The sequence below is a fragment of the Scyliorhinus torazame genome, chromosome 5, assembly GCF_047496885.1.
Source record: "Scyliorhinus torazame isolate Kashiwa2021f chromosome 5, sScyTor2.1, whole genome shotgun sequence".
Taxonomy (NCBI): Eukaryota; Metazoa; Chordata; class Chondrichthyes; order Carcharhiniformes; family Scyliorhinidae; genus Scyliorhinus; species Scyliorhinus torazame.
Window position 1 is genome coordinate 189,801,714 of NC_092711.1, and position 121,896 is coordinate 189,923,609.

The following is a 121,896-nucleotide window of genomic DNA, read 5'->3' on the forward strand; positions in this document are numbered from 1 at the left end:
GGCCCTGGCGCTGTGAAGCCATAGTGCTATCCACTTATGCTACCATGCTAAATTATGAAGAAAAGTTGGATAGGTTTGGGTGCTTGCTTTGGAGCAGAGAAAACTGAGGGACGAATTGATCCAGATGCACAAGATTACGATGAGCATGGACAGGATGGATAGGGACTAGCTGTTCTCCATAAGACCATAAGACCATAAGACATAGGATAAGAATTTGGCCACTCGGCCCATCGAGTCTGCTCCGCCATTCAATCATGTCTGATATTTTTCTCGTCCCCATCCTCCTGCCTCCTCCCTTCTCCTGATTCCCTTATTAATCAAGAACCTATCTATCTGTCTTAAAGACACTCAGTGATTTGGCCTCCACAGCCTTCTGCGGCAGAGTTCCACAGATTCACCACACTCTGGCTGAAGACATTCCTCCTCATCTCTGTTTTAAAGGATCGTCCCTTTAGTCTGCGATTGTGTCCTCTGCTTCTAGTTTTTCCTACAAGTGGAAATATCCTCTCTACGCCCACTCAGTTTCTTCTTCCAGATCATTAATGTGGATTGTGACAAGTTGTGGTCCCAGCACCGAACCCTGAGGCACACCACTAGTCACCAGGCGCCATCCTAAAAAAGACACCTTTATCCCCACTCTCTGCTTCTGCCAGTCAGCTAATCCTCTATACATGCCAGGATTTTAGAGTTAACACTATGGGTTCTTAACATATTTAACAGTCTCCTATGCCGCACCTTGTCAAAGGCCTACTGGAAATCTAAATAAATCACGTCCACTGGTTCTCTTTTGTCTAACTTCCTTGGTATTTCCTCAAAGAAGTTGAACAGATTTGTCGAACATGACCTCCCCTTGACGAAGCCGTGTTGAAACAGCCCTATTTGATCAGACACTTCTAAGTACTCCGCAATCTCATCTTCCATTTCTGCCAGTGAGCCAGAGAAGACACAGCCAGAGTGAGACAGCAAAGAGTGAGTTTGGGAACTTGAATCTAGGTGGGAATTCGAAGCTGGGTGGGGAGAAAATGCTTTTCATCCCTGGCAAGTGACTGGTAAGTAGTTTTTCTGTTTTCTTTTTCTTTTCATTGTTATATTTATTTATTTTCTCTTCGTTGTTTATTTCTTTTTGTGTGTGTGTGTGGGGGGGGGGGGGAGATTTGTAGTTGTTGAAGTTAACCGAAGGTTTAAGACATGGCAGGAGATCTCAGACCCGTGTCATGCTCCTCGTGTGCGATGTGGGAGCTCAGGGACACATCCACTGTCCCTGGCTCCTTCACGTGCAAGAAGTGTGTCCAGTTGCAGCTCCTGTTGGACCGGTTGACGGCTCTGGATCTGCAGATGGACTCACTTTGGAGCATCCGCGATGCGTGGATAGCACGTTTAGCGAGTTGGTCACACCGCAGGTGAAAGTTACTGAGGGAGATAGAAAATGGGTGACCAAAATGGGTGACCAAGTGCTTCACCGCTCCAGGGTCCCAGGTTCGGGTCACTGTCTGTGCGGAGTCTGCACATCCTCCCCGTGTGTGCGTGGGTTTCCTCCGGGTGCTCCGGTTTCCTCCCACAGTCCAAAGATGTGCAGGTTAGGTGGATTGGCCATGGTAAATTGCCCTTAGTGTCCAAAATTGCCCTTAGTGTTGGGTGGGGTTACTGGGTTATGGGGATAGGGTTCAGATGTTGACCTTGGGTAGGGTGCTCTTTCCAAGAGCTGGTGCAGACTCGATGGGCCGAATGGTCTCCTTCTGCACTGTAAATTCCATGATAATCTATGAAAAGGCAGAGAAAGTGTAGGAAGGCAGTGCAGGTGGCCCCTGCGGTCATCTCCCTGCAAAACAGATATACCGCTTTGGATACTGTTGAGGGAGATGGCTCACCAGGGGAAGGCAGCAGCAGCCAGGTTCATGACACCGTGCTGGCTCTGCTGTGCAGCTGGGCAGGAAGAAGAATGTCAGGGCTATAGTGATAGGGGACTCAATCGTTAGGAGAATAGACAGGCGGTTCTGCGGACGCAATCGAGACTCCAGGATGATATGTTGCCTCCCTGGTGCAAGGGTCAAGGATGTGTCGGAGCGGCTGCAGGACATTCTGGGGGTGGGAGGGTGAACATCCAGCTGTCGTGGTGCACATGGACACCAACGATATAGTTAAAAAACGGGGCGAGGTCCTACAAGCTGAATTCAGGGAGTTAGGAGTTAAACTAAAAAGTAGCACCTCAAAGGTAGTAATCTCAGGATTGCTACCAGTGCCACGAGCTAGTCAGTGTAGGAATGTCAGGATAGATAGGATGAATGCCTGACTCGAGAGATGGTGCAAGAGGGAGGGATTCAAATTCCTGGGGCATTGGAACCGGTTCTGGGGAGGTGGGACCGGTACAAAACGGACGGTCTGCACCTGGGCAGGACTGGAACCGATGTCTTAGGGGGGGTGTTTGCTAGAGCTGTTGGGGAGAGTTTAAACTAATGTGGCAGGGGGATGGGGACCGATGCAGGAAATTGGAAGCTGGCAAAAAAGGGACAGAAACAAAAGGCAGTAAGGAAGAAAGTGTAAGGCAGAGAAGCCATAGTCAAAAATCAAAAAGGGCGACAGTACAAGGTAAAGTGACTGAGGGGCGCTCAGTGAATAGGACCAGGAATACGAAAAGGAATACAACTGCAAGTAAAAACATTAATGGTAAGCAACGCGGCAGGTTGTTACATGAAGATATGGGTTCAACGACAAGGAAAATTAGGAGAAAAGTTAAGAGGAAATATAATTTAGGAAAGGTTACTGATCGAGGTGCTAAAATTCAGAACAGAGGTAAAACAAAACAACATAAGTGTACTTTACCTGAATGCTCGTAGTATTCGGAATAAAGTAAATGAGTTGATGGCTCAAATCATCGTGAATGGCAGTGGTTTAGTGGCCATTACTGAAACATGGTTAAAAGATGGTCACGACTGGGAGTTATATATCCGAGGGTATCACACTATTCGGAAGGACAGAGTGGATGGTAAGGGAGGTGGTGTAGCTCTGTTAATTAAGGATGACATCCCGGCAATAGTAAGGGATGACATCGGTGCTATGGAGGATAAGGTTTGGGTGGAAATCAGGAATAGTAAGGTGAAAAGTCACTGATAGGAGTAGTCTATAAGCCACCAAATAGTAACATTATGGTGGGGCAGGCAATAAACAAAGAAATAACTGAATCATGTAGAAATGGTACAGCAGTTATCACGGGGGATTTTAATCTACATGTCGATTGGTTTAACCAGGTCGGTCAAGGCAGCCTTGAGGAGGAGTTTATAGAATGTATCCACGATAGTTTCCCAGAACAGTATGTATTGGAACCTACGAGTGAACAAGCGGTCCTAGATCTGGTCCTGTGTAATGAGACAGGGTTGATTCAGGATCTCATAGTTAGGGATCCTCTCGGAAGGAGCGATCACAATATGTTGGAATTTAAAATGCAGATGGAGGGTGAGAAGGTAAAATCAAACACTAGTGTTTTGTGCTTAAACAAATGAGATTACAATGGGATGAGAGAAGAACTAGCTAAGGTAGACTGGGAGCAAAGACTTTATGGTGAAACAGTTGAGGAACAGTGGGGAACCTTCCAAGCGATTTTTCACAGTGGTTGATACCAACAAAAAGGAAGGACAGTAGAAGGAGGGAAAATCGATCGTGGATATCTAAGGAAAAAAGGGAGAGTATCAAATTGAAGGAAAAAGCATACAAAGTAGCAAAGATTAATGGGAGACTAGAGGACTGGGAAATCTTTAGGGGGCAACAGAAAGCTACTAAAAAGGCTATAAAGAAGAGTAAGATAGATTATGAGAGTATACTTGCTCAGAATATGAAAACAGACAGTAAAAGTTTCTACAAATATATAAAACAAAAAAGAGCAGCTAAGGTAAATATTGACCGTTTTGATGATGAGAAGGGAGATTTCATAATGGGGGAATGAGGAAATGCCTGAGGAACTGAACAGGTATTTTGGGTCGGTCTTCACAGTGGAAGACACAAATAACATGCCAGTGCCTGATGGAAATGAGGCTATGAGAGGTGAGGACCCTGAGATTATTGTTATCACTAAGGAGGAAGTGATGGGCAAGCTAATGGGACTGAAGGTAGACAAGTCTCCTGGCCCTGATGGAATGCATCCCAGAGTGCTAAAAGAGATGGCTAGGGAAATTGCAAATGCACGAGTGATAATTTACCAAAATTCACTAGACTCTGGGGTGGTCCCGGCGGATTGGAAATTAGCAAACGTGACACCATTGTTTAAAAAAGGAGGTAGGCAGAAAGCGGGTAATTATAGGCCAGTGGCCTTAACTTCGGTTGTAGGGAAGATGCTGGAATCTATCATCAAGGAAGAAATAGCCAGGCATCTGGATGGAAATTGACCCATTGGGCAGACGCAGCATGGGTTCATAAAGGGCAGGTCGTGCCGAACTAATTTAGTCGAATTTGTTGAGGACGTTACCAGTGCAGTTGATAACAGGGAGCCAATGGATGTGGTATATCTGGATTTCCAGAAAGCCTTTGACAAGGTCCCAAGCAAAAGGTTGCTGCATAAGATAAAGATTCATGGCATTAATGGGATGCATTCCATCAGGGCCAGGAGACGTGTCGACCTCACAATTTACATAGAGGATTTGGAATTGGGGACCAAGGGCAATGTGTCCACTTTGCAGACGACACTAAGATGAGTGGTAAAGCAAAAAGTGCAGAGAATACTGGAAGTCTGCAGAGGGATTTGGATAGGCTACGTGAAAGGGCTAGGGTCTGGTAGATGGAATACAATGTTGACAAATGTGAGGTTAGCCATTTTGGTCGGAATAACAGCAAAAGGAATTATTATTTAATTGATAAAATATTAAAAAATGCTGCTGTGCAGAGAGACCTGGGTGTGCTAGTGCATGAGTCGCAAAAAGTTGGTTTACAGATGCAACAGGTGATTAAGAAGGCAAATGGAATTTTGTCCTTCATTGCTGGAGGGATGGAGATTAAGACTAGGGAGGTTTTGCTGCAATTGTATAAGGTGTTAGTGAGGCCACACCTGGAGAATTGTGTTCAGTTTTGGTCCCCTTACTTGAGAAACGACGTACTGGCACTGGAGGGTGTGCATTGGAGATTCACTAGGTTAATCCCAGAGCTGAAGGGGTTGGATTACGAGGAGAGGTTGAGTAAACTGGGAGTGTACTCGTTGGAATTTAGAAATATGAGGAGGGATCTTATAGACACATAACATTATGAAGGGAATAGATAGGAGAGATGCGGGCAGGTTGTTTCCACTGGTGGGTGAAAGCAGAACTTGGGGGCATAGCCTCAAAAAAAGGGGAAGTAGATTTAGGACTCAGTTTAGTAGGAACTTCGTCACCCAAGGGGTTGTGAATCTATGGAATTCCTTGCCCAGTGAAGCAATAGAGGCTCCTTCATTAAATGTTTTAAAGATTTCATTTTATAAAGATAGATAGTTTTTTGAAGAATAAAGGGGTTAAGGGTTATGGCGTTCGGGACGGAAGGTGGAGCTGAGTCCACAAAAGATCAGCCATGATCTCATTGAATGGTGGAGTAGGCTCGAGGGGCCAGATGGCCTACTCCTGCTCCTAGTTCTTGTGTTCTTATGTTCTTAACAATGGACTCTAAAATCTTACCAATGACCAAGATCAGGCTAACCGGCCTATAATTACCCGTCTTCGGCCTCCCTCCCTTCTTTAAAAAAAATAAATTTAGAGCATCCAATTAATTTGTTCCAATTAAGGGGCAATTTAGCGTGGCCAATCCACGTAGTTTGCACATATTTGAGTTGTCGGGGCGAAATCAACGCAAACACGGGGAAAATGTGCACACTTCACAGTGACCCAGGACAAGGATCGACCCTTGGACCTCGGCGCTGTGCTGCAGCCGTCCCAACCACTGCGCAACCGTGCTGCCCCTCCCTTCTTAAACAGTGGTGTTACGTTAGCCATTTTCACATCCTCTGGGACACTTACTGCTTCCAGTGATTCCGGAAAGATCACCGAAAATGCCACCACAATCTCCTCAGCTATCTCTTTTAGAAGCTTGGAGTGTCGTTTACCCGGTGCAGGTGATTTAAGAGCATAAGAGCATACGCCCTAAGAACAGGAGTAGGCTATCTGGCCCCTCGAGCCTGCTCCGCCATTCAGTGAGATCGTCGCTGATCTTTTGTGGACTCAGCTCCACTTTCCGGCCTGAACACCATAACCCTTGATCCCTTTATTCTTCAAAAAGCTATCTATCTTAATCTTAAAAACATTTAATGAAGGAGCCTCAACTGCTTCACTGGGCAATGAATTCCATAGAATCACAACACTTTGGGTGAAGAAGTTCCTCCTAAACTCAGCCCTAAATCTACTTTCCCTTATTTTGAGGCTATGCCCCCTAGTTCTGCTTTCACCCGCCAGTGGAAACTATCTGCCTGCATGTATCTTATCTATTCCTTTCATAATTTTACATGTTTCCATAAGACCCCCCCCCCCCCCCCCCCCCCCCCACGCCCCGCGCATTCTTCTAAATTCCAACGAGTATAGTCCCAGTCTACTCAAACTGTACTCGTAATCCAAACCCTGCAGCTCTCGGATTAACCTACTGAATCTGCTCTGCACACCCTCCAGCGCCAGACCGTCGTTTCTCAGGTAAGGAGACCAAAACTGAACACAATACTCCAGGTGTGGCCTCACTAACACTTTATACATTTGCAGCATAACCTCCCTAGTCTTAAACGCCATCCCTCTAGCAATGAAGGACAAAACTCAGTTTTCTTTCTTACTCACCTGTTGCACCTGGAAACCAAATTTTTGCGACTCCTGCACCAGCACACCCAGGTATCTCTCACAGCAGCATGTTTTAACATTTTATCATATAATAATAGTCCCTTTTGCTTTTATTCCTACAAAATGGATAACCTCACATTTGTCAATATTGCATTCCATCTGCCAGAACCGAGCCCATTCACTTAACCTATCCAAATCCCTCTGCAGACTTCCAGTATCCTCTGCACCTTTTGCTTTACCACTCATCTTAGTGTCGTCTGCAAACCTGGACACATTGCACTTGGTCCCCAACTCCAAATCATCTACGTGAATTGTGAACAATTGTGGGCCCAACACTGATCTCTGAGGGACACCACTAGCTACTGATTGCCAACCAGAGAAACACCCTTTAATCCCCACTCTTTGCTCTCTATTAATTAACCAATCCTCTATCCATGCTACTACTTTACCCTTAATGCCATGCAACTTTATCTTATGCAGCAACCTTTTGCGTGGGACCTTGTCAAAAGTTTTCTGGAAATCCAGATATACCACATCCATTGGCTCCCTGTTATCAACTGCACTGGTAACGTCCTCAAAAAATTCCACTAATTTAATTCGGCACGACCTGCCCTTAATGAATCCATGCTGCGTCTGCCCAATGGGACAATTTCCATCCAGATGCCTCGCTATTTATTCCTTGATGATAGATTCCAGCATCTTCCCTACTACCGAGGTTAAGCTAAGTGGTCTATAATTACGCGCTTTCTGCCTACCTCATTTGTGATCGCTCCTTCCGAGAGGATCCCTAACTATGAGATCATTAATCACGTTTGCTAATTTCCAATCCGCCGGGACCACCCCAGAATCTGGTGAATTTTGGTAAATTATCACTAGGGCATTTGCAATTTCGTTAGCCACCTCTTTCAGCACTCTGGGATGCATTCCATCAGGGCCAGGAGACATGTCTACCTTTAGCCCCATTAGCTTGGCCATCACTACCTCCTTCGTGATAACAATCATCTCAAGGTTCTCACTTGTCATATCCGCATTTCCATCAGTCACTGGCATGTTATTTGTGTCTTCCACTGTGAAGCCCGACCCAAAAAACCTGTTCCGTTCCTCAGCCATTTCCTCATCTCCCAAGACTAAATCTGCCCTTCTCATCCTCGAAAGGACCAATATTTACCTTAGCCACTCTGTTTTGTTTTATATATGTATAGAACATTTTACTGATTTTACATTCTGAGAAAGTTTACTCTCATAATCTATCTTACTCTTCTTTAAATCTTTTTTAGTTGCTTTCTGTTGCTCCCCCCCCCCCCCCCCCAAAGGTTTCCCAGTCCTCTTGTCTCCCACTAATCATTGCCACTTTCTATACTTTTTCCTTCAATTTGATACTCTCCCTTATTTCTTTAGATATCCACGGTTGATTTTCCCTCTTTCTACCGTCCTTCCTTTTGTTGGTATAAACCTTTGCTGAGCACTGTGAAAAATCGCTTGGAAGGTTCTCCACTGTTCCTCAACTGTTTCACCGTGAAGTCTTTGCTCCCAGTCTACGGTAGCTAGCTCTTCTCTCATCCCATTGTAATCTCCTTTGTTTAAGCACAAAACACTAGTGTTTGATTTTACCATCTCACCCTTCATCTATACTTTAAATTCCACCAAATTGTGATCGCTCCTTCCGAGAGGATCCCTAACGATGAGATCATTAATCAAACCTGTCTCCTTACACAGGACTCGATCTAGGACCGCTTGTTCCCCCGTAGGTTCCATTACATACTGTTCGAGGAAATTATCGCGGATACTGTAGCCATCTGGGATGGCCACATCCCGATTACAAAATGGGCACTTGCAAATAATGCAGGGAAAATTGGACAATACTGAGAAAGAAGCATGTGCAAGGTCTGTCTGTTGATTAGAGCCTTCGCTCTCAGACAGGGCAGAAACTGCTCAGCCATCCACATACTAATGAGCCATCCCTGGGAACAAAAGAGAAACATTTAGATAAACATTGTCAAGGCAGCCACCCCGGCGCCAGAGGAGACTCAAACAAAGCAAACCAACGGCCACCTAGGACACGCCCAGAAACCAGGGAACCCACCCCTCTATTGGAGGAAGATCGACAAGAATAATTGGGAAAGGCCCAATTAATTGAGGCAAAGTTCAAGGCCCGCCCAAAAGCGCGTGAAGCACTTTGAGATATTAAAGGTATTCCCCACGAGAGAGTCTTTGTTCTTTGGCCTTGGCTCTCAGCGAAGAGAGAGACCAGCCGAGCATCTCCAAGTAAGTTCCAAGTCAACGCACGCTACGAGATAGACGCTCCCAGTTGCAACCCTGTACACAGCTCAACCCTGCAGCCTCAGAAACAAGCAACGGCCATTGTTCCTCTGACTGAGTGTGCACCCGAAGCTAAGTATAGGCTTTAGTAATAGTGATAGTTTAGGTTGTAGAGTTTTATGCATGAGTAGATTTGACTGTCTAAATAAATGAGCACTGCTTTTGAACTTACTAACTGGTTTATCGAGTCGATGATCGGTATTCGGTTCTGGACCTTGTGGCGGTGTTGAAAGATACCTGGCGACTCTTGAGCAAACGTAATTAAACGGAGCCAAATTAAGAGACAATACCAAAGAGAGCAACATTTACTGGCGACTCCGCCGGGACTCGACTTAGAAGTGGCTTAACCACTCCGAGAGAACCAAAAAGTTGAATTGAGAATCCAATTGGAAACAGAAAAACCACAAGCGTAAGAACAGTACTGATCAAGCCTCTGAGATTCGGAAGTCAGTTGATGCATGCGTGCTAACAGGGATATAAGGTAAACCTGAGAGATTTTGTTGCGTAAAACTGTCAGGAGTTTTGTAGGCCGGAAATTAGCGGAAGCCGCACCCCTGTTTATATCACCACTTTATCACCCCCTGTTCCAAATTCAGTAGTGAACCTGGATAGAGAAAATGTCAATGAAGGCAATGGAACGCCTTATCAACCGCCAGGAATTCGAGGTCGCAGCGACCAGTAGAGTAGGACAGTGTTCTGTTTGGGAAGATGAGATCAGGAAATATCTCAAAGGGAAAGGATAGCCCCTTTGTAGTGAATTCTGCGCTAATGAGGAAACAGGTCCCTGACGTATAGGACATACTTGGTGGGAGAACCTGTCAGAAATCCACAAGAAGAGCTTAGGGAAAGCTCGCAAGCCGATGGCAATCGAGTCCTGTTTGGAACAATTGCGAGGCACAGAGGAGGTTGTTAGAACGCTCTGTAGAGAGATAGAGGAGAGAGGCAGAAGTAGTGAGGTAGACGTGAGCGAGGTAGAGAAGGAGAATCGAGATTTAAAAGAGCAGTAAGTAGCAAAGGACAGAGAAGTGGATGATGCCAAGTGGGCACACCAGTCTTGTTTCGCGCATTTGAACAGTTTTTACAGTAACTGGACTCCAGTCTGAACATTTCCCATAAACCACCACCCTTTGTCTTCTTCCAGCTAGCCAATTTCTGATCCAAACTGCTAAATCAGCCTGAATCCCATGCCTCAGTATTTTCTGCAGTAGCCTACCGTGGGGAACCTTATCAAATGCTTTACTGAAATCGATATACACCACATCAACTGCTTTACCCTCATCCACCTGTTTGGTCACCTTCTCAAAGAACTCAATGAGGTTTGTGAGGCACGACCTCCCCTTCACAAAACCGCGTTGACTATCTCTAATCAATTTATTCCTTTCCAGATGATTATACATCCTATCTCTTTTAAACCATTCCAAGATTTTGCCCACAACAGGAGTAAGGCTCACTGGTCTATAGTTACCGGGGTTGTCTCTACTCCCCTTTTGCAGCAGGAAACAAGCAATTCTGGATTAGGTGATGTGTAATGAGGCTGAGTTGATTAGGGATCAAAGGTGAAGGAACCCTGAGGGAGCAGTGGCCACAATGTGCTAGAATGTACCCTGCAGTTTAGAATGGAGGAGCTGGAATCAGATCTAACGGTATTACAATTAAATAAGGGTAACTGCAAATACACGAGGGAGGAGCTGCCAGAGTTGATTGGAGAAAGAGCCTAGCAGGGAAGGCAGTGGAACAGCAATGGCAGGAGTTTTTGGCGGTTATTCGGGAGGCACAACAGAAATTCATCCCAAGGAGGAGGAAACATGCTAAGGGGAGGACATGGCATCCATGGTTGACGAGGGAAGTAAAGGACAGCAGAATAGCAAAAGAAAAAGCATACATAGTGGCGAGGATGAGTCAGAAGCGAGAGGATTGGGAAGCCTTTAAAAGCGAGCAGAGGACAACTAAAGAAAACAATAAGAGGAGAGAGAATGAAATATGCGTGCATGCTGGCTAGTAATATAAAAGAAGATAGGATGAATTTTTTTCCAATATATCAAAGGTAAGAGAGAAGAAATATAGACATTGGACCACTGGAAAACGTGGCTGGAGACATAATAATAGGAAATAAAGAAATGTCAGACGAACTTAATAGTTACTTTATATCAGTCTTCACGGTGGACAGTGGGATGCCAGAGCTCCAGGAGAATCAGGGGGCAGAGGTGACTGCAGTGGCCAGCACTACGGAGACGCTTCTGGGGAAGCTGATAGATCTGAAGATGGATAAGGCACCTGGACAGGATGGTCTACACCCCGGGGTTTTAAAAGAGATAGCTGAGGATATTGTGGAGGCATTGGTGATGATATTTCAGGAATCACTGGAGGCAGAAAGGGTCCTGGTGGACTGGAAGGTGGCTAATGTAACACGACTGTATAAGAAGTAAGGGAGGCAGAAGACGGGAAACTATAGGCCGGTTAGCCTGACTTCGGTCATTGTTAAGGTGTTAGAGTCTGTTATTAAAGATGATTGGGCACCTGAATTGTAGCTCCAGTATACAGGAGGTTGAGAGCAGTGAAGTCATGAGTAAGGCTTCAAAGCTGCAGGAGCGTTCCAGCAGGCAGGAAGGTGGATTAAAGTGTGTCTAATTCAATGCCAGGTGCATCCGGAATACAGTGGGTGAACGTGTGGCATGGGTTGGTACCTGGGACTTCGATGTTGTGGCCATTTCGGAGACATGGATAGAGCAGGGACAGGAATGGTTCTTGCAGGTGCCGGGGTTTAGATATTTCAGTCAGCTCAGGGAAGGTGGTAAAAGAGGGGGAGGGATGGCATTGTTAGTCAAGGACAGTATTACGGAGGCAGAAAGGACGTTTGATGAGGTCTCGTCTACTGAGGTAGTATGGGCTGAGGCTAGAAACAGGAAAGGAGAGGTCACCCTGTTAGGGGTTTTCTATAGGCCTCCGAAAAGTTCCAGAGATGTAGAAGAAAGGATTGCAAAGATGATCCTGGATAAGAGCGAAAGTAACAGGGTAGTAGTTATGGGGGACTTTAACTTTCCAAATATTGACTGGAAACGCTATAGTCCGAGTACTTGAGATGGGTCCGTTTTTGTCCAATGTGTGCAGGAGGGTTTCCTGACACATTATGTGGATAGGCCAACGATAGGCGAAGCCATATTGGATTTGGTAATGGGTAATTAACCAGGCCAGGTGTTAGATTTGGAGGTAGGTGAGCACTTTGGTGATAGTGAGCACAGTTCGATTACAGTTACTTTAGTGATGGAAAGGGATAGGTATATACCGCTGGGCAAGTGTTATATCTGGGAGGAAGGCAATTATGATGCGATGAGGCAAGACTTAGGATGCATCGGATGGAGAGGAAAACTGCAGGGGATGGGGACAATGGAAATGTGGAGCTTGTTCAAGGAACAGCTACTGCATGTCCTTGATAAGTATGGACCTGTCAGGCAGGGAGGAAGTGGTCGAGCGAGGGAATTGTGGCGTGAAGGTTCAGTTAGGGCGCTCGAGAGTTACAAGATAGCTAGGAAGGCCCTAAAGAGAGAGCTAAGAAGAGCCAGGAAGGGACATAAGAAGTTTTTGGCAGGTAGGATCAAGGATAACCCTAAATCTTTCTACAGATATGTCAGGAATAAAATAATGACTAGGGTAAGAGTAGGGCCAGTCAAGGACAGTTGTGGGAAGTTGTGCGTGGAGTCCGAGGAGATAGGAGAGATGCTAAATGAATATTTTTCGTCAGTATTCACACAGGAAAAAGACAATGTTGTCGAGGAGAATACTGAGATACAGGCTACTAGACTAGAAGGGCTTGAGGTTCATAAGGAACCTCATAAGGTGGATGAGCAGAGCGATCTTGGTGTCCATGTACATAGATCCCTGAAATTTGCCACCCAGGTTGAGAGGGTTGTTAAGAAGGCGTACGATGTGTTTGCTTTTATTCACCTGAGGAAGGAGCAATTCTGGAAAGTGTGAAAATAGATAAGTCCCCTGGGCCGGATGGGATATACCCTAGGATTCGTTGGAAGCTTCGGAGGAGATTGCTGAGCCTTTGGCTTTGATCTTTAAGTCATCTTTGTCTACAGGAATAGTGCCAGAAGACTGGAGGATAGCAAATGTTGTTTCCTTGTTCAAGAAGGGGAGTAGAGACAGCCCTGGTTACTATAGACCAGTGAGCCTTTCTTCTGTTGTGGGCAAAGTCTTGGAAAGATTTATTAAGAGATAGGACGTGTAATCATCTGGAAAGGAATAATTTGATTAGAGATAGTCAACACGGTTTTGTGAAGGGTAGATCGTGCCTCACAAACCTTATTCAGTTCTTTGAGAAGGTGACCAAGCAGGTGGATGAGGGTAAAGCAGTTAATGCGGTGTATATGGATTTCAGTAAAGCGTTTCATAAGGTTCCCCACGGTAGGCTATTGCAGAAAATACGGAGGCATGGGATTCAGGGTGATTTAGTAGTTTGGGTCAGAAATTGGCTAGCTGGAAGAAGACAAAGGGTGGTGGTTGATGGGAAATGTTCACCCTGGAGTCCAGTTACTAATGGTGTACCACAAGGATCTGTTTTGGGGCCACTGCTGTTTGTCATTTTTATAAATGACCTGGAGGAGGGCGTAAAAGGATGGGTGAGTAAATTTGCAGATGACACTAAAGTCGGTGGAGTTGTGGACAGTGCGGAAAGATGTTACAAGTTACAGAGGGACTTAGATAAGCTGCAGAGCTGGCTGAGAGGTGGCAAATGGAGCTTAATGCAGAAACGTGTGAGGTGATTCATTTTGGAAGGAATATCAGGAAGACAGAGTACTGGGCTAATGTTGGTCGTGTGGATGAGCAGAGCGATCTTGGTGTCCATGTACATAGATCCCTGAAAGTTGCCACCCAGGTTGAGAGGGTTATTAAGAAGGCGAACGGTGTGTTAGCTTTTATTCACCTGAGGAAGGAGCAGCGCTCCGAAAGCTAGTGACATCGAAACAAACGTGTTGGTCTTTAACCTGGTGTTGTAAGACTTCGTACTTAGCTTTTGTTGATAGAGGGATTGCGTTCTGGAGCCATGTGGCCATGTTGCACCTGTACAAAACACTGGTGCGGCTGCATTTGCAGTATTGCGTGCAATTCTGGTCGCCGCATTTTAGGAAGGATGTGGAAGCATTGGAAAGGGTGCAGAGGAGATTTACCAGAATGTTGCCTGGTATGGAGGGAAGATCTTATGAGGAATGTCTGAGGGACTTGAGGCTGTTTTCGTTAGAGAGAAGGTTAAGAGGTGACTTAATTGAGGCATACAAGATGATCAGAGGATTAGATAGGGTGGACAGTGAGAGCCTTTTTCCTCAGATTGTGATGTCTAGCACGAGGGGACATAGCATTAAATTGAGGGGACATAGATATAGGACTTATGTTAGAGGTAGGTTCTTTACTCAGAGAGTAGTAAGGGCGTCGAATGCCGTGCCTGCAACAGTGGTGGACTCGCCAACACTTAGGGCATTCACATGGTCATTGGATAGACATATGGATGATAAAGGAATAGTGTAGATGGGCTTTAGAGTGGTTTCACAGGTTGGCGCAACATCGAGGGCCGAACGGCCTGTACTGCGCTCTAATGTTCTGTGAGGTCGTGGAGTACTTGGAAGTGCATGGTAAAATAGAACTGATTTAGCACGGATTTGTCAAAGGGAGGTCATGCCTGACAAATCTGTTAGAGTTCTTTGAGGAGGTAACAAGGAAGTTAGAAAAAGGAGAACCAGTGGACGTGATGTATTTAGATTTCCAGAAGGCCTTTGACAAGGTGCCACATAGGAGATTGTTACGTACATAAAAACCCATGGTGTTAAGGGTAAGATCCTGGCATGGATAGAGGATGGACTGACTGGCAGAAGGCGGAGAGTGGGGATAAAGGGGTCCTTTTCAGGATGGCAGCCGGTGACTAGTGGTGTGCCTCAGGGGTCTGTGCTGGGACCACAACATTTCACAATATGCTTTAATGATCTGGAAGAAGGAACTGAAGGCACTGTTGCTAAGATTTCAGATGATACAAAGATATGTGGAGGGACAGGTAGTACTGAGGAAGCCAGGGGGCTGCAGAAGGATTTGAACAGGCTAGGAGAGTGGGCAATGAAGTGGCAGATGACATACATTGTTGATAAAATGTGATGTTATGCACTTTGGATTGAGGAAATTAGGCATAGACTATTTTTGTAATGGGGAAATGGTTAGGAAATCAGAAGCACAAAGGGAATTCGGAATCTTTGTTAGAAATCATGACAAGAAGCTAGACTACAAGTCCAGGGATGTCCTTTTAAGGCTGTATAAGGCTCTGGTCAGACCCCATTTGGCGTATTGTGAGCAGTTTTGGGCCCAAGTACCTCAGGAAATATGTGCTTGTCTTGGAAAGGGTCCAAAGGAGGTTCACAAGAATAATCACTAGATTGGCAGCACGGTAGCATTGTGGATAGCATAATTGCTTCACAGCTCCAGGGTCCCAGGTTCGATTCCGGCTTGGGTCACTGACTGTGCGGAGTCTGCACATCCTCCCCGTGTGTGCGTGGGTTTCCTCCGGGTGCTCCGGTTTCCTCCCGCAGTCCAAAGATGTGCAGGTTAGGTGGATTGGCCATGATAAATTGCCCATAGTGTCCAAAATTGCCCTTAGTGTTGGGTGGGGTTACTGGGTTATGGGGATAGGGTGGAGGTGTTGACCTTGGGTAGGGTGCTCTTTCCACGAGCCGGTGCAGACTCGATGGGCCGAATGGCCTCCTTCTGCGCTGTAAATTCTATGATAATCTATGATAATGGAGATCGTGTCGTATGAGGAACGGTTGAGGACTCTGGGCCTGTACTCGTTGGAGTTTAGAAGCGAGAGGGAGGATCTTATTCAAACTTACAGCATACTGCGTGGCCTGGATAGAGTGGACGTGGAGAGGATGTTGCCAATTGTAGGGGAATTTCTCTTCGCTTTCGTCAGCCAGAGTGCAGTGAATCTGTGGAACACTTTGCCGCAGAAGGCTGTGGAGGCCAAGTCACTGAGTGCCTTTAAGACAGAGATAGATAGGTTCTTGATTAATAAGGGGGTCGGGGGTTATGGGGGGAAGGCAGGAGAATCGGTATGAGGAAAACATCAGGCATGATTGAATGCGGAGCAGACTCGATGGGCCCAGTGGTCTAATTCCGCTTCTATGTCTTATGGTCTTATGGTCTCTCCAGGTTTTCCTGCCGGCATACATCACCTCACACGCCTCCGCATTGGACTCCATCTGCCTCCTGTCCTACTGTCCTTCACTCTCCTACTGAAGGGGCTGGTTTAGCACAGTGGGCTAAATCGCTGTCTTTTAAAGCAGACCATCTTTTAATGCAGACCAAGGCAGGCCAGCAGCACGGTTCAATTCCCGTACCAGCCTCCCCGAACAGGCGCCGGAATGTGGCGACTAGGAGCTTTACACAGTAACTTCATTGAAGCCTACTTGTGACAATAAGCGGTTTTTATTTTTTCATTTTTCATGATAGTTTTCATACTTGCAAGCTTTGTATCACAAACATAATTTTTAAAACGTCCCTTACAAACCAAAATCTAGGTCATTAATACATATCAGTAAAAACAATTGTCCCGACATCGACTCCTCGGACACACCTCAACAACCCATCTGGCAGCCGGAAACATATCAATTGAGCTTTGCTTTCTGAGTCCCATTAGTCAGCCAACTTTGTTTTCACGTTACTTATGTTATTTTTATTCCATTGGCAATATTTTTGTTATTTCACAAGTCGATACGTTGCATTTGATCGAATTCCTCCGAAACGTCTGTGTACTGCAAAGCGATAATATTACGCTCATACCTCCTCAGTAAACCCAGCAATTTAGTTAAACACGATTCCCCATTTTGAAATCCATGACGGCTCTTCTTAGTCAACCCATATTTCACAATATAAGTGGCGACAAGTGTGGTTCATGAGTTGGTAGTAAACTCTGTTTTTCTTTGCTGAAGACAAATCGGGAACGGCCTTATTTCCTACTCCACTATACAAGATCTCCATTTTGAATGGCTGAAACGCTGCTTCTGTCATTGCCTTCTCCGTTCCCATCATTTAAGCATTGCTGGCAATGTAAACTTCATTAACCATTTGTAATGGCCATTGAGAAGATGGTGGCAATACACCTTCTGGAACGTCTCCTGGCTATGTGGTGTACGTACACCGACCGAGCCACGATGGAAGGAGTTGCAGAATTTAAAGCCGTGACTGTAAACGCCCAGCGAATATCTCAAAGTTAGGACGGTTGCAATTAGCAGTGGAAATTGAAGGGAATTGTGTTCCCATGTAGTTGTGTACTTTGTCTTCCAGGACTTAAAGGACGTGGCACGGGGACGAAACAAATTGTCGAAGAAGACTGGGCGAGCAGCTTCAATGTATCTTAATCGGACACTCTGCAGTCACTTTCTGCCAATAGTGGTGGGAATGGACTTGACCTGTTTAACAGGCTACCTATCAAGTGTTTGCTTTTACTTGGATTGTTTTGTTTCGGTTGAACGTATCCAGACTAGTACACAGCTTTCCAACATAATCATGACGTATGGCTTGTAGATGACCAGAGATATTGGAAGTCAGAATGTGAGTTACTCTCATTGGAATTGTCCGCCTCTGAGTAGTTGCTTTAGCCACAGTATTTATATGGCTGTGAAGCTTCCCTGAAGGAATAACCCCCAGAATCTTAAGATGTGGTATATTTAGCGTTCGTAATAGGTTTGAACAAAAGGGACAGATCAAAGAACAAAGAACAAAGAAATGCACAGCACAGGAACAGGCCCTTCGGCCCTCCAAGCCCGTGCCGACCATGCTGCCCGACTAAACTACAATCTTCTACACTTCCCGGGTCCGTATCCCTCTATTCCCATCCTATTCATGTATTTGTCAAGATGCCCCTTAAATGTCACTATCGTCCCTACTTCCACCACCTCCTCCGGTAGCGAGTTCCAGGCACCCACGACCCTCTGCGTAAAAAACTTGTCTCGTACATCTACTCTAAACCTTGCCCCTCTTACCTTAAACCTATGCCCCCTAGTAATTGACCCTTTACCCCGGGTAAAAGCCTCTGACTATCCACTCTGTCTATGCCCCTCATAATTTTGTAGACCTCTATCAGGTCGCCCCTCAACCTCCTTTGTTCCAGTGAGAACAAACCGAGTTTATTCAACCGCTCCTCATAGCTAATGCCCTCCAGACCAGGCAACATTCTGGTAAATCTCTTCTGCACCCTCTCTAAAGCCTCCACATCCTTCTGGTAGTGTGGCGACCAGAATTGAACACGATACTCCAAGTGTGGCCTAACTAAGGTTCTATACAGCTGCAACATGACTTGCCAATTCGTATACTCAATGCCCCGGCCAATGAAGGCAAGAATGCCGTATGCCTTCTTGACTACCTTCTCCACCTGTGTTGCCCCTTTCAGTGACCTGTGGACCTGTACTCATAGGTCTCTTTGACTTTCAATACTCTTGAGGGTTCTACCATTCACTGTATATTCCCTACCTGCATTAGACCTTCCAAAATGCATTACCTCACATTTGTCCGGATTAAACTCCATCTGCCATCTCTCCGCCCAATTCTCCAAACAATCTAAATCCTGCTGTATCCTCTGACAGTCCTCATCGCTATCCGCAATTCCACCAACCTTTGTGTCGTCTGCAAACTTACTAATCAGACCAGTTACATTTTCCTCCAAATCATTTATATATACTACAAACAGCAAAGGTCCCAGCACTGATCCCTGTGGAATACCACTGGTCACAGCCCTCCAATTAGAAAAGCATCCTTCCATTGCTACTCTCTGCCTTCTATGACCTAGCCAGTTCTGCATCAACCTTGCCAGCTCACCCCTGATCCCGTGTGACTTCACCTTTTGTACTAGTCTACCATGAGGGACCTTGTCAAAGGCCTTACTGAAGTCCATATAGACAACATCCACTGCCCTACCCGCATCAATCATCTTAGTGACCTCCTCGAAAAACTCTATCAAGTTAGTGAGACACGACCTCCCCTTCACAAAACCATGCTGCCTCTCACTAATACGTCCATTTGCTTCCAAATGGGAGTAGATCCTGTCTCGAAGAATTCTCTCCAGTAACTTCCCTACCACTGAAGTAAGATGTATAATTTATTTCTTGTCGGAGCTGGGCTGGTGTGTATATTGTTGTCAAATTATTAGCATAGACTTAAATATTCTCTAGTTATTGCTGAGATAGATTATGGCAGTTTAATTACCATTTAACGTACTGACTGATCATCTGGGAAGCGAGACTATGTGTGGCTGGACAATAACAGGGAATGGCCGAATCTGCTGTCAAATTCAAAGTGGATTTTACTGCCTTAATCGTTGAACTAATCTAACAATTTGTCGCAGTGGATATTTTACTCCATTCTTTAACTCGTCTCTGAATTTACTCTGAGTCCCTGCATAAATAAATGGGTTGATACAGGAACTCAAAAATTGAAGCATGTATGCTTTTTCCTCAAGAACGAATGTTGATTCATTGATGTCAGAACTTGAAAAGTAACTAACGTTTGCGATCTGAACAAAGAGGAAAGTCATAACATACAACAAATACAGCAGAATAAAGCTTCCTGACACACAAAACAGTAAAACAATGGATTTTTTCCGCCTCACCATCTCTGGATCACTCTCATTCTCTCCATTGATCTGGGCTCTGAGTCTCCTGCGGGCTTTACTGGCTATTAGAATGTTTCTGACAGTCAGAGCATTGAGCAATAGAATCAGAATGAATGGGAGACAAGGGGTTAAAATGTGAAGTATGCAGTCAAAGGCAATCCATGCACTTGAGGTATAATAGCTTAATTTGATTTCGCAAAACCAGGGCATATTGTCCCTTATGTACAAAGGTTCGTGTATAAAATACAAGACGATGTTTTTTAGACAGCTGAGAATGCTTACTGTTCCTATGACACGCACGGCCGTTTTCTGGGAACAATATTTTAATTTAATCTTTTGGAAACAAATGGCCACAAATCGATCAAAGGTGAAGGCCACAGTTAACCAAACAGAACTGTCTATGGCTGCATATATTAAGACAATACGGAGACTGCACACTGGTGTGATGGAGAGTAAACTGAATGGGAAGTAAATACCAGTAATCCGGTTGAATATCACAGCGGTTATAATGAGCAGCAGATCCGACACGGCCATGGACACCATGTAGTAAGTTATACATTTGGAGAGTCCACATCTTCCTCGGGACAGGACCACAATCACCGCCAGGTTAGCTGCAAGAAAGGAGAGAGGGTAAGAGGGGAAGAGACTGTGTATATGTGATTTTGCGTGGGAAATAGGGTAGGAATACTAATCCTCAGTTTCCAAACTAAATTAACAATTTGTCAGGATTCTGCGTGATCTTTTACATGTCAGATATTGTCACGAGTTAGGCATTTGCAATAGGCAATTACTTCCGCATTAATAATTGATATCCAGATTAACGAAAATGCAGGTCGATGGTACAGGACAGCCGAATAATTTTATGAAAACTTACAAATTGCAAACTGCATAAAAAACAGAAATCCCAACATAGAATCGAATAGACGATAAAACAATAGGTACGCAAAGCAGTGCAGGAAATATTGACCTGGGTAACTAACAAAATAAGCAACGAAAACTGTAGAGACTAAGACGAGCGCGATTATTTCTCGCTCATGGTTTATAGCGGTCTATCCCAGTCAGCTATTAAAAACACATTATCTCCTGTGAGCTCAAAACTATTCACATATTGCAAACAATGAAATGGGAATGACAGTTTTATGACTTTGCGGACGGGTTGATGTTTTGTTACTGCAAATATAACTCAGATCACCACTGAATAGTCAGCTGGATGTTTAATATCGATCTTAACCATTGGAACTGACATATAATGAGGGCTCATTCGGAGTTAGGTCCGCTGAGCAAAGCAGCACTTCCGCCAAATTGCATTGCGCTGCCTGAATAAACGATTGATGTAGTTTTAGAGCTACTATTTTAAGTCAATTACTTTTGCTTCATATCGTAGAGATGCCACAAATTAGGCAGCGTCACTCAAAGTTCAGAAAATAGTGACGACGACAATCTGGGACAATGCCAGGTGCTATGAGTAGAAGGGGATTCCTCACTCCTCGTGAGCAGAGGTTAATGGAGAAGAGGAGCAGTGTGTGTTAGAGGCGAAGCAGAACAACAGCGTTTTGAGTTTGATGCAAAAACCTACCTTGCAACAGATGGTCAATATTACATTGTAAACTTCTGTCACCCATGATGTCCTTTCAACAAATGTACTATTTAAATGCGGTCGTGTGATATGCACTAGTAGTGTGCCCTTAATAATGAACCATCTGTGGGATTATTATTTTACTGTGAATTTGGACGGAAACATTGATCTACACCTGTACCGTGATAACAGTGTGTTAATTAAACCACAGATAGGCTGTCAGTAACAGAAGATTATCACATTTACACCGTGATTGCCGTTTGATATTCTTCCCGTAATAATGCCAATAATTCAACAGAAAGTGAGTTTCACGGTGTGATTAAAAACCAACAATAAAATTACATTTAGCTCATGATCACAGTTTATCCACAGTAATCCTTTCAACAACAGACTAGAACTATATTTACACTATGATATGTTGTCGGTAATTGCGATAAATTAGGAAATTAAAGGGATGCAATGGTATCGGATTAGAGGAAAGCAATCTACAGTTAAAGGGAAGAAACTGTGCCAAGAGCTAAGAAATCACGCTATTAACAAGGTAATATACTATAAACAGCTAGAAATTACGTTATTATCAGGGTAATATTATACCACTAACTGCGGGAAATTACGCTTTAACATGGCAATATTACACCATCAACAATAATATTATGCGACTAAAAGCGATAAATTACACTATTAAAGCGGTACTATTATATCAAGAACAGGGAGAACTTATATTATAATAATGATTTTTAATTGTGTCACGAGTAGAGTAGGCTTGCATTCACATTTCAATGAAGTTACGGTGAAAACCCTCTCGTCGCCAAACCCCGGCGCCTGTTCGATTACACACACAGAGAATTCGGAATATCCAATTCACCTGACAGCACGTCTTTCGGAAGTTGTGGGAGGAACCCCACGCTGACAACGGAACAACGTGCAGACTTCCCACTGTCAGTGACCTAACCACTGTGCTACCGTGCCGCCAAATGTGTTCGTGCGCCGCACAGTGTTATGCCACTAATAAAGATGAATTACCTTATTAGCAGGATAACATTAGACCACTAACAGCGATAAGTTACAGTACTAACATAACAATATCATGCCACTAACAGAGAAAAATACACGATTGAAACGGCGATATCATACGACTGGTAACATTCTAGTGGCACACTGCTAACAGAAAGGAATAACCGTTTAAATGTATAACACTACCAACGTTAAAGCATGACAGTAAAGCGAACACTCAGTTAAAATTGAGACTCTACACGTTTAAAAGGAAGGAATAATGGTGTCAGCGTGCAGTAAAATAACAGTTAAAAGAGAGTGATTAACCCGTCAGTGGAGATAATGACACAGGTAAAAAGGGGGGAAAACACTCCATAAGGTATCTGCATTATGGAAATGTGATATCTTTAAGTGGTATATAAGAAGCTACTGTTTCCTCTATCTAACAATTAAGTGGAATAGTTTACCTGGAACACCAATAGCTGCAATTACTGGATAATAAATGGCAACTAGCAGACCTTTTGGTGAACCGTGCATTTCTACCAGAATCTTTGAGTGTCTCCTGAACTACACTGAAGGATTGGCACAGTTATACCTGATGTCATCCTCCAGGGAGATAATTAAGTGGTTTCAGATTTTAGATTAATTGAACAAAAAACAGATTAGTCCACCTGACACGGGACTGCTATTTATCTTCTGCAGGGAATATTATGTTAATCGAGGGATACGATGGAAAAAGAACAGAGATTACAGTATGATCCTAAGGCCCCTTCTAGGTGATAGCAGAACGGCCTGGGTTTGTGGTCAGGGTTGAATCAAAGGCATTTGACGTTGACTGCTGTGAGATTTGCATCGTTCATTGGCTGCCTCCTCTATCTGCAGCATGACCAGTGACAAAAGGATCTGTGGAATGCGCAGCAAGGTGAAATTTCGATGAAGCGCCAACCAGTCACCCCCCCCCCCCCCACCCTCCTCCATGAGGTTGCAAGCCACACACTGACCATGGGGTCAGTTTTCAGTTTAAAGGGAAGTGAACGTTTCAAGATTATTTAATTACTTTTAACCACTTTTCAACTTTCCAAAACCTTAAAATACCAGCGAAACTTAAATATACTTTGAAATATTTTAAAAATCGTATTACAATGTTGTTCGAAGTTTTTTTTTCAACACTAATTGCGCAAGTGAATATTTGGATAAAGCAGAAACGAATTTTCAAACAGGGCAAGAGAATGGGCATGGACGCTACTAGATTGCCAGGTGACATTGACTGTTAACATCCTTGGCTAACCTTATAAATTGAAATTTGACCATTTGAAATGTGGGCAGCACGGTAGCAGAGTGGGTAGCACAGTTGCTTCACAGCTCCAGGGTCCCAGGTTCGATTCCCAACTTGGTCACCGGCTGTGCGGAGTCAGAACGTTCTCCCCGTGTGTGCGTGGGTTTCCTCTGGGTGTTCCGGTTTCCTCCCACAGTCCAAAGATGTGCAGGTTAGGTGGATTGGCCATGTTAAATTGCTCTTAGGTTAGGCGTGGTTACTGGTTTACGGGGATAGGGTGGAGGTGAGGGCTTGGGTTGGGTGCTCCTTCCAAGAGCCGGTGCAAACTCGATGGGCCAAATGGCGTCCTTCTGCACTGAAAATTCTATGATCTATGAAACCGTAAATCTGCAGTATTTTTACATTAGTTCATGGACGTGGTCGTCGCTGGCTGGGCCAGCCAGCATTTGTTTTTATCCTTTATTGCCCTTGAACGGCTTGCTGAGCCTTTTCAGAAGGAATTTAAGAATCAACCATATTGCTGTGGGGAAAGAAATGCATGTAGGCCTGGGAAGCGCAGAATATGCTTTTTTACAAAAATGGTTTTGTGCCCATCTTCGACTTTTAATTCGATTTTCACCATCTGTCATGGAGGTGATTGTAACCCGGTTCACCAGAAAATTAACTCCGGTTTCTGGATCACTGCCACCCCTTGAGTCTAAACCGTATTACCATACTGCAATTCTGTCAGCAAACCAGCCACAATCCTTCGGCGTTCCATTTCTAACCTTCACTTTTTCAAAAACTAAATAATTGCATTGAACGCTGAGGAGAGATCCGTTCTTTTAAACTACCATTTAGTTCTCCCTCTTTGGCACATTGGAACTCTCTGGGTAACTTTCATTTATGTTTACGAAAACTGTGAGTGGATTTCTTTTGTTTATCGCGGCTCACTAGATAGCTTTCTGCATCTAGGAGGAAACAAATAACTACCTGTGCCAATTTTCATGAACATATATACGTTATTTAGTTCATTCTATTTCAAAGATGCATATGAAAACAACTATATAATGGGCTTTGAAACCGAGAGTGCACCGTGTTTTCCCCTGATAGCCACCAAATTGTAACTATTTTTTTTTTGTTCCAAACAAGACTGGAAATGTATTATTGTGTTGTTGCAAACTGCAGAACTAACACGCCTTTCGGAATAACTAATATGTAGATTTCTGGCGATGCGTTCTGAATTGTATATGGGCTTCGGAGCAGGCTTTTAGCCTGATAATACCATTTCTCAGTCCGCCAAATATATCGCAAATTCTGAGCCATCAACTCCAAATGTCAATTAACGCTACCCAGTGCTCTTTACAAAACTCCCAGATTTGTCCTACCAAAATGAATCACCTCACACTTATCAGGGTTAAACTCCATCTGCCACTTTTCAGCCCAGCTCTGCATCCTATCAATGACTCTTTGCAGCCTACAACAGCCCTCCACATTATCCACTACTCTACCAATCTTGGTGTCATCAGCAAATTTACGAACCCAACCTTGAACTCCATCAGCCAAGTCATTGATAAAAATCACAAATAGCAGAGGGCCCAGCACTGATCCCTGTGGTACACCGCTTGTGACTGAGCTCCAGGATGAAAATTTACCATCTACCACCACCCTCTGTCTTCCATGTGATAGCCAGTTACTGATCCAATCAGCCAAATATCACTCTATGACATGCCTCCTTACTTTCTGCATGAGCCGACCATGGGGCACCTTATCAAACGCCTTACTAAAATCCATGTATACGACATCAACTGCTCTACCTTCATCTATGTACTTAGTTACCTCCTCAAAGAATACAATGAAACTTGTGATGCAGGACTTACTCCTCACAAATCCGTGCTGACTCTCCTGGATTAAGCTTTAGCTATCAAAATGATCATAAATTCTATCCCTCAGGACCCTTTTCAATAATTTACCGATGACCGAAGTGAGACTAACCGGCCTATAACTCCCAGGGTTATTTATACCTATTCCCTTTCTTGAACAAGGGGACAACATTCGCCTCTCACCAGTCTTCTGGCACTATTCCTTTACAGTGAGGACATACAGATCAAAGCCAAAGGCTCTGCAATCGCATCCCTCGCCTCCCAATGAATCCTAGGATATATCCCATCAGGCCCAGGGGACTTATCTATCCTCAGTCTTCTCAAAATTTCTAACACATCTTCCTTCCGAATATCTATCTCCTCCAGCCTACCAGCCTGTATCGCACTATCCTCCTCAACAACATGGCCCCTCTCCTTTGTGAACACTGAAGAAAAGTATTCATTTAGGGCCTCTGCTATATCTTCAGACTCCATGCACACGTTCGCACTCCTGTCCTTGACCGGCCCTAACTTCATCTTCGTCGTTCTTTTAATCCTCACACAAGTGTAAAAAGCTTGATGGGCTGAAAAGCCTCTTACGTCATGCATAATTCCATAAATCTGTGATTCTATACGTTGTTCCACCTCTGGGGAAATACTGCAAATCGGTGAATTATTCCTACAGAGGGTCAACACGGACATGACTGATCTCATGACCATCTTAGTTTGTTCAGGAATTCCTTGATGCTATTATTAATATCAGAAAATCGCCATTTTCACAGCATGTGCTATGTCCAGAAATTGGCAGTGAAACCACAGTTGAGAGCATTAAATGAAGTAGGCATGGTCTCTATCATTGCTGTACTGGCCCCTGCCTCTGTTCATATTAAACTAGATCTGCTTTACGTTTGTGTTACAGTCGGCCATGTGGCTGATCATAATAAGACCATCAGACCATAAGACATAGGAGTGGAAGTAAGGCCATTCGGCCCATCGAGTCCACTCCACCATTCAATCATGGCTGATTTCAACTCCATTTACCCGCTCTCTCTCCATAGCCCTTAATTCCTCAAGAAATCAAGAATTAATCAACTTATGTCTTAAAAACACTCAACGTCCCGGCCTCCACCGCCTCCTGTGGCAATGAATTCCACAGACCCACCACTCTCTGGCTGAAGAAATTTCTCCTCATCTCTGTTCTAAAGTGACTCCCTTTTGTTCTAATGCTGTACCCCCGGGTCCTAGTCTCCCCTGCTAATGGAAACAACTTCCAGACATCCACCCTATCTAAGCCATTCATTATCTTGTAAGTTTCTATGAGATCTCCCCTCAACCTCCTAAACTCCAATGAATATAATCCCAGGATCCTCAGATGTTCATCGTATGTTAGGCCTACCATTCCTGGGATCATCCGTGTGAATCTCCGCTGGACCCGCTCCAGTGCCAGTATGTCCTTCCTGAGGTGTGGGGCCCAAAATTGCTCACAGTATTCTAAATGGGGCCTAACTAATGCTTTATAAAGCTTCAGAAGTACATCCCTGCTTTTATATTCCAAGCCTCTTGAGATTATCATAGATTATCATAGAATTTACAGTGCAGAAAGAGGCCATTTGGCCAAGCGAGTCTGCAACGGATCTTGGAAAGAGCACCCCACCCAAGGTCAAAACCTCCACCCTATCCCCATAACCCAGTAAGTAACCCCACCCAACACTAAGGGCAATTTTGGACACTAAGGGAAATTTATCATATCCAATCCACCTAACCTGCACATTTTTGGACTGTGGGAGGAACCCGGAGGAAACCCACGCACACACGGGGAGGATGTGCAGACTCCGCACAGACAGTGACTCAAGCCGGAATCGAACCTGGGACCCTGGAGCTGTGAAGCAATTGTGCTATCCACAATGCTACCGTGCTGCCCACGGCAGATGAATGACAACATTGCATTTGCTTTCTTAATTACGGACTCAACCTGCAAGTTTACCTTTAGAGAATCCTGGACTAGGAGTCCCAAGTCCCTTTGCACTTCAGCATTATGAATTTTGTCACCGTTTAGAAAATAGTCCACGCCTCTATTCTTTTTTCCAAAGTGCAAGACCTCGCACTTGCCCACGTTGAATTTTATCAGCCATTTCTTGGACCACTCTCCTCAACTGTCTAAATCTTTCTGAAGCCTCCCCACCTCCTCCATACTACCTGCCCCTCCACCTATCTTCGTATCATCGGCAAACTTAGCCAGAATGCCCTCAGTCCCGTTATTTAGATCGCTAATATATAAAGAGAACAGCTGTGGTCCCAACACTGAACCCTGCGGGACACCACTCGTCACCGGTTGCCATTCCGAAAAAGAAACTTTTATCCCAACTCTCTGCCTTCTGCCTGGCAGCCAATCGTCAATCCATGTTAGTACCTTGCCTCGAATACCATGGGCCCTTACTTTACTCAGCAGTCTCCCGTGAGGCACCTTATCAAAGGCCTTTTGGAAGTCAAGATAGATAACATCCATTGGCTCTCCTTGGTCTAACCTATTTGTTTTATCTTCAAAGAACTCTAACAGGTTTGTGAGGCACGACCTCCCCTTACTAAATCCATGCTGACTTGTCCTAATCCGACCCTGCACTTCCAAGAATTTAGAAATCTCATCCTTAACAATGGATTCTAGAATTTTGCCAACAACCGAGGTCAGTCTAATTGACCTATAATTTTCCATCTTTTTCCTTGTTCCCTTCTTGAACAGTGGGGTTACAACAGCGATTTTCCAATCCTCTGGTACTTTCCCTGACTCCAGTGACTGTTGAAACATCATCACCAACGCCTTCACTATTTCTTCAGCTATCTCCTTTAGAACTCTAGGATGTAGCCCATCTGGGCCCGGAGATTTGTCAATTTTTAGACCTCTTAGTTTCTCTAGCACTTTCTCCTTTGTGATGGCTACCATATTCAACTCTGTCCCCTGACTCTCCGGAATTGTTGGGATGTTACTCATGTCTTCTACTGTGAAGACTTATTCAGTTCCTCGGCTATTTCCATGTCTCCCATCACAAAATTACCAGCTTCATTTTGGAGCGGCCCAATGTCAACTTTTGCCTCCCGTTTGTTTTTAATGTATTTAAAGAAACTTTTACTATCATTCCTAATGTTACTGGCTAGCCTACCTTCAAATTTGATCCTCTCTTTCCTTATCTCTCTCTTTGTTATCCTCTGTTTGTTTTTGTAGTCTTCCCAATCTTCTGACTTCCCACTACTCTTTGCCAGATTATAGGCTTTCTCTTTTGTTTTGATGCATTCCCTAACTTCCTTTGTCAGCCATGGCTGCCTAATCCCCCCTCTGATAACCTTTCTTTTCTTTGGGATGAACGTCTGTACTGTGTCCTCAATTACACCCAGAAACTCCTGCCATTGCTGTTCTACTGTCTTTCTCACTAGGCTCTGCTCCCAGTCGATTTTCGTCAGTACCTCTCTCATGCCCCTGTAGTTACCTTTATTTAACTGTAACACCTGATCATCTGATTCTACCTTCTTTATTTCAAATTGGAGATTGAATTCGACCATATTATGATGACTGCCTCCTAAGTGCTCCCATACTTTAAGATCTTTATCAAGTCTGGCTCATTACATAACGCTAAGTCCAGAATGGCCTGTTCCCTCGTGGGCTCCATCACAAGCTGTTCCAAAAAGCCCTCCTGTAAACATTCAATGAATCCCCTTTCCTTTGGTCCACTGGCAGTATTATTTACCCAGTCCACCTGCATATTAAAGTCCCGCATGATCACTGTGACCTTGCCTTTCAGACATGCACTTTCTATTTCGTGGTGCATCTTGTGCCCCTGGTCCTGACCACTGTTAGGAGGCCTGCACATAACTCCCATTATGGTTTTTTTGCCTTTGTGGTTCCTCAACTCTACCCACACAATCGCCACATCATCCGACCCCATGTCGTTTAGTGCTATTGATTTAATTTCATTCCTAATTAACAAGGCAACCCCGCCCCCTCTGCCCACCTCTCTGTCTTTTCGATAGGTTGTGAATCCCTGGATGTTTAAATGCCAGTCATGAACCCCCTGCAACCATGTCTCTGTGATGCCTACCACATCATACCCGCCAGTCACAATCTGGGCCACAAGCTCATCTACCTTGTTCCGTACACTGCGCGCATTTAAATATAGGCACCTCTAATTCTCAAGTGACCGTCCCTTTTTGTTTTCTTAGTGTGGTGGACCTTGGTTTACTGAGCCTTTCCATACACTGTGTCATACTTTGTGGGATGGGGACTATTGTAACCTCTCCTGAGTTCTGTCTTTTCGTTCTTTTTTGTATTCCTAAGCAGCTACGCTTCCCACTGATTACTTCACCTCTTGGTTCCCTGACTTTCCCTTCCCCCCCCCCCAATCTTTAGTTTAAAGTCCTATTGACCACCCTATTTACTCTTTTCGCCAGAACACTGGTCCCAGCTCAATTCAGGTGGAGACCATCCCAACGGTATAGGTCCCCCCTGTCCCAAAACTGATGCCAGTGTCCCATGAAAAGGAATCCCTCATTCCCACACAACTCTTTCAGCCACGTGTTAACTTCCCTAATTCTTGCCTCCCTATGCCAATTTGCACGTGGCTCGGACAGTTATCCGGAGATTATGATCCTTGAGGACCTGTTTTTTAATTTGAATCCTAGCTCTTTATAATCTCTAAACAGGTCCTCTTTCCTAGACTTGCCTATGTTGTTGGTACCAACATGGACCACAACAACTGGATCCTCCCCCTCCCTCTCCAGTATCCTTTCAAGCCAGTCAGAGATGTCCCGCACCCTAGCACCGGGCAGGCAACATACCATGCAGGACTCTTTATCCTGCTCACAAAGGATACTATCTATCCGCCTGATAATAGAATCCCCTACAACTACAACTCTCCTCCAGAATTTATTGGTTGGGGGGGGGGGGGGGCTTCCCAGAAGTCCGCGGGTCGAAAAAAAATAAAACAGAAAATAAGTGGTTTTTTTTTAAAGGAGAAACTTACCTCCCAGAAATCACTTGCGCACTGCTCCCGCTGAAATTGACTAGCCTGCTCCTGTGAAGGTCTCCCAGAAATCACTTACGCACCGCTCCCGCTGAAATTGACTAGCCTGCTCCTGTGAAGGTCTCCCAGAAATCACTTGAGCACTGCTCCCGCTGAAATCGACTGGCCTGCTCCTGTGAAGGTAAGTGTTTTTCAAGGAGAAACTTACCTCCCAGAAATCACTTGCGCACTGCTCCCGCTGAAATTGACTAGCCTCCACCTGTGAAGGCCTCCCAGAAATCACTTGCGCACCGCTCCCGCTGAAATTGACTAGCCTGCTCCTGTGAAGGTCTCCCAGAAATCACTTGCGCACTGCTCCCGCTGAAATCGACGTGTCACGTCTCAACTGTTTCTTTTTTTTCTTTATTCGTTCATGGGATGTGTGCGTCGTTAGGAGGGCCAACATGTGTTGCCCATCCGTGAGGGCATTTAAGAATGAACCACATTGCTGTCGGTCTGGAGTCACATTTTGGCCAGACCAGATAAGGACGATAGATTTCCTTTCATAAAGGGCATGAGTGAACCAGATGTTTTCTGAACGGCCACTGGTTTCATGGTTATCATTCGTTCCAGATTTTACTTCAATTCAAGTTCGACCATTTGTCCTGTTGGGAATCGAGGTTCCCAGAACATTACCCTGGGTTTCTTAATTACTAATCCAGTGACAATACCACTACGCCACCACCTCACAGCCCAATCTTTTTGGTATATATACTTGACCGAGGTACTCTTTATATGCTATTAGGCACTCTGAGTCATGACTTCACTGAACCATATCCCCGCTAATATGACAAATATCATGGCTCAATAGATACGACACCGTGCCAGCATGGTGGCATGGTTAGCACCGCTGCATCACGCGCCAGGGGCCTGAGTTTAATTTCAGCCTTGGGTCACGAGTTTAATTTCAGCCTTGGGTCACTGTCTGTGTGAGTTTTCAGATTATTACTCTGTCTGCGTGGGTTTCCTCTGGATGCTCACGTGTCCTCCAACAGTCCAAGTATGTGCAGGTTTAGTGGATTGGCCACTTAGCATCCAAAAGGATGTGTAGGTTAGTTGAAGGAGTTCATGGTATTGGGTGGGGGAGTAAGCTTGGTACTCTTTGAGAAGATTGGTGCAGACTCGGTGGGCTGAATGGGATCCTTTTGCACAGTAGGGGTTCTATGATTCTATGATTCCCTGTCTCTCTCTCTGCACTAAACTAGAACATGTTCCTGATTGCTTTACATGGGGCTTTGTCTCGCTCATTACTCCACTCCTTGTTGCCACCTTTATATGGAATTTTTAGGATGCCTCAGTCCATGTTCCACCAGTCCATGTCTCTGTCTATATAACACAATACCCTGTCTCTATTATTAATATTGATAGTGCGATTCGTGATCCATACGGAATTTGGGACTTTACCAGCAGAGGCTTAAAGTCCAAAAACAAGAAGATTAGTTAAACACTGATTCCATCTTTGAATATTTGCTTCCAACCCCTGGCTCTGCTCATTACGATACGTGTGAAGGTGTTCAATTTTTTATATAAGTGTTTTTTATTGGGTTTTTGAACAAAGTATATTTGCCGTTATGTAGACAGGATATGATATATATATATATATATATATAGAAGAAGAGAAGGGCACACCCACACAAATCACAAAGGGAGAGAAAAAAAAGTAACAACACGAGAGAAATACAAACTCAAATAATGTAACTGGTAGGGGGTTATGCACCCGCTCAACAGCAACAACTCTGTACACATGGCAAAATTATTTACACACATAAGTAAGCAGTGGGGGGGGGGGGGGGCGGGGGGGCTGCAGGTATACATTTGGGTGCCGGAGTGACACTTACGGAGGGCAATACACGAATGAGTGAGGTGCTGATGTGGTCCCTTGCTTTTCCCGGGCGGATTTCACTGCCGTTGTCGTCCTGTGCTCATTTCTACTTCAGCCGGCCTCCGCCTTTCCTTCCTCTTATATTTAGCTGCACCCTCCCCCCCCCCCCCCCCCCTCGTCTATCTCTCCCTCTCATGTTTTGGCTACTTTCCCCTGGTTCTTGGTTACCTGGCTACTCTTCCGCTTGTTTGTTGGCTACAGGTCCCGGAACAATTGGGTGAATGGCTCCCACGTTCTGTGGAAGCCGTCATCTGACCCTCGGATGGCGAATTTGATTTTCTCCATTTGTAGAGATTCCGTGATGTTGGACAGCCAGTCTGCAGCTTTGGGTGGTGCTGCTGACCGCTAGCCAAACATGATTCTACGCCGGGCGATCAGGGAGGCAAAGGCAAGGGCGTCTGCCTCCTTCCCAGGGATAGATCTGGCTGGACTGAAATCCCGAACACCGCCACTTTCGGGCATGGCTCCACCCTCACCCCCAGCACTTTGGACATTGCCTCGAAGAAGGCTGTCCAGTATTCCACAAGTCTGGGGCAAGACAGAACATGTGGGCGTGGTTGGCCGCGCCTCCTTGGCACCGTTCACATCGATCCTCCACCTCCGGGAAGAACTTACCCATGCGAGTTCTTGTTAAGTGGGCTCTATGTACCACTTTTAGTTGCGTCAGGCTGAGCCTTGCACACGTGGAGGTGGAGTTAACCACATGCAGTGCTTCACTCCATAGTCCCCACCCTATTTTGATCCCCATGTCCTCTTCCCATTTCATTTTTGTTGCGACAAGTACGGTGTTGGCCCCTTCTAGAGGTCGGTCATACATGTCGCTAGTTTCCTTCCTCTAGTATGCTTGCGTCCAGCAACTCTTCCAGTAATGACTGTCGTGGCGTTGTGGGTATGTCCTTGTCTCCTTTCGTAGGAGTTTTTTGACTTCCAGGTACCTTCGCTCGTTCCCCCTGGCTAGCTGGAATTTCTCTGTCAGTTCGTCCAGCGTTGCGATCCTGCCGTCCGTGTATCAGTCCCAGACTGTCAGTGTCCCTAAGTCCTGTCCCCACCTTTTGAAGGTGGCGTCAGTCAGCGCTGATGTGAACCTATGGTTGTTGCAGATGGGAGCTTTGTCCGACATTCTGGTCAGGCCAAATTGCTGCCGGAGTTGGTTCCAGGACTGGAGGGTGGCTGTCACCACCGGGCTGCTGGAATGTATTTTGGGTGGGGATGGGAGTGCTGCCATGGCGAGGGCTCGGAGGGAGGTCCCCCTGCAGGAGGCCTCCTCCGCGCACACCCATTCGGCTTCTGGCTCCTTGATCCATCCTCTTATTCGCTCGGCCGTCGCCGCCCACTGATAGAATTGCAGGTTTGGGAGGGCTAGCGCCCCCCCCCCCCCCGAGGGCTAGCCCCCCCTCCCCCACCCCCAACCCAGGATTTTGTTTTTTGTAAGACCTTCATTGGGATCCTAGCATTATCCCCCCCCATACGAACGCCATGATTAGTTTGTCTACTGCTTTGAAAAAGGCCTTGGGGATGTAGATCAGGATGGATCTGAATAGGAAGAGGTACCTGGGCAGCACGTTCATTTTGATCGTCTGGACTCTCCCCGGGAGGGAGAGTGTGAGTGTGTTCCATCTTTGCAGGTCCTTTTTTACTACCTCTGTCACACTGGTGAGGCTCCATTTGTGGATCACTTTCCAGTCATGGGCTATTTGGATCCCCATGTAGCGGAATGTGTGTCGGGCGTGTTTAAACGGCAGTCCCGTTAATGCTGCCCACCTACTTGTGGGTGTACCGGGAAGATCTCGCTTTTGCTCATAAGAACATAAGAACATAAGAACTAGGAGCAGGAGTAGGCCATCTGGCCCCTCGAGCCTGCTCCGCCATTCAATGAGATCATGGCTGATCTTTTGTGGACTCAGCTCCACTTTCTGGCCTGAACACCATAACCCTTAATCCCTTTATTCTTCAAAAAACTATCTATCTTTATCTTAAAAACATTTAATGAAGGAGCCTCTACTGCTTCACTGGGCAAGGAATTCCATAGATTCACAACCCTTTGGGTGAAGAAGTTCCTCCTAAACTCAGTCCTAAATCTACTTCCCCTTATTTTGAGGCTATGCCCCCTAGTTCTGCCTTCACCCGCCAGTGGAAACAACCTGCCCGCATCTACCCTATCTATTCCCTTCATAATCTTATATGTTTCTATAAGATCCCCCCTCATCCTTCTAAATTCCAACGAGTACAGTCCCAGTCTACTCAACCTCTCCTCGTAATCCAACCCCTTCAGCTCTGGGATTAACCTAGTGAATCTCCTCTGCACACCCTCCAGTGCCAGTACGTCCTTTCTCAAGTAAGGAGACCAAAACTGAACACAATACTCCAGGTGTGGCCTGACTAACACCTTATACAATTGCAGCATAACCTCCCTAGTCTTAAACTCCATCCCTCTAGCAATGAAGGACAAAATTCCATTTGCCTTCTTAATCACCTGTTGCACCTGAAAACCAACTTTCTGCGATTCATGCACTAGCCCACCCAGATCTCTCTGCACAGCAGCATGTTTTAATTTTTTATCATTTAAATAATAATCCCTTTTGCCGTTATTCTTACCAAAATGGATAACCTCACATTTGTCAACATTGTATTCCATCTGCCAGACCCTAGCCCATTCACTTAGCCTGTCCAAATCCCTCTGCAGACTTCCAGTATCCTCTGCACTTTTTGCTTTACCACTTATCTTAGTGTCGTCTGCAAACGTGGACACATTGCCCTTGGTCCCCAACTCCAAATCATCTATGTAAATTGTGAACAGTTGTGGGCCCAACACTGATCCCTGAGGGACACCACTAGCTACTGATTGCCAACCAGAGAAACACCCATTAATACCCACTCTTTGCTTTCTATTAATTAACCAATCCTCTATCCATGCTCCTACTTTCCCCTTAATGCCATGCATCTTTATCTTATGCAACAACCTTTTGTGTGGCACCTTGTCAAAGGCTTTCTGGAAATCCAGATATACCACATCCATTGGCTCCCTGTTATCTACCGCACTGTTAATGTCCTCAAAAAATTCCACTAAATTAGTTAGGCACGACCTGCCCTTTATGAACCCATGCTGCGTCTGTCCAATGGGACAATTTCCATCCAGATGCCTCACTATTTCTTCCTTGATGATAGATTCCAGCATCTTCCCTACTACCGAAGTTAAGCTCACTGGCCTATAATTACCCATTTTCTGCCTAACTCCTTTTTTAAACAGTGGTGTCACGTTTGCTAATTTCCAATCCGCCGGGACCACCCCAGAGTCTAGTGAATTTTGGTAAATTATCACTAGTGCATTTGCAATTTCCCTAGCCATCTCTTTTAGCACTCTGGGATGCATTCCATCAGGGCCAGGCGACTTGTCTACCTTTAGCCCCATTAGCTTGCCCATCACTACCTCCTTGGTGATATCAATCCTCTCAATGTCCTCACCTGTCATAGCCTCATTTCCATCAGTCACTGGCATGTTATTTGTGTCTTCCACTGTGAAGACCGACCCAAAAAACCTGTTCAGTTCCTCAGCCATTTCCTCATCTCCCATTATTAAATCTCCCTTCTCATCCTCTAAAGGACCAATATTTACCTGAGCCACTCTTTTTTGTTTTATGCATTTGTAGAAACTTTTACTATCTGTTTTTATATTCTGAGCAAGTTTACTCTCAGAATCTATCTTACTCTTCTTTATAGCTTTTTTAGTAGCTTTCTGTTGCCCCCTAAAGATTTCCCAGTCCTCTAGTCTCCCACTGATCTTTGCTACTTTGTATGTTTTTTCCTTCAATTTGATACTCTCCCTTATTTCCTTAGATATCCATGGTCGATTTTACCTCTTTTTACCGTCCTTCCTTTTTGTTGGTATAAACCTTTGCTGGGCACTGTGAAAAATCACTTGGAAGGTTCTCCACTGTTCCTCAACTGTTTCACCATAATGTCTTTGCTCCCAGTCTACCTTAGCTAGTTCTTCTCTCATCCCATTGTAATCTCCTTTGTTTAAGCACAAAACACTAGTGCTTGATTATACCTTCTCACCCGCCATCTGTATTTTAAATTCCACCATGTTGCGATCGCTCCTTCCGAGAGGATCCCTAACAATGGGATCCTGAATCAATCCTGTCTCATTACACACGACCAGATCTAGGACCGCTTGTTCCCTCGTAGGTTCCATTACATACTGTTCAAGGAAACTATCGCGGATACATTCTATAAACTCCTCCTCAAGGCTGCCTTGACCGACCTGGTTAAACCAATCAACATCTAGATTAAAATCCCCCATGATAACTGCTGTACCATTTCTACATGCATCTGTTATTTCTTTGTTTATTGCCTGCCCCACCATAATGTTACTATTTGGTGGCCTATAGGTTACTCCTATCAGTGACGTTTTCGCTTTACTATTCCTGATTTCCACCCAAATGGATTCAACCTTATCCTCCATAGCACCGATGTCATCCCTTACTGTTGCCCGGATGTCATCCTTAAATAACAGAGCTACACCACCTCCCTTACCATCCACTCTGTCCTTCCGAAAAGTTTGATACCCTCGGATATTTAACTCCCAGTCGTGACCATCCTTTAACCATGTTTCAGTAATGGCCACTAAATCACAGTCATTCACGATGATTTGCGCCATCAACTCATTTACCTTATTCCGAATACTACGAGCATTCAGGTAAAGTACACTTATGTTGGCTTTTTTACCTCTGTCCTGAATCTTAACACCTCGATCAGTAACCTCTCCTAAGTTATATTTCCTCTTAACCTTTCTCCTAATTTTCCTTGTCGTCGAACCCACATCTTCCTGTAACAACCTGCCGCACCGCTTACCATTAATGTTTTCACTTCCCGTTTTATCTCTTTTAGTGTTCCTGGTCCTATTCACTGAGCTCCCCCTCAGTCACTGTACCTTGTACTGTCGCCCTTTTTGATTTTTGACTATGGCTTCTCTGCCTTACACGTTCCCCCTTACTGCCTTTTATTTCTGTCCCTGTTTTACTACCTTCCAACTTCCTGCATCGGTTCCCATCCCCCTGCCACATTAGGACATCGGTTCCAGTCCTGCCCAGGTGCAGACCGTCCGGTTTGTACTGGTCCCACCTCCCCCAAAATCGGTTCCAATTTCCCAGGAATTTGAATCCCTCCCTCTTGCACCATCTCTCGAGCCACGCATTCATCCTCTCTATCCTGACATTCCTACTCTGACTAGCCCGTGGCACTGGTAGCAATCCTGAGATTACTACCTTTGAGGTCTCAACTCATGTTGAGTTTGTAGCCCGAGAAGGCGCCAAACTCTTTCAGGAGTACGATGATTCCATCCATGCTGCTTTGTGGGTCCAAAATGTAGAGGAGCATAGAGTGAAACTCTGTGCTCTCTGCCTCCCCTTTGGATCCCCCTCCAGCTTTTTGCTGCTCTGAGCGCAATTGCTAGTGGCTCGACCGCGAGAGCGAAAAGCAGCCGCGATAGTGGGCATCGTTGTCTGTTGCCCCTGTGCAGCTGGAAGTATCGGGAGTTGGTATTGTTTGTCCATACGCTCGCCATGGGAGTGTTGTATAGGACTTTTACCCAGGAGGTGAATCCCATTCCAAGCCAGAACCACTCCAGTACCTCTATGATGTATTTCCATTCAACTCTGTCGAAGGCCTTTTCTGCATCTAGGAAGACGATCACCTCTGGTGTTCTCTCCCCGGGTGGGGTCATTACCACGTTCAGCAGGCGCCTAATGTTCGAAGTTAGCTGTCTACCTTTGACAAATCCCTTCCAGACCTCTGTGACGACCTCTGGAACGCAGTCTTCTAGCCTTTTGGCTAGAACGTTGGCCAGTATTTTGGCATCTGCGTTCAGCAGTGAGATGGGTCTGTATGACCGACATTCCGTTGGGTCTTTATCTTTCTTAGGTATCAGCGAGATTGAGGCCTGTGCATTCGTGGGTGGCAGTGTGCCCTGAGCCAGCGAGTCTGTGAAAATCTCCCGCAGGTGCGGGGCCAGTGCTGTTGCAAATTCTTTGTAGAAGTCTGCCGGGAGCCCGCCTGGTTCCGGCGCCTTCCCTGCCTACATGGAGCTAATGCTGTCCATGATCTCTCCCAGTGCTAGTGGTGCTTCCAGGCCCCATTTTCTGCCCTCCCCCACGACCTGTATGTCCAGTCCATCAAGGAACCGTTTCATCCCGGACTCCCCCATTGGGGGCTCTGAGCTGTACAGCCCTTAGTAAAAGGCCCTGAAAGCTTTGTTGATCTTTTCTGTGTTCTGTTTCTGATGTGCCTCTAGTACCCCTGATTTGTGCAATTTCTCTCGTGGCTGCCTGCTTTCTCAGCTGGTGTGTCAGCAGGCGGCTGGCTTTGTTTCCATGTTCGCATAGGGTCACACCCGCCTGGCAGAGTTGATGCACTGCTTTCCTGGCGGAGAGCAGATCAAAGTTCCTTTGTAACTCTTTCCTCTCCGCCAGGAGCTCTACGGTCGGTGTCTCAGGGTATATACGGTCTACCTCCAGTATAGAACATAGAACATAGAACATTACAGCTCAGTACAGGCCCTTCGGCCCTCGATGTTGCGCCGACCTGTGAAACCACTCTAAAACCCATCTACACTATTCCCTTATCGTCCATATGTCTATCCAATGACCATTTGAATGCCCTTAGTGTTGGCGAGTCCACTACTGTTGCAGGCAGGGCATTCCACGCACTTACTACTCTCTGAGTAAAGAACCTACCTCTGACATCTGTCCTATATCTATCTCCCCTCAATTTAAAGCTATGTCCCCTCGTGCTAGACATCACCATCTGAGGAAAAAGGCTCTCACTGTCCACCCTATCCAATCCTCTGATGATCTTGTATGCCTCAATGAAGCCACCTCTTAACCCTTTTCTCTCCAACTAAAACAGCCTTAAGTCCCACAGCCGTTGGTCATAAGATCTTTCCTCCATACAAGGCAACATTCTGGTAAATCTCCTTTGTAACATTTCCACATGCTTCCTATCATGCAGCGACCAGAATTGCACGCAATACTCCAAATGCGGCCGCACCAGAGTTTTGTACAGCTGCAACATGACCTCATGGCTTCTAAACTCAATCCCTCTACCAATAAAAGCTAACACACCGTACGCCTTCTTAACAAACTCTTCAACCTGGGTGGCAACTTTCAGGGATCTATGTACATGGACACCGAGATCTCTCTGCTCATCCACACTGCCAAGAATCTTACCATTAGCCCAGTACTCAGTCTTCCTGTTATTCCTTCCAACATGAATCACCTCACACTTTTCTGCATTAAACTCCATTTGCCACATCTAAGCCCAGCGCTGCAGCTTATCTATGTCCCTCTGTAACTTGTAACATCCTTCCTCACTGTCCACAACTCCACCAACTTTAGTGTCATCTGGTCACTTATATACATGACAAACAGCAGTGGCCCCAAAATAGATCCTTGTGGTACACCACTAGTAACTGGACTCCAGTCTGAACATTTCCCATCAACCACCACCCTTTGCCTTCTTCCAGCTAGCCAATTTCTGACCCAAACTGCTAAATCACCCTGAATCCCATGCCTCCGTATTTTCTGCAGTAGCCTACCGCGGGGAACCTTATCAAACGCTTTACTGAAATCCTCCTCCACCACATCAATTGCTTTACTCTCATCCACCTGTCTGGTCACCTTCTCAAAGAACTCAATAAGGTTTGTGAGGCACGACCTACCCTTCACAAAACCGTGTTGACTATCTCTAATCAAATTATTCCTTTCCAGATGATTATACATCCTATCTCTTATAAACCATTCCAAGATTTTGCCCACAACAGAAGTAAGGCTCACTGGTCTATAGTTACTGGGGTTGTCTCTACTCCCCTCCTTGAACAAGGGGACAACATTTGCTATCCTCCAGTCTTCTGGCACTATTCCTGCAGAAAAAGATGACTTAAAGATCAAAGCTAAAGGCTCAGCAATCTCCTCCCTAGCTTCCCAGAGAATCCTAGGATAAATCCCATCCTATTTCACACTTTCCAGAGTTGTTAGCACCTCCTCCTTATGAACCTCAAGCCCTTCTAGTCTAGTAGCCTGAATCTCAGTATTCTCTTTGACAACATTGTCTTTTTCCTGTGCGAATACTAACGAAAAATATTCATTTAGCACCTCTCCTATCTCCTCGGACTCCGCGCACAACTTCCCACAACTGTCCTTGACTGGCCCTACTCTTACACTAGTCATTACTTTATTCCTCACATATCTATAGAAAGATTTAGGGTTATCCTTGATCCTACCTGCCAAAGACATCTCATGTCCCCTCCTCGCTCTTCTTAGCTCTCTCTTTAAGTCCTTCCTAGCTAACTTGTAACTCTCGAGCGCCCTAACTTAACCTTCATATCTCATCTTTACATAAGCCTCCTTCTTCCTCTTGTCAAGTGTTTCGACTGCTTTAGTAAACCACAATTCCCTCGCTCGACCACTTCCTCCCTGCCTGACAGGTACATACTTATCAAGGACACGCAGTAGCTGTTTATTGAACAAGTTCCACATTTCCATGGTGCCCATCCCCTGCAGATTTCCTCTCCATCCGATGCATCCTAAGTCTTGCCTCATCGCATCAAAATTGCCTTCCCCCAGATATAACTCTTGCCATGCGGTATATACCTATCCCTTTCCATCACTAAGGTAAACGTAATCGAATTGTGGTCACTATCCCCAAAGTGCTCACCTACCTCCAAATCTAACACCTGCCCTGGTTCATTACCCAGTACCAAATCCAATATAGCCTCGTCCCTCGTTGGCCTATCTACATAATGTGTCAGGAAACCCTCCTGCACACACTGGACAAAAACGGATCCATCTAAAGTACTCGAACTATAGCGTTTCCAGTCAATATTTGGAAAGTTAAAGTCCCCCATAACAACTAACCTGTTGCTTTCGCTCCGATCCAGAATCAACTTTGCAATCCTTTCCTCTACATCTCTGGAACTTTTCGGAGGCCTACAGAAAACGCCTAACAGGGTGACCTCTCCTTTCCTGTTTCTAACCTCAGCCCACACTGCCTCAGTAGACGAGTCCTCATCAAACGTCGTTTCTGCCACCTTAATACTGTCCTTGACTAACAATACCACCCCTTCCCCTCTTTTACCACCTTCCCTGGGCTTCCTGAAATATCTAAACCCTGGCACCTGCAACAACCATTCCTGTCCCTGCTCTCCATGTCTCCGAAATGGCCACAACATGGAAGTCCCAGGTACCAACCCATGCCGCAAGTTCACCCACCTTATTCCGCATGCACCTGGCATTGAAGAAGACACACTTTAAACCACCTTCCTGCCTGCCGGTACACTCCTGCAACTTTGAAACCTTACTCATGACCTCACTACTCTCAACCTCCTGTAGACTGGAACTACAATTCAGGTTCTCAAGCCCCTGCTTAACTAGTTTAAACCCTTCCGAAGAGCATTAGCAAATTTCACCCCCCCCCCCCGAGGATATTGGTACCCCTCTGGTCCAGGTGTAGACCATCCCGTTTGTAGAGGCCCCACCGACCCCAGAATGTGCCACAATTATTCAAAAATCTGACACCCTCCCTCCTGCACCATCTCTGTAGCCACGTGTTCAACTCCTCTGTCTCCCTATTCCTCGTCTCGCTAGCACGTGACACGGGTAAGAACCCAGAGATAATAACTGTTTGTCCTAGATCTAAGTTTCCACCTTAGTTCCCTGAATTCCTGCATTACATCCCTATCCCTTTTCCTACCTATGTCGTTGGTACCTATGTGGACCACGACTTGGGGCTGCTCCCCCCGCCCCCCTCCCCCCCCCCCCCCCCCCCCCCGCTTAAGGATGCAGAAAACATGATCCGAGACATCATGCACCCTGGCACCTGGGAGGCAACACACCAACGGCGAGTCTCTCTCGTTCCCACAGAATCTCCTATCTATCCCCCTAACTATGGAGTCTCCAATGACTAATGCTCTCCTCCTCTACCCACTTCCCTTCTGAGCAACAGGGACAGACTCTGTGCCAGAGACCTGTACCCCATGGCTTACCCCTGGTAAGTCGTCATCCCCAACAGTATCCAAAGCGGTATACGTGTCACTAAGGGGAACGACCACAGGGGATCCCTGTACTCATTGCTGCCTCCCAGCCCCTCTCACCGTCACCTATCTATCTTTATTCTTCGGTGTAACTACATCCCTGAAGCTTCTACCTATGACCACCTCTGCCTCCCGAATAATCCGAAGTTCATTCAGCTCCAGCTGCAGTTCCCTAACGCTGAGGAGCTGGAGATGGGTGCACTTCCCACAGATGAAATCAGCAGGGACACTGACGGCGTCCCTCAGTATGGAGTCGACCAGCTGCTGGCTCGCCTCCCTTTCCTCCCTATCTTTTTGCGCTTTGAAAGTGATGATTTCCCCTCTCAGTACGGCCTTTAGCGCTTCCCAGAACGTGGAAAGTGAGACCTCCCTGTTCTGGTTGTTCTCAGTGTACTCTGCTATGGCCTGCGCCATATCTTTGGTAAAGGCCTTTTCAGCTAATAGGGCAACGTCGAACCTCCATGTACGGCGTTGGGCCCTGCCCGTCTCCAGCCTCACGTCCATGTAGCGTGGAGCATGGTCTGATATCACAATTGTGGAGTATTCCACTTTGTCTATCCCCGGAAACACCGTTTTCCCTCCCAAAAAAAGTCAATTCTGGTGTATTCGTTGTGTACTGGGAAGAAGGAAAACCCCTTCTCCCCTGGGTGGGTGAACCTCCAGGGGTCCACCGCTCCTACCTGTTCCATAAAGTAACCGAGTTTCCTTGCCATGCTTGACCGTTTTCCCCGTTTTGTGGTTTGTGTTGTCAGTCTTTGGATCCTGTACACAGTTGAAGTCCCGCCCATGATTAGCCGGTGCGTCGCTATGTCAGGGACTTCTGCCATGATCTTCTTGATGAAGCTCGTGACGTTCCAGTTGGACGCATACACGCTAACTAGTACATCACGGACCATGGCGTACCGCCCCCCCCCCCCCCCCTGGGTCCATAACCATCTTTGTCGCCCTAAACATCGTCCATTTGCTGATCAGTATTGCCACCCCCTGGCCCTCGTCCCGTAACAGGAATGGTAGGTCTGTCCCACCGAGTCCTTTCTTAGCCGCAGTCGATCCTGCTCTCTCAGGTGCGTCTCTTGAATGAATGAATGAATGAATATTTCTTACTGTCACAAGTAGGCTTCAAATGAAGTTACTGTGAAAAGCCCCTAGTCGCCACATTCCAGCGCCTGTTCGGGGAGGCTGGCATAGGAATTGAACTGTGCTGCTGGTCTGTTTTAGTCTGCTTTCAAAGCCAGCGATTTAGCCCAGTGTGCTAAAGCAGCCCCTCTTGGAGGAAGGTAATGTCTGCCTTCATGTTTCTTAGGCGGCTGAGGACTCTGGATCTTTTCACTGGGCCGTTGAGTCCCCTTACGTTCCAGGTGTGTGAAGGTATTCATGAGAGTGCAGAAAAGAATCAAGGAAACGGTACCAGTGATGAGGACATTCATTTTCACAGATAGATTGCAGAAATTGGGACTTTGTTCCTTGCTGAAGAGACGGTTGGTAGGAAATATGAAAGAGCAATTCAAAACGAGGCTGAAGCTGTTCCAATGGTGGAAGGATCGAGCAGCAGGAGGTAGACATTTAAGATAACTTGAATAGAAGCAAAAGTATCATGGGAAAACTACATTGTCGTGCACTGTGTTGGAATTCGGAATGCACCTTTTCATAGTATTTTGGAGGCCGGGATAATCGTGGTATTCAAAAACGAATTGCCTAATTCTCTGAAAAGGAGGGAGAATTTCTGGGCTACGAGAAAAGATACAGGAGTGACCCAAGTTGAAGTGGTGCTTCAGAGGACAAGCACAGTCACGGTGTATCAAATGGCCTATACGAATCGGACAATATTACTAATGTGTATGTTTTTGTGTTCGTCATCAGAAATATTTATGGCTTTTATTTTAACCACGTTTTAAGCAGCTTAATTTAAGTGTCTACCATTGAGACAATTTACAGTTAAGGCTGGGAACTGGACCCTTCTCTTTGCAAGGAGCTGGAATTAACAACTAAATTATTTGATTTGTACAAAAAACATCGAGTTACACAGAATTGCATTTACTTTAATCGCACTGGGCAATGCAGGGATTCTGTGTTAGGTTTAGAAGAATAAAACAAAATGGTGCATTTATCAGCTTAATGTTAGCACGTCACATTTTTTTGATTGATTGACCATGCCACAAGGAGGAAAATCTGTGCTCGATGAAATCATTGCTTTCTTGGGATTATGGCAGAAGTGTTGTCAGAATATTTATTGATTGTTTGAGAATTTCTGAAACTTGATTTAAAATGTGTTTGTTAATGTTTGTGATATGTTGCATTATTGTCCAGATAATGTAACAGATTAACTGCTCTTTATAATCAAGAAAGTGCCACTTGTATACAATATAATGTACCTCTAAGGTCCTAGAGAGCAAGGGATGGAAATTGAAGAGCCGAGTGACATACTCCTGTCCTCTAGTGTGGCTCTAGTTACAGAGGCGGGTGACACGAGGATACCCTCACAACAAGCCAAAGGAAGAGGTTAATTTTAACTATTTCTAGATACTGGATGACGAACAGTAGTAGGGATAAAAATTGAAACATGGAGCTGCTTGGTGACATTTTCGTTTCATTTCATTGTTCAATGCTTTTGCACTGCCAGATTAAAACGTATGGTGCTCAGCATATAAGAGATAAATCTGCACGCAACTGGCAAATATATTATTACAATACACGAAATAATGGGATCGGGAATATCTTTCCAAGTCAGGGTGGTGAGTGACTTGGATAAAGATAAACATGACGAAAGGTGTTGTCTATGCCGATAACTGAACGCAAAACTGCTTGCCAAGGGTGGCGCAGTGGTGCACACTGCTGCCTACGGCGCTGAGGACCGGGTTTTGATCTCGGCCCCGGGTCACTGCCTGTGCGGAATTTGCGTGGGTTTCATTCCCACAACACAATGATGTGCAGGTTCGGTGGATTGGGCACACTAAATTGCCCTTAATATGAAAAATAGCTGAGTACAAGAAAAAAACTGCTTGCCAAAAGTACAATGGTTGTACAACAGAACAGGAAATTCAAACTCCATAATTCATCAGAAATTGTGAAGAGTTGAGAAAGGCTTGAAAAAGGTACTGTCGATAAAAGTTGATCATAATTGCCATATAAGGAGTAAGATTATGTGCTCAGTACACAACCACATTCCTCTGACATGTGCTCTCTTTGAAACTGAAATGTATTAATATGCCGGCATTAGGATTCTCCCTTCTCAATCACCAATACACAAATTCTGTCACCAAACCATAGCATGAGCAGCCAAATTAAGATTCCTGCCTGTCTGATTTGCATTTTTCTCTGTGGGCCAGCAGTGAAACCACAAACCATGGCTCTATCGCGAGATTGACTCCCTACTGAAGGACACGTTTGAGGCGTTCAAGTCAGGTGACTCTGACCTATACAGGAAATCCAGGTACGACCTCCGCAAAGCCATCCGAGATGCCAAGAAAGAATATCAGACCAAGCTAGAGTCACAGACTAGCGTTACAGGCTGTCGGCGGTTGTGGCAAGGCCGAAACAATATAACGGGCTGCAAAGCGAAGACGAGCAGTATCTCGAGCAGCAGCGCACCCCTCCCCGATGAACTCAATACATCCTACTCGGTTCGAGCAGGAAACCAACGATCCACTGCCGAGTGCCCTTGACACACCCAAACCCACCATCACAGCTTCCAAAGTCAGATCGGCTTTCCTGAAAATGAACCCTCAGAAGGCGACAGGTCCAGACGGGACTCTGGTTGTGCATTAAGAGCCTGCACGGACCAGCTGGCAGATGTGTTCACGGACATCTTTAACCTGTCCTTACTCTGCTCCGAGGTCCCCACCTGCTTCAAGAAGACTACCATCATACCAGTGCCAAAGAAAAACCAGGCAACATGCCTCAATGACGACCGTCCGGTGGCCCTGACTTCAGTTGTAATGTAGGGCTTCGAGAGGTTGGTCATGAAGCACATCACCTCTATACTCCCAGAATGCCCTGATCGACTGTAATTCGAATATCGACGCAATCGGTCCACAGCAGACGCCATCTCCCTGGCCCTACTCTGATCCCTAAAGCATCTCGGCAACAAGGACTCCTACATCAGACTCCTATTTAATGATTACAGCTCCGCCTTCAACACCATAATCCTAGACAAGCTCAAATCAGAGCTCCAAAACCGAGGACTTCGCTCCTCAGTCTGCAACTGGATCCTCCACTTTCTAACCCACAGACCACAATCAGTAAGAATAAACAACAACACGTCCTACACAATAGTACTCAATAAAATCCCCGCAAGGCTGAATACTTAGCCCCCGACTATGTTCCCTGTACACACACGACTGTTTGGTTCCAACTCCATCTACAAGTTTGCAGACGATACGACCATAGTGGGCCGGATCTCGAATAACGACGAGTCAGAATACAGGAGGGTGATTGGGAACCTAGTGGAATTGTGCAGCGACAGCAATCTACCCCTCAATGCCCGCAAAACTAAAGATTGATCATTGACTTCAGAAAGCAAAGTATTCTATACACCCCTGCCAGCATCAACGGCGCCGAGGAGGGGATGGTTAGCAGTTTCCAATTTCGTGATTGCCGTGTGGGCTTATTTGGTCCGATCGAGCCACAGTATTCCAGGGATATGCATCAACCTTACCGTGGGGTTTCAGGCATTTTGGGGGTCTTTAGTCCAGATTTGGGTCAGGCAGCGTCTTCCTAGGTTAGGTTGGGCCTTGTCCCTTGTTCGGTTCCAGCGTTGATGGGCTGGTCGCGAACTCTTGGAATCGCGCCTGGGAATAGCCCTGGTTGAACTTCCATGTGTATCAAACTGTCTGAGGCACCAGCAAAATATTGCCACAAGCAAAGTAATATCATGTGCTTTTGGATCCAACAGATAAGCAATCCTTGTTCAAGTCACAATCCCAATTAACTCAAAAATGTCCTTCCAGTACACAACAGATTGCATTAAATGCAACAGTGCACACTATATACATTTGTGAAACACCTCAAGCAAAACAAACTACCTTAAAATAGTGAGAGGTATAAACTAGACTTCTCGTTGGCCAGTATATGCATGTTAAAAGTACGCACTGTTTTGATACTTGCTGAACTGCATGGCTGACACGAGCATTCACATAATTTAGTGCTTATATCTTGAAGATAAAGGATAGTGTTAATCTTTAAAATATAGTTCCTGCAGTGTTAAAAATAATTTGATTAAAATCAGGTCGTAACTGTGCGGTAAATCCTGATGCAACCTCTACTCATTATTTGTATATTCACATTTTCAAGGCAGTTCCTGCTACCAGGTAGATTTAAGATGGCGAGCTTTTAGTATTTAGCAGAATTTGAATTATTCATCTCAGAACCATTTTAGGTAATGGATATGCATCAAGGCGTTCATTTCTCCGATTCTACCTCGGAGTCTACTCTGCTTTGCGGACATGACTCAAAAACAAGCATAGTAGACTCCGAGGTAGAATTACAAAGTCCTACAAATATGAATTTAAAGAGCTGAAATAAGTATTAAATACTGCAGCAACTTCCTGCGATAAACATGTTATCCGCCGTAATTTCTCCAGTGAACTTTGACATCCAAGAATTTGTAATTCTAATTCCAGCAGAAACAATAACAACTTGTATTCCTGATCAATCCCTCACTTTAAAATTGTTAGTGACAGACATGCACTGATCGAATCAACAGATACCGGGAAATGGCGAGTACGAGAGTAGTTACGAGGCTGCAGCTCCGACGTCAACAATGGAAGAGCACTACATTGCAGGATCAACATAAAACTTAAAAGCTGATCATATAACGAGCACCTCACAAACTAGTTATTAGAATTATAAACCACAACCTAGAAAATTACGGGCTAATGCTGCTAAAATCTCAGTTACTCTTTTAGACCTGACTCAATATTATCTGCATATTTGGTGAGGCATTACCAGTTACAAAAGATTCATAAAATATATTCAAATATTAACAAATTTGCATTACTTGATGATAAAGATCCCTCCAATTACTGCAATGGAGGCCCAATTTTATTTGTGGGGTGAGGGAGGGGGTTAGTTCCGCAGGTTAGATTTTCTGAAAATACTTTACAAGACGAATGAACAGAATGCAATATAGGCGTGCGCTAAACACATCAACTGAAAATGATTTTCTTTAGAGGTTGAGTACCTCAAGAAAATTTACTTCCTTGGTAAAATCTAGCTGCCTATTTAATGCTAGAATTCTCTTGAAAGCTACCTCCAAAATCCAATGTTTTTGCTTGCAGCATTTGGATGTGGTACCTACAATATTGAAATATTCATACAGAAAATAGAACATGTAGCAAGGTTGTTTGGGTTGATTATCTCACTATTTCTCCTCAGAATCCAAAATACATGTAAAATGTACAGGAGCATGTGTCTACATCAAGTGCTCTACAGTATGAAGTTCATAAACATAGTAATTAAGAATTGGAAATGGACGATGTGGGTCATCATTCTTGTTAAAACCCATTGTCTGAGTTGACGAACGCGGCGGAGAGTGCAAATGCCAGGAGCTTATTCCAAGAATGATGGTCACAATCCTAACAAAGTTTCTTGGGCATCAATCCTTCCTCCAATCACTGTTAAACAGCACAAAGGTAGTGCCCTACTGTTCCACCTTCAGAAACAGCAACGGGCTCATCCAGAGCAGCTAATACAATGGTAGTTATTTGCGATCGATCTTCCCATTCTGCTGAAGACGTGAGGATAAAAGCCTGAATGAAAATTACAGAAAGACATGGCATGCATCTCTTCTGTGACAGATGTGTTGACGATCTCGGATCAGTATCCTATGCACCATTTAGGGTGTTTGATCGCTGAAGACCTTCATCTTTTCATTTTGATGTTTGTCTGCACTTCTTTCCAGTTGCAGTGGCACAAGGGTGTACATTGTATTCTTCTGTTTGAAGCTTAAGTAGTGTGACTCATCTTGTTTAGCTGAGTTCTATATTAAAGACAGACACAAAGTTCACTCAGTAAGCTTTGCGCCGGTGAAGGAGAGATCTGCTGAGTGAGTGAGACACATTTAGAGTGGGAATTGGAACTTGGTAATTTGGGCAGTGTATAATTTGGCACAGAGTGGGAGGAGATGCAGTTTCTCTTTTTGTTCTGTTTCCTTCGTTTGGCTTTGTAACTGGTAATGTGCAGGGAGAGACCCAGAGTGCAGTCCGAGAAGCAGGGAGAAAACCAGGGAGCACCCTGGGAAGGTAGCTGACATAAAACCTTACCCCCAAGATTCCAGCGGCCTTCATTTTCGGGAGCGGGAGAGAGCCAGGGAGCAGCTTGGGCACAGGTAAGTGATAGATATTCTGCTATTCTGAGTGATCCGACTGAGGGGTGGGGAGTGGGGAGGGGGGGGGGGGGGGACACACTGAAAAGTGACGTCACAGGAAAGCTGTGACCTGATTGGCTGGTAGGGAATCTGCACTGGTTTTAGAAATTAAACATTGTTAAACTAATTAAACATAATGAATGAATTACTAAATCATAATTTAGAGGGGTAGCTAGGCCAGAGACTGGAGAGTACTGTAATTCGCATTTACATTTATAGTAGCAATCTAGTGCTAGGAAATATATAGTTAACAGATACTTATTTTAAATTTAATTTTTAATTTAATTCACATTGCGTTCACTAATTAATAAATTAGAGGGTTACAGTGCTCTGACTGAGAGATGTGACCTGTCTGGGAGGATTCCAGCGTCCCGGATGGCTTAATCTGCACAAAGTGCACCCAACTGGGGTGCCTCACAGACCGCATTGTCGGTTGAGTAGCAGTTGGATGCACTTAGGAACATGCAGGTGGCGGGAAGCGTCATGGATAGCAATTATATAGATGTGGTCACAACCAAAGATCAGGCAGAGAGATGGGTGACTACCAGAAGGGGCAGGCAGTCAGTCTAGGAATCCTCTGTGGTTGTCCCCCTCTCGAACAGTACCCTTTGGATACTGTCGGGGGGAATGGCCTATCAGGGGAAAACAGCAGCAGCCAGAGCAATGGCACCACGGATGGCTCCGATGTTCAGCACTGAGGGTCAAAACGCAGAAGAGCAATAGTCATAGGGGACTCTATAGTCAGGAGCACAGATAGGCGCTTTTGTGGACGTGAAAGAGACTCTAGGATGGAATGATGCCTGCATGGTGCCATGGTCCAGGATGTCTTCGAACAGTTAGCGGGCATCCTGCAGGCAGAGGTCGTGGTACATATTGGTACTAACGACATAGGCAAGAAGGGGGATGAGGTCCTGCATCAGAAGTTCAGGGAGCTAGGCAGAAAGTTAGAAGAGAGGACCTCAACGGTTGTAATCTCGGGATTACTCCCTGTGCCACGTGCCAATGAGGCTAGCAATAGGAAGATAGGGCAGCTAAACACGTGGCTAAACAGCTGGTATAGGAGGGAGGTTTTCAGTTAGCTGGACCACTGGGAGCTCTTCCGGGGCAGGTGTGACATGTATAAGAAGGACGGGTTGCACCTAAACTGGAGAGGCATAAATATCCTGGTCGCGAGGTTTGCTAGTGTTACACGGGAGGGATTAAACTGGTGTGGCAAGTGGGTGGGTACCGGAGCAACATGTCAGAAGTTGCAAAAATTGTGGGAGAACGAGTAAATCGGGCCACTATGGATCTGTGGAAGAGCAGACAGGGAGATGTTGCTGAAACCAGCGGGACTGGCGGGCCTGAAGTGCATCTGTTTTAATGCGAGAAGTACAACAGGTAAGGCAGATGAACGTAGAGCTTGGATCAGTACTTGGAACTATGGTGTCGTTGCCATTACAGAGATCTGGTTGAGGGAAGGACAGGATTGGCAGCTAAACATTCCAGGATTTAGATGCTTCAGGCGGGATAGAGGGGGATAAAAAAAGAAATTAAATTAAAAACGCCTATTTTCACAAGCAGGTTTCAACTGGAGTTACTGTGAAAAGCACCTAGCCGCCACATTCCGGCGCCTGTTCGGATAGCTGGTACGGGAAATGAACCCGCGCTGCTGGCCTGCCTTGGTCTGCTTTAAAAGTCAGCTATTTTGCCCTGTGCTAAACCGTCCCCTTGTAAAAGGGGTGCAGGAGTTGCGCTATTGTTTAGCGAGAATATCACAGCTGTACTGCGGGAGGACACCTCAGAGGGCAGCGAGGCTATATGGGTAGAGAGCAGGAATAAGAAGGGTGCAGTCACAATGTTGGGGGTTTACTATAGGCCTCCCAACAGCCAGCAGGAGCTAGAGGAGCAGATAGGTAGACAGATTTTGAAAAGGAGTAAAAGCAACAGGGTTGTTGTGATGGGAGACTTTAACTTCCCCAATATTGACTGGGACACACTTCGTTCTAGGGGCTTGGACGGGGCAGAGTTTGTAAGGAGCATCCAGGAGGGCTTCTAAAAACAATATGTAGATTGTCTAACTAGGGAAGGGGCTGTACTGGACCTGTACTGTACTTGTATTGGGGAATGAGCCCGGCCAAGTGGTAGAAGTTTCTGTAGGGGAGTATTTCGGGAACAGTGACCACAATTCAGTAAGTTTTAAAGTGCTGATGGACAAGGATAAGTGTGGTCCTAGGGTGAATGTGCTAAATTGGGGGAAGGCTAATTATAACAATATTAGGCGGGAACTGAAGAACATAGATTGGAGGCGGATGTTTGACGACAAATCAACATCTGACATGTGGGAGGCTTTCAAATGTCTGCTGAAAGGAATTCAGAACCGGCATGTTCCTGTGCGGAAGAAGGATAAATACGGCAACTTTCGGGAACCTTGGATAACGAGAGATATTGTAGGCCTCGTCAAGAACAAAAAGGAGGCATTTGTCAGGGCGAGAAGGCTGGGAACAGACGAAGCCTGTGTGGAAAATAAGAAAAGAAGGAAGGAACTTAAGCAAGGACTCAAGAGGGCTAAAAGGGGTCACGAAAAGTCATTGGCAAATAGGATTAAGGAAAATCCCAAGGCTTTTTACACGTATATAAAAAGCAAGAGGGTAGCCAGGGAAAGGACAGGCCCACTGAAGGACAGGCGAGGGAATCTATGTGTGGAGCCAGAGGAAATGGGCGAGGTATTAAATGTATACTTTGCATCAGTATTCGCCAAAGCGAAGGAATTGGTGGATGTTGAGTCTGGAGAAGGACGTGTAGATAGCCTGGGTCACGTTGAGATCCAAAAAGATGAAGTGTTTGGCGTCTTGAAGAATACTAGGGTGGATAAGTCCCCAGGACCTGATGGAATACTGAAGGAGGCTGGAGAGGAAATTGCTGAGGCCTTGCCGGAAATCTTTATATCCCCACTGTCTTCAAGTGATGTCCCATTGGATTGAAGAATAGCCAATGTTTTTCCTTTGTTTAAGAAGGGTATCAAGGATAATACAGGGAACTAGAGGCCTGTGAGCCTTACGTCAGTGGTAGGGAACTTACTGGAGAGAATTCTTCGAGACAGGATCTACTCCCATTTGGAAGCAAGTGGTCGTATTAGCGAGAGGCAGCACGGTTTTGTGAAAGCGAGGTCTTGTCTCACTACCTTGATAGAGTATTGAGAGGAGGTCACAAAGTGAATTCATGCAGCTAGGGCAGTAGATGTTGTCTATATGACCTTCAGTAAGGCCTTTGACAAGGCCCTCATGGCAGACTGGTACAAAAGGTGAAGTCACACGGGATCGGAGGTGGGCTGGCAAGATGGATACAGAACTGGCTAGGTTACAGAAGGCAGAGAGTAGCAATGGAAGGGTGCTTTTCTGATTGGAGGGCTATGACTAGTGGTGTTCGGCAGGGTTCCGTGCTGGGACCTTTGCTGTTCGTGGTATATATAAATGATTTGGAGGAAAATGTAACTGGTCTGATGAGTAAGTTTGCAGACGACAGAAAGGTTGGTGGAATTGCGGATATCGATGCGGACCGGCAGAGGATACATCAGGATATGGATCATTTGGAGACTTGGGCGGCAAGGTGGCAGGTGGAGTTTAATCCGGACAAATGTGAGCTAATGCATTTTGGATGGTCTAATACAGGTAGGAAATGTACAGTGAATGGTAGAACCCTCAAGAGTATTGAAAGTCAGAGAGCTCTTGGTGTACACCTCACTGAAAGGGGCAAAACAGGAGGAGATGCTGGTCAAGAAGCCAGACGGCATGCTTGCCTTCATTGGCCGGGCCATTGCCTAGAAATATTGGGAAGTCATGTTGCAGCTGTATAGAACCTTAATTGGGCCACACTTGGAGTATAGTGTTCAATTCTAGTCGCCACAATACCAGAAGGATATGGAGGCTTTAGAGAGGGCGCAGAAGAGATTTACCAGGATGTTGCCTGGTATGGAGGGCATTAGCTATCAGGAGAGGTTGAATACACTTTGTTTGTTCTCACCCGAACGAAGGAGGTTGAGGTGCGACCTGATAGAGGTGTACAAAATTATGAGGGGCATAGACAGAGTGGAGTGTCAGAGACTTTTTCCCGGGGTAGAGGGGTAAATTACTAGGGGGCATAGATTTAAAGTGCGAGTGGCAAGGTTTGGAGGAGATGTACGTGGTAAGTTTTTTACACAGAGGGTAATGGGTGCCTGGAACTCGCAGCCGGAGGAGGTGGCGGAAGCAGGGACGATAGTGACGTTTATGTATTGACAAATACATGAATAGGATGGGAATAGAGGGATACGGACCCCGGAAGTGTAGAAGATTTTAGTTTAGACGGTCAGCATGGTCGGCGCAGCCTTGGAGGCCGAAGGGCCTGTTCGTGTGCTGTACGTTTCTTTGTTCTTTGTTCTTTTTTCCTGGCCTTCATCAGGACTCATCTTCAAGCCTTCCAAAAGCATCCGGAAGCCAAATATTTCAAACACTGCCGTTGTTACATAATACGTATACTTCCGCTGGATAATTGTAGTTGCACTGCCAAACAGAGCAGACAGCAGGTGATCAATGCCAAAGCCAGCACAGCTCCCACGAGCAGATGAGGCGATTGTTGCGCGGGGCCATAATAGCTGCTGTAAAGAATGTCTTGCAACCCAATTCGGAAATTACAATAACCCATATGGAAGCAACAAAGGCATGTATAATGTTTTGGTTACAGATCCATCGCTCACAACATTAGACATGGGATGTGGAGCAGATAATTTGTGCTTCCCGCTCTATTTTGGCCGCTCACTCTTCTTGCACTCCGGTTGCCGACGCATTCATATAGCAGAGACAGAGTCAGAATACAACAGAGCCAGAATACTGCAGCGCCAGCTGCCGGCGTCCGGCAACGTGCAGGTATGACTGCGCAAGGAAAGGAAGAGAAAGCTTGAACAGGAGACAAGTTCAGGATGCAGGGCCACTATCCCCACAGCGGAGCCCTCCGATAGTGGGGGCGGCCAAGGCGAAACTTGTTTTCATTCTTAACACATCTTCTGTGGTGTAATTATTCTGTGACATAGTTCTATCTGCATCACTTCAGAGACCGAAAAAGAACGGCATCGCCTGTACAGGCAGCCGTGGCTAACCATGTGGGAGGAAATAACATCTATGTTCTCTTCTCTGTTTTTATTAATTATTTGCTAAATCTTTCTCAATAAATCCTACTTAGTTCATCATTGCTAAGTATTCGTACATTGTTGGGTCAGGTCCAAATGAGGACCCTATTGTTAAAAATTAATTATTCGGAACTTAGTCATTTCAAGTAAAAGATTTTGATATTCAAAATCTCCTAAACATCAGAGGCCTCCTTCAGTGCCTCAAATTGTCTATGGTCCCATCCCTAATATTAAAAAAAATGACTGACGTAAATTTGATTCACACAATCGGCAATATAAAGTTATCTCCAGTGGATGTCAGTGAAACCGTGGTGTCTTTGTGTGAAAGAGCATTTTTGCCAATTCTTACCCGCATTGAGCCCAATCTCTGTTCATATTAAAATAGATTCGCTCTCTGCTAACATTGCAGTGTCATACTTCTGGTCATATTACAGAAGGCCGTGACACAATTGCTTCTGCATACAGCGCAATTTCGGTTGCTAACATGCAGGACCCCGGCCCTTTTTGTAATACACGACAAGATAGAATCCCGCCGTCAGCAATCGGACCGACGCCGAGATACATGTGGCTGGGGGATCGGAGAATCACCCCCAAATAGTCTCTGAACTCGGAAACCCCCGGGCGTGGAGTGTGCTGCCAGCGGAAAAAGGAATTCCCGATAACTGGAGAACTCAAGTCAACGTCTCCGTTATTACTGCTTGGCTCAGAGTCTTTATTTAAAACACAAATTACTGTTTCACTTGTACTTATGTGCTTTATGGACATGCTTATATCACATTGGATCCTGTGTCAATGCTCTGAGTTTGTGTGAGAAGGAGAGATGATCTAATTAAAGATGCTAAATTAGAATACGTTTCCTGGCCTTGGCAAAAAAGAGGCGGGTTGAGATGTGCGGTCATTAGACGCGACAGCTGATTACGAGTTTCGTATTAGTCAACAGTGTTAAGTTGCAGATATCGTCTGTTCTGTCTCTTTGGATAAAGAAGGACTGGAGTCTGGTTTTGGCTGGACAGCTGGTTGTGATGCAGAAGCTTGTCAGGTTATTTATCAAGGCTCCTCACCGCCAGGCACCCGGGTTCGATTCCCGGCTTGGGTCACTGTCTGTGCAGAGTCTTCACGGTCTCCCTGTGTCTGCGTGGGTTTCCCCCGGGCGCTCCGGTTTCCTCCCACAAGTCCCGAAAAACGTGCTGTTAGGTGAATTGGACATTCTGAATTCTCTCTCTGTGGACCCGAACAGGCGCCGGAATGTGGCGACAAGGAGATTTGCAATGTAACCTCATTGCAGTGTCAATGTAAGACTACTTGTGACACTAAAAAATATTATTATTATTTACAACTCAATTGCTGCAATCCGATTCGCACATAATAGTCTGCTTCTGTGTTCTACGTTCCATGCATGTGGAATCCACATCCACAATTATACATAAAATGACGCCCTCTGTGGCATAACAAGAGTCAGACCTTTTATAAAGAAAACTCATAAATGGGCGAATGAAGTCATAAAAAAGACGAGAGCTTATGTCGTGAAAATTAACATATTATGTGGTGCAGTGGGAACGGATAGTGGATGTGCTTTAATATAAAAATATAGTTTAGCTAATCGAATTTAAAGAGACAAGAACGAATGCAACATAAGAACATAAGAACTAGGAACAGGAGCAGGCCATCTGACCCCTCGATCCTGCTCCGCCATTTAATGAGATCATAGCTGATCTTTGTGGACTCCGCTCCACTCTCAGGCCCGTACACCATATCCCCGAGTCCCTTTATTCTTTAGAAAGGCATCTATCTTTTTCTTAAAAACGTTTAAAGAAGGAGCCTCAACTGCTTCACTGGGCAAGGAAGTCTAGAGATTCACAACCCTTTGGGTGAAGAAGTTTCTCCTACACTCCGTCCTAAATCTGCCTCCCCTTATTTTGAGGCTATGCCCCCTAGTTCTGCTTTCCCCGACCAGTGAATCCTGAAGGGGGAGGGCAAACAGGCAGAGGTCGTTGTACATATTGGTACTAACGACATAGGCAGGAAGGGGCATGAGGTCCGGCAGCAGGAGTTCAGGGAGCTAGGCAGAAAGTTAAAAGACAGGACCTCGAGGGTTGTAATCTCGGGATTACTCCCTGTGCCACGTGCCAGTGAGGCTAGAAATAGGAAGATAGAGCAGACAAACACGTGGCTAAACAGCTGGTGTAGGAGGGAGGGTTTCCGTTATCTGGACCACTGGGAGCTCTTCCGGGGCAGGTGTGACCTGTATAAGATGGACGGGTTGCATCTAAACCGGAGAGGCATAAATATCCTGGCCGCGAGGTTTGCTAGTGTCACACGGGAGGGTTTAAACTAGTATGGCAGGAGGGTGGGCACGGGAGCAATAGGTCAGAAGGTGAGAGCATTGAGGGAGAACTAGGGAATAGGGACAGTGTGGCTCTGAGGCAGAGCAGACGGGGAGGAGTTGCTGAACACAGCGGGTCTGGTGGCCTGAAGTGCATATGTTTTAATGCAAGGAGCATTACGGGTAAGGCAGATGAACTTAGAGCTTGGATTACTACTTGGAACTATGATGTTGTTGCCATTTCAGAGACCTGGTTGAGGGAAGGGCAGGATTGGCAGCTAAACGTTCCAGGATTTAGATGTTTCAGGCGGGATAGAGGGGGATGTAAAAGGGGAGGCGGAGTTGCGCTACTTGTTCGGGAGAATATCACAGCTATACTGCGAGAGGACACCTCAGAGGGCAGTGAGGCTATATGGGTAGAGATCAGGAATAAGAAGGGTGCAGTCACAATGTTGGGGGTATACTACAGGCCTCCCAACAGCCAGCGGGAGATAGAGGAGCAGATAGGTAGACAGATTTTGGAAAAGAGTAAAAACAACAGGGTTGTGGTGATGGGAGACTTCAACTTCCCCAATATTGACTGGGACTCACTTAGTGCCAGGGGCTTAGACGGGGCGGAGTTTGTAAGGAGCATCCAGGAGGGCTTCTTAAAACAATATGTAAACAGTCCAACTAGGGAAGGGGCGGTACTGGACCTGGTATTGGGGAATGAACCCGGCCAGGTGGTAGATGTTTCAGTAGGGGAGCATTTCGGTAACAGTGACCACAATTCAGTAAGTTTTAAAGTACTGGTGGACAAGGATAAGAGTGGTCTGAGGATGAATGTGCTAAATTGGGGGAAGGCTAATTATAACAATATTAGGCGGGAACTGAAGAACATAGATTGGGGGCGGATGTTTGAGGGCAAATCAACATCTGACATGTGGGAGGCTTTCAAGTGTCAGTTGAAAGGAATACAGGACAGGCATGTTCCTGTGAGGAAGAAAGATAAATACGGCAATTTTCGGGAACCTTGGATGACGAGTGATATTGTAGGCCTCGTCAAAAAGAAAAAGGAGGCATTTGTCAGGGCTAAAAGGCTGGGAACAGACGAAGCCTGTGTGGCATATAAGGAAAGTAGGAAGGAACTTAAGCAAGGAGTCAGGAGGGCTAGAAGGGGTCATGAAAAGTCATTGGCAAATAGGGTTAAGGAAAATCCCAAGGCTTTTTACACGTACATAAAATGCAAGAGGGTAGCCAGGGAAAGGGTTGGCCCACTGAAGGATAGGCAAGGGAATCTATGTGTGGAGCCAGAGGAAATGGGCGAGGTACTAAATGAATACTTTGCATCAGTATTCACCAAAGAGAAGGAATTGGTAGATGTTGAGTCTGAAGAAGGGGGTGTAGATAGCCTGGGTCACATTGTGATCCAAAAAGACGAGGTGTTGGGTGTCTTAAAAAATATTAAGGTAGATAAGTCCCCAGGGCCTGATGGGATCTACCCCAGAATACTGAAGGAGGCTGGAGAGGAAATTGCTGAGGCCTTGACAGAAATCTTTGGATCCTCGCTGTCTTCAGGGGATGTCCCGGAGGACTGGAGAATAGCCAATGTTGTTCCTCTGTTTAAGAAGGGTAGCAAGGATAATCCCGGGAACTACAGGCCGGTGAGCCTTACTTCAGTGGTAGGGAAATTACTGGAGAGAATTCTTCGAGACAGGGTCTACTCCCATTTGGAAGCAAATGGACGTATTAGTGAGAGGCAGCACGGTTTTGTGAAGGGGAGGTCGTGTCTCACTAACTTGATAGAGTTTTTCGAGGAGGTCACTAAGATGATTGATGCAGGTAGGGCAGTAGATGTTGTCTATATGGACTTCAGTAAGGCCTTTGACAAGGTCCCTCATGGTAGACTAGTACAAAAGGTGAAGTCACACGGGATTAGGGGTGAACTGGCAAGGTGGATACAGAACTGGCTAGGCCATAGAAGGCAGAGGGTAGCAATGGAGGGATGCTTTTCTAATTGGAGGGCTGTGACCAGTGGTGTTCCACAGGGATCAGTGTTGGGACCTTTGCTGTTTGTAGTATATATAAATGATTTGGAGGAAAATGTAACTGGTCTGATTAGTAAGTTTGCAGACGACACAAAGGTTGGTGGAATTGCGGATAGCGATGAGGACTGTCTGAGGATGCAGCAGGATTTAGATTGTCTGGAGACTTGGGCGGAGAGATGGCAGATGGAGTTTAATCCGGACAAATGTGAGGTAATGCATTTTGGAAGGGCTAATGCAGGTAGGGAATATACAGTGAATGGTAGAACCCTCAAGAGTATTGAAAGTCAAAGAGATCTAGGAGTACAGGTCCACAGGTCATTGAAAGGGGCAACACAGGTGGAGAAGGTAGTCAAGAAGGCATACGGCATGCTTGCCTTCATTGGCCGGGGCATTGAGTATAAGAATTGGCAAGTCATGTTGCAGCTGTATAGAACCTTAGTTAGGCCACACTTGGAGTATAGTGTTCAATTCTGGTCGCCACACTACCAGAAGGATGTGGAGGCTTTAGAGAGGGTGCAGAAGAGATTTACCAGAATGTTGCCTGGTATGGAGGGCATAAGCTATGAGGAGCGATTGAATAAACTCGGTTTGTTCTCACTGGAACGAAGGAGGTTGAGGGGCGACCTGATAGAGGTATACAAAATTATGAGGGGCATAGACAGAGTAGATAGTCAGAGGCTTTTCCCCAGGGTAGAGGGGACAATTACTAGGGGGCATAGGTTTAAGGTGAGAGGGGCAAGGTTTAGAGTAGATGTACGAGGCAAGTTTTTTACGCAGAGGGTAGTGGGTGCCTGGAACTCACTACCGGAGGAGGTAGTGGAAGCAGGGACGATAGGGACATTTAAGGGGCATCTTGACAAATATATGAATAGGATGGGAATAGAAGGATACGGACCCAGGAAGTGTAGAAGATTGTAGTTTAGTCGGGCAGTATGGTCGGCACGGGCTTGGAGGGCCGAAGGGCCTGTTCCTGTGCTGTACATTTCTTTGTTCTTTGTTTGTTGTTCAGTGGAAACAACCTGCCCGCATCTATCCTATCTATTCCCTTCATAATTTTATACGTCTCAATAAGATCCCCCCCGCATCTTTCTAAACTCCAATGAGTACAGTCCCAGTCTACTCAACCTCTCGTCATAATCTAATCCCCTCAACTCTGGGATCAACCTAGTGAATCTCCTCTGCACTCCCTCCAGTGCCAATATGTCCTTTCTCAGGTAAGGAGACCAAAACTGAACACAATACTCCAGATGCGGCCTCACCAACACCCTATACAATTGCAGCATAACCTCACTAGTTTTGAACTCCATCCCTAAGCAGAAATATGGCATATAGCACTAATAGCTGGAACAGGACCGAGAGTAAAAACAGAAAAATAACATTTTTTTGAGATTACAGTTGAAGCAACAGTTCGTACATTAATATCAGACATAGTGTATTACAACAGTGCATTGCTATGTGAATGCTGCCATCGTTTTCAATGTTAGAAAGATGTTCCTACTGAAACTAGACAGGCACAATGTTTTCATAATACAAAGAGACGTGTACTGGAATTAGAATGAGAGGCAGTTTATTTTTGACAAGTGGGCTGCCACTAATAAATTGTAACACTTACAGAAGCAGAGTTTAAAATAATAAGAATGAAGTGATTGTCCAGTGGGATAAAAGCAATGTCATGGTTTCACTTTGTGAAAGGAAGGGAGTGTCGATCTAATAATATTAGGGGCAGATTTCAATGTAGTCTGTGTGCTGACATCACCGTCGGTATCTCGTACACTAACACCAATACTGGGTGTCACGGGCATGAGATTCAGAGCATGCGGCACTGTTGCCTCACAGCGCCAGGGACCCAGTTCAACTCCGTCCTTGGATAACTGTCTGTGTGGAGCTGGCATTTTCTCTGCAGGTCCGTTTGGATTTCCTCTGGGGGCTCTGATTTCCTCCCACAGTCCGAAGATGTGCAGGTTGGTGGATTGGCCATGATAACATTCCTCCTTAGTGTCCAGCGAAGTACAGGTTAGGTGGGGTTACGGAATAGGTCAGGGAATTGACCTAGCTAGGGTACTCTTTCTTAGGGTCCGTACAGACTCGTTGGGCCGTATGTCCTCCTTCTGCACTATAGATATTCTCTGATTCTACTTACATCATTGCAATACTTTGCCTCCGAAAATGGTCAAGGATCGTTTAACTGTCAATGGAATTCGAATGTTTATCAAAATGGGCACGGTCAAAATGGGAATTTTGAACAGATCATATCAGTACCAAATAATTAGCAGCACTCTCACTCCTGAGTCTGAAGGAATGGGGTCAATATTCATTGCAGTATCAACGGCTTAATCTGGATGCACCTCCAGGTGTCACGACATGTTCAGGTTTATTCTGATGACTTTTTTTTTTAGACGCTGAGGCAGGAAGGGTGAAATGGCAGAGATATCATTCTGCACAGTTTCCCCATTCAGCGAGGCAGGGTTCCTCTCTTATTGTTTCTTTCGACATTTATGCATCTACCGCATCATTTGGGTTCCTGCCTCTGTCTTTGCTAATCCCGAATAAAATATGATAATTACATACATTGTGGCACGTGTTATTGATTTCAGCTGGCAAAAATAGTTATACCTATGGGGGTGCCAATCAGGAGCTGGGGTTGAACATACTTCCTGCACACGTGATCACCGGAGACACCTGAAGCTTCCTGGATTTGCCATATAGTACAGGAGGAGCATGTCACGGATTAAAGATCTCCTGCCATGACTACACTTAAGCCCCTTATTTACTCCCTGTTAACAAGGAAAGAGAGCAACAATAAGGCTACAAATTGCCACAACCAAGGGCTCGGAACAAGGGAGCGCTGCAAGCAACCACCCAGTGCGGTCTCTGGGCGAGGGGAGATCCCAGAGTGCAGGGGTCTACCCACGTGGCAAACGCACAGTGGGCGGACTTGTTGGTTGCCCCCGGGACAAAGGGAGACCACTGAGTGCAGGGGCAGACCCACATCGTAGACGCAACATTGGCAGCCAGGTTGCGTCCCTCCTGGACAAAGGGAAACCCCGGAGCGCAGGGACACGACCGCATGGGCAGAGCAGTGACAGCGGCCACCCTGGACGGCATTCTAACAAAGGGAAACCCCGGAGTGCACAGACAAACCGCATGGGGAGAGAAGTGACAGGGGCCACCCTAAATGGCCCCCTGACAAAGGAGAACCCCGGAGTGCAGGAGCGCGTACAAAAGGTAAGTGTGGTTAATCCCACAGGAACGTGGGGACAGAGGCCTCCCACCAGGATAGTGACCTGGAACGTAAGGGGACTCAACGGCCCAGTGAAAAGATCCAGTGTCCTCATGCACCTAAGAAACATGAAAGCCAACATAGTCTTCCTCCACGAGACACGCCTGAGAGAACAGGACGGACTGCGGGTAAGAAAGGGCTGGGTGGGGCAGACCCATCACTCCTGCTATGGACGAGAGCCAGGGGGTGGCAATACTGATCAGCAAAAGGACGATGCTTCGGGCGACGAAGATGGTTACGGACCCAGGGGGGTGGTACGTCATGGTCAGCGGGCCCCTGGATGGTGCACCATTAGAACTAGTTTACGTGTACGCGCCCAACTGGGATGAAACAAGCTTCATCAAAAAGGTCATGTCAGAAATCCCCGACATATCGACGCACCGACTAATCATGCGGGGGGGGGGGGGGGGGGGGCGGGGGCTTATACTTTGTACAAGAACTAAGGACTGACAGATCAAGTTCCAAAACGGGGAAAACCTCAAACATGGCAAAGGTCAATTTATGGAACAGATGGGAGCGGTGGACCCCTGGAGGTTCATCCACCCAAGGGAGAAGGAGTTCTCCTTCTTCTCTCCAGTACACAACGTATACACCAGAATTGACTTCTTTGTAGTGGGGAAAACGATGCCTCCGGGGCTAGATAAAGTGGAATACTCTACAATCGTGATATCAGACCACGCTTCACATTACAAGAACGTGAGGTTTGAAACGGGCAGGGCCCAACTCCCCACATGGATGTTAGGCACTGCTCTACTAGCTGACAAGGCCTTCAACGAACAGGTATCGCAGGCCATAGCACAGTACACGGAGAACAACCAAAACGGGGAGGTCTCACCCTCCACGTTATGGAAAACGCTAAAGGCTGTAGGAAGAGGGGAAATTATCACTTTCAAAGCACGAAGGGGTATGGAGGAAAGGGCGGCTAGGCAGCAGCTGGTCGGCTCCATACTGGAGGTAGAAGCTAAATACGTCGTGGCCCCGACCGTAGAGCTCCTGGCGGAGAAGAAAGAGCTACAAAGGAGCTTCGACCTGTTCTCCACCATGAAAGCAGTGCAACAGCTCCGCCAGGCATGGGGGACCCTATACGAACACGGAGACAATGCCTGCCGCCTGCTGGCGCACCAGCTGAGAAAGCAGGCAGCCACCAGTGAAATTGCACAAATCAGGGATATCAGAGGCAAATTAGAAACAGAACCAGAAAAGATCAACAAAATATTCAAGGCCTTCTACCAACGACTGAACACCTCAGAGCCCCCAACGTGGGAGTCCGGGATGAAACGGTTCCTTGATGTACTGGACATTCCAGTCGTGGGGGAGGGCAGTAAACGAGCCCTGGAAGCACCACTAGCACTGGGAGAGATCATGGACAGCATTAGCTCCAGGCAGGCTGGGAAGGCACCGGGATCAGACGGGTTCCCGGCGGACATTTACAAAACATTTGCAACAGCACTGGCTCCGCACCTGCGGGAGATGTTCACAGACTCGCTGGCTAGGGGCACACTGCCACCTACGCTAGCACAGGCCTCAATCTCGCTCATACCTAAGAAAGATAGAGCCCCAACGGATTGTGGGTCGTACAGACCTATCTCACTGCAGAACGCAGATGCCAAAATACTGGCCAAAATCCTAGCCCGAAGGCTAGAGGACTGCGTACCGGAGGTGGTCGCAGAGGCCAGATGGGCTTTGTCAAAGGTAGGCAGCTAACCTCGAACATCAGGCGCCAGCTGAACGTGATAATGACCGCATGAGGGGAGAGAACACCAAGGTTATCATCTCCCTGGACGCAGAAAAGGCCTTCGACAGAGTCGAATGCAAGTACTGCATAGAGGTACTGGAGCGGTTCGAGCTTGGAACAGGGTTCACCTCCTGAGTAAATCTCCTATACAACGCTCCCATGGTGAGCGTACAAAATACCAACTCCCGATACTTCCAGCTGCACAGGTGCACCAGGTAAGGCTACCCACTGTCTCCGCTGCTGTTCACTCTAGCGATTGAGCCATTAGCAATTGTTCTCTGTTCAGCAAAAAGCTGGATGAGGATCCGAAGGGGCTGCAGAGAGCACAGATTATCGCTCTATGCAGATGACCGGCCCCTCTACATTTCGGACCCAGAAATCAATGTGGACGGAATCACAGGGGGGTGAAGAATGCTAGGATCCCAAAGAAGGTTTTACAAAAAAACAAAGTCCCAAACCTACAATTCTACCACTGGGTGACGACAGCCGAGCGAATAAGGGGATGGATCAAGGAGCCAGAAGCAGAGTGGGTGCACGCAGAGGAGGCCTCCTGCAAGACGACCTCCCTCCGGCCCTCGCCACGGCGGCACTCCCATACCGACCCACAAACACTCCCACAACCCGGTCGGTACAGCCACCCTCCAGTCCTGGAACGAATTACGGCAGCAATTTGGCATGACCAAAATATCGGACAAAGCTCCCATCTGCATAGAGCGATAATCTGTGCTCTCTGCTACCTGGGGATCCAAATAGCCCATGACTGGACTATGGTTCACACCAGCGCCGACTGACGCCACCTCCAAAAAATGCGGGCAGGATGGAAGGACACTGACAGTCAGGGACCTAAATACGGACGGCAGGATCGCAACACTGGACGAATGTCGGAGAAATTCCAGCTAGCCAAGGGAACGAGCTAAGGTACCTGCAACTCAAAAACGTCCTATGAAAGGAGACAAGGACGTACCCACAACCTCCACGACAGCCATTACTGGAAGAGTCACTGGACGCAAGCATCCTAGATAAAGGGAACTGTACCGACATGCATGAGCAATTGGCAGAAAGGGCCGACACCGTACTGGACGCAACAAGAAAGAAATGGGAGGAAGACCTCAGGATTGAAGTAGGGTGGGGACTCTGGAGCGAAGCACTGCATAGGGTCAACTCCACCTCCACGTGCGCAAGGCTCACCCTGACGCAACTAAAAGTGATACATAGAACCCACCTAACAAGAACCCGAATGAGTAGGGTCTTTCCGGAGGTGGAGGATAGATGTGGACGCTGCCAAGGAGGCCCGGCCAACCACGCGCACATGTCTGGTCTTGTCCCAGACTTGCGGGGTACTGGACAGCCTTCTTTGAGGCAATGTCCAAAGTGGTGGTGATCAAGGTGGAGCCATGCCCGAAAGTGGCGGACTTCGGGGTATCAGACCAGCCAAAGCTATTCCTGGGGAGGAAGGCGGACGCCCTTGCCTTTGCCTCCCTGAACGCTCGCCGTAGAATCCCGTTCGGTTGGCGGTCAGCAGCATGACCCAAAGCTGCAGGCTGGCTGTCCGACCTCTCAGGATCTCTCCAAATGGAGAAAATCAAATTCACCATCCGAGGGTTGGACGACGGCTTCCACAGAACGTGGGAGCCATTCACCCGTTCAACAGTTTTGGGACCTGTTTGTGGCCAACGAACAAAAGGAATAACAGCCAGGTAGCCAAGAATCAGGGAAAAGTAGCCAAAGTGTGAGAGGGAGGGACGGACCGGCGGTGGGGTAGGGGGAGGGGACAGCTAAAGCTCAGAAAAAAGAACGGCAGACCACAGGAGACGGGGGGGGGGGGGGGAGCGAAGAGGGAGGAGACATGGAACAATAGAGGGGGACTAGAGGGGGGCGGGCAAGGGAATGATAGCCGGAAGGAGAGCACAAGATAACAAACTTTGCAAACACAGGAACAGAGAGCAAGGGAAACACAGGCGAAGGACGGGACGAACGGCCGAAGCGGAAGTGAACGCGAGATGACAACGGCAGGTAAAACCGTCCGGGAGAAGCAAGTAACAGCACCAACACCAGATCCATGCTCGTATTGCCCTCTCTGTATTGGACATAACTAATGGAATTGTTTCTCCGGCACCCAAATGTATATGCACCTCCCCAGTCCCCCCCCCCTCAAAAAAAACAGGTGCCTATGTATGTGCTAAAAATATTGCTAACTGTACAGAGTTGCTGTTATTGAGCTATTGCACTATATCCTACCAGTTTTTTTTTATTAGTTTAGTTTTCTTCTCTTCTATATATATTTTTTATTCTGTGTACATAACTGTAAATATACTTTGTTCAAAAACCCAGTTTGTTTTTGTAAAAAACAAAGCTTAAGCCATATTAAATGACTTAAGCTTAAGCCATATTTGAGGGCAGCACGGTAGCACAGTGGATAGCATTGTGGCTTCACAGCGCCAGGGTCCCAGGTTCAATTCCTCGCTGGGTCATTGTCTGTGTGGAGTCTGCACGTTCTCCCGTGTCTGCGTGGGTTTCCTCCGGGTGCTCCGGTTTCCTCCCACAGTCCAAAGACGTGCAGGTTAGGTGGATTGGCCATGCTAAATTGCCCTTAATGTCCAAAAAGGTTAGGAGGGATTATTGGGTTATGGGGATAGGGTGGAAGTGAGGGCTTAAGTGGGTCGGTGCAGACTCGATGGGCCGAATGGCCTCCTTCTGCACTGTATGTTCCATGTTCTATGACTGTTTACTTACCACGCTTGTGCTAACTTTTCTTCCCTTACCCTAATTTGTTTACGTATATTACATGATTATAATGATCACTGGCTTGCAATTTTTGGGTTGTTTCTCAGTTTTACCCTCCTCTAAACAAAGAAAACACTTATTATACTCCAACCTGGGTGTTCATGAAACTCGGCTGTGCTCCGCCCCTGCTCAGTCTGACCTCCGCATGCAGTCTTTTCAGTTTCATCTTCTCCCAATTTCACCAAACTCACAATGTTCACCGAACTCGCAAAGAATTTTCACTCAGCCAAACCAGGCACTCACAGTGCAGACAAGCATACACTGATTAGTGTCTGTTTACGTCGGCCTCGAATTACAATGCTCTGGAAACTGGATTAAAACAGTTGCACAATGAAGCAGGTAGAGAAGAGGCGGGAGACATCGGGATATATTTTCGGTAGGTATATGTTTGATACTATTAGTTTCTAAATATGTTTAAAATGCAAAGAAAGTGAAAGGAAGTTATATATTTTTAAAATGTTGGTTTGTCATGGGCTGTTAATTCCGTTAAATGGGTACTTTATTGTATAAAGTGAGTTTGGCGTCACAGAAACAGAAATAAATAATATTTTTAACTTTGCTTTGTCATGATGATGTTATTTATATTAAATTAAATATAATAGACAGAATGCCGTGATCACCCGCTAACGAATATGATTATCCACCGCGGTTACTCCGTGTTATTTGTCACGGTTTCGGTGGGCCGTTGTGTGGCTGATGAGCCTGTTCCTAGAGTCACATCTTCAGTTATTCACTTGACAGTAGTTTTCAAAAGGTGGGTTGGGTCCTTGGACGCTCGGTCGCGGGTATTATTTTCGAAAGCTTGCCATCGGGTGTTCTCTAAGAATTGTGACCCTTCACTTGCGAAGTTTCTCCAAGTAAGTTACTTCTGAGCAAAGATCTCTCAGGCATTGACACCTACTTCCATTACTTGAGATAGGCCTCCAAGGTGTATTTGAATAGCTTCTTTGTCCTCCTCCTCCTTCCTTGAGCTTGGTGAAGAATATTTGCTTTGGGAGTCGGGATTTTGACGTCAAAAGCATGTGGGTGGGCCAGCCAAGTTGGTGTTGGATGACCATGGCCTCGACAATGGTGCTCTTGACTCCTTCGAGGACCGTAATCTTAGCATGCCTGTCCTGCAAGCTGATTCAGAGTTGACGGTCATTTACAATTTGCAATGCATATAAGCTGTGATGTTTAAGGGCCTCCCTGATGTAAAGTCCTGATTATAAGCCTTTGTGATTGCTCCCAGTCCTTTAATAACGTTTATTGTCTTAGTTGACATATGCAAGCTAATGTGAACTATCGCTCTCGCAGGTATCACTGCCAATCAATTACCCACTCCTAGTGCATTGCCAAAGGACATCCCGAAACGATGTCAGAGGAGATGTGTGCCAGGACACCACGTTCCAGCAGCTGCTGCTTTCAGATCAGATTGTAACATTAAAAATTAATATGTCAAAACCCACCCCTTGCCCCTTTTCCTTTTCCTCTTCTCCTTTTGCCCTCTTCCCTCCCTCCTTCTTCCCCCTCTTTCCCCCGACCCTCCTCTTTACAAATAGACAGAACGTTGTGTTTATATTGATAAAATATTTTATTACCATTGTACTTAAGTGAAAATACATATTTTTGGAAGACATTTTTGAAAGTTTGGGTAGTTGCATGTTCATTTAATGTCATTGTTCAGCCGATGAAGTTAAACGTTTAGATAACTGTTAACTGATTTGAAAGTTTTGTATTTATCATATTAACTTTGTTAATAAATGTTTTACAATACATTTTACAAGCTATTAAAAATGTCTTACTGAAATATCAAAACACAACATTTAATCATGAGATAATTATAAATGAATAAGATAATTGAAGCAAACAAAGCAGAAACATAATAACATGGTTAACACTGTGGCGCTTCAGTGCAAAATAATGTTATTTGACAGCTCGACCGCCCAGAAGAGAAACTCAGTTTAGCCCAATCCCCGCCCTATCTCTGTAACTCCACCTAACCTGCACATCTTTGGACAGAAAGGGATAATATAGCATGGCCAATCTACCTAACTGGCACAACTTGGACTGTGGGAGGAAACAGTAGGACTCGGAGGAAACCCATACAGGCACAATCAGAATGTGAAAACTTCACACGGTCAGTCACCAACGGCGAGAATCGAGACCCGATGCATGGCGCTGTTATGTTAAAATGTGCCACCTTGATCGAGAAAGGAAGTAGTAAAAACGCAATTAAGGGATAAGTAATGTGAAATAATGAGCCACTGGTTTTAGTATTACATCATCAGAACCATTATGATGCAATTAAATCAGGGGGATTGTTTAATTATGAATAGCGAATCGATCGATGCACCTGCGTATTGGTACTCAGGCCAGTGAAAACTCTATTTCCTCTAATTATTTAAACAAAAGCCCGCATCTGTTGAACTATTGTTGTTAACTCTGTCCCAGGATTGTCGCAGGCGGTGAGAGCAAGCTTAATTTCCTGTTGTGCTAATGGTGCACCTCATGCAGTGCGAAACGCATGTTCCTGCAAACTTCCTGACTTGGGGTCTTCCAGATGTGCCGTCGTGGACCACATTATATGGCAATTTGGTGCAGAGTTCCAGCAGTGCCAGACTAATACCCGAGCCGGGATCGACAGCTATTGTCTATCAATTATACTCGCCTGTAATTCTGAAGTCAGCTCTGGAATTTTATATACATATAACTAAATGTCAGAATTTCAAACTACAAACTGTAACATGTTCAATGTTTTGCATTAGTGGGGTAACCCTCATACCCGGCCAGCAAGGGAAAATTGTAGGTCTGTGGTATGGTCGTTAGGATCATCATTCCAATGTGGCGTTGCTAATGGCATTTTAGTCTCGATAACAGTGGAAACGATGTAAATTAACTGTGCTAGTAAAAATGCCCCGGAACCATCACGTAAACCGCCACTAAGGCAACTGAGGAAGTTTGCATTGAACTAATTAACTGAACTGGAATGAAAACTTGCTTTGCATTAGTAATCGAACTACCAAATTGTCAAAACCCATTCAGGCGAACAAACCTGAACAAAGGTTTTTATGAACCTGGACTCTTTGAGAGTCTAGGCCCACATCAAGATTGTTTACTCTTAACCGCCGCTGGAAAAGCTCCCAGCGCTATTGAATTATGTCGCAATGTCAGTTGGAATGGGCAATAAGAGGTAAACCGCGCAGCATGCAGCGGTTCAAGATGCTGGCTTCACAGCACGATGTCGAGCATAATTGAGGACGGACAATAAATTCCACACTTGCTTACAACAAAGAACATATAATTTTAAACACACCAAAATATTGCAAATTGCTGTTAAATAGGTTTCTCGAAAAAGAACAAGAAGTAGTTGAAATGCTAAGCATTCAGGTCGCATCTATCGACGAAGAAAAACTTTCATATTTCAAATTAACAACCGGATATAGAATCTCCGTTGACACTATTTAAGAGAGGGGGTTTATCTTACCACTATTTAAGTAACATCTAACATCACTAATAAACAACTGATCTGAGCATCTCTGTTGGCCGGATCTTCCTTTGCGCTAAATGATAGCTGTGTGCCCTGTAGTGAATATGCATATGTTTTAAAGTACATAAATGATCTTAAAGAATTTCGGAAGGTCCTAAACTGTTCAAAGGCGCTTAATTAATGCACATTTTTGGTTTAAATATTAACCTTCCACAGTGCAAGTGGTGATGTGTTAAAAAACATAAATTAAGGAGATTTTAGGTAACTCCCCTGGTCATTGTTTTAAATTGTTGGGCTAAAGGAATTGATATTCAATGGAGTACTGGGCTGTTCAGAGATAATTAAATGATACATCCTCAGAACCATTAGATATATTTTTAAAGCGAAGGAGGTTCAAATTACAAAATAAATGACATCCAGACCAAATACTTTTCATCTGCTTGTGTCCATTTATTTATTTGTTTACTTACTGCGTACATTCTAAATTAAACGGTGGCTTTGAGGATAACATAATCATCCGTTGGTAAAAAAATCGTATTGTTGAGGGCAGAAATATCTACATTCCTATTCTAGCTTGATAATTGAAGATTGATTTTACACAGGTCAGCAAAAGACACACTTTTACTTTTAACCGCACGTACACAAATCATTACACACGCCAGCGATAGGCAATATATCCCATGACAATAGCTCCCAAAGACCGCTGTTTAGCTGTACTTTTCCTCCTTGCGATTAATCCATTTTCCAGCTGAATAATTGATGTGGTTAAACTCCCATTCATTCCCGAATAAGCTGTATAACATTACTTTATAAACAAGAACTGCCCAATAATCGGAATGATGTGGCATTGGGAGTCTCCAATATTGACTCCAAAACTTATGAAATATAACTCCAACAAATCAGACAATGGTTGGAATAACATCTTTCTAACTAGCATCGCAGTTGTGCCACGTCAACGAATGAATAAGTACACCTCCATGTTGGATACAACGTGAAGGAAACACTGAAGTAGCAAAAGGAACAGAACATCAATGCCATCAAAAATAGTGGCTTTATACCAAAACTACTGACCGAGATGACCGAGTCGTTATGGGCATATATCCCAGAACAACTTGGTGAGAGAACACGAGACAAGAACCTAATTGAGGCGGCACTCATTACCTGGATACGCTCGGCGTCAGTAAAGCCATCAGCAACAGACAAGTTGTGCAACTTGTATTGTCTCCTTTAAACTGCCTACGTTTACAACTTATTAATAAACGATGGTCATTCATTCCATTGTTTGGTTATTCCCTGAACAGCCTCAGTTACGTTTCGTTTGGGATTCATCCAGTTTCGAAAATGCTAAACTCCATAAGAATTTCTCCAACACTCAGCTCATTCCATTCATTTTTCTTCATTCAAGCGATGTTGTCTTCATTGTATCAGCCTGAGCTTTGATAAATCGGTACACTGGATTGTTCTATAACACAGGTGATTTCACAAGGAATTGTAGACTGCACAAAATTACTGTGGGTGCGGAGTCACATAGTGGCCTGACCAGGAATGGACGGTATATTTTTTTCTCTTCAAGACATTGGGGGATCAGATGTGCTCTTATGACAATCGACAATGTCTTCCTGGTCAATTGTTAGACTTTTAATTTCAAATTTTTTATTCCATTTAAATTCCATCACCGAGCATGGTGGATTCAAACCCCAATCACCATAGTACCATCAAGAGTCCCTGCTTTATTAATCCAATGACAATATCACCGTGTCCCTCGGAATGAATGTTGGTATATGATTAATTTCTCTCTTGCAATTAGGAATGTATGGTAGATACCAGCCATGGTAAATATTTCCACATCATGTGAATTAAAATAAGTAATAACTGTGACAGTTTCTAATGTAATTAAAAACGAGACACCATCTAGTGCTTGCGGTATCTATTGTTTCATACCTGTTATACAAACCATCACGCACTATCACCTGGTGAATAATAATTATCATTGCAACTAATGTGGAAATGTTGTTCGTGCTGGTGTTGATACGCATTATTCAAGAAACAACGTTGCACTGACATTGCACTGCAACGTATTTTTCTTAAAATTAAATGGCATTTTGTCAAGGAAATATGCGGGAAAGCAAATTCAACTTTTTGAATTTTACTTTCAAATATTAGCAATGATGTGTTTTGTACAAATCACAGACTGACAGATTCAAATACATATTTTCGGGCGATCACGGCCAAAACCAGTAAACACAGCAAAACTAAATATCATACGTATCAATATATAATGGTGTGGAGATGCCGGCGTTGGTCTGGGGTGCACACAATACGAAGTCTTACAACACCAGGTTAAAGTCCAACAGGTTTGTTTCGATGTCACTAGCTTTCGGAGCGCTGCTCCTTCCTCAGGTGAATGAAGAGGTATGTTCCAGAAACATATATATAGACAAATTCAAAGATGCTAAACAATGCTTGGAATGCGACCATTATCAGGTGATTAAATCTTTACAGATCCAGAGATGGAGTAACCCCAGGTTAAAGAGGTGTGAATTGTATCAAGCCAGGACAGTTGGTAGGATTTTGCAAGCCAGAAAGTGGGGGATGAATGTAATGCGACATGAATCCCAGGTCCTGGTTGAGGCCGCACTCATGTGTGCGGAACTTGGCTATAAGCTTCTGCTCGGCGATTCTGTGTTGTCGCACGTCCTGAAGGCCGCCTTGGAGAACGCTTACCCGGAGATCAGAGGCTGAATGCCCTTGACTGCTGAAGTGTTCCCCGACTGGAAGGGAACATTCCTGCCTGGTGATTGTAGCAGGATCAGTCTCTGATCTTCGGGTAAGCTTTCTCCAAGGCGGCCTTCAGGAAGCACGACAACGCAGAATAGCCGAGCAGAAACTTTTCGCCAAGTTCCGCACACATAAGTACGGCCTCAACCGGGATCTTGGATTCATGTCGCATTACATTCACCCCCCACCATCTGGCCTGGGCTTGTGAAATCCTACCAACTGTCGTGGTTTGAGACAATTCACACCTCTTTAACCTGTGATTGTCCCTCTCTCCAGTTGCTTCGTCTGGACCTGTAGACCTAATTACCTGCAAAGACTTGCATTCAAAGTATCGTATTGCATCTTTGATTATGTCTATATATATTTGTTTCTGGAACCCACCTTTTCATTCACCTGAGGAAGGAGCATTGCTCCGAAAGCTAGTGATTCGAAACAAACCTGTTGGTCTTTAATCTGGTGTTGTAAGACTTCTTACTGTGCTGAGCCCAGTCCAACACCGGCATCTCCACATCATGATCTATGATCTATGACTTGCATTCAAAGTATCGTATTGCATCTTTGATTATGTCTATATATATATGTTTCTGGAACCCATCTTTTCATTCACCTGAGGAAGGAGCATTGCTCCGAAAGCTAGTGATTCGAAACAAACCTGTTGGTCTTTAATCTGGTGTTGTAAGACTTCTTACTGTGCTGAGCCCAGTCCAACACAGGCATCTCCACATCATGCTAGAGAAGGTTAGAGGTTCGTTGCAACGTAGTGAATTGATAGTATGAGGAATAAAAAAAATACATTGTTTAGGGTCACAATTTATCCGAGGCAATAATATAGCTTGATCACAGGTGGGAATGCAGCCTACTGTGGTCGAAAGGCCAGTGGAATGTCAAGCTACTGAGATGTCGCCGGAAGTCTATCTTGGAATCTTTCCTGAATGTGTGGTAACAACATAATCAAGCCATACATTGAGACACGAGGAAGAGAATTTGAGAAGTGCCATTAGGGAGCCCGAGGTTCAGTTGGCAGAATCCATGTTTGATCAGACTGTTAGTAAAGGACAAGAACAGGTGGTGGTGAAATGGGTATCTTTAGCGAAAGGGAGTTTGTTCAATTTCAACAGAAATATTCGGAAATTAAGCAGTTATATTAGCAAGTATGTATGGAAATGGAATCTGAGTGTACACCGGAGCGCTATTACATTAGAAATAGTGTACTAATGAGAAAATTGAGACATTTACGCATTCAAGAAGATGAGAAATGGGCAGACGGTCATCATGTGGTATTAGTAGTGAGTAATAGAAAGGAGGATTTGCAGATGGCACATGGTGTTCCAAATGGGGGTCAATTAGGAGTAAGAAAAATTCAAGCAAGAGTACAAAATTATTTTCTTAGTTTGGACTGCATAGCATGTTGTTGCATTTTGCTGTACATATCACACATGTCAGGCAATCGGAAAACCTCAGGCAGTAATCAAACCAGCACCTTTAATAACCATTCCAGCATTTGAGGAACCTTTTACTCGGGGTCTAAGTGATTGCGTTCGGTCCCCTGCCTAAGAGCAAAAGTGGGAATCAGTACCTGTTGACCATAATGATTCTGTCGACTAAACCTCCAGAGGCAATTTTTAAACAAAATCCTTCATGGTATGTGAACGTCGCTGGCTGGGCCAACAGTTAGATCCCATCGCTGAGACCAGTTAAAAGTCATTCACATTGTTATGAATCCGGAGTCACCCGTAGACCAGACATATTTCATTCCCGAAAGGACGCCAGTGAAGAAAATGGGTTTTTACGGCAATTGACGATGGTTTCATGGTTTCCTCTAACTTCTAACTCCAGATTTGTTTATTGACTTGAACTGTCACCATTTCCCATGGCGGGATATGACCTCGGGCCCCCAGAGCATGACTCTGGGTCAATGGATTACTAGTCCAACGACAATACCACTACGCTATGCCTCCCCCAATATCAGTAGGGAACATGGCATCTAAGATTGTTACAGAAGAATTAACAAAATATTTTACGAGATATAGACTATCAAAAGAAACTCAATCGGATCAGGGATCCAATTTTATGTCGAATGGATTCAAGAAAGTTAAGGCAGTTTATGAATAAAGCAAATTAGTGGACCATCCGGAATCACAGCCTTAGACCATAAGACCATAAGACATAGGAGCAGAATTCGGCCACTCGGCCCACCGAGTCTGCTCCGCCATTCAATCATGGCTGATATTTTCTCATCCCCATTCTCCTGCCTTCTCTTCATAATGCGTGATCCCCTTATTAATCAAGAACCTACCTATCTCTGTTTTAAAGACACTCGGTGAATTGGCCTCCACCGCCTTCTGCGCAAAAAGTTCCACAGATTCACTACCGTCTGGCTGAAGAAATTCCTCCTCATCTCTGTTTTAAAGGATCGTCCCTTTAGTCTGAGATGGTGTCCTCTGGTTCTAGCTTTTCCTATAAGTGGAAATATCCTCTCCACGTCCGCTCTATCCAGGCCTCGCAGTATCTTGCAAGTTTCAATAATTGTTCTTGATTCTCCCACAAAAGCAAAATTCGCTCCACATCCGTCCTGCCAAGACCCTGCAGGTTTTAAAGGTGTCAATCAAGTCTCCTCTTAATCCTTGAATCTCCAGCAGGTACAAGACTAATAAATCCATTTATTCCTCACGAGGGAAACTGCCGCACTGAAGCTGGTAAAGCTTCTCTGAATTATCTCTAAGGCATTTAATTATTTCCTTAATTGTAGAGTCTAATACTGTGCTCCATGTCTGATATCAGCAGAATCCTGCACAAGTGGAGCAGAATTTCCCAACCATGATATTGAACTCCCAACATAATAAACCATACTATTACAACGATACTATTACATTATATTCTGATGTACCTGCTTACTAGCCCTTTCTGATTTATGCTCCGGTACACACACACCCCTCCGAATCGGAGATCTGAGCTCGCTATTGCCTTTAAGTTAAGTGCATCTTTTTCTTATTCTTAGAACTAAAATGGGCAATTGCACGTTCGCCTAAATTAAGTACAATTCCCCAGACACTTTCGCGCTCACTTGAGAAAAGTGAGTATGTAAACGATAATGTTATCACTAATTTGACTGTTTTTTAATAATACATACTTCATCAGACTGTAAAACTCTAAACCGTGTTTGTGACCGGGGGAGACATAGCTCAACCGGTGGCCCCACTGTGTTCGTCCGCACCGCTGTGCTCATAGCCCAAGGACATTACCACTACACCACTTCTTTGTTGGCCTCGAGGACTTTCTACGACGGAAGAGGCGGATGGTCTTCCTTTGGAGTATTGTTTCCGTGTCAGCTGGTACAGTGACCAACTGCAGCAATTATTGCATTCTAATGTAATTTCGATAGATTTCTCTGCCGGTTCTATCCCCATGCATATATCAGGCTGGTTTATCTCCACTTCCCATGTGGACCCATATTAAACGATCAGCTAGGAATAACATGATAATCACTGGCAAACAGGTAAAATGTGGCTCCACTGTGTGTCGATGTTTTATGGATCTGCGTAGTAGCATAGGAACATATGTACATCGGAACATAGGAATTAGGAACAGACGTAGACAATTCACCCCTTCGAGCCTGCGCTGCAATTCAATTGGCTCATGGTTGGTCTCTTCCTGGTTTCAAAGCCAGCTCCTCACCTGCTCCCTTTAACGCGTATTTTTTTTAACAAGACATGTATCTATCTCCTTCTTGAAACAATTTGATGATTCGGACTCCATCGCATTACCGGGCAGCTAGTTCCACAAATTCACCACCCTCTGTGAGAAGTGATGCTTCCTCATCTCAATTTTCAATCTAGCGCCTCGCAACCTACATCATGGGCAAAGTATAATGTATTTGTCTGGGTGCTCCGGTTTTCTCCCACAGTCCAAATTTGTTCTGGTTGGGTGGATTGGCGATACTAAATTGCCTCTTGGTGTCCAAAAGGTTAGGTGGGGTTACTGGGTTAGGGGGATAGGGTGGAGGCATGGGCTTAAGGAGGGTGCTTTTTCTCAGGGGCGGTGCAGAATCGATGGGCCGAATATCCTCCTTCTGAACTGTAAATTCTATGATTCTATAACAGAAGTCATTAAATCATTTGGTGTTCACCAACAGGTGTACGGTGAACAAACGGCATGAATGCATGAGTGCATCATTAGAGCAAAGAGCAAAGAAGAAAGAAAAGTAAAGCACAGGAACAGACCCTTCAGCCCTCAAAGCCTGTGCCGACCATCCTGACTGTCTTACCTAAAAGCTTGCCACTTCCGGGGTCCGTAGCCCTCTGCCCCCATTCTCTTCATGTATTTCAAGATGCCCTTTATACGTCATTATCTTAGATGCTTCCACCACCTCCTCACGCAGCGCGTTACAGCCACCTGTTACCCTCTGTGTAAAATAATTCCCATACACATCTCCTCTAAACTTTTCCCCTCGCACTTTAAACCTATGTCCCCTAGTAATTGACTCTTCCACCCAGGAAAAAATCTTCTGATTAACCACCCTGTCCATGCCCCTCATAATTTTGTAGACTTATATCAGGTCGCCCCTCAACCACCGGATAAAAGCAAATTACTGTGGATGCTGGAATTTGAAACCAACCCGTTGTTCCAGTGAGAGCAAACCGAGTTCATCGAAACTCTCGTCATAGCTAATGCCCTCCATACCAGACACCATCCTGGTAAACCTCTTCTGTACCATCTCCAAAGCCTCCACATCCTTCTGGCAGTGTGGCAACCAGAATTGAACACTATATTGCAAGCGTAGCCTTACTAATGTTCTACACAGCTGCAGCATGATTTGCCAATTCTTTCTCAACGTCCTGGCTGATGGAAGAAAGCATGCCATATGCCTCCTTGACTACATTCTCCACCTGCTTTCCCAGGTCAAAGTCATTCAATTTACATAGGGTCTGAAATTTACTTTAAAAATGCAGGGCTGTACCTGCTCAGCAAGTCTGGCATATTGGTTGGCACTGTGACAACAATTAGGATATTCCAGCACGTTCAGTTTTAATTCCGTGCTTTAATTTGTTCGCGTTTGTAAAATTAATTTAAACTGGTCTATTCCATCATGGTTACATTCCATACGCACAATTTCCGATTAGCATGGTTACATACCAGATTAATTAAGGCCCATGTAGTCCGGACAGGCTGATTATTAAATTCAGTCTTGTCAGGTGCACGTCACTATTATTATATTCGATATAACATAATCAAAGTCCTGGTCCTAGAAATTCTGTGGGGAGTGTAACAGATCAGAAAGAGTTGCCTATACGCTTCAGTCCCTATACCCTGCCCAAGGTATACAAGGAATGTGAATGCACATTCTGCAAATTCTAGCCTAAGTCAGTCTCAACAAAAATCAAAAAACTAGAAAATTCCCAAGAAAAATCAGCCCAATTGATGGCAGAAAGAGTGGAAGTTACCTGGACGCTTTGTGAAAAAGTCACTGCTCTTTGGTCAGCGATCAAGAACAGGAGGATGTGGCCTTGCGTCAGGCAGGTAAGGAGAAAAAACAGGTAGTTTTGGAGGAGCTTCAGTCCCTCACTTAGTCCATCTAAGGTGCTGTATGAGTGAAGAGAGGGACTGCAAGGTGGAAGGGCGAACTGACCCTGGCACTCTGGTGAAGGATCCCATTCAAGTGTGGGCTGCGAAGCGGAATGTGAAAGTGACAAGAGAAAATGTTTTCAGCTGCAAGGTGGAAGGGCGAACTGACCCTGGCACTCTGGTGAAGGATCCCATTCAAGTGTGGGCTGCAAAGCGGAATGTGATAGTGACAAGAGAAAATATTTTCAGGCGGATAGATGCAAACGAGTGCCTGAGTGAAATAGCTCTGTAGATGACCCACTTCTAGGCTTTGAAATACATGTTACGGCTAAATAGGAACTTGCATTAGGAGGGGGATAATCTAACGGCTGTGCTTCCTGTAAGTACAAACGAAATAGAAAGACTGGTAATGAGACCTTGCATAGAGAATTTGAAGACACAGCATGACATTAAAAATCGGTATACTGTTCAGTAGAACCTCATCACAGTTCAAGTATGGACAATCACAAGAATAGAGCCCCCACTTTCATCAGTATTGCTTCTGTTACTTCACGAAGCGAAGCCCACTTCTCCGACACAGTCTTTGAGCCCCAAATCAATTCGTCTAATTGGATTTACCCTGCAACAGTTTTTACGTGTCTCAGGTAATAAGCTAAAGATTACTTACTTCATCGCCAAGGTTTAAAATTTAGTGCATATGTCCTCATATTCTCCATGCACAACGTATTTCGTCGCATTTTCATGGACATCACTTAATTATTTCGCGCCTACCACCTGAGATGCAGAATATTACACATTGATTGAAATGAAGTAAATCGTTACTTTTATCTCCTTGGATGAAAGTATTCTCTGGACACTGAGGAGAATGGAAAATGTGACCCAGAAAATACCGGAACCATTTTCTTTAATTTTACCATCATTTTAAGTACGAAATCGAATGCTGCCTTTCGAATGTTTCTACAGATTTTAGTCCCTCCACTAATCATAACGATTTATTACAGATGGGACTCTACTAGTTTTCACAATGCACTGTGGGATGATTACAGTTTAAAGCTTAATCAGCAAGCGAGGAAATATTCTGCGCACTCAATGGTAAAAGCACATTCCCATTGTTTTAACTGATTGTAATTACTACCAAAAAGGCGGCAAAGGAGCTCATGGCTAGCACTGCTACCTCACAGCGCCTATGACCCGAATTCGATCACGCCCCCGGTTCACTGTCCGTGTGCAGTTTGCACATTCTCCCTGTGTTTGCGTGGGCCACACCCTCACAACACAAAGATGTGCAGGGTTGGTGGAATTGCCACGCTAAATTGCCACTTAATTGGAAAAAAAAACAATTGGGTACTCTAAATTTATTTAAAAATAAATAAATCGAGAGTGAATACAAGTGATAACAGCAGAAAATATATGATCGTATTTCCTTGAGATCTTGCTGTCTCTGTCTTTAACCAAGCTATAATTCATTGTTTTTAATTAGGTCACGTCTGCGTTAACATTTTGGGGAGAAATACATCAGCGCATGTATTACAGCCCTCGCCAATCATAAATATGATCCGTAATAATTAAATCAAACTGAGAATATTGGAGACAAATTATCTTTCGAATATTGCTTGCTGTTGTTGGTTACAGAAATTGCAAGACCCTATTGCATGTGTAACATTTAGCTTTTCTATGCTCTCGTGGAGTGTGAGCCTGTCTGGTAATTTCAGCATTCACTGTGCATCCCGGAGAGCCTTGAAAGCGGAGTGCAAAGTGTCCGTCCTGAAAAATTAATGTTGATGTTCCGCATTTACTGATGGGAAGGAACATGACACGAACATGATATCTTCTTCATCCTCATGTTACACCTTTATTTACATTGAAGGCGGATTGTTCGGCAATATTTGCCACTTCATGAGACTGAACGTAAAAGTAAAAATTCCTTTTTGTTTATTGCTCGACATTAAAGACGGACATTCAAATTATCGTAATCCCTTTTCTTTACTAGTTATTTAGGTCAGTGCTAAAGGGGATAATCAAAATCCTGTTTAAACAAAAATGGATCAAATGAGTTGCTGCTAGATTCACGGCAAACCACATATATATGCATGTCCATAAAATCACTCCATTGTCATCTCATATCCTTAATTTTGTTAAAACAGATATTTCAAATTTGTTGTCGTTTAAAATGCAGCAGTGTAAGAACGATAATAATGAATTTCACTGAGGCAGCACGGATACTGTACCCGTCGAACTTTAAGTGCTCCTGTATGGAAACAATATTGCACAAATTTGGAACAGCAAAATTGTTTCAGCAGGGTTCAAGGAAGAAATGTATTGAAAGAGCTGGGACATTTCGTGCGGAGTAATAATTTGGGAGATTTATAGATGTTTTCCTGATCATGAAATATATATTCACGTAAATATATTCGATAGTGCGGGCCCTAAAACCCCACAAAACATTCCAGCTGTGGTGCAACTAGTGTCTTGTATAAATTCAACATTATCTCCTTGCGTTTTAACGCTATGCTCCTTTTAAGGATGTTATCTACTTTATGTACAGTTCTCTCTACTTTCCTGCCACCTTTAATGATCTATGCATGTAGACACATTTGGCTCTCTGCTCCTACACTCCTCTCCTTTACCGTCTCTCCACTTTCTTCCTAACACAAATCATCATCCTACACGTCTTTGCATGAACTACATCTGTGAGCATTCTTCCCACTGAAGAAACTTGTCTGTGCCATTTTGCTCTCGTCACGATTTACAATGCTTCTAATTTTCGTATGCTTTGTAACAATGGAATAGTCCGCTGAACACCAAGATTAAGAACATTAATGTATATCAATAAGAGCAATTGTCTCAATATGGCACCATGGGGATATCCGCAACAAACCTTTCTGGAGGCCGCAAAATATCCTGTGAGCATTGTCCTCTGTTTCCTGTTACTCACAAGTATGTTATCTGGCACTGTATCGAATACATTTTAATATTCCATGAACAACATATTAATATCGATACCCTCATTAATAATCGCCGTTTTAATTAATAATTACTAATTGATTATTAATTACTGATTCGAATTGGTCACTGTCACCGAAATGCTCTCCCTCCGAGGCATCTGACACCTGGCTGGTTCGTTGCCAAGCATAATATTTTATCTTTATCAGTTGTGAACAATTCTCGTGGTAGAGATTACTGGTCTGTCACCAAGGTAGGTGGAAACTAATCATTTAACAAATTAGCCATAATCCCCTGGCTCTATGGGATAATTCCGTTTTCGTCCCGAGTCATTTTCCCTCATTCTCTCACAGTTGAACTAACAATATGCCCATGGAAGAGTTTGTGAATCCGATGTATGTCGACTATACGTCACTTGTCATAATCCCTCTTCGGTTCTCGATTTTCATTTCAGCTCCGCTCTGAAATTTCTGTATCAATTTGTTGTTTATGGTTTTTTTCAAATTCATTTAAGGGGTGTGAGCGTCTCTGGGTAGACCAACATTTATTGCCCTTCCCAGTCGCCCTTCAGAAGGTGGTGGTGAGTTGCCTTATTAAACCGCTTTGGTCCTTGAGGTGTCTGTTCACACACTGCTGTTAGATACAGTAAGACGTTTTACAACACCAGGTTAAAGTCCAACAGGTTTATTTCGAATCACTAGCGTTCGGAGCGCTGCTCCTTCCTCAGTGAATATCTGGTGCTGTAAGACTTCTTACTGTGCTCACCCCAGTCTAACGCCGGCATCTCTATATCATGTGCTGTTAGGGAGGGAGTTCCAGGATATTGCTCCTCCGACAGTGAAGAAACGGCGATATATTTCCAAACCAGGGTGGTTAGTGACTTGGAGGGGAACCTCCAGCTGGTGGGGTTCCCAGGTGTCTGCTGCTCTTGTCTTTCTAGATGGTAGTGCTCGTGGGTTTGAAGGTATTTTCTAAGGAAACGTGGTGAGTTACTGCAGTGCATCTTGTAATGGGACACATGCCTGCCACTGTTTGTCGGTGGTGGAGGGTTCGAATGTTTGTGGAAGGGGGAGCAGTCAAGTGGGCAGTTTGACCTGGATGGTGTCGAACATCTTGGGTGTTGTTGGAGTTGTAATTATCCAGGCAAGTGGAGAGTATTCTGTTACGCTCCTGACTTGTGACTTGTAGAGGGTGACAGGCTTTGGGGGGTCGGAGGTGAGTTACTCCCCATACGATTCCTAGTCTTTGACCTGCACTGGTACCCACAGTATTAATATGGATTTTCCGGTTCCGTTTCTGATCAATGGTAACACACAGACTGTTGTTTGTGTGGGGATTCAGAGATGGTAATGCCTTGAATATCAAGGGGAGGTGGTTAGATCCTCTCTTGTAGGAGATGATCATTGCCTGGCACTTGTATGGTGGGAATGTAACTTGCCACTTGTCAACCCAAGCCTTGTCCAAGTCGTGGACACTGACATGTCACGAAGACATTTAGGGCAGCTCGTGCTCACCACACTCTTCCGTTATTTGGTGTGAACTGCCGCCCGGGTCTTGATGTCACCAAATAACTATTTCACCTCGTATTACAATGCTGGCTGGCCTAGCTCCTTTATCTCATCTGACTCCTCCTCAGAATCCTCTTAAAGGATGGACCCGATATATTCGATCGTCTTCTGCTAAAACCTCTGCTTTATGGCAGTTACTGACACCCGAGCGGCGTCATATAGCAGGGAGCACCTGTATGTCTGAAGCAAAGGAGTAAAGGTCAATTTCTGGTTAACACTGACCTACACAATGTCTCTCGCGTGAAGCTGATCGACTGAAATACGTTTTCGTATTAAGGAGAGGTAGTTAAAACACTCCTAATGTAAATGGTTATTGCTGGTCCTATGCGTCCCAAATAAATTACATACGGAAGTAGTAAATATTTAAATTTCCTTAGTTTGAACCAGGTGGTCATGCGCCAGGATATCATATTTCTAAATCATAGCTTCTGTGTCTATCATTCACAGTAACATAGCTTTGTACTTTCACATACATGCACCCCAAACACTTTGCCTCGAGTAGCTGAGAACGAGATGATCACCGAATCTTGATGCAACTTCAAGTTGTTGATGTTTAAGGTGAAAGGTGGAAGATATAGGAGGGATATCAGAGGTAGGTTCTTTACCCAGAGAGTAGTGGGGGCATGGAATGCACTGCCTGTGGAAGTAGTTGAGTCGGAAACATTAGGGACCTTCAAGCAGCTATTGGATAGGTACATGGATGACGGTAAAATGATATAGTGTAGATTTATTTGTTCTTAAGGGCAGCACGGTAGCATTGTGGATAGCGCAATTGCTTCACAGCTCCATGGTCCCAGGTTCGATTCCGGCTTGGGTCATTGTCTGTGCGGAGTCTGCACATCCTCCCCGTGTGTGCGTGGGTTTCCTCCGGGTGCTCCGGTTTCCTCCCACCGTCCAAAGATGTGCAGGTTAGGTGAATTGGCCAATGATAAATTGCCCTTAATGTCCAAATTGCCCTTGCTGTTGGGTGGAGGTGTTGAGTTTGGGTATGGTGCTCTTTCCAAGAGCCGGTGCAGACTCAAAGGGCCGAATGGCCTCCTTCTGCACTGTAAATTCAATGATAATCTATGATTAATCTAGGACGAAGGTTTGGCACAACATCGTGGGCCGAAGGGCCTGTTCTGTGCTGTATTTTCTATGTTCTATGTTCTATGGGGGGGGGGGGCGCGGGGGGGGGGACAATTAAAGGCAAAAAGAGGGCTCTTACAATTTTACAAACGTCCCAAATGTTTTACGGCCAAAGGATCATTTTGGAATTCTTACTCAGTGCATAGGGATGGAGTTTAAGACTCGAGAGGTTGTGCTGCAACCGAATAAGGTGTTAGTGAGGTCATACCTGGAGTATTGTGTTCAGTTTACCTGAGAAAGGACGTACTGGCGCTGGAAGGTGTACAGAAGAGATTCACTAGGTTAATCCCAGAGTTGAGGGGGTTGCATTACGAGCAGAGGTTACGTAGACTGGAACTGTACTCCTTGGAATTCAGAAGGATGCGGGAGGGATCTTACAGAAACATATAAAATTATGAAGGGAATAGATAGGATAGATGCGGGCACGTTGTTTCCACTGGCGGTTGAAAGCAGCACGAGGGAGCATAGCCTCAAAACAAGTGGAAGTAGATTTAGGGCTGAGATTAGGAGGAACTTCTTCTCCCAAAGTGTTGTGAATCGGTGGAATCCCCTGCCCGATAAAGCAGTTGAGGCTCCTTCATAAAAATATTTTCAAGATAAAGATAGCTAGCTTTTTGAAGAATAAAGGAATAAAGGGTTGTGGTGTTAGGGCGGGTGGGTGGAGCTGTTTCCACAAAAGATCAGCCATGATCTCATTGAATGGCGGAGCAGGCTCGAAAGGCCAGATGATCAACTCCTGCTCCTAGTTCTTATGTTCTTATAGCCATTTTCGGTACAGAACAATCGCTCAAATAGCCCTGAGTCAATGACTGGCTGTATGTCATTGATGGAAGAGGAAATATAAAACACGTCACCAAAAAGCTGTTCCATCACTCTTGACAATTGTAACACAACACGTTTTCTTACTTGCTCTGGAGGTCGCGCAGCGATTCGATTTAACATGCTTTCGAAAGGAACACACCACAAACAATGTAACACTCTCGAGAAACTGTACTGAAGAGCCAGTCTTCATTGAGGTGTTCGAATTCTAGAGTGGAACGTTAATTCACAATGCTTTAGCCCAGGAATGATGTCGCCTGCAACTTCTGCGCGTATACGTCCTCTGCAGTACTTCACACTAAATTCAATTGTGCGTGCTTGAAGGTTGCAAAGGTAACGCACTCCCTGCCAGGCTAATCCAATATGAAATCGTGTAGATTGCCACTTGCATACTCAATGCAACTGTGCTGTACTCGCCATTTACACAGACAATAAATGTATGTGTCCTAACCAAGTTGACATTGCCTGGTAAATTGGCCTTTCCAAAGTCAGCTAACTCCCTGTAACTGGATCATCTCACGCGAAAATTAGCAAAGCAGAACACAACATATAACCTTGCACGGATGATAGTTGCTGCATTAGTCTGGAAACATCAGAACGAATTAGATTCCAGTTAAGCGGTTTCGTTTCCATCGAAAGGAGCCGCATAAAATTGAGAATTCACATGTCAATTCAACGGAAACAAACGGTGAGCAACGAAGCACTGGAAAAACTGCACACTGAATAAACAAGGCTTAACTGCGCTTTCGCAGACTGAGAAAAAAGACATCTGTGGACTGACAGCACGAAATGCAATGTCTTACATTCCTCGACTTGCACAGTGAATGTAACTGGCTTTTATCTGTCTACAATGTATGTAACGGCCTGAACACAAACTTTCTATGAAGGCGACCCGAACACGTCAAAAATAACTTTAAGCATGCTCATCTAGGCCTTTCTCTACCGTATATAAGTGCACTCCATTAAAATAGTCAGTACCAAACGCGGCCTTGCTGAAAAAAACGTTGACCCACAAAATGTCAATATGCTAAGCTACACGTGTACAAATTATAACGATCTGAGTAGGTCTACAATGAAGAGGAGCCAAGTGGACAAGTCATGGCGAAGGCATCCGTGCAGAACTGGATCTGTGCAACTTCTATGTAACCTTGCCGAGCTAGACGTTTCCACAGAGAAAATAACCATGCCAAGTGAAACAAGGTGAGGTACAAAATTCTACAAATGCACAACAGGCCCGGTTGTATCTCTGGCGAGAGAAACTGATTTGACGTTTCAGGCCGTTACCCTTTAGCAGAACTGTAACACGTTAAGATCCAATAAGGTTTACTCACTTACATACGCAGGCACAGGGGGCGGGGCATTAATAGCAAAATGAAAATTGTGTGATTCAGTGGAAGGCGGCGGAGATTTAAAATAAATGGTCTGCACAGCTAAAAGATGTATTCCTAGGATACAACGATGTCTAGAATAATTCGTTGCATCTCGAACTGAAAGCAATTCTTATAATGATTTCCCGGTGAGGAAATATAAATTCAGCCAGTTTGCCCACATTTTCTTAAATTCACTTTGTCGAGGCCTTTCTGAAAGCTGCAGGATTTTCACAACCAGCAGAGTTAACCACATTTCTGAACAGAACCTTGTCAACTCAGGCCGTATTTGGCTGCAACTGGGCAACTGCGTTCCGAATGTAACTGTGTTGAATTGGAACCCAGCACACTGAATATAGTCACTGCTTGTGGTGGCAAGGCAGAATTTAATCGTGTTGAACTGAGCTGAAGCTTTCTACTCTTAATTTAAATTAACTGACTTGTCCTGTCCATCTGAAATATAACCACGCTGAAGAGAACTATTCCACAATTACTTTAAGCTCACTGAGACCTGTGCATCACATTGGCATTAATCTAGCTGAATTTCACCTTTTAGCTCTGGCTATAAACTGCCTGTTCCGACATGCAATTGTTGATACTTGGTGGGAACAATTTAAACTGGAGCTGTCCACGCTGATTATCAGCATATTGAAACGGACCGCTGCAGATTGTATGAAACTGCACTGAAATGAACCAGTGAATGTATCTGCCCAGATTTGAGCATGCACAAACCGGAGGTATCTATGCTAAACTTAATCGGTTTGCAATTACTTTAAACATATGAAAGGCCATAGAGCGGCATGGTAGCGCGGTGGTTAACAGTGTTGCCTACGGCGCTGATGACCCAGGTCCGATTCCGGGCCTGGGTCACTGCCTATGTGGTGTTTGCACATTCTCCCCATGCCTGCGTGGTTTTCAGCCCAGCAACCCAAATATCTGCAGGTTAGGTGCATAGGCCACAGAAAATAGCCCCTTAATCGGGAAAAAAAATTAGGTACTCTAAATTTGCTTTTTAAAAGAGGACGTGCCACCATGAATGCAAGTCTGCTGAACTGGTTATTTTCTGCAATATATTTAAATGTGATAGGTGAACATGTTCACCATGAATTGGTGCTGAGCACATTGAATATATCGATCCTGATGTCCAAAAACGAAAGAAATTATGAAAAACTGGTCTGTGAACACCGAAATTAAGGGTGATTAACTGGACCTGTCCATAAGAAACATGCTTAATAGAAGGGCAGGGTTGGCAGCTGAACGTTGGAGAATATAGATGCTTCAGGAGAGATAGAGGGGGATGTAAAAGGGGTGGGGGTGTAGCATTACTGGTTAAGGAGAATATTATAGCCGTACTTCGGGAGGACGTCTTGGGGAGGCAATCTGGGTAGAGGTCAGGAACATGAAGAGGGCAATCACAATGTTGGGTATTTATTACAGCCCCCCCCCCCCTCCCTCCAACTGCCAGCGAGAGATAGAGGAGCATATAGGTCGGGAGATTTTGGATAGGTGCAAAACTAACAGGGTTGTGGTGGTAGGAAGTTTTAATTTCCCCTATATCGACTGGGACTCATTTAGTGCTAGGGCTTTTCATGTGGCAGAGCGGGTAAGGTGTATCCAGGAAGCATTCTTGATGCAATATTTAGATAGTCCAACTAGGGAAGGGTTTGGACTGGATCTGGTATTGGGGAATGAGCTTGGACAGGCGGTTGAGGTTTCAGTAGGGGAACATTTTGGGAGTAGTGACCACAATTCCGCAAGTTTGAGGGTACTTTTGGACAGGGATAAGGGCAACCCTCGTGCTAAACTGGGGTAAGGCAAATTACGATAACATTAGAGAGGAATTGAAGAATTTGGATTGGTGTGGATATTGGATAATAAATCAACATCGGACATGTGGGCGTCTTTCAAGCGACAGTTGATTAGGATTCAGGAAAGTCACGTTCCTGCGAGAATGAAGGATAAATAGACGAAGGCCTTGGATAACGAGGGATATTGTGAACCACATCAAAGTGAAAAAGGAGACTTTTGTACGATCTAGAAGGATGGGAACAGTCGAAACACTTGAGGAGTATAAATAAAGTAGGAAGGTACTGAAGTGATAAAATAGGAGGGCTGGAGGGGTCATGAAAAGTTCTTGGCAAGTAGGATTAAGGTGAATCCCAAAGCTTTGTATTCATATGTAAAAAGCAAGAGGGTGGCCAGAGAATGGGTTGGACCATTTAAGGACAGTGGCGAGAATCTATGCGTTGAGCCAGAGGAAATGGGTGAGGTACTAAATGAATTCTTGGTGTCAGTGTTCACTAAGGAACGAGACTTTGTGGAAGATGATTCTTGGGTAGGGCGTGTGGATAGTCTGGATCATGTTAACATCGAAAACAAGGAGGTATTGGGTCTTTTGCAGGATATTAAGGTAGATATGTCTCCTGGGCCAGGTGGGATTTATCCCAGAATTCTGAGGGAAGCAAGGAAGGAAATTGCTGGGCCCTTGACTGACATCTTTGTATCCTCATTGGCTACAGGTGATTTCCCAGAGGACTGGAGAATAGCTAATGTTGTACCGTTGCTTAACAAAGGTAGCAGAGATAATCTTGGAAACTATAGGCCGGTGAGCCTCACGTTGGTAGTCGGTACATTATTGGAGAGAATTCTCAGGGACAGGGTTAATACCCATTTGGAAACATATGGACTCATAAGCGATAGACAGCATGGCGTTGGGAAGGGGAGGTCGTGCCTTGCTAACTTGATCGAGTTTTTTGAGGAGTTAACAAAGATGATTGATGAGGTGGATGTTGTTTACATGGACTTCAGTAAAGCCTTTGACAAGGTGCTCCATGGCAGACTGGTACAAAAGGTGAAGTCACACGGGATCAGAGGTTAGGTGGCAAGATGGATATAGAATTGGCACGGACACAGAAGGCAGAGGGTAGCTGTAGAAGGGTTTTTTTCTGAAAGGAAAGTTGTGACTAGTGGTGTTCTACAGGGATCTGTGCTTGGGCCTTTGTTGTTTGTGATGTACATACACTATTCTGAGGAAATGTAGTAGGTTTGACAAGTACGTTCGCGGATGACACCAAGGTTGGTGGGGTGGCAGATAGTGTTGAGGATTGTCAGACGATACAGCAGGACATAGATAGGTTGGAAACTTGAGCAGATAAATGGCAAATTGAGTTTATTCCGGAGAAATTTCAGTTAAATTTCAGTTAATGCATTTTGGTAGGTCTAACACAGAGGAGAAATATACCGTAAATGGAAAAACTCTTAGGAAGAAAGAAAGTCAGAGACATCTGGCGTGCAGGTCCACAGATTTTTAAAGGTGGCAACACAAGTGGACAAGATAGTCAAGAAAGCATACGGAATGCGTCCCTTCTTTGGACTCGGCATCGAGTATAAAAACAGGCAAGTCATGCTACAATTGTATAGAACCTTGGTAAGGCCGCACTTGGAATATTGCGCACAATTCTATTCCCCATACTACCTGAAGGATGTCGAGCCTTTGGAGAGGGTGAAGAGGAGGTTTACCAAGATGTTGCCAGGCCTGGAGGGTGTTGGCTAAGTGGAGAGGCTGTATAGGCTCGCTCTGTTTTCATTAGAAAGATGGAGTTTGAGGGGTGACCTGATAGAGGTCGACAAAATTAGGAGGGGCATGGATAGAGTGGAGGCAGGTACACTTTCCCTGGGTGGAGGGGGGGGTCAGGCACCATGTGACATAGGTTTAAGGTCCGTGGGGCAAAGTTTAGAGGAGATGTGCGAGGCAGGTTTTTTACATATAGGGCGGTGAGTGTCTGGATCGCGTTGCCAGGGGAGGTTGCGGGAGCAGATACATTCAAAAGGCATCTTGACAAACACATGGAATAGATGGGTATAGAGCGATATGGCACAAGGAAGTGCTGAGGGTTTTGGCAACGGTTGGTATCATGACCGGTACAGGCTTGGAGGGCCGAAGGGCCTGTTCCTGACTGTATTGTTCTTTGTTGTTTGAAATACAGGAACAGCTGTGGCACAGTTTGCAAGCAATCTTAGAGAGGTTTGGAACAATGTTGCTTGTGAACAATGGCCATGCGGCCTTAGCAGTAACAACGAGGGAGAGCTTGGCAGCCTTTTCCTTTCAGATCAGGAAAACTGATCAGTAAGACCTTGCTCTGAATGACCCATTCCTAATTCCACAGGTCGCAAGTGCGTGGGGAGAGAGGGTGCCGCATTGATACCTTCCCTCATTAAATTGGCCCCTTAAAAATCCCTTTACAGCAGTTAGTGCCATGAATAGCGAAAGTCCCTTTGGCCTTTACTTCGCTCCAATGCAGCTTAAGGCATACTTCACTGCTTTCGCCTCATGTAGACTGAATGAGGAGGTTGAGCGGGACAGGGGCTTCAGAATTGCAACGTGAATAAGTGCGCCTAAAGTGGCTATCCGTTGGATACTGTCGCTCTGAGAAATTGATGGGCCGGTGTTTTATGGGATGTCAAAGTCACTCTGAAATCCTGGATGTTTACTCCATTCATTATTTTACTTCATTCTTTCGACTCTCTGGTTAGTTGCATAGCACATAAGAACATAAGAAGTAGGAGCAGGAGTAGACCATCTGGCCCTTCGAGCCTGATCCGCTATTCACTGAGATCTTGGCTGATCTTTTGTGGACTCAGCTCCACCCTCCCGCCCGAACACCATAACACTTTATTGATTTATTCTTCAAAAAACTGGCTATCTTTATCTTGAAAACATATAATGAAGGAGACTCAATTATTCATTGTGCAGGGAATTCCATAGATTCACAACCCTTTGGGTGCAAAGGTTCCTCCTAAGCTCAGTCCTAAATCAACTTCCCCTTACTTTGAGGCTCTGCCCTAGTTCTGCTTTCACTCGCCAGTGTAAACAACATCCCCACATCTATCCTATCTATTCCCTTCATAGTATGATATGATGCTATAAGATCCGCCCCCCCCCCCCCCCCCCCGCATCCTTCTAAATTCCAACGAGTACTTTCCCAGTCTACTCAACCTCTCCTCGTAACCCAACCCCCTCAACTCTGGGATTAACCTAGTGAATCTCCTCTGCACACCCTCCAGCGCCAGTACGTCCTTTTTGAGGCAAGGAGACCAAAACTGAACACAATACTCCAGGTGTGGCCTCACTAACACCTTACTCAGTTGCAGCATAACCTCCCTAGTCGGAAACCTCATCCCTCAAGCAATGAAGGATTAAACTCCATTTGCCTTCTTAATCACCTGTTGCACCTGTAAACCACTTTTTGCGATGCATGCACTAGCACACCGAGGTCCCTCTGCACAGCAGCATGGTTTAATATTTTATTATTTAAATAATTATCCGTTTTGGTGTTATTCCTACCAAAATGCATAACCCCACATTTGTAGGGCAGGTAAGAGTCAATCAAATGTTGTCATCCGTAATCACATCTCGTCAAGACTAGCTAAGGATGGAAGACTCCGTGTTTTAATGTGAAATGGTCAGTGAACCAAAGAGTGTTTTACAACAATCGATAGCTTCATTATCATGCATTTCTCGGATCAGAATTGAACACGATCCTCCAAGTGTGGCCTAACTAAGGTTCTATACAGCTGCAACATGACTTTCCAATTCTTATACTCAATGCCCCGGCCAATAAAGGCAAGCATGCCGTATGCCTTCTTGACTACCTTCTCCACCTGTGTTGCCCCTTTCAGTGACCTGTGGACCTGTACTCCTAGGTCTCTTTGACTTTCAATACTCTTGAGGGTTCTACCATTCACTGTATATTCCCTACCTGCATTAGACCTTCCAAAATGCATTACCTCACATTTGTCCGGATTAAACTCCATCTGCCATCTCTCCACCCAATTCTCCAAACAATCTAAATCCTGCTGTATCCTGACAGTCCTTATCGCTATCCGCAATTTCACCAACATGTGTGTCGTCTGCAAACTTACTAATCAGACCAGTTACATTTTCCTCCAAATCATTTATATATACTACAAACAGCAAAGGTCCCAGCACTGATCCCTGTGGAACACCACTGGTCACAGCCCTCCAATTAGAAAAGCATCCTTCCATTGCTACTCTCTGCCTTCTATGACCTAGCCAGTTCTGCATCCACCTTGCCAGCTCACTCCTGATCCCGTGTGACTTCACCTTTTGTACTAGTCTACCATGAGGGACCTTGTCAAAGGCCTTACTGAAGTCCATATAGACAACATCCACTGCCCTACCTGCATCAATCATCTTAGTGACCTCCCCGAAAAACTCTATCAAGTTAGTGAGACACGACCTCCCCTTCACAAAACCATGCTGCCTCTCACTAATACGTCCATTTGCTTCCAAATGGGAGTAGATCCTGTCTCGAAGAATTCTCTCCAGTAATTTCCCTACCACTGAAGTAAGATGTATAATTTCTTTCTTGTCGGAGCTGGGCTGGTGTGTATATTATTGTCAAATTATTAGCATAGACTTAAATATTCTCTAGCTATTGCTGAGATAGATTAGGGCAGTTTAATTACCATTTAACGTACTGACTGATCATCTGGGAAGCGAGACTATGTGTGGCTGGACAATAACAGGGAATGGCCGAATCTGCTGTCAAATTCAAAGTGGATTTTACTGCCTTAATCATTGAACTAATCTAACAATTTGTCGCAGTGGATATTTTACTCCATTCTTTAACTCGTCTCTGAATTTACTCTGAGTCCCTGCATAAATAAATGGGTTGATACAGGAACTCAAAAGTTGAAGCATGTATGCTTTTTCTTCAAGAACGAATGTTGATTCATTGATGTCAGAACTTGAAAAGTAACTTACGTTTGCGATCTGAACAAAGAGGAAAGTCATAACATACAACAAATACAGCAGAATAAAGCTTCCTGACACACAAAACAGTAAAACAATGGATTTTTTCCGCCTCTCCATCTCTGGATCACTCTCATTCTCTCCATTGATCTGGGCTCTGAGTCTCCTGCGGGCTTTACTGGCTATTAGAATGTTTCTGACAGTCAGAGCATTGAGCAATAGAATCAGAATGAATGGGAGACAAGGGGTTAAAATGTGATGTATGCAGTCAAAGGCAATCCATGCACTTGAGGTATAATAGCTTAATTTGATGTCGCAAAACCAGGGCATATTGTCACTTATGTACAAAGGTTCGTATATAAAATACAAGAAGGTGTTTTTTAGACAGCTGAGAATGCTTACAGTTCCTATGACACGCACGGCCGTTTTCTGGGAACAATATTTTAATTTAATCTTCTGGAAACAAATGGCCACAAATCGATCAAAGGTGAAGGCCACAGTTAACCAAGCAGAACTGTCTATGGATGCATATATTAAGACAATACGGAGACTGCACACTGGTGTGATGGAGAGTAAACTGAATGGGAAGTAAATACCAGTAATCCGGTTGAATATCACAGCGGTTATAATGAGCAGCAGATCCGACACGGCCATGGACACCATGTAGTAAGTTATACATTTGGAGAGTCCACATCTTCCTCGGGACAGGATCACAATCACCGCCAGGTTAGCTGCAAGAAAGGAGAGAGGGGAAGAGGGGAAGAGACTGTGTATATGTGATTTTGCGCGGGAAATAGGATAGGAATACTAATCCTCAGTTTCCAAACTAAATTAACAATTTGTCAGGATTCTGCGTGATCTTTTACATGTCATATATTGTCACGAGTTAGGCATTTGCAATAGGCAATTACTTCCGCATTAATAATTGACATCCAGATTAACGAAAATGCAGGTCAATGGTACAGGACAGCCGAATAATTTTATGAAAACTTACAAATAGCAAACTGCATAAAAAACAGAAAACCAACATAGAGTCGAATAGACGATAAAACAATAGGTACGCAAAGCAGTGCAGAAAATATTGACCTGGGTAACTAACAAAATAAGCAACGAAAACTGTAGAGACTAAGACGAGCGCGATTATTTCTCGCTCATGGTTTATAGCGGTCTATCCCAGTCAGCTATTAAGAACACATTATCTCATGTGAGCTCAAAACTATTCACATATTGCAAACAATGAAATGGGAATGACAGTTTTATGACTTTGCGGACGGGTTGATGTTTTGTTACTGCAAATATAACTCAGATCACCACTGAATAGTCAGCTGGATGTTTAATATCGATCTTAACCATTGGAACTGACATGTAATGAGGCCTCATTCGGAGTTAGGTCCGCTGAGCAAAGCAGCACTTCCGCCAAATTGCATTGCGCTGCCTGAATAAACGATTGATGTAGTTTTAGAGCTACTATTTTAAGTCAATTACTTTTGCTTCATATCGTAGAGATGCCACAAATTAGGCAGCGTCACTCAAAGTTCAGAAAATAGTGACGACGACAATCTGGGACAATGCCAGGTGCTATGAGTAGAAGGGGATTCCTCATTCCTCGTGAGCAGAGGTTAATGGAGAAGAGGAGCAGTGTGTGTTAGAGGCTAAGCAGAACAACAGCCTTTTGAGTTTGATGCAAAAACCTACCTTTCAACAGATGGTCAATATTACATTGTAAACTTCTGTCACCCATGATGTCCTTTCAACAAATGTATTATTTAAATGCGGTCGTGTGATATGCACGAGTAGTGTGCCCTTAACAATGAATCATCTGTGGGATTATTATTTTACTGTGAATTTGGACGGAAACATTGATCGACAACTGTACCGTCATAACAGTTGGTTAATTAAACCACAGATAGGCTGTCAGTAACAGAAGATTATCACATTTACACCGTGATTGCCGTTTGATATTCTTCCCGTAATAATGCCTATAATTCAACAGAAAGTGAGTTTCACGGTGTGATTAAAAGCCAACAATAAAATTGCATTTAGCTCATGATCACAGTTTATTGACAGTAATCCTTTCAAAAACAGACTAGAACTATATTTACACTATGATATGTTGTCGGTAATTGCGATAAATTAGGAAATTAAAGGGATGCAATGGTATCGGATTAGAGGAAAGCAATCTACAGTTAAAGGGAAGAAACTGTGCCAAGAGCTAAGAAATCACGCTATTAACAAGGTAATATACTATAAACAGCTAGAAATTACGTTATTATCAGGGTAATATTATACCACTAACTGCGGGAAATTACGCTTTAACATGGCAATATTACACCATCAACAATAATATTATGCGACTAAAAGCGATAAATTACACTATTAAAGCGGTACTATTATATCAAGAACAGGGAGAACTTATATTATAATAATGATTTTTAATTGTGTCACGAGTAGAGTAGGCTTGCATTCACATTTCAATGAAGTTACGGTGAAAACCCTCTCGTCGCCAAACCCCGGCGCCTGTTCGATTACACACACAGAGAATTCGGAATATCCAATTCACCTGACAGCACGTCCTTCGGAAGTTGTGGGAGGAACCCCACGCTGACAGCGGAACAACGTGCAGACTTCCACTGTCAGTGACCTAACCACTGTGCTACCGTGCCGCCAAATGTGTTAGTGCGCCGCACAGTGTTATGCCACTAATAAAGATGAATTACCTTATTAGCAGGATAACATTAGACCACTAACAGCGATAAGTTACAGTACTAACATAACAATATTATGCCACTAACAGAGAAAAATACACGACTGAAACGGCGATATCATACGACTGGTAACATTCTAGTGGCACACTGCTAACAGAAAGGAATAACCGTTTAAATGTATAACACTACCAACGTTAAAGCATGACAGTAAAGCGAACACTCAGTTAAAATTGAGGCTCTACACATTTAAAAGGAAGGAATAATGTTGTCAGCGTGCAGTAAAATAACAGTTAAAAGAGAATGATTAACCCGTCAGTGGAGATAGTGACACAGGTAAAAAGGGGGAAAACACTCCATAAGGGCATTATGGAAATGTGATATCTTTAAGTGGTATATAAGAAGCTACTGTTTCCTCAATCTAACAATTAAGTGGAATAGTGTACCTGGAACACCAATAGCTGCAAGTACTGGATAATAAATGGCAACCAGCAGACCTTTTGGTAAACCGTGCATTTCTACCAGAATCTTTGAGTGTCTCCTGAACTACACTGAAGGATTGGCACAGTTATACCTGATGTCATCCTCCAGGGAGATAATTAAGTGGTTTCAGATTTTAGATTAATTGAACAAAAAACAGATTAGTCCACCTGACACGGGACTGCTATTTATCTTCTGCAGGGAATATTATGTTAATCGAGGGATACGATAGAAAAAGAACACAGATTACAGTATGATCCTAAGGCCCCTTCTAGGTGATAGCAGAACGGCCTGGGTTTGTGGTCAGGGTTGAATCAAAGGCATTTGACGTTGACTGCTGTGAGATTTACATCGTTCATTGGCTGCCTCCTTTATCTGCAGCATGACCAGTGACAAAAGGATCTGTGGAATGCGCAGCAAGGTGAAATTTCGATGAAGCGCCCACCAGTCACCCCCCCCCCCCCCACCCCCCCTCCATGAGGTTGCAAGCCACACACTGACCATGGGGTCAGTTTTCAGTTTAAAGCGAAGTGAACGTTTCAAGATTATTTAATTACTTTTAACCACTTTCCAACTTTCTAAAACCTTAAAATACCAGCGAAACTTAAATATACTTTGAAATATTTTAAAAATCGTATTACAATGTTGATCGAAGTTTATTTTTTTCAACACTAATTGCGCAAGTGAATATTTGCATAAAGCAGAAACGAATTTTCAAACAGGGCAAGAGAATGGGCATGGACGCTACTAGATTGCCAGGTGACATTGACTGTTAACATCTTTGGTTAACCTTATAAGTTGAAATTTGACCATTTGAAATGTGGGCAGCACGGTAGCAGAGTGGGTAGCACAGTTGCTTCACAGCTCCAGGGTCCCAGGTTCGATTCCCAACTTGGGTCACCGGCTTTGCGGAGTCAGAACGTTCTCCCCATGTGTGCGTGGGTTTCCTCTGGGTGTTCCGGTTTCCTCCCACAGTCCAAAGATGTGCAGGTTCGGTGGATTGGCCATGTTAAATTGCTCTTAGGTTAGGTGTGGTTACTGGTTTACGGGGATAGGGTGGAGGTGAGGGCTTGGGTTGGGTGCTCCTTCCAAGAGCCGGTGCAAACCCGATGGGCCAAATGGCCTCCTTCTGCACTGAAAATTCTATGATCTATGAAACCGTAAATCTGCTGTATTTTTACATTAGTTCATGGAGGTGGTCGTCGCTGGCTGGGTCAGCAAGCATTTGTTTTTATCATTTATTGCCCTTGAACGGCTTGCTGAGCCTTTTCAGAAGGAATTTAAGAATCAACCATATTGCTGTGGGGAAAGAAATACATGTAGGTCTGGAAAGCGCAGAATATGCTTTTTTACGAAAATGGTTTTGTGCCCATCTTCGACTTTTAATTCGATTTTCACCATCTGTCATGGAGGTGATTGTAACCCGGTTCGCCAGAAAATTAACTCCGGTTTCTGGATCACTGCCACCCCATGAGTCTAAACCGTATTACCATACTGCAATTCTGTCAGCAAACCAGCCACAATCCTTCGGCGTTCCATTTCTAACCTTCACTTTTTCAAAAACTAAATAATTGCATTGAACGCTGAGTAGAGATCCGTTCTTTTAAACTACCATTTAGTTCTCCCTCTTTGGCACATTAGAACTCTCTGGGTAACTTTCATTTATGTTTACGATATCTGCGAGTGGATTTATTTTGTTTATAGCGGCTCACTCGATAGCTTTCTGCATCTAGGAGGAAACAAATAACTACCTGCGCCAATTTTCATGAACATATATACGTTATTTAGTTCATTCTATTTCAAAGATGCATATGAAAACAACTATATAATGGGCTTTGAAACCGAGAGTGCAACGTGTTTTCCCCTGATAGCCACCAAATTGTAACTATTTGTTTTTTGTTCCAAACAAGACTGGAAATGTATTATTGTGTTGTTGCAAACTGCAGAACTAACACGCCTTTCGGAATAACTAATATGTAGATTTCTGGCGATGCGTTCTGAATTGTATATGGGCTTCGGAGCAGGCTTTTAGCCTGATAATACCATTTCTCAGTCCGCCAAATATATCGCAAATTCTGAGCCATCAACTCCAAATGTCAATTAACGCTCCCCAGTGCTCTTTACAAAACTCCCAGAGGGGCGATCTTCGAAGGCCAGCATTCTTGTCCTCTGCCATCATAAGTCTGTGTATGGTCATAGTTTGGCAGCTTATATCGGCGAATCCCTCAGTGTTCATGACCTGATTAGACACATTCAGCATAGGTTTACTAATGGGATATCGTGTTTGACGAACTTCGTGGTGTTTTTTAATTGATGGTGCTAAAAAAATTGACATATGACAGTCGATGGACGTAATGTATTTGGAATTTTAGACGACTTCTGATAAATTCCCCGCCCCAACCAACCACTCCCACCCCGAGGCGTTAATTCGCAAAATAAAAAAATAAAAGTACATGGTCCAGCAGGAAACGTTCTGACATGGATTTCAAAATCATTCACAAACACAAAACAGAGAATGGGAATAACCAGCTCATTTTGACGTTGTCAGGCTGAGGTTAGTTAGGTACGGCAAGTATCAATTCTTGGGCCTCAGCTGTTCACAATACATGTCATAAATATGGATGTATTGACTAAATATTACAATCCCAGTTGGCAGATAGTACAAAGCTAGTTCAGAACGTATGTTGTGAGGAAGTTCTATTGCGACTACAGGAAGATGTGGACTGTCTGTATGCGTTTGCAAGAATATGGCAGATGAAATATAATGTGTACAAAAATGTGAGATACTCCACTTTCCCAGAAGCAACAAATGTGCAGAGTATTTCCTAAATAGTAAGGCGTTAGACATTTTAGATGTAGAAAGGAACTTGAGTCTCCTCTTTGAATCAGTGATGGCGAACATGCAGGTGCATCAGGCGATTATGTTACTGGAATGTCAGACTTTCCCACAAGATGATTTGAGTACAGGAGTAGTGCTATTTTGTTTCAATTGTATCAGTGCTTGATAAGACCGTGCCTGAAGTAATGTCTCGTGTTGGGCCCCGTATCTGAGAAAGGACTTGATGCCATAGAGCGAGTAAATCAAAGCTGCACTAGACTTGTTCCGGGGATGGTGGAAGTGCCTTATGAAGACAGTTTGGGCCACTGGGCCTGTATTCTCCAGGGTTTTCAAGAATGAGAGGTGATTTGATTGAAAGCTACACAACAATTAACAGTAAAAATAGCCTAGATGGGGGTAACATCGTTCCTTTGGATAGGGAATCTGTAACCATGGGGCTCAATTTACAAATAAGAGGGATGCCACTTCGGACTGAGATGAGGAGAAATTCATTTTCTCAGAGGGTTGTGAATCTTTGGAATTCGGTGTCCCAGAGGGATGTGGATGTTCCGTCATTGACGATGTTTAAAGCTGAGATTGATAGTTTTACGATTAACAATAGCGTAAAGGATTATGGGGATACTGTTTGTAAAAATCATTGAAGTATCCAATCAACCATAATGTTGTTGAAAGCGGAGTAGGCTTGACGGGCTGAATGGTCTAATAAAGTCTCTATGTTCCTCTGTTCTCTCTTTGGATCTCAAAATCCCGGCAATTTATTCAAGTTGTTGCAAAGATTATGTGAAATTCGGCCATTATTGGAAAAGGAGGACCGAAGACTGGTCGAGTGGTTCACAGTGAAGAAGAAAGGTTAGGTTACAGAAGGATATAGACGGTCTGGATTGGTCAGACTGGCAGACCTGTGGCATATGGAATTTAACTCCTAAATGTGTGAGGTGATAAAGTTTGGGAGGCACAACAGGACAGGCGGGTACTCAATAATTGGCCGGATCTCGGATGCTGGAGGACCAGAGGGTCGTGGGTTGACTGGGCACATGACCGAAAGGTGGCAGGACGGGTTACCAGGGTAGTTAACAAGGCATACAAGAAACCTTCCTTTTTCAGGCGTGTTATGTATTGTAAGAGGAGGAAGGTCATGTTGGAGGTGTACAGGCCTTTGGTTTTGCCACAGCTGGAGTATTGTGTACAGTTCTGATTGCTGCACTGTCGGACGAACGTTAGAGTTCACAGGATATTCACAATCATTTTTCCTGGCATTTTAGCTATGAAGTTACGCTGGATAAGCACGGGTTGTTTTCTTTGGAGCAGAGAAGACTGCATGGGGACCTGACTGAGGTGTCTAAGATTATAAGTGGCAAAGACAATGTGGACAGAAAGCAGCTTTTCCCCGTAGTTGAACGGTCAATAACACGGGAATGAAAGTTTAAGGTGAAATGGAGGAGTTTTAGAGTTTATTTGAGTGACTATTTTTCATCTAGAGGGTGGATGGAATCTTGAAAGCACTGCCCGTGAGGGTAGTTGAGGGAGGTATCTCACAACTTTTATAAAGTCCTTGGATGAGTAATTTCAAGGCTATTGACCAGGTGCTGGGAAGTGGGATTAGTGTAAATTCGAGTAGTATTGCTTTTATCGTTCCAGGCTCAGAACATAGAACAGTACAGCACAGTGCAGGCCGTTCGGCCCACGATGTTGTGCCGAACTAGTCTGAAACTAAGATCAAATCAACCTACTCAAATCATTCTAGTGCACTCCATATGCCTATCCAATAACCACTTGAAAGTTCCTAAAGTATCCGACCCACTACCATAGCTGGGAGTGCGTTCCACGCCCCAACCACTCTCTGAGGAAAGAACCTACCTCTGACATCCCTCACATATCTTCCACCATGAACCTTATAGTTATGCCCCCTTGTAACAGCTACATCCACCCAAGGAAAAGTCGTTGAACGTCCACTCAATCTATACCTCTCATCCTCTTATACACCTCAATTAAGTCAACTCACATCCTCCTTCGCTCCAATGAGAAAGGCCCTAGCTCCTTCAACCTTTCCTCATAAGACCCATCCACCAATCCAGGCAGAATCCTGGTCAATCTCCTCTGCACCCTTTCCAATGCTTCCACATCCTTTCTATAATGATGTGACCAGAACTGCACACAATACTCCATATGTGGTCTAACCAAGGTCTTGCACAGTTCCAGCATAACCTCACGGCTCTTAAACAAAATCCCCCTGTTAATAAATGCTGACACACTATAGGATTTTTTCACGGCTCTATCATAGAACATAGAACATAGAAAATACAGCACAGAACAGGCCCTTCGGCCCACGATGTTGTGCCGAAACTTTGTCCTAGATTAATCATAGATTATCATTGAATTTACAGTGCAGAAGGAGGCCATTCGGCCCTTTGAGTCTGCACCGGCTCTTGGAAAGAGCACCCTACCCAAACTCAACACCTCCACCCAACAGCAAGGGCAATTTGGACATTAAGGGCAATTTATCATTGGCCAATTCACCTAACCCGCACATCTCTGGACTGTGGGAGGAAACCGGAGCAACCGGAGGAAACCCACGCACACACGGGGAGGACGTGCAGACTCCGCACAGACAGTGACCCAAGCCGGAATCGAACCTGGGACCCTGGAGCTGTGAAGCAATTGTGCTATCCACAATGCTACCGTGCTGCCCTTAAGAACAAATAAATCTACACTATATCATTTTACCATAATCCATGTACCTATCCAATAGCTGCTTGAAGGTCCCTAATGTTTCCGACTCAACTACTTCCACAGGCAGTGCATTCCATGCCCCCACTACTCTCTGGGTAAAGAACCTACCTCTGATATCCCTCCTATATCTTCCACCTTTCACCTTAAATTTATGTCCCCTTGTAATGGTTTGTTCCACCCGGGGAAAAAGTCTCTGACTGTCTACTCTATCTATTCCCCTGATCATCTTATAAACCTCTATCAAGCCGCCCCTCATCCTTCTCTGTTCTAATGAGAAAAGGCCTAGCACCCTCAACCTTTCCTCGTAAGACCTACTCTCCATTCCAGGCAACATCCTGGTAAACCTTCTTTGCACCTTTTCCAAAGCTTCCAAATCCTTCCTAAAATGAGGCGACCAGAACTGTACACAGTACTCCAAATGTGGCCTTACCAAAGTTTTGTACAGCTGCATCATCACCTCACGGCTCTTAAATTCAACGCCTCTGTTAATGAACGCGAGGACTCCATAGGTCTTCTTCACAACTCTATCCACTTGAGTGGCAACTTTCAAAGATGTATGAACATAAACCCCAAGATCTCTCTGCTCCTCCACATTGCCAAGAACTCTACCGTTAACCCTGTATTCCGCATTCATATTTCTCCTTCCAAAATGGACAACCTCACACTTTTCAGGGTTAAACTCCATCTGCCACTTCTCAGCCCTGCTCTGCATCCTATCTATGACTCTTTGCAGCCGACAACAGCCCTCCTTACTATCCACAACTCCACCAATCTTCGTATCGTCTGCAAATTTACTAACCCACCCTTCAACTCCCTCATCCAAGTCATTAATGAAAATCACAAACAGCAGAGGACCCAGAACTGATCCCTGCGGTACACAACTGGTAACTGGGATCCAGGCTGAATATTTGCCATCCACCACCACTCTCTGACTTCTATCGGTTAGCCAGTTCGTTATCCAACTGGCCAAATTTCCCACTATCCCATGCCTCCTTACTTTCTGCATAAGCCTACCATGGGGAACTTTATCAAATGCCTTACTAAAATCCATGTACACTACATCCACTGCTTTACCTTCATCCACATGCTTGGTCACCTCCTCAAATAATTCCATAAGACGTGTAAGGCAAGACCTACCCCTCACAAATCCGTGCTGACTATCCCTAATCAAGCAGTGTCTTTCCAGATGCTCAGAAATCCTATCCTTCAGTACCCTTTCCATTACTTTGCCTACCACCGAAGTAAGACTAACTGGCCTGTAATTCCCAGGGTTATCCCTAGTTCCTTTTTTGAACGGGCACGACATTCGCCACTCTTCAATCCCCTGGTACCACCCCTGTTGACAGTGAGGACGAAAATATCATTCCCAACGGCTCTGCAATTTCATCTCTTGCTTCCCATAGAATCCTTGGATATATCCCGTCAGGCCCGGGGGACTTGTCTATCCTCAAGTTTTTCAAAATGCCCAACACATCTTCCTTCCTAACAAGTATTTCCTCGAGCTTACCAATCTGTTTCACACCGTCCTCTCCAACAATATGGCCCCTCTCATTTGTAAATACAGAAGAAAAGTACTCGTTCAAGACCTCTCCTATCTCTTCAGACTCAATACACAATCTCCCGCTACTGTCCTTGATCGGACCTACCCTCGCTCTAGTCATTCTCATATTTCTCACATGAAATATCCACTTGGGTGACAACTTTCAGAGATCTATGGACATGAACTCCGAGATCTCCCTGCTCCTCCACATTCTTCAGAACCCTGCCGTTAACCATGTAATCCGCATTCAAATTTGTCCTACCAAAATGAATCACCTCACACTTATCAGGGTTAAACTCCATCTGCCACTTTTCAGCCCAGCTCTGCATCCTATCAATGACTCTTTGCAGCCTACAACAGCCCTCCACATTATCCACTACTCCACCAATCTTGGTGTCATCAGCAAATTTACTAACCCAACCTTGAACTCCATCAGCCAAGTCATTGATAAAAATCACAAATAGCAGAGGGCCCAGCACTGATCCCTGTGGTACACCGCTTGTGACTGAGCTCCAGGATGAAAATTTACCATCTACCACCACCCTCTGTCATCCATGTGATAGCCAGTTACTGATCCAATCAGCCAAATATCACTCTATGACATGCCTCCTTACTTTCTGCATGAGCCGACCATGGGGCACCTTATCAAACGCCTTACTAAAATCCATCTATACGACATCAACTGCTCTACCTTCATCTATGTACTTAGTTACCTCCTCAAAGAATACAATGAAACTTGTGATGCAGGACTTACTCCTCACAAATCCGTGCTGACTCTCCTGGATTAAGCTTTAGCTATCAAAATGATCATAAATTCTATCCCTCAGGACCCTTTTCAATAATTTACCGATGACCGAAGTGAGACTAACCGGCCTATAACTCCCAGTGTTATTTAAACCTATTCCCTTTCTTGAACAAGGGGACAACATTCGCCTCTCACCAGTCTTCTGGCACTATTCCTTTACAGTGAGGACATAAAAATCAAAGCCAAAGGCTCTGCAATCGCATCCCTCGCCTCCCAATGAATCCTAGGATATATCCCATCAGGCCCAGGGGACTTATCTATCCTCAGTCTTCTCAAAATTTCTAACACATCTTCCTTCCGAATATCTATCTCCTCCAGCCTACCAGCCTGTATCGCACTATCCTCCTCAACAACATGGCCCCTCTCCTTTGTGAACACTGAAGAAAAGTATTCATTTAGGGCCTCTGCTATATCTTCAGACTCCATGCACACGTTCGCACTCCTGTCCTTGACCGGCCCTAACTTCATCTTCGTCGTTCTTTTAATCCTCACACAAGTGTAAAAAGCTTGATGGGCTGAATAGCCTCTTACGTCATGCATAATTCCATAAATCTGTGATTCTATACGTTGTTCCACCTCTGGGGAAATACTGCAAATCGGTGAATTATTCCTACAGAGGGTCAACACGGACATGACTGATCTCATGACCATCTTAGTTTGTTCAGGAATTCCTTGATGCTATTATTAATATCAGAAAATCGCCATTTTCACAGCATGTGCTATGTCCAGAAATTGGCAGTGAAACCACAGTTGAGAGCATTAAATGAAGTAGGCATGGTCTCTATCATTGCTGTACTGGCCCCTGCCTCTGTTCATATTAAACTAGATCTGCTTTACGTTTGTGTTACAGTCGGCCATGTGGCTGATCATAATAAGACCATAAGACCAAAAGACATAGGAGTGGAAGTAAGGCCATTCGGCCCATCGAGTCCACTCCACCATTCAATCATGGCTGATTTCAACTCCATTTACCCGCTCTCTCTCCATAGCCCTTAATTCCTCGAGAAATCAAGAATTAATCAACTTCTGTCTTAAAGACACTCAACGTCCCGGCCTCCACCGCCCTCTGTGGCAATGAATTCCACAGACCCACCACTCTCTGGCTGAAGAAATTTCTCCTCATCTCTGTTCTAAAGTGACTCCCTTTTGTTCTAAGGCTGTACCCCCGGGTCCTAGTCTCCCCTGCTAATGGAAACAACTTCCATACATCCACCCTATCTAAGCCATTCATTATCTTGTAAGTTTCTATGAGATCTCCCCTCAACCTCCTAAACTCCAATGAATATAATCCCAGGATCCTCAGACTTTCATCGTATGTTAGGCCTACCATTCCTGGGATCATCCGTGTGAATCTCCGCTGGACCCGCTCCAGTGCCAGTATGTCCTTCCTGAGGTGTGGGGCCCAAAATTGCTCACAGCATTCTAAATGGGGCCTAACTAATGCTTTATAAAGCTTCAGAAGTACATCCCTGCTTTTATATTCCAAGCCTCTTGAGATTATCATAGATTAACATAGATTATCATAGAATTTACAGTGCAGAAAGAGGCCATTTGGCCAAGCGAGTCTGCACCGGATCTTGGAAAGAGCACCCCACCCAAGGTCAAAACCTCCACCCTATCCCCATAACCCAGTAAGTACCCCCACCCAACACTAAGGGCAATTTTGGACACTAAGGGAAATTTATCATATCCAATCCACCTAACCTGCACATCTTTGGACTGTGGGAGGAACCCGGAGGAAACCCACGCACACACGGGGAGGATGTGCAGACTCCGCACAGACAGTGACTCAAGCCGGAATCGAACCTGGGACCCTGGAGCTGTGAAGCAATTGTGCTATCCACAATGCTACCGTGCTGCCCACGGCAGATGAATGACAACATTGCATTTGCTTTCTTAATTACGGACTCAACCTGCAAGTTTACCTTTAGAGAATCCTGGACTAGGACTCCCAAGTCCCTTTGCACTTCAGCATTATGAATTTTGTCACCGTTTAGAAAATAGTCCACGCCTCTATTCTTTTTTCCAAAGTGCAAGACCTCGCACTTGCCCACGTTGAATTTTATCAGCCATTTCTTGGACCACTCTCCTCAACTGTCTAAATCTTTCTGAAGCCTCCCCACCTCCTCCATACTACCTGCCCCTCCACCTATCTTCGTATCATCGGCAAACTTAGCCAGAATGCCCTCAGTCCCGTTATTTAGATCGCTAATATATAAAGAGAACAGCTGTGGTCCCAACACTGAACCCTGCGGGACACCACTCGTCACCGGTTGCCATTCCGAAAAAGAAACTTTTATCCCAACTCTCTGCCTTCTGCCTGGCAGCCAATCGTCAATCCATGTTAGTACCTTGCCTCGAATACCATGGGCCCTTACTTTACTCAGCAGTCTCCCGTGAGGCACCTTATCAAAGGCCTTTTGGAAGTCAAGATAGATAACATCCATTGGCTCTCCTTGGTCTAACCTATTTGTTATCTCTTCAAAGAACTCTAACAGGCTTGTCAGACACGACCTCCCCTTACTAAATCCATGCTGACTTGTCCTAATCCGACCCTGCACTGCCAAGAATTTAGAAATCTCATCCTTAACAATGGATTCTAGAATTTTGCCAACAACCGAGGTCAGGCTAATTGACCTATAATTTTCCATCTTTTTCCTTGTTCCCTTCTTGAACAGTGGGGTTACAACAGCGATTTTCCAATCCTCTGGTACTTTCCCTGACTCCAGTGACTGTTGAAACATCATCACCAACGCCTTCACTATTTCTTCAGCTATCTCCTTTAGAACTCTAGGATGTAGCCCATCTGGGCCCGGAGATTTGTCAATTTTTAGACCTCTTAGTTTCTCTAGCACTTTCTCCTTTGTGATGGCTACCATATTCAACTCTGTCCCCTGACTCTCCGGAATTGTTGGGATATTACTCATGTCTTCTACTGTGAAGACTTATTCAGTTCCTCGGCTATTTCCATGTCTCCCATCACAAAATTACCAGCTTCATTTTGGAGCGGCCCAATGTCAACTTTTGCCTCCCGTTTGTTTTTAATGTATTTAAAGAAACTTTTACTATCATTCCTAATGTTACTGGCTAGCCTACCTTCAAATTTGATCCTCTCTTTCCTTATCTCTCTCTTTGTTATCTTCTGTTTGTTTTTGTAGTCTTCCCAATCTTCTGACTTCCCACTACTCTTTGCCAGATTATAGGCTTTCTCTTTTGCTTTGATGCATTCCCTCACTTCCTTTGTCAGCCATGGCTGCCTAATCCCCCCTCTGATAACCTTTCTTTTCTTTGGGATGAACCTCTGTACTGTGTCCTCAATTACACCCAGAAACTCCTGCCATTGCTGTTCTACTGTCTTTCTCACTAGGCTCTGCTCCCAGTCGATTTTCGTCAGTACCTCCCTCATGCCCCTGTAGCTACCTTTATTTAACTGTAACACCTAATCATCTGATTCTACCTTCTTTATTTCAAATTGGAGATTGAATTCGACCATATTATGATCACTGCCTCCTAAGTGCTCCCATTCTTTAAGATCTTTATCAAGTCTGGCTCATTACATAACACTAAGTCCAGAATGGCCTGTTCCCTCGTGGGCTCCATCACAAGCTGTTCCAAAAAGCCCTCCTGTAAACATTCAAAGAATTCCCTTTCCTTTGGTCCACTGGCAGTATTATTTACCCAGTCCACCTGCATATTAAAGTCCCCCATGATCACTGTGACCTTGCCTTTCAGACATGCACTTTCTATTTCGTGGTGCATCTTGTGCGCCTGGTCCTGACCACTGTTAGGAGGCCTGTACATAACTCCCATTATGGTTTTTTTGCCTTTGTGGTTCCTCAACTCTACCCACACAATCGCCACATCATCCGACCCCATGTCGTTTAGTGCTATTGATTTAATTTCATTCCTAATTAACAAGGCAACCCCGCCCCCTCTGCCCACCTCTCTGTCTTTTCGATAGGTTGTGAATCCCTGGATGTTTAAATGCCAGTCATGAACCCCCTGCAACCATGTCTCTGTGATGCCTACCACATCATACCCGCCAGTCACAATCTGGGCCACAAGCTCATCTACCTTGTTCCGTACACTGCGTGCATTTAAATATAGGCACCTCTAATTCTCAAGTGACCGTCCCTTTTTGTTTTCTTAGTGCGGTGGACCTTGGTTTACTGAGCCTTTCCATACACTGTGTCATACTTTGTGGGATGGGGACTATTGTAACCTCTCCTGAGTTCTGTCTTTTCGTGCTTTTTTGTATTCCTAAGCAGCTACGCTTCCCACTGATTACTTCACCTCTTGGTTCCCTGACTTTCCCTTCCCCCCCCCCCCCCAATCTTTAGTTTAAAGTCCTATTGACCACCCTATTTACTCTTTTCGCCAGAACACTGGTCCCAGCTCAATTCAGGTGGAGACCATCCCAACGGTATAGGTCCCCCCTGTCCCAAAACTGATGCCAGTGTCCCATGAAAAGGAACCCCTCATTCCCACACAACTCTTTCAGCCACGTATTAACTTCCCTTATTCTTGCCTCCCTATGCCAATTTGCACGTGGCTCGGGCAGTAATCCGGAGATTATGACCCTTGAGGACCTGTTTTTTAATTTGAATCCTAGCTCTTTATAATCTCTAAACAGGTCCTCTTTCCTAGACTTGCCTATGTTGTTGGTACCAACATGTACCACAACAACTGGATCCTCCCCCTCCCTCTCCAGTGTCCTTTCAAGCCGATCAGAGATGTCCCGCACCCTAGCACCGGGCAGGCAACATACCATGCGGGACTCTTTATCCTGCTCACAAAGGATACTATTTATCCCCCTGATAATAGAATCCCCTACAACTACAACTCTCCTCCAGAATTTATTGGTTGGGGGGGGGGGGGTCTTCCCAGAAGTCCGCGGGTCGAAAAAAAATAAAACAGAAAATAAGTGGTTTTTTTTGAAAGGAGAAACTTACCTCCCAGAAATCACTTGCGCACTGCTCCCGCTGAAATTGACTAGCCTGCTCCTGTGAAGGTCTCCCAGAAATCACTTACGCACCGCTCCCGCTGAAATTGACGAGCCTGCTCCTGTGAAGGTCTCCCAGAAATCACTTGCGCACTGCTCCCGCTGAAATCGACTGGCCTGCTCATGTGAAGGTAAGTGTTTTTCAAGGAGAAACTTACCTCCCAGAAATCACTTGCGCACTGCTCCCGCTGAAATTGACTAGCCTCCTCCTGTGAAGGTCTCCCAGAAATCACTTGCGCACCGCTCCCGCTGAAATTGACGTGTCACGTCTCAACTGTTTCTTTTTTTTCTTTATTCGTTCATGGGATGTGTGCGTCGTTAGGAGGGCCAACATGTGTTGAGTCACATTTTGGCCAGACCAGATAAGGACGATAGATTTCCTTTCATAAAGGGCATGAGTGAACCAGATGTTTTCTAAACGGTCACTGGTTTCATGGTTATCATTCGTTCCAGATTTTACTTCAATTCAAGTTCGACCATTTGTCCTGTTGGGATTCGAGGTTCCCAGAACATTACTCTGGGTTTGCTTAATTACTAATCCAGTGACAATACCACTACGCCACCACCTCACAGCCCAATCTTTTTGGTATATATACTTGACCGAGGTACTCTTTATATGCTATGAGGCACTCTGAGTCATGACTTCACTGAACCATATCCCCGCTAATATGACAAATATCATGGCTCAATAGATACGACACCATGCCAGCATGGTGGCATGGTTAGCACCGCTGCATCACGCGCCAGGGGCCTGAGTTTAATTTCAGCCTTGCGTCACGAGTTTAATTTCAGCCTTGGGTCACTGTCTGTGTGAGTTTTCAGATTATTACTCTGTCTGCGTGGGTTTCCTCTGGATGCTCACGTGTCCTCCAACAGTCCAACTATGTGCAGGTTTAGTGGATTGGCCACTTAGTATCCAAAAGGATGTGTAGGTTAGATGAAGGAGTTCATGGTATTGGGTGGGGGAGTAAGCTTGGTACTCTTTGAGAAGATTGGTGCAGACTCGGTGGGCTGAATGGGATCCTTTTGCACTGTAGGGGTTTTATGATTCTATGATTCCCTGTCTCTCTCTCTGCACTAAACTAGAACATGTTCCTGATTGCTTTACATGGGGCTTTGTCTCGCTCATTACTCCACTCCTTGTTGCCACCTTTATATGGAATTTTGAGGATGCCTCAGTCCATGTTCCATCAGTCCATGTCTCTGTCTATATAACACAATACCCTGTCTCTATTATTAATATTGATAGTGCGATTCGTGATCCATACGGAATTTGGGACTTTACCAGCAGAGGCTTAAAGTCCAAAAACAAGAAGATTAGTTAAACACTGATTCCATCTTTGAATATTTGCTTCCAACCCCTGGCTCTGCTCTTTACGATACGTGTGAAGGTGTTCAATTTTTTTTAAAAGTGTTTTTTATTGGGTTTTTGAACAAAGTATATTTGCCGTTATGTAGACAGGATATGATATATATATATATATTTTTGTGCATATATATATATAGAAGAAGAGAAGGGCACACACACACAAATCACAAAGGGATCGCCGGGCGATCAGGGAGGCAAAGGCAAGGGCGTCTGCCTCCTTCCCAGGGATAGATCTGGCTGGTCTGAAATCCCGAACACCGCCACATTCGGGCATGGCTCCACCCTCACCCCCAGCACTTTGGACATTGCCTCGAAGAAGGCTGTCCAGTATTCCACAAGTCTGGGGCAAGACAGAACATGTGGGCGTGGTTGGCCGCACCTCCTTGGCACCGTTCACATCGATTCTCCACCTCCGGGAAGAACTTACCCATGCGAGTTCTTGTTAAGTGGGCTCTATGTACCACTTTTAGTTGCGTCAGGCTGAGCCTTGCACACGTGGAGGTGGAATTAACCACATGCAGTGCTTCACTCCATAGTCCCCACCCTATTTTGATCCCCATGTCCTCCTCCCATTTCATTTTTGTTGCGACAAGTACGGTGTCGGCCCCTTCTAGCAGTCGGTCATACATGTCGCTAGTTTCCTTTCTCTAGTATGCTTGCGTCCAGCAACTCTTCCAGTAATGTCTGTCATGGCGGTTGTGGGTATGTCCTTGTCTCCTTTCGTAGGAGGTTTTTGACTTCTAGGTACCTTCGCTCGTTCCCCCTGGCTAGCTGGAATTTCTCTGTCAGTTCGTCCAGCGTTGCGATCCTGCCGTCCGTGTATCAGTCCCAGACTGTCAGTGTCCCTAAGTCCTGTCCCCACCTTTTGAAGGTGGCGTCAGTCAGCGCTGATGTGAACCTATGGTTGTTGCAGATGGGAGCTTTGTCCGACATTCTGGTCAGGCCAAATTGCTGCCGGAGTTGGTTCCAGGACTGGAGGGTGGCTGTCACCACCGGGCTGCTGGAATGTATTTTGGGTGGGGATGGGAGTGCTGCCATGGCGAGGGCTCGGAGGGAGGTCCCCCTGCAGGAGGCCTCCTCCGCGCACACCCATTCGGCTTCTGGCTCCTTGATCCATCCTCTTATTCGCTCGGCCGTCGCCGCCCACTGATAGAATTGCAGGTTTGGGAGGGCTAGCGCCCCCCCCCCCCCCGAGGGCTAGCCCCCCCCCTCCCCAACCCAGGATTTTGTTTTTTGTAAGACTTTCATTGGGATCCTAGCATTAACCCCCCCCCCCCCCCATACGAACGCCATGATTAGTTTGTCTACTGCTTTGAAAAAGGCCTTGGGGATGTAGATCGGGATGGATCTGAATAGGAAGAGGTGCCTGGGCAGCACGTTCATTTTGATCGTCTGGACTCTCCCCGGGAGGGAGAGTGTGAGTGTGTTCCATCTTTGCAGGTCCTTTTTTACTACCTCTGTCAGACTGGTGAGGTTCCATTTGTGGATCCCTTTCCAGTCATGGGCTATTTGGATCCCCATGTAGCGGAATGTGTGTCGGGCGTGTTTAAACGGCAGCCCCGTTAGTGCTGCCCACCTACTTGTGGGTGTACCGGGAAGATCTCGCTTTTGCTCATAAGAACTAGGAGCAGGAGTAGGCCATCTGGCCCCTCGAGCCTGCTCCGCCATTCAATGAGATCATGGCTGATCTTTTGTGGACTCAGCTCCACTTTCCGGCCCGAACACCATAACCCTTAATCCCTTTATTCTTCAAAAAACTATCTATCTTTATCTTAAAAATATTTAATGAAGGAGCCTCTACTGCTTCACTGGGCAAGGAATTCCATAGATTCACAACCCTTTGGGTGAAGAAGTTCCTCCTAAACTCAGTCCTAAATCTACTTTGCCTTATTTTGAGGCTATGCCCCCTAGTTCTGCTTTCACCCGCCAGTGGAAACAACCTGCCCGCATCTACCCTATCTATTCCCTTCATAATCTTATATGTTTCTATAAGATCCCCCCCTCATCCTTCTAAATTCCAACGAGTACAGTCCCAGTCTACTCAACCTCTCCTCGTAATCCAACCCCTTCAGCTCTGGGATTAACCTAGTGAATCTCCTCTGCACACCCTCCAGTGCCAGTACGTCCTTTCTCAAGTAAGGAGACCAAAACTGAACACAATACTCTAGGTGTGGCCTCACTAACACCTTATACAATTGCAGCATAACCTCCCTAGTCTTAAACTCCATCCCTCTAGCAATGAAGGACACAATTCCATTTGCCTTCTGAATCACCTGTTGCAGCTGAAAACCAACTTTCTGCGACTCATGCACTAGCACACCCATATCTCTCTGCACAGCAGCATGTTTTAATTTTTTATCATTTAAATAATAATCCCTTTTGCCGTTATTTTTACCAAAATGGATAACCTCACATTTGTCAACATTGTATTCCATCTGCCATACCCTAGCCCATTCACTTAGCCTGTCCAAATCGCTCTGCAGACTTCCAGTATCCTCTGCACTTTTTGCTTTACCACTTATCTTAGTGTCGTCTGCAAATGTGGACACATTGCCCTTGGTCCCCAACTCCAAATCATCTATGTAAATTGTGAACAGTTGTGGGCCCAACACTGATCCCTGAGGGACACCACTAGCTACTGATTGCCAACCAGAGAAACACCCATTAATCCCCACTCTTTGCTTTCTATTAATTAACCAATCCTCTATCCATGCTCCTACTTTCCCCTTAATGCCATGCATCTTTATCTTATGCAACAACCTTTTGTGTGGCACCTTGTCAAAGGCTTTCTGGAAATCCAGATATACCACATCCATTGGCTCCCTGTTATCTACCGCACTGTTAATGTCCTCAAAAAATTCCACTAAATTAGTTAGGCACGACCTGCCCTTTATGAACCCATGCTGCGTCTGTCCAATGGGACAATTTCCATCCAGATGCCTCGCTATTTCTTCCTTGATGATAGATTCCAGCATCTTCCCTACTACCGAAGTTAAGCTCACTGGCCTATAATTACCCACTTCCTGCCTAACTCCTCTTTTAAACAGTGGTGTCACGTTTGCTAATTTCCAATCCGCCGGGACCACCCCAGAGTCTAGTGAATTACCTCCTTGGTGATATCAATCCTCTCAAGGTCCTCACCTGTCATAGCCTCATTTCCATCAGTCATTGGCATGTTATTTGTGTCTTCCACTGTGAAGACCGACCCAAAAAACCTGTTCAGTTCCTCAGCCATTTCCTCATCTCCCATTATTAAATCTCCCTTCTCATCCTCTAAAGGACCAATATTTACCTTAGCCACTCTTTTTTGTTTTATGTATTTGTAGAAACTTTTACTATCTGTTTTTATATTCTGAGCAAGTTTACTCTCAGAATCTATCTTACTCTTCTTTATAGCTTTTTTAGTAGCTTTCTGTTGCCCCCTAAAGATTTCCCAGTCCTCTAGTCTCCCACTGATCTTTGCTACTTTGTATATTTTTTCCTTCAATTTGATACTCTCCCTTATTTCCTTAGATATCCACGGTCGATTTTCCCTCTTTTTACCGTCCTTCCTTTTTGTTGGTATAAACCTTTGCTGGGCACTGTGAAAAATCACTTGGAAGGTTCTCCACTGTTCCTCAACTGTTTCACCATAATGTCTTTGCTCCCAGTCTACCTCAGCTAGTTCTTCTCTCATCCCATTGTAATCTCCTTTGTTTAAGCACAAAACACTAGTGCTTGATTATACCTTCTCACCCGCCATCTGTATTTTAAATTCCACCATGTTGTGATTGCTCCTTCCGAGAGGATCCCTAACTATGAGATCCTGAATCAATCCTGTCTCATTACACACAACCAGATCGAGGACCGCTTGTTCCCTCGTAGGTTCCATTACATACTGTTCGAGGAAACTATTGCGGATACATTCTATAAACTCCTCCTCAAGGCTGCCTTGACCGACCTGGTTAAACCAATCATCATGTAGATTAAAATCCCCCATGATAACTGCTGTACCATTTCTACATGCATCTGTTATTTCTTTGTTTATTGCCTACCCCACCATAATGTTACTATTTGGTGGCCTATAGATTACTCCTATCAGTGACTTTTTCGCCTTACTATTCCTGATTTCCACCCAAATGGATTCAACCTTATCCTCCATAGCACCGATGTCATCCCTTACTGTTGCCCGGATGTCATCCTTAAATAACAGAGCTACACCACCTCCCTTACCATCCACTCTGTCCTTCCGAAAAGTTTGATACCCTCGGATATTTAACTCCCAGTCGTGACCATCCTTTAACCATGTTTCAGTAATGGCCACTAAATCACAGTCATTCACGATGATTTGCGCCATCAACTCATTTACCTTATTCCGAATACTACGAGCATTCAGGTAAAGTACACTTATGTTGGCTTTTGTACCTCTGTTCTGAATCTTAACACCTCGATCAGTAACCTCTCCTAAGTTATATTTCCTCTTAACCTTTCTCCTAATTTTCCTTGTCGTCGAACCCACATCTTCCTGTAACAACCTGCCGCACCGCTTACCATTAATGTTTTCACTTCCTGTTTTATTTCTTTTAGTATTCCTGGTCCTATTCACTGAGCTCCCCCTCAGTCACTGTACCTTGTACTGTCGCCCTTTTTGATTTTTGACTATGGCTTCTCTGCCTTACACTTTCCCCCTTACTGCCTTTTATTTCTGTCCCTGTTTTACTACCTTCCAACTTCCTGCATCGGTTCCCATCCCCCTGCCACATTAGGACATCGGTTCCAGTCCTGCTCAGGTGCAGACCGTCCGGTTTGTACTGGTCCCACCTCCCCCAAAATCGGTTCCAATTTCCCAGGAATTTGAATCCCTCCCTCTTGCACCATCTCTCGGGCCACGCATTCATCCTCTCTATCCTGACATTCCTACTCTGACTAGCTCGTGGCACTGGTAGCAATCCTGAGATTACTACCTTTGAGGTCTCAACTCATGTTGAGTTTGTAGCCCGAGAAGGCGCCAAACTCTTTCAGGAGTGCGATGATTCCATCCATGCTGCTTTGTGGGTCCAAAATGTAGAGGAGCATAGAGTGAAACTCTGTGCTCTCTGCCTCCCCTTTGGATCCCCCTCCAGCTTTTTGCTGCTCTGAGCGCAATTGCTAGTGGCTCGACCGCAAAAGCGAAAAGCAGCCGCGACAGTGGGCATCGTTGTCTGTTGCCCCTGTGCAGCTGGAAGTATCGGGAGTTGGTATTGTTTGTCCATACGCTCGCCATGGGAGTGTTGTATAGGACATTTACCCAGGAGGTGAATCCCATTCCAAGCCAGAACCACTCCAGTACCTCTATGATGTATTTCCATTCGACTCTGTCGAAGGCCTTTTCTGCATCTAGGAAGACGATCACCTCTGGTGTTCTCTCCCCGGGTGGGGTCATTACCACGTTCAGCAGGTGCCTAATGTTCGAAGTTAGCTGTCTACCTTTGACAAATCCCATCCAGACCTCTGTGACGACCTCTGGCACGCAGTCTTCTAGCCTTTTGGCGAGAATCTTGGCCAGTATTTTGGCATCTGCGTTCAGAAGTGAGATGGGTCTGTATGACCGACATTCCGTTGGGTCTTTATCTTTCTTAGGTATCAGCGAGATTGAGACCTGTGCTATCGTGGGTGGCAGTGTGCCCTTTGCCAGCGAGTCTGTGAAAATCTCCCGCAGGTGCGGGGCCAGTGCTGTTGCAAATTCTTTGTAGAAGTCTGCCGGGAGCCCGCCTGGTTCCGGCGCCTTCCCTGCCTACATGGAGCTAATGCTGTCCATGATCTCTCCCAGTGCTAGTGGTGCTTCCAGGCCCCATTTTCTGCCCTCCCCCACGACCTGTATGTCCAGTCCATCAAGGAACCGTTTCATCCCGGACTCCCCCATTGGGGGCTCTGAGCTGTACAGCCCTTGGTAAAAGGCCCTGAAGGCTTTGTTGATCTTTTCTGTGTTCTGTTTCTGATGTGCCTCTAGTACCCCTGATTTGTGCAATTTCTCTCGTGGCTGCCTGCTTTCTCAGCTGGTGTGTCAGCAGGCGGCTGGCTTTGTTTCCATGTTCGCATAGGGTCACACGCGCCTGGCGGAGTTGATGCACTGCTTTCCTGGCGGAGAGCAGATCAAAGTTCCTTTGTAACTCTTTCCTCTCCGCCAGGAGCTCTACGGTCGGTGTCTCAGGGTATATACGGTCTACCTCCAGTATAGAACATAGAACATAGAACATTACAGCTCAGTACAGGCCCTTCGGCCCTCGATGTTGCGCCGACCTGTGAAACCACTCTAAAACCCATCTACACTATTCCCTTATCGTCCATATGTCTATCCAATGACCATTTGAATGCCCTTAGTGTTGGCGAGTCCACTACTGTTGCAGGCAGGGCATTCCACGCACTTACTACTCTCTCAGTAAAGAACCTACCTCTGACATCTGTCCTATGTCTATCTCCCCTCAATTTAAAGCTATGTCCCCTCGTGCTAGACATCACCATCTGAGGAAAAGGGCTCTCACTGTCCACCCTATCCAATCCTCTGATGATCTTGTATGCCTCAATGAAGCCACCTCTTAACCTTTTTCTCTCCAACTAAAACAGCCTTAAGTCCCACAGCCTTTGGTCATAAGATCTTTCCTCCATACAAGGCAACATTCTGGTAAATCTCCTTTGTAACATTTCCACATGCTTCCTATCATGCAGCGACCAGAATTGCACGTAATACTCCAAATGCGGCCGCACCAGAGTTTTGTACAGCTGCAACATGACCTCATGGCTCCTAAACTCAATCCCTCTACCAATAAAAGCGAACACACCGTACGCCTTCTTAACAAACTCCTCAACCTGGGTGGCAACTTTCAGGGATCTATGTACATGGACACCGAGATCTCTCTGCTCATCCACACTGCCAACAATCTTACCATTAGCCCAGTACTCAGTCTTCCTGTTATTCCTTCCAAAATGAATCAGCTCACACTTTTCTGCATTAAACTCCATTTGCCACATCTAAGCCCAGCGCTGCAGCTTATCTATGTCCCTCTGTAACTTGTAACATCCTTCCGCACTGTCCACAACTCCACCAACTTTAGTGTCATCTGCAAATTTACCCACCCATCCTTCTATGCCCTCCTGCAGGTCACTTATATACATGACAAACAGCAGTGGCCCCAAAATAGATCCTTGTGGTACACCACTAGTAACTGGACTCTAGTCTGAACATTTCCCATCAACCACCACCCTTTGCCTTCTTCCAGCTAGCCAATTTCTGACCCAAACTGCTAAATCACCCTGAATCCCATGCCTCCGTATTTTCTGCAGTAGCCTACCGCGGGGAACCTTATCAAACGCTTTACTGAAATGCTCATACACCACATCAATTGCTTTACCCTCATCCACCTGTCTGGTCACCTTCTCAAAGAACTCAATAAGGTTTGTGAGGCACGACCTACCCTTCACAAAACCGTGTTGACTATCTCTAATCAAATTATTCCTTTCCAGATGATTATACATCCTATCTCTTATAAACCATTCCAAGATTTTGCCCACAACAGAAGTAAGGCTCACTGGTCTATAGTTACTGGGGTTGTCTCTACTCCCCTCCTTGAACAAGGGGACAACATTTGCTATCCTCCAGTCTTCTGGCACTATTCCTGCAGAAAAAGATGACTTAAAGATCAAAGCTAAAGGCTCAGCAATCTCCTCCCTAGCTTCCCAGAGAATCCTAGGATAAATCCCATCCTATTTTACACTTTCTAGAATTGTTAGCACCTCCTCCTTATGAACCTCAAGCCCTTCTAGTCTAGTAGCCTGAATCTCAGTATTCCCCTTGACAACATTGTCTTTTTCCTGTGCGAATACTAACGAAAAATATTCATTTAGCACCTCTCCTATCTCCGCGGACTCCGCGCACAACTTGCCACAACTGTCCTTGACTGGCCCTACTCTTACACTAGTCATTCTTTTATTCCTCACATATCTATAGAAAGATTTAGGGTTATCCTTGATCCTACCTGCCAAAGACATCTCATGTCCCCTCCTCGCTCTTCTTAGCTCTCTCTTTAAGTCCTTCCTAGCTAACTTGTAACTCTTGAGCGCCCTAACTTAACCTTCATATCTCATCTTTACATAAGCCTCCTTCTTCCTCTTGTCAAGTGTTTCGACTGCTTTAGTAAACCACAATTCCCTCGCTCGACCACTTCCTCCCTGCCTGACAGGTACATACCTATCAAGGACACGCAGTAGCTGTTTATTGAACAAGTTCCACATTTCCATGGTGCCCATCCCCTGCAGATTTCCTCTCCATCCGATGCATCCTAAGTCTTGCCTCATCGCATCAAAATTGCCTTCCCCCAGATATAACTCTTGCCATGCGGTATATACCTATCCCTTTCCATCACTAAGGTAAACGTAATCGAATTTTGGTCACTATCCCCAAAGTGCTCACCTTCCTCCAAATCTAACACCTGTCCTGGTTCATTACCCAGTACCAAATCCAATATAGCCTCGTCCCTCGTTGGCCTATCTACATAATGTGTCAGGAAACCCTCCTGCACACACTGGACAAAAACGGATCCATCTAAAGTACTCGAACTATAGCGTTTCCAGTCAATATTTGGAAAGTTAAAGTCCCCCATAACAACTAACCTGTTGCTTTCGCTCCGATCCAGAATCAACTTTGCAATCCTTCCTCTACATCTCTGGAACTTTTCGGAGGCCTACAGAAAACCCCTAACAGGGTGACCTCTCCTTTCCTGTTTCTAACCTCAGCCCATACTGCCTCAGTAGACGAGTCCTCATCAAACGTCGTTTCTGCCACCTCAGTACTGTCCTTGACTAACAATACCACCCCTTCCCCTCTTTTACCACCTTCTCTGGGCTTACTGAAATATCTAAACCCTGGCACCTGTAACAACCATTCCTGTCCCTGCTCTATCCATATCTCCGAAATGGCCACAACATGGAAGTCCCAGGTACCAACCCATGCTGCAAGTTCACCCACCTTATTCCGCATGCACCTGGCATTGAAGAAGACACACTTTAAACCACCTTCCTGCCTGCCGGTACACTCCTGCAACTTTGAAACCTTACTCATGACCTCACTACTCTCAACCTCCTGTAGACTGGAACTACAATTCAGGTTCTCAAGCCCCTGCTTAACTAGTTTAAACCCTTCCGAAGAGCATTAGCAAATTTCACCCCCCCCCCCCGAGGATATTGGTACCCCTCTGGTCCAGGTGTAGACCATCCAGTTTGTAGAGGTCCCACCGACCCCAGAATGAGCCACAATTATTCAAAAATATGACACCCTCCCTCCTGCACCATCTCTGTAGCCACGTGTTCAACTCCTCTGTCTCCCTATTGATCGTCTCGCTAGCACGTGACACGGGTAAGAACCCAGAGATAATAACTGTTTGTCCTAGACCTAAGTTTCCTCCTTAGTTCCCTGAATTCCTGCATTAAATCCCTATCCCTTTTCCTACCTATGTCGTTGGTACCTATGTGGACCACGACTTGGGGCTGCTCCCCCCCCCCCGCCCCGCTTAAGGATGCAGAAAACATGATCCGAGACATCATGCACCCTGGCACCTGGGAGACAACACACCAACGGCGAGTCTCTCTCGTTCCCACAGAATCTCCTATCTATCCCCCTAACTATGGAGTCTCCAATGACTAATGCTCTCCTCCTCTACCCACTTCCGTTCTGAGCAACAGGGACAGACTCTGTGCCAGAGACCTGTACTCCATGGCTTACCCCTGGTAAGTCGTCGTCCCCAAAAGTATCCAAAGCGGTATACTTGTTACTAAGGGGAACGACCACAGGGGATCCCTGTACTCACTGCTGCCTCCCAGCCCCTCTCACCGTCACCTATCTATCTTTATTCTTCGGTGTAACTACATCCCTGAAGCTTCTACCTATGACCACCTCTGCCTCCCGAATAATCCGAAGTTCATTCAGCTCCAGTTGCAGTTCCCTAACACGGTTGCTGAGGAGCTGGAGATGGGTGCACTTCCCACAGATGAAATCAGCAGGGACACTGACGGCGTCCCTCAGTATGGAGTCGACCAGCTGCTGGCTAGCCTCCCTTTCCTCCCTATCTTTTCGCGCTTTGAAAGTGATGATTTCCCCTCTTAGTACGGCCTTTAGCGCTTCCCAGAACGTGGAAAGTGAGACCTCCGTGTTCTGGTTGTTCTCAGTGTACTCTGCTATGGCCTGCGACAAAGTTTTGGTAAAGGGCTTGTCAGCTAGTAGGGCAACGTCGAACCTCCATGTACGGCGTTGGGCCCTGCCCGTCTCCAGCTCACGTCCATGTAGCGTGGAGCATGGTCTGATATCACAATTGTGGGGTATTCCACTTTGTCTATCCCCGGAAACACCGTTTTCCCTACCAAAAAAAGTCAATTCTGGTGTATTCGTTGTGTACTGGGAAGAAGGAAAACTCCTTCTCCCCTGGGTGGGTGAACCTCCAGGGGTCCACCGCTCCTACCTGTTCCATAAAGTAACCGAGTTCCCTTGCCATGCTTGACGTTTTCCCCGTTTTGTGGTTTGTGTTGTCAGTCTTTGGATCCTGGACACAGTTGAAGTCCCGCCCATGAGTAGCCGGTGCGTCGCTATGTCAGGGACATCTGCCATAATCTTCTTGATGAAGCTCGTGACGTTCCAGTTGGACGCGTACACGCTAACTAGTACATCCCGGACCATGACGTACCGCCCCCCCCCCCCCCCCCGGTCCATAACCGTCTTTGTCGCCCTAAACATCGTCCATTTGCTGATCAGTATTGCCACCCCCTGGCCCTCGTCCCGTAACAGGAATGGTAGGTCTGTCCCATCGAGCCCTTTCTTAGCCGCAGTCGATCCTGCTCTCTCAGGTGCGTCTCTTGAATGAATGAATGAATGAATATTGCTTATTGTCACAAGTAGGCTTCAAATGAAGTTACTGTGAAAAGCC

General features: G+C 45.1%; 1 pseudogene; it reads right to left on the minus strand.

The window, feature by feature from the left end:
• Window positions 1–48,928: 48,928 nt before the first annotated feature.
• LOC140418090 (putative divalent cation/proton antiporter TMEM165) lies at window positions 48,929–121,649 on the minus strand (annotated as a pseudogene).
• Between the last annotated feature and the right edge of the window lie 247 nt (window positions 121,650–121,896).